The 144,179-nt window shown below is 40.5% G+C and overlaps 7 protein-coding genes and 2 long non-coding RNA genes across 11 annotated transcripts in view; 5 read left to right on the forward strand and 4 right to left on the reverse strand.

The window, feature by feature from the left end:
• The window catches only part of LOC138978659 (uncharacterized), a 12,303-nt gene extending 9,305 nt beyond the window's left edge, over positions 1-2,998 (forward strand). The window contains exon 6 of the mRNA XM_070351437.1: positions 1-2,998. This exon is cut by the window's left edge and continues 1,935 nt beyond it. The gene's annotated coding sequence lies outside the window, so the exon portion shown is untranslated.
• Positions 2,999-4,626: 1,628 nt separating this feature from the next.
• LOC138978658 (methylenetetrahydrofolate reductase (NADPH)-like) lies at positions 4,627-19,652 on the reverse strand. The gene is made up of 12 exons (XM_070351436.1): positions 19,540-19,652; positions 17,691-17,984; positions 15,901-16,142; positions 15,261-15,377; positions 14,432-14,625; positions 13,297-13,617; positions 12,477-12,737; positions 11,690-11,872; positions 11,066-11,164; positions 10,118-10,240; positions 8,750-8,939; positions 4,627-7,435 (listed from the first exon to the last, which is right to left on the reverse strand). The coding sequence occupies exons 2-12, from the start codon at positions 17,954-17,956 to the stop codon at positions 7,404-7,406; spliced, it is 2,028 nt and encodes a 675-aa protein (XP_070207537.1). The 5' UTR covers positions 17,957-17,984; positions 19,540-19,652; the 3' UTR covers positions 4,627-7,403.
• Positions 19,653-28,112: 8,460 nt separating this feature from the next.
• LOC138978660 (uncharacterized) lies at positions 28,113-33,311 on the reverse strand. Its single transcript, XM_070351438.1, has 3 exons — positions 32,959-33,311; positions 31,123-31,330; positions 28,113-30,615 (listed from the first exon to the last, which is right to left on the reverse strand). The coding sequence occupies exons 1-3, from the start codon at positions 33,291-33,293 to the stop codon at positions 30,079-30,081; spliced, it is 1,080 nt and encodes a 359-aa protein (XP_070207539.1). The 5' UTR covers positions 33,294-33,311; the 3' UTR covers positions 28,113-30,078.
• Positions 33,312-33,419: 108 nt separating this feature from the next.
• On the forward strand, positions 33,420-63,107 carry LOC138978666 (coiled-coil domain-containing protein 150-like). 2 transcript variants are annotated; one of them, XM_070351460.1, is made up of 22 exons: positions 33,420-33,512; positions 34,826-35,543; positions 37,606-37,791; positions 38,572-38,701; positions 40,595-40,731; positions 41,377-41,484; positions 42,886-42,995; positions 44,279-44,456; positions 45,719-45,880; positions 46,421-46,612; positions 46,769-46,960; positions 47,421-47,590; positions 48,762-48,888; positions 49,387-49,581; positions 50,250-50,318; positions 51,201-51,362; positions 55,058-55,144; positions 57,258-57,337; positions 57,672-57,780; positions 58,169-58,315; positions 59,775-59,822; positions 62,741-63,107. In XM_070351460.1, the coding sequence occupies exons 2-22, from the start codon at positions 34,959-34,961 to the stop codon at positions 62,792-62,794; spliced, it is 3,228 nt and encodes a 1,075-aa protein (XP_070207561.1). In that variant the 5' UTR covers positions 33,420-33,512; positions 34,826-34,958; the 3' UTR covers positions 62,795-63,107. The 2 variants fall into 2 exon arrangements, with proteins under 2 accessions (XP_070207561.1, XP_070207562.1); XM_070351461.1 differs by lacking the exon at positions 59,775-59,822 and having other exon boundaries at positions 62,741-63,106.
• LOC138977851 (uncharacterized) lies at positions 62,817-64,409 on the forward strand. The gene has a single exon (XM_070350458.1). It carries the CDS (start codon positions 62,817-62,819, stop codon positions 64,407-64,409), a length of 1,593 nt encoding a protein of 530 aa, XP_070206559.1.
• A 3,278-nt stretch (positions 64,410-67,687) lies between these two features.
• LOC138978673 (protein RER1-like) lies at positions 67,688-80,045 on the reverse strand. Its single transcript, XM_070351465.1, has 7 exons — positions 79,904-80,045; positions 79,470-79,636; positions 78,761-78,865; positions 75,566-75,668; positions 74,327-74,405; positions 73,753-73,888; positions 67,688-71,305 (listed from the first exon to the last, which is right to left on the reverse strand). Exons 2-7 carry the CDS (start codon positions 79,545-79,547, stop codon positions 71,216-71,218), a joined length of 591 nt encoding a protein of 196 aa, XP_070207566.1. The 5' UTR covers positions 79,548-79,636; positions 79,904-80,045; the 3' UTR covers positions 67,688-71,215.
• A 66-nt stretch (positions 80,046-80,111) lies between these two features.
• LOC138978672 (uncharacterized) lies at positions 80,112-88,879 on the forward strand. Of its 2 annotated transcripts, XM_070351463.1 has the most exons (8): positions 80,112-80,253; positions 81,390-81,522; positions 82,123-82,303; positions 83,419-83,756; positions 84,476-84,574; positions 86,081-86,241; positions 87,236-87,419; positions 88,107-88,879. In XM_070351463.1, exons 2-8 carry the CDS (start codon positions 81,489-81,491, stop codon positions 88,652-88,654), a joined length of 1,545 nt encoding a protein of 514 aa, XP_070207564.1. In that variant the 5' UTR covers positions 80,112-80,253; positions 81,390-81,488; the 3' UTR covers positions 88,655-88,879. The 2 variants fall into 2 exon arrangements, with proteins under 2 accessions (XP_070207564.1, XP_070207565.1); XM_070351464.1 differs by lacking the exon at positions 80,112-80,253 and having other exon boundaries at positions 80,261-81,522.
• A 609-nt stretch (positions 88,880-89,488) lies between these two features.
• On the reverse strand, positions 89,489-94,938 carry LOC138978675 (uncharacterized). The gene is made up of 5 exons (XR_011459762.1): positions 94,799-94,938; positions 94,335-94,503; positions 93,775-93,909; positions 93,297-93,455; positions 89,489-91,625 (listed from the first exon to the last, which is right to left on the reverse strand). It is a non-coding gene; the product is annotated as an uncharacterized lncRNA (long non-coding RNA).
• Positions 94,939-95,100: 162 nt separating this feature from the next.
• Positions 95,101-97,556, forward strand: LOC138978674 (uncharacterized). The gene is made up of 3 exons (XR_011459761.1): positions 95,101-95,240; positions 95,802-95,894; positions 96,585-97,556. It is a non-coding gene; the product is annotated as an uncharacterized lncRNA (long non-coding RNA).
• Positions 97,557-144,179: the final 46,623 nt, after the last annotated feature.

Below are 144,179 nucleotides of genomic sequence, written 5' to 3' on the forward strand. Positions count from 1 at the left end.
CCCACAAACGCAGAAGAAGAAGAAGATTGAGTTTATTTATCCAGTACTGTGTTGTGCTATGCATACAAATGAACAACCTGACTTCCAACAAACAAAAACAAAAAACAAACAAAAACACCTGACTTCCATGTAGTGCAGTAATTGTTTTAACTTGGTCAAACAGGCATACTTCTCCAGAACCAAAGTTCTTGCTGGTTTCCATGAAGCCAAAATCTGCTCATTGTACACTGTTCATGGTGGTTCAATTTTGTTGTTGCTGTATACATGATTATCAGTGTGTGTCCGTGTTTACTTTTTTTCGTTTTTGTTGTTAGTGTGTGTGTGTGTGTGTGTGTGTGTGTGTGTGTGTGTGTGTGTGTGTGTGTGTGTGTGTGTGTGTGCTTTTCTTCGTTTTTGTTGTTTGTGTGTGTGTGTGTGTGTGTGCTTTTCTTCGTTGTTGTTGTTTGTGTGTGTGTGTGTGTGTTTGCTTTTCTTCGTTTTTGTTGTGTGTGTGTGTGTGTGTCTGTGTGCTCTGTTTTGTGCACAGCTCTGTGCGAAGTTTTACTATGCTATTCTCTCCTTTGAACATTTCATCAAAGTTTGACTGATGTCACTTTGATTTGATTGGCTTCTTGGTTAAGTCTAATCTTTTCTGTATGCTTGCAGATATGGCTGTTTGTACAAACGATATTTTGTTGCTGATCTCTAATCAAAAGTTCAATCTGTTCAGCGACTGTGTACAGTGATTTTTGCGTGATAATGTGCTCTGAATATTCACACTATTGAATGGTTGATTTTAATATGTACAAGACAGTCTCACAGTAAACTGTTGTTCTTTGATTTGGTGGGTCTTGAACAGTGAAATTATGTTGCTTGCTGGGGTTCTGACAATTTCGGTACTGTTTTTACTCACAGGGCATCACATCTAATGATCTTGTATGTGATTTGGCATGAAGGGCATTATTGTTGAATGCAATACCTGTAGTGACACTATTCCGATTTAAAAATGTGTAACCGATCAAAGTACAAGTAGCGAGAACATTAACCAGAACTTTCTGGTATTTAACCGGTAAAGAATTATAAAAATGAAATGAAATCGTCAAGCGGTCATACCTATACGTGTTGGTATTTCAATTAGCAGGTTTTACCCAGTAAAGTAATGATGTACAGTTGAACCTGTTGATAAGGACCGCCCAAAAGACCTACAAAAAGGGGTCCTTATAGGCAGGTGGTCGTTATGGAAAGGTGAATCGTGTTGAAATGAAGTTGAACTCATCAGGGATCCTTTCGGATGGTCGTAATGGGAAGGTTGTAGTTATCGCAAGGTGGTCCTCAGGGCAGGTTCAGCTGTAATAACAGGATTTGATCGGTTGACATGACCATTCCGTCAGATTTTGTGTGAGCCATGCTTCGTACTTGTAAAGAGATAGGTGCCGATTGGCTGTTCGTGGCCGTTTACCGAACATTGCAGACTATCTTTTCGGTATCAACCAATGGTGTCTAATTCTTGCGTAGCTAGCCATTAAACTGTTTCATATTCACTCTCGCCTCCTAGCTCTGAGAGCGGTTAGCCGCAAGAATAGCGTCAGGATTCGTACTTGTAAAGAAATAGGTGCTGGTTTGGAAAATCGGTGGTGCAATCACTGGTCAAAGGGTTACAATAAAGGTGGGGCCTGCTAATTTAAAATACAGTGACGGGTGCAGTGGTGTGGTGGTAAGACGTCGGCCTCCTAATCGGGAGGTCGTGAGTTCGAATCCCGGTCGCTGCCGCCTGGTGGGTTAAGAGTGGAGATTTTTCCGATCTGCCAGGTCAACTTATGTGCAGACCTGCTAGTGACTTAACCCCCTTCATGTGTACACGCAAGCACAAGACCAAGTGTGCACGAAAAAGATCCTGTAATCCATGTCGGAGTTCGGTGGGTTATGGAAACACGAAAATACCCAGCATGCCTACTCAACGAAAGCAGAGTGAAGCTGACTATGCTCTCAGAGTATAGTTTGGGGAACCCAAATGGGCAAAACGAGCTCACACGTAACCAGAAAATTATGGAACGCTGAAGAAGAAAATACAGTGGTACATGTACCTGCAATGTGAGTTCCCTCCAATGAGAGGATACCTCCTATGCAAGGACACATTTGGATGCCCTTATGTCTATCACCTTCACCAAAATATACCTGTCTTATTATTTATTACAATGGCTTAGCAACATCCCTGACAGTACTAATATGAATGTATTTTCATCATGTAAAAATACATGTCATCTGCGTGATCATAAGTAAGTGAAACAGCTGAATGTTCTCGTTGTCTGTTAGTGTTATTTAGCATCTTATCTCATTGTCATGTTCCAACTAGTATATACTTCATCTTGTACATTTATTTGAAATACGTATGCTACAGTAAATAATCTTTACCATAAAAAAAATTGTAATCACAGTTTCATGTAAATTTGCAAAAGAGGTAGCAAATGGTAATTTGAAATGTAATGCAGTTGAAATCATGGAGTTATGCAGTTACTCCTTTCATATACTTAAGGGCTCTTGCGGTCGTGTTGGCATGTCCTTGAACTTAAAACTTAACTGGCAGCTGTTTCACTTAGCTGTATTCATGGTTGCAGAAGGAGAAACAGTGCACACATCTTGTTTTTGATTCTGTCCTGCATACTAGTCATGTATTTAATTTCCACTTCTCTTGGATTAGCAAAAAAAAAGGAAAAATGAAATTAATATTTTGAGTCCTAAACATATAAACATGCGTATTTTTTTTATTATTTGCTGAACTGAAAAGCAGGATTGTTTTTCTGGCTCAAAACAGTTTTTCTAAAAAAAGTTTTAAAGATACATAAGCTCACGTCTTGTCTTTCTTCCATGGCCATTTGTTGTTGTCAAAGTGCTTCCGTGATGGTGTGTACAGTGTTCATTTACCCCTTCTTGCATGTGTACAGTATTTCTTTTTTGTGTGTTATTTTTGAGTATAGTTGTGTAATGGAACTGGAATGAAAATAAAATGTTGGAATTGCGATTGTTGATGTGCCTGAAGGTTTCACTCCCTTGTATGTGTGTTGCTCCCACCTGTGCCTGTGTGTGTGTGAATGTGTGTACATGAGATGGAGAAAACAAATTCAGGCTGAGCGTCTCTCTGAATTATTTAAAAGGTTCCTAATAATTCCACTTTCTGCAGTCGTTTAATTAAATCGTTTTCAGCCCTCTCTCTCAATTGAAATCCATTCCATCGATCCATCTCTCTCTCTCTCTCAATTCACAGTAATTCCATCACTTGTGTTCCAAACTACTTTTTTTCCCTTAAATCATCTCTCTTTTTAGGGACTTTGCAGCCAAACACAAAACAAATCTGATTTACAAGCACTTTCACAAAGCCATAAAACTATTGTCATTGGCTGTGCACTTACATTACTGCGCATATTGTAATAACCATAAAAAGATAAGCTTTAACTCTTAGCTAGTTTCAAGCCAGGTGCAGTGATGTGCAAAAACCGGTTTTTTTACCCACTTGCAACCATATTCCCAGCCAGGTGCTGAGAAAAATTATGTTGATTTGAAATTCTCCTGCAAATTGAAGCACAAGCAGTTAACTTCTGGAAAAAAATTAAAGACATGCACTAAGATGGAAGTTATAATCGACAAAAAGTAACTAATATCAAGCAATAAGAAAATTGAAAATGAGCAGCTTAGAAAACTTTTATCTAACATTCACAAAACAATATCTTCTATCGGCTGTTCAGTTCCAAGATGGTATAAAAAGACTGTACAGTAACACCTAGCTATAGTTACATATATAACCCACATAATTACATCACACAGTATTTTGTCTCGCATTAACATAATTAAAATGTCACATCTGCAAATGAACCTTTATTTCTAATCAGTCACACACACACAGAAAAAATGGACATTTGCCTAAAATGAAATCGATCAGCCAATTCAAATACACTTACTGTGGTCTGGGTGGCCGAGTGGTAACGCACTTGCGCTCGGAATCGAGAGGTTGCGTGTTCGACCCTGGGTCGGGCCGCTATTTTCTCCCCCCTTTCCTAACCTAGATGGTGGGTTCAAGTGCTAGTCTTTCGGATGAGACGAAAAACCGAGGTCCCTTCGTGTACACCATATTGGGGTGTGCACGTTAAAGATCCCACGATTGACAAAAGGGTCTTTCCTGGCAAAATTGTATAGGCATAGATAAAAATGTCCATCAAATACCCGTGTGACTTGGAATAAAGGCCGCGAAAGGTGAACATTCGCCTAACAGGCTTGAGGTTTGCTGGTCGATGTGAATGCGTGATATATTGTGTAAAAAATTCCATCTCACACGGCATAAAAGCGCTTTGAACTTCGGATAAGGCGCTATATAAATAAAGAGAATTATTATTATTATTACCTATTATTATTACACCCACTTGGCCAACAACTAGTTTAGCTTGGCAGTTTGTATTATAAAACCCTGCACTGTCCCTTTGAGGCTAATTGTTCCAAAGCATGCACTGCTCAACCCTGGCAAACTTTAAAACTTCAGTTTTTCAACATGACAAACACAAATTTTGTAACCAAAGCACCTAATCACAACACCTCAAATATGAATCCCGGGTTTTACCTCAATCGTGCTTTCAATGAAAAAGTCTTAACTCAAAAACCGTTTGTACCAAACTGTGATAAGGACCACTTTTATTGACTCTTCAATCTCTTCGTGTTTCTCAGTTACTGTATATAAGTAACTCTTAGCAACATACATACACACACACACACACACACAACTCAAAATGTACAAGATATAAAAAGTAAAATCTAATCTGTACTAAGAAACAAATACCTTGGTCATAATACTGTACATTATATTTGTCCTTCAAATGTCAAACCTCTTTCTTTCTCTCTCAATCTCTCATACTCTCACATAAACGTGCACACACACACCCACACACACGCACACACAAATTACTGCAGTCAATGTGTATCTACAGAATTTAGAGGACCTTTCCAGACTTGTTACAAAGGAAAATACAAATGTGAAATGTAAACAAACCTTACACTTATATATATATATATATATATATAAAAATATATTCACACCTTTTGATGAATATCAAGAATTCCCACTTCACACTTTATTTGGTGTTTAAGGTCGTTTTCAACCACGAAGGTTATATTGCGACGGGGAAAGGGGGGGGGGAGATGGGATAGAGCCACTTGTCAATTGTTTCTTGTTCACAAAAGCACTAATCAAAAAATTGCTCCAGGGGCTTGCAACGTAGTACAATATATGACCTTACTGGGAGAATGCAAGTTTCCAGTACAAAGGACTTAACATTTCTTACATACTGCTTGACTAAAATCTTTACAAACATTGACTATATTCTATACAAGAAACACTTAACAAGGGTAAAAGGTGAAACAGAATCCGTTAGTCGCCTCTTACGACATGCTGGGGAGCATCGGGTAAATTCTTCCCCCTAACCCGTGGGGGGGTCCCACTTCACACATAAAAATGTAAATAAACATAACTAAAAAAAAATTTAAAAAACACACACAACTCCGGTGTATAAGGTGAAAACGTGAGGTAAAAAAAGAAAGCTGAAACTCTGTTTTCTTTTTTAGAATTCGATTAAGATTACAGAGGCACACAAATTCACTCAAATGCACCAATACATGTAAACGTAAAATTTACCGCCCTCATATCTCACCACAAAGGAAAATAAAAAACAATACTGAGCATGCAGAATATTTCCATTAAAAATATGAATGTTTCAAGGTACAGGTAATATTCATGGAAAAGTCTAATACTGTAATAGAAATAAATTACAGCTGCAAAGCAAAACAGACTGAAATAATTCCCTTTGCTAGCTCTGCCAAATTTAGCCTCCTGAAATCAGTTTTTTTTAGTTTTTTTTGTAATATCTATTAAAACTCAGAGACCAGAACAGTTTATATTTTTGTTCTAACAACAACAACACATATATATATAGTTGCAATGAAGCAAATGTTAAATAACTTATACATTTTTACATTTTTTTTTATTCTACACCGTCAGGTCTAAAAACCCTTCAGTGCATGCTGAGCTTCAACGAGATCTGGTAGAAAATAACTCTGAAAAATACATGGTGCAGCCTGCCAAGAAAGATGTTCATCTTGCCACATTTATATCTAGCATAATGAAATACACAGCAAACAGTCCCTGCATACATTTTCTTCATTTCTTTTCATTTTCATTACTTTATTGTCCCATCGATGGGAAATTTGGGTCGCTTCCTCCCAGTGGAAAGCTAGCAGCAACAGAGTCGCGCTACCCAGGTGTATGCATGTTTAGGTGTAATCAGCCACCTGCACTTACGGCAGAATGACCGAGGTCTTTTACATGCAACAGTGGTAACACGGGGGTGGAACATGGATACCGTCTGAGTCTGCACATAAAGTTGACCCGTGTCCGTCCCGGCCCGAATTCAAACCTGCGACCTTTCGATCACAAGTCCAGTGCTCTACCAACTGAGCTACTGGGCCTAATAAACAAAAACAAAAATAACAAAAAAAAGACAACAATACAACGTTATTTGAGTTTGTGAGAATATATAAATATATACTAAGTTTAGCTCTCTGTACACATCACTTGATTAAAAAAAAAGACAAGACCTACCAGCTACCATTTCCTTTACTCTTTGTGTAAAAAACAGAAAACAAAAGCAAACCAAAAACAGAAATCACACACAGATGCCTGCCTCCCTGTTGACTCAACAATTTGCAAACCATTTTAACATGGAGGGTGGGAAAATATCTCATGGGAAAGCACTTAAGCGACCTATCTTGCAGTAGAAAAGTAACAAAAATGTATTATTATCAACAGTCAATACGGCCGGCTAAAAAAACCTAAAAAAAACAACAACAAAAATAAATTAACTAAAAAGAAAAAGAATAGCAGACTACTCAAATAATTAGCTACACCTTTCCACGTAGAGTTGAATCAACTGGAAACCAACCAGATTATTTCCTTCCAGGTGAATTAAATGCGACTCAACTCAAACATTCACAGAGAGGTCACAAGCTCAGTCTATTCATAAATCTTCCCAACTCGGAGTATTCAAAACAGCCCACATTCTGGAAAGGCAGAAGAATTGTTCACTTTGATGTGCAGTATTCTCAGAATGACATGCATGATGTTGCATGGCTCCAGTCTTATAAGTGTCATGAATCACACACTGAACAAAACACTCATTTGAAAAACATCAGGTATTTGACCGAATCCATGAACTTTTAAATTATTCAAAATTCACTCTGTTTCAAAAGACAAACAGATCTACTAAGGCAACATAGTTCCAACTCCTTGAAGTACATGTAGAAAGAATCACAGGGCGTGGCAAAACCACTAGGTTGATCAACGCTTGTCACAGGGCTTGATTAATCGCTGAACTGTGGAGCGTTTCACTTCATGGTCCAGCGGCTGCTGCTGCTCCACCTTCTGTAGATCAGAAAAAAATATTCACATCAGTCAACGTTCACAACACAACTTAAAAGCTTCAACCATGATTACTTTATTTACTTCATTTGGTGTTTAGCGTCGTTTTCAACCACGCAGGTTATATCGCGACGGGGAAAGGGGGGGAGATGGGATAGAGCCACTTGTTAATTGTTTCTTGTTCACAAAAGCACTAATCAAAAAATTGCTCCAGGGGCTTGCAACGTAGTACAATATATGACTTTACTGGGAGAATGCAAGTTTCCAGTACAAAGGACTTAACATTTCTTACATACTGCTTGACTAAAATCTTTACAAACATTGACTATATTCTATACAGGAAACACTTAACAAGGGTAAAAGGAGAAACAGAATCCGTTAGTCGCCTCTTACGACATGCTGGGGAGCATCGGGTAAATTCTTCCCCCTAACCCGCGGGGGGTTCAACCATGATTCTGTAGCAACCAAGCCTGAGCAGCTACAAAGGAACCCCCCTTTTAAGACCTCCAACATTTTGAGAAAAAGGAGGGAGTCTTACAATGGGGGTACATTTACAGAGACTAATAACAGAAAGTCAGCGAAATGTAGTTCTCTTTGTAACCATAGCTCGACGGGCGCAGTGGCGTGGTGGTAAGACGTCGGCCTCCTAATCGGGAGGTCGTGAGTTCGAATCCCGATCGCTGCCGCCTGGTGGGTTAAGAGTGGAGATTTTTCCGATTTCCCAGGTCAACTTATGTGCGGACCTGCTAGTGACTTAACCGCCTTCGTGTGTACACGCAAGCACAAGACCAAGTGCGCACGGAAAAGATCCTGTAATCCATGTCAGAGTTCGGTGGGTTATGGACACACGAAAACACCCAGCATGCCTACTCAACGAAAGCGGAGTGAGCTGACTATGCTCTCAGAGCATAGTGTGGGGAACCCAAATGGGCAAACGAGCTCACACGTAACCAGAAAATTCTGGAACGCTGAAGAAGAAGAAGAAGTAACCATAGCTGAGGTGCTCAAACCAAAAACTGGGTCCCATCTAACTTTGTGGGAACCAGCCGCTGGGTTTGATTGCTTAAAATCACAACAAATCTCAATTTCAACCAACCCGATTCCATGGCTGTGTACCACCCAGCTAGGTGGGATATAAGTGCACCTCATTTTTTTTTCACTACTCAAGTCTTACACTTCAACCATTTTGATGAATTTTTGGACCAGAAAAACTACAACAATAATTGGTTAGATTCAAAAATGACTGAATCAATATCAAAAACTTGAATTTTCATTAAAAAAATCAAATTAAAATAAAAACAACTAATGCCCATTTACCTGAGGAAGATGAAGTGAGCTGAAGCATCTGATCCACCAGCTCCCACAGACACGTCTCTTTGGGGAACTCGTTATCCACCAGGTTGACCAGGTAGTAACTGTCATGGATCTTGTTGATCACCTGCTGCGACCTTGACCCCTTCTCGTACAGGTTGCCCCATGTCTCCTTCCACAGTGCAAAGGCTTCATCCTGCAGAAGAAAGATTGTGTTTATTGTTATACATGCAGAGAACACCCATCAAAAGCTACAAAGAATAACACCAACAAAATCGGAAATAAAAGCAAGAAAACAAAACAACCAAAGTCTAAAAAAACCTTTTTTTTACAAGCACATTGCAAATAAAGCTATTCCTCCGACAGTACCTCTCACTTTCAACCTTAAGACAAGAAGGGCAAAGCCCATACGACTCACATGCTTTACACATTTTTCCTACCAAAATACATGTGACCTTGACCAGGTCATCCAAGGTCATGCAACACAAAGCTGTTAATTCAAGACATAGGAAGTACAATGGTGCTTATTGGCTCTTTCTACCATGAGATATGGTCACTTTTAGTGGTTCACTACCTTATTTTGGTCACATTTCATAAGGGTCAAAGTGACCTTGACCTTGATCATATGTGACCGAATGTGTCTCATGATGAAAGCATAACATGTGCCCCACATAATTTTTAAGTTTGAAACAGTTATCTTCCATAGTTCAGGGTCAAGGTCACTTCAAAATATGTATACAATCCAACTTTGAAGAGCTCCTGTGACCTTGACCTTGAAGCAAGGTAAACCAAACTGGTATCAAAAGATGGGGCTTACTTTGCCCTATATATCATATATAGGTGAGGTATTGAATCTCAAAAACTTCAGAGAAAATGGGAAAAATATGAAAAATAGCTGGTTTTTAGGCAACATTTATGGCCCCTGCGACCTTGACCTTGAAGCAAGGTCAAGATGCTATGTATGTTTTTTGGGGCCTTGTCATCATACACCATCTTGCCAAATTTGGTACTGATAGACTGAATAGTGTCCAAGAAATATCCAACGTTAAAGTTTTCCGGACGGACGGACGGACGTCCGGACGTCCGGACGGACGGACGGACGGACGGACGACTTGGGTGAGTACATAGACTCACTTTTGCTTCGCATGTGAGTCAAAAATCAGACAAGGTATTGAAACTGAGAATGCCTTCACTGAGGTAAAATTACTTATTCCATGAACAATATAAGTTATTTGTATTTTTGACCAAAATATGATATTTTTTAGTTTCGGCTTGCAGCCTAAATATGAAATTTGCCTGACTTTGACGTAACATAGCTCAAAGCAGGAAAATTCAATGTTCAATCGATACATTCGTCTTTAAAATAAGCCGTACCTTCCATGTCAGGAAAGACAACGGGTCGACCACAGTGGGCTGGATGATCTCCTTGCCGGGGAACACTCCCCACGTCACAGCGATGGGCTGAGAGGCGTCACAGTTGGTGTAGTGAGCCTGGCCCTGCAAACCACCATCATATTATACTCAATAAATTCTAGGCAGTTAGTCAACAAATCTATTCATTCTTCTGCATTTCTCAGTTTCAGTGATTAGCAGCCCGTTTAAGGTTACATTAAAGTGAATATTGATTATGAACGGAAGAGGGAGGAAAAACTATTTGATGTTGTACATGCTGACACCTGCAGACACAACAATATTGTTTTAATATCAGTTATTGTCCATTTGTGTCATGAAAAGCATTAAGTAAAAGTAAGAGTAATAGTGTGTTTTCTGTTTTTTTCAGTGCCACCAGTGAATGCCTCAATGTATGTACAGTAATACAAACAGACACCACGTGTGTTGATGTTGCTGCCATAGTGAGCAAACGGACACACTGCATTTGTAGCATCTTCCCAAACTCACATTTGACAGAATAATGAATGGACAATCATCATGCATTTGTCTCCTTACACATTTATCTGTTTGTTTATTTTGTGAAACTTAAACTTGAACTCGCCCCGACTCACTCAAATAAACACACAATAAACAGTGAACAAAACATTCTCACAAACAAGCTAACAAATATAACAACAACTGCCAATCTATAATACCCCCATTTCACACATCTGTTCCAGCTTCCGTTCCGAGCCGTCCTGAGAGGACGGCTGCCACTACAATCAGACGCTGCGCAAAAATGTCAAAAACGGCCGTTTGCGCAGTGTCTGATCGTAGCAGCGGACGGCTGGGAACGGAAGCTAGAACGGATGTGTGGAATGGGGGTATAAGACTGGACGATAGCTATTATTTCACAGCACACACAAAAATGCTCTTCAATTGTGAACTCACAATGTGATCAACAATGTGATAGTTGACCAGTGGATAGTTGGGCAGGATCTTCTTCAAGGCTTCAACATTTTCTCGAGACGTGAAGAACTCGAGGTACGCCTGGAATAAATTAAATGACAAAATGATCAAGCAAAGGCAAAAAAAGCATTTCCAAAAACATGTTGCTTGCCCTAAAGTTAATACATATACTCCAAAAAGTAATAATAACCCAAATATTTGTTTCACTGCAAGGAGCTGAAAACAAACCAGATCTTCCCAAATATTCAAAATGCTTTCTGATCATGAGTAAATACACACTTATGGCCACAAGAAGTGCTACTGTTTCCAAGCAACATGTACTTCTTTTTTATAGACGATTTTTGGAAATAACTCTGTCGGGTTTGCATGGGAACTTGAAAGAGCGAGTACCCTTGCATTTGCGCAGACAAACTTTGCCACGTGCTTCCTGTACATGGGTTTGAGACTAGCCTATACTGTCTCGTGGGAAATATTGTCACATGCAAATGCAAGGGAACTCACTCTTTCACAACCCATACAAACCTGACAGAGTTATTTCTGGAATTTGTCTATTTCAGCACAATAACTAACACACATAATCCTCTCTTTATTGTGAACAGAACATACCTTCTGGTAAATGTATCCATGAGGCATGCCCCATCCAACGCTGGGGTCGTCTGACGGCGCACAGTTGACGCGGGGCTGAGAGTTGATGGTGAGAACGCCTCGTTTGTTGATGCACGCAAGTTTGTCCGAGATCATCATGGTCTCTGCGATCAGTTCACTGTCATCCCAAGGTATTCTCTTCACCTGTGGTAGATGAGGGAAAATTCATGTATGAAGTTGAAAACTTAACTTGGAAGAAAACTCTGTTCCTCTCCACAAAGTTGTGGGACAAAGAAGAAAGATAATTTGCGTGTGTATGCGTGTATGCGTGTCTCTGACAAACGCCAAAGGCACTGATATGAAACAGTCAGGCAGGTAAACCAAAACAACTCTGCACACTGCATTTTGATATTATTGACTGTGACGACAGGGAGAAACTACAGTAAAACAGAAAATACAAAAATAAAAAGATCGTGAGCTTTGTCAACGACATAGCACTTATTTTCTCTTACCTATTTCTCATTAAAACCACAGTGAAAAAAAGTGATTTTTTGGTTCCCTGGTAATTTTTTCTTTCTTTCTGATTTAAGATGTACCTCTTCTGGTCAGTGGTGCATATATCTTACATCAGAAATATCAATAAACTGTCTAAACGGCTAAAAAAAACCAATGTATGTGTATGCAATTCTGGATTGTAAAAACACAAATAATAAAAAAATGGTGTCTGATTAAGACTCTTGGTCTTTACGTCATAAAGGGGGGGGTTCCACTGTACTGTGAATACTCGTCAGGCAGACACAACACCCACCTTGACGCCATTCTTGTTGGGAGTCCCCGTCAGGTAAGAGTAGAAGATATCCCACACGTCGCTTTCATCCTCCAGCTCCCCCCACATCTTCACAAGTTCGTCTTTGGAGGAGCGCGACTTCAGGTAGAACAGGTGGTACGTTTTCAGATCATTGAAGGAGGGGGAGGCAGAGTTACCCCACCTGCCGTTCGGAAACTCGTCCCAGTCGGAGGTGCGGTAGACATAGCTGTTGGGGCGACACCGCCAGAAGATTGGACGCACCTGGAAAGTATGAGGATTATATTTACTGCTAAAGAATAAATCTGTTGTAAGAGGATGAAAGTCGCTTGTTCATTTCAATGCTTGTTATTCTCTCAGGTGCCAGGAGATTAGTTCTCTCTTAACTACTTTAATGCACATATGAATGCATTTAGAGAGCTTACTTCCCTTGGTTTCTTGGACATTGAATGCTTTTTAACCAGAAGATGAAAAGGTCACTATCTTCAACGACGCTGACCAAAGAGCTTTCTCGTCAACTAGTATTATATGTAGCAGGAAACAGTCTACCAAATAATACAGAATTAATTATTCATGTCCATATCGGCTCAGACTCAGAGGTCTGGTCTTAATTAACCGATTGTAGGTACAAAGTATCTTAGGAGACAATGAATAAGTGCATTCAGTGGTGACCCATTTGATTCTGATTCTGAAGCATTGCCCATGTTGCTGAAGAAACCTTCCTATGAGCGGCAGTCTTTTAAGTACTTGCTGCAAGAGAGTGCTAAAACGTTTCCAGCAAAAGAATCTAACCAGCAAAATCTTGCCAGAAGAAATATCTTACCTCTTCTTTACACCTGGCAGCGTTGGCAGTCTGTTTCCAAGGCAACGGTCTGAGAATCTCCTCCTGCCACAACCCTAGTCTCTTGAGCACCTCGATAGAGGCAACCTCACGGTTCAGTGTGTAAAAATGTACACCAGGAATGTTCACATCTGCGTCATCAGCTGAAGCATTCAGTAGCGTTTTGCACATCTGCACAGCCTGATCAATGCCAAAGTTTCTGATGGCCTCGTCATTTTCCTTGATGGGGTTGATGGCATCGATGATCTCTTGGGGTACTTCTAATTTTGACAGTTTGACGATGTGACGGAGTGACTGGTAGCCCTGTGAGAATAGAGATAAATAGAGTATGAAACACAATGAACATACGAAATACCCCATACACAGCAACCTTTTTCTGATTTTTCACAAAAGTGGCGGGTGGGCATTTCTGTACTTTTTTCAAAGGACAAAAATTCTCTAGCTATCACTGATTCACTACAGAATTCAGGGGCGGACCTAGTTGTGGATAAGGGGGGGGTTCCAAATTGGAGCAGGGGTCCAGGGGCCGCTCAGGCCCAGGTGGGGTCCATGGGCAAAGCCCTGGTGGGGGGTCTGGGGGGCAAAGCCCCCCAGATGCTGAAGGAATTTTATTTTTTTAGGTCAATCGGAGGCCTCTCGTGGAAGATAACAAGGTAAAAAAACAAACGGATGGGGGGTGGGGGGGGGTTCCGGGCACCCAGGAACCCCCCCCTAGGTCCGCCCCTGGAATTTGTTCACGAAAACTGTCACTTGTACTCCAAAATTCCTCTGTTCAAATGAATGTAAAAACTCAACCAACAACGTACAACTTCTAACTCACATGATAGATACATATCACAAATTCAGAGTCTTCGTTCACTGCAAACAATTCTACTTGCTTCATGATGGAATGTGGTGACACCTAGTTGCACTCCAGCAAAAGATGTACAGACCAATGAAGGACTTACAGAAGACAGCCCAATTCATTTCAAGAACAGGTCTCCAAGTTTAAGGCCTTGGAGAAGAAGTTTTCTATGCACAGACTACCCCAGCACCTAGCTGACAATAAAGGACGGAAACAACACACTTTAATTATTCAGATATCAACGCTTTAAATACACAGTAGTAGCACCCTCACCTGTATGGGAAGGATGCCTGGCAGGATGGGACAGTTGATGCCCGCTGCGCGACAGTCTTTCAGGTACTTGAGGAACACGTCAGCATCAAAGAAAAGCTGTGTAATGACAAAGTCAGCCCCAGCATCCACCTTCTCTTTCAAGCGTTGAATGTCATCGTCATAGGACGAGCACTCTGGGTGCCCCTGGGGGTAACCTTAATGAAGAAAAGGACACAAAGGTAAGTATGCACAACAACTATGACTAATAAGGATAAGGATTCGTATAGTCCTGTGAGGTTACCCCCGTGGAAATACAGGCTGCTTTCTCACTGGGGAAAGTGAGCTGCCATATTCAATATTTTAAAAAAATGTCTTCCATGCGCGTATTCATGTTTCCAAGCCGTAAGACTTTCACTGTCAACTTGGGATTTTTATCGTGTGCATGCGTGCACAAAGGGGTGTTCGAGCAACAAGGAGAATCTGCACAAAGGGGTGTTCGAGCAACAAGGAGAATCTGCACAAAGTGGACTCTGGGGGCCCGGTTAGCTCAGTTGGTAGAGCACTGGACTTGTGATCCTTGTTCCATCCCCGTGTCACCACAGTGGCACGTAAAAGACATCTGTCGTTCTGCCGTAACTTAAAGTGCAGGTGGCTGATTACACCTCAACACGTATACACCTGGGTAGCGCGACTCTGTTGCTGCAAGGTTTCCACTGGGAGGAAGCGACCCCAATTTCCAAGCGATGGGACAATAAAGTAAATAAGTAATGAAAAATGAAATAAATCCTTTGCCGAATGTGGGGATCGAACAAGAAACAAAATAAAGTCAATTAAGAAAGGATGCACAGACCTGCCACACAGATGACGAAGTAGTCATCAAACTCCTCCTTGATGAGCCTGACAAGGTCCGTGGCGTAGTTCATGCCTGTCTCTGACATCGTCCACTTCTCTGCTCCATCCGGGGGATCTGAAAGAAACAATGATATCTTCAAAATGACAATGTCTGAAAATGAGATGTCATGGATTACTATTAGATGTCGTACGTTGTACACTTTGGGCATGATACCACCTGCAATGCTGTCATCTTCATTTCTCGATGCGGAGACATATTAAGTTTATGATGTGTTGATGTCATGACTGTTAAGCAAACGGAAGAATTCAAAGGCTGACGGGACAACCAACCAGAAAGAAAATTTGGAATACCTCTTAGCCCTACCTTTGAAAAAACCCAATAGATTCTCAAACTCACTTTCAAAGGGTGGAAAAAACATTGAGAAATAACGCCCAACATCCCCCAAAAGTGGCGTATGGCTGACTAAATGGCGGGGTAAAAACGGTCATACTTGTTAAAAACCCACTTGTGCAAAAACATGAGTGAACGTGGGAGTTTCAGCCCATGAACCAAGAAGAAGAAACACCCAACAAAGAAAACAAAACAACAACAACACAGACAGAGACAGACTCCGAACTTCAATGCACAAATTCCTCACCTCCCCGAAGAGCCAGAAGGTTTCGGATGCCCAAGTCCTTGGCTTTGTACAAGTTGGCGATCACCTCCTCCTTCGTCTGCCGCGCACACGTCATGTGCAGCATGGTCTCGATTCCGCAGTAATTCAGCATGGTGCCGGCGATGCAGGTGGAGCTGGTGGGTTTCTCCGTGTTACTAGGGTCGCCCGCAGGGTGCCAGGTCATGTCGCAGAAGAGTGGCTTCCCTTGGTTCATGCGCTCGAACCTGCGGTGAGAAGGACCAGACTGAAGGCTTTTGTGAATACAATGGAACCCCCCTTAAACGACCTTCAAAAATATGAGGTCTTAAAAAGGACGGAGTCTTAAAATGGAGGTTAATTTAAACGGGTTATGAACAAATCATCTGAGAAAGTAGGGTCTTAAAAAGGAGGAAGTCTTAAATTGGGGGGTCTTAACAGGGGGGTTCCACTGTATGTGTGTATTTTAAAATTAACCACTTGATATTTCTTGCTTTATAAACGATCTCTGTATCCCCTGATACCACATATGGGTATATGTACAGTCAGAATGTCCTTTTCATATCCCACGCTTTGAAGTTATCTAGCTGTGTGAAATAATATATTGTGATGATTGGCCAGAAGCCAACCATCCAAATCCATTTCTAAATGTTAGACGATGCAGTATATAAACATCACAAAGAAAAGGCAACCAACGTCTAGGAGAAGAGTACAGTTAACATAGAAAAAATTCTTTCCAAAAGTCAAATAAGTACACTGTAAGTGTAAAACAATACACTTACTGACTTAGGGGAGAAAAATAATCTGACCCTCGTCCCAAAAGACATTTTCAGTTCAAACAGATTCAATTTTTTTTAAACAAATTCAAGAGACATCCCCCCAAAAAATCGTTTCCAACTGTCAAATAAGTACACTGTAAGTGTAAAACAAGAGGCGAAGCCTTCAAGGCTCACGTAAGAAATAGACAAACAGTAACACAAACTCAATCATTCCGTCACACATACACACCCACACACACAGTAAGCTTAGGTGACACTGTGCAAGAAAGAGAGACACTAGATCTAGATCTGTCTGTGTCTGCATGTTGCCTACTTACAGGGACACGACTGCCAAATAGTCTCGGCCCGCTCAAAATAACAATGACCGAGACCACACACACCACGCGAGAGAGAAAGACTACAGGGAGGCATGCCGTCATGATGCATTAATTGACGTCAAACACTTTTGACCGTGACGTAATCTTATGCGAGCTTTATCCATAGTCTTGGATAACCACTCACACATAGACTCGGAAATGTTAAAGTTTCTACCACAGACATACACACACACACACACACGCACACACACACACGCACGCACAAACGCACAGACAGACAAAGTTACGATCGCATAGGCTACACTTCGTGAGCCAACAATACACTTAGGGGAGAAAAATAATCCAACCCTCGTCCCAAAAGACATTTTCCGTTCAAACAGATTCAATTTTTTTTTAAACAAATTCAGGAGACATACCCCCCCCCCCCCCCCAAGGAAATGTCAATTTTTAACTTGATCAACATATATTGGTTACTGTGAAATACAAACTTTAACACACTTACAACCTTTGCCCTAAAAGAACGAGAGAGAAAAAAACAGTGCCTTTGACTGCCGGGAAAAAATTGTTGGGGGTAAGCTGATTTGAATTGTAATGGCAAAATATGACTACAAAATACTGGCGCCCTACAACAGTTAGTATATGTATTTGTGTATACACAGTATGTACAAGAATACAAAATGCACACAAAAATGTCTCATACCTTGAAATGAGATTCCCTGCACCGGCACCCGTCCTGGGGGGAAAGAACTCCAGTGAGAAAAACTTATCTCCAGACACCTTTCGCCTGTGAATTCTGTCGATTAACCGTTCATAGGTGTTACTCCACAGTGTCGGTGACGCTGGTCGTGACGTTGAAGGGGAGATAGCTCCATTGGCATTGCCATTGCTCCCATTGGAGAAATGACGTTGCACTTTCTGGTGCTGGTCGTTGGCCGGGGTGGCCGTGCTCGACACGATCTCAGGCATGGCTGAGAATCGTTTCTATTTCTGTCGTCTGAAAAAATGAGAAAAAAAGCTTATCAATGTGTGTCGTTTGCTGGCAATCAAATCCATGCTTGGTTACAAACCGCAGTGAAGCGAAAAAAAAAGCATGCTTACCCTTTCTCTTGTAATTTAAAAAAAAATACTTTTACACGTTTACTCATAAAAACAGATAACAAAGGCAAGATGAAAGTAAAACTGAACAAAAAATAATTCCACAACTTAATAACACGTTTTTCCTTTGTGGAATATGATTCCCTTGTGAAAAGGAAGCAACAAAAGTTACCTGTTATACTTATAGCAATTACATTCACACTTACACCACTTCAGTAGTTTTCTGCATTCACCAGAAAAAACTTTACATTTAAAGAATGCTAATTTATACAAAACTAGAATACTTTTCATTGTTCCAAAAGTTGCATGAATACAACAAAAGCCGTGTAATAAACTGGGTTATTAGAACTCAGGGTCAGAACAATCGGTGTGACGATACCCTTATCGCAAGTTTCAACTCTTACATATCATGCATATATAACACCACATGCAGGAAACGTGAGAAGCACTGAATCACAATTCACATCTGCAAGATAATCAACTTTTAACACGCTTTTTCAAAGACAAAGGCGATGAAATAGTTCTCAAATTTGCATTCATCGAACAAGAACATGCAACTGGGTTATGTCAACTAACCGAAGTACTATCAGCGTTAATGTAGGTCACTGAAAATGTACAGGCAGTTAGCCTTATGTGTGTCAGTGTGCAATATAAAACGTCAGCTGACCGGCTGATGGAAGAAAGATATATCTACCAGTAACCAATCATTATCAAGACTTAGTTCACATACTTTCTCCTTTTGCTTTCAGTATGAAAAGCAACTGGTCCCTTTCTCAAAACAAAAGATCTAAAATATATTCACTGAATGCATCTGAACCTATATGTACTAAAAATTTTACTTCAAATTGTCAACCGGTCAAAAGAAAATTGTTAAGCACCTGTGATGTTGTGAGGGGAAAACTACATAAGAAACCACTGAGATGTAACTTTTTTTTTTTGGTCCTTATTTTGTTGGTTATTCAGTGTACTGTTTCAGAAACGTGGTTTTCATTCGTTTAATGTTCTTTTTTCACCATTTGACTTCGGTGGTCAACGCGTGAAGCTGAAAACCGATCAGTGTGTAGATCTACCTAGTTTCGATTTGAACACAGCACGCGTATTTTGAACAGCTAACTTTCGCAAACTCGATACAGTTTTGTTCCGAAAACAGAAAAAATGTACGGATGTCCACGCACAAAACGCAAAGGAACTAAAAGAAAACATAAAACTTTTATTCCTTAACGAGCTCTTGTTTCAGTAACCGATAGCACCGGAAAAAAAGACATTCAGTTATTTGTTTACATAAACCGTCCGTAGCAGACGACATGTTCCGATGTTGTTGTTGATAGGGTAACTGTACTCAATGTCGGTTTCGCAGCAAACAGCTAACGTTATTTGTCTTTCATGCACTTCTCTCCTGAAAACATGCATGCTGCACATTACAGTACTCTATGGGAAGTGATCGTTTTACCTACCGAGAAGTAAGAAATGATAGTTATGGAGTAGAGCCTTATTTTTTGTCCGGAGACGCTTGCAGAACGCTTGCTAGACTGAAAGAGAGAACGAACACAGAGCGAGCATGGGTTTTGTTGAGGTTTGCCGACCAATCAAAATCGTCCGCAAAGCCTGCCCTCTATGCGGTCTATTTTTAGTCTTGACCAGGGGAAACAACCAATCGCGCATGAAGGAAAATCCCGAAATGGGTACTCTCTGTCCCAGTTGTAGCAAATTGTCCAAAAAAAGGAGTTATTGAACAAAGAGAGAAAAAATTAATAAAAATTAGTTGGTAAGCATTTTCAATGTTATTCTAAGTGTGAATTTGTTTCCACAACAGAAACGATGTAATGAACTGATACATATTTTTGAATGAGAGTAATGGGTTTCAGCACAACTCAGTGACAACATATCGGCATGATCATCATCATGTGTATTTGTACTCAAACACATCGCAACGGCTGACTAACGATCGAGTAATGGGCCGAAGGTTATAGCCTACATGTATATCGGCATTGATGATTTCGAGGCTAGATGTGTTAACTATATCCATTTTCTAAAACCCAAAACTTGACGGCAAAGCTAATATATATTCTAAACTTTTTATTTCTACTGATTGATTGATTGATTGATTGATTGCAAAAGTTTTTGCAGTGAAGAGGTCAGGTTCTGCGTCAATGATTGTGTGTGTGTGTCACTGTGTGTGTGTGTGTGTGTGTGTGTGTGTGTGTGTGTGTGTGTGTGTGTGTGTGTGTACGGAGTACCGTTATCCCGGCCAGGCAATCGTCGTTCTTAGTCAGTTTCCGAGCAACAAATTGAGCTTGCTTTGAAAGTAAAATATATTACTGATAAACTTCATTTTCTTTTGTCTCTGCATGGTATGTCCCCCTCCCCCCCCACTCCCCCCCTTTTTTTTTTAAAGCCGGATGCCAAATAATTGTATCGGTGAATTCGTTTTTTGTATGTGAGTTTTACTCAGTCTGTGATTCCCAGTTCTGTGACTCGATCAGTATACCGAATTCGTACTGTATGACATCACCGTCAACGTAGTCTGAATCAGTTACTGATGCAGATACACGTTGAAGACAGATATTACTTCATTTCAGTGTTTGCTTGCAAGGCAGCCTCGGTTTACGTCAGTCAGTCGAGCGCTCAACAGATACACCTGAGAGGAACCCCCTTTTAACGACCTCCAAAAATCTGAGAAAAATCAGGTCTTATAGTAAAAGCCTCGCGCAGGAGTCTTAAAGTTCCTTGTCTACATTTGTATACCGAAATCGCCATTTGACCATTAAAATGCAGAGTCTATTATCTACAATTATCAATACACCCCCCGCTTTCGATCAGGAAAGACGAAGCCAGTGTAGCCGTTTGACTGAAAATTCATTGTAGTATTCCAGCGTAGTACTCATAGTAGGATATCCTTATTTGGAAAATGTCAAGCACAAAACTCCTCTCACATCCCGTGCATTTCGTGCGTTTAAAAAAAAAGCGTGGACAGCGCTCCAGTGTCAAACTGTTGCTGCACTTGTTTGGGCGTGGCTATAAGCATAGTGACATGAATTTGATTGGTCAGTATTTTTAGGCAAAGCACATGTTCTCAGCAAACAGAAAACAAAATATTGGAAGCGTGAGTCACGCTACCCTAAAATAAAATCTTTTTTTACATATATTTTTTTTCTATAACTTTTTCCCCATGGTTCATTCATCATCTGACATAACTTTTTAGCAAAATCTAACCATAAGATTATTGAGAAAAAAACAAAAATGTAGACGACCACCTTTAAAATGGAGGTAAATTTACAGAATTTATTAACAGAAAATCTGACAAAAATAAGGTCTCAAAAGGGAGGGAGTCTTAAATGGGGGGGGGGGGGGTCTTAAATGGGGGTTCCACTGTAAACAGAAACCCGCTTTCACACATAATTGTTTATCAGTTTACCACCACTCACTTCAGGTTCAGCGTGCAAGTGACGGTGAGATAGAGCTAGGTCAGTCCGGCTGACCATGTACCGTGAGATATAGGATCGAGAATTGTCTACTCTGTTTCAGCAAATTCTGATTTCCCGTTTTCAACCGAGGCTTTTGAGCACATGCGCTGGATGCAATCAACCATTAATACATTTGAAAATGTAAAATGATATTCCCCTTGTTGCCTTTAATGTGCCTCAACTTATCTTAAAAAAACAAAATCAAGTGGATATTTTTATGACTGAGAAATTGTGCTTCCTTCATTTACTTTAGCTGCCTGCCTTGATAACATTGTGCTTATTGAACGACAAATCAAGTTACTGTGAAAATATTGGTTAAGGATTTGCTTTTTGTAAATGTTCAAGATACTGTTTTTCACTAGCCTCGATCTGGATGTCTGGGAATGTCACATCAGTTCCAGCAGGCAAGACAAACTTGATCATCTACCACTGTTTGATATTAGACAGGTTAACATGTTTCGTTTTTATGAAGACATAATTATGTTCTAATATGCGCTCAGACAACAAACAAACAAAAAAACAAAAATTAAAATGAAAAAAAAAATCAAAACCACATGAATGTACCAGAGAAATTATGAAATTAAAGAGCTAGCAGTATTCTGGGGGAGAAATGTTTTACCTCCCACCTCCAACTGAATTTGTTTTTGTTTTTAACATTTAATCAAATTTAAATTTGTGAAAAGTAATGACACTGTTTTATCAGACTCAGTTTACTCCTTTAAAGTCTTAATTGCAGGGAAAATTCCCAGTGTGAGGAACATTGACGGGTATTTAGGTCAAGAAATATAGATAACACTTTGTAGGTGAAAGTAAAGACGCCGGTCGGCTGTTTGACCTCAGTTGTGTCTGACTTGTGATAGGTGTATTCCTACGCCAGACTGTGTCACACAAGAGGCAATTTACTATCACGCGAACACCTCGAGGTTATAAACTGTGTCAATTTCACTGCACATACATCGCTTTGCATGGTGTTTTTTCCCCATTTGTTTTATTCAAAAGATGAACAGGGAGTTCAACATGAGTTATTGTTAGCTATAAGATTATAGTGAACTATTTCCGAAAGTGCAACTATAAAATATTCCGTCATTATAAACTATTGATTTTGGAAGTGCAACTATAAGATCATTGTAAACTATTGATTCTGGACTGAAGTGCAACTATAAGATCACAGTCAATCATTTACTCTGCGAGTCAGTGCAACTAAAAACAAGTCGCGTAAGGCGAAAATACAACATTTAGTCAAGCTGTCGAACTCACAGAATGAAACTGAACGCAATGCAATTTTTCAGCAAGACCGTATACTCGTAGCATCGTAAGTCCACCGCTCGTGGCAAAGGCAGTGAAATTGACAAGAAGAGCGGGGTAGTAGTTGCGCTGAGAAGGATAGCACGCTTTTCTGTACCTCTCTTCGTTTTAACTTTCTGAGCGTGTTTTTAATCCAAACATATCATATCTATATGTTTTTGGAATCAGGAACCGACAAGGAATAAGATGAAAGTGTTTTTAAATTGATTTCAAAAATTTAATTTTGATCATAATTTTTATATTTTTAATTTTCAGAGCTTGTTTTTAATCCAAATATAACATATTTATATGTTTTTGGAATCAGAAACTGATGAAGAATAAGATAAACGTAAATTTGGATCGTTTTATAAAAAAATTTTTTTTTTACAATTTTCAGATTTTTAATGACCAAAGTCATTAATTAATTTTTAAGCCACCAAGCTGAAATGCAATACCGAAGTCCGGACTTCGTCGAAGATTGCTTGGCCAAAATTTCAATCAATTTGATTGAAAAATGAGGGTGTGACAGTGCCGCCTCAACTTTTACAAAAAGCCGGATATGACGTATTTATCGAAAAAAAGAAAAGAAAAAAACGTCCGGGGATATCAGTCCCAGGAACTCTCATGTTGTAATTTCGCCTTACGCGACGTGCTTCTTGTTTGTTACCCCTCAATGGGCGAGGGCCGGATGAAAAAAAGCATGTTTACATTGCTTATTCTGTTACCCTCGTAAAATAAAATTCAATTCAATTCAATTCTCTATGTTTTAATCTGTAGTGTTGTGCGATTATTATGTTGTACCTTCAAGTTTTGCACCTGATGAGTTAAATTATTTGCAACGTTAACCGTTTGTTCACACTCCTTCATAAGGGGCTATGGCCTATTGAATAAATTATATGCGTCTGCATCTCTCTCTCTCTCTCTCTCTCTCTCTCTCTCTCTCTCTCTCTCTCTCTCTCTCTCTCTCTCTCTCTCTCTCTTATTTTATGAATAACATAACCACATATGTATGCTCTTCATGCCTCATCTTCATCATCGTCTTCATCGTCATCATCATCATCATCAGTCATCATCATCATCATCATCATCATCATCATCATCATCATCATCATCATCATCATCATCATCATCATCGTCATCGTCATCATCTTTATCATCACGTTCTCAAGTTTTCCGACCTCCTTTTGTTGTTAACTTTTTAACTTTTTAATTTTCAATTTGTTTTATTTTATCATTGTGTGCCTGTGCGTCCCAAGGACAGATTGTAAGAAAAGGCGTAGCCTTAAATCTTAATCCTTGTTAAATAAAGTTCAATTCAATTGAATTCTCTGTCTGTCTATCTGTCTCTCTCTCTCTCTCTCTCTCTCTCTCTCTCTCTCTCTCTCTCTCTCTCTCTCTCTCTCTCTCTCTCTCTCTCTCTCTCTCTCTCTCTCTCTCTCTACATGAAGAGTACAAACAACAAAGAAATAAAGTGAACTCCCTGAAACGAAAACGTAAACAACAATATTTTCAAAACCTCATTACATCTAAACAAGATTCAAAATCTATTTGGAAAGCAATTAAGCAACTCACAAACAAAGACATTGCAAATAAATCCTCACAAGTTATTAATATTTCTGTAGATACACTTAATGAACATTTCTCAAAAATTGCCGATAAAGTGATTTCTTATGATCGGACAGAATCAAATGATTTAAAACTTTTGAAAGAATACTGCAATTCCAAACATATCCATGTTCATCATGCATTGCAACCAATGACTATATTGGATGTTTACTCTCAGCTACAACATCTTAAACAAAGCGGAACACGTGACATAGATGGGCTTGATGCAAAAATTATAAAAATGGCAGCTCCAATAATCACGGATACATTAACTTTCATTTATAACATATGTATCGACCAATGCTGTTTTCCAAGTAAATTCAAACAGGCTAAAGTGATTCCTCTTTTTAAATCGGGGGATACTACAAATCCTTCAAATTACAGACCAATATCAATTCTATCAATCCTTTCAAAGCCTCTACATTCATTGCCTCAGATTTCAAACTGAATAATTCAATAAAACTAAACAAATTAATTACCCCAACCCCTAGAATTGACCTTTACAAATCAAGTCTTTCTTATTCTGGCGCCTTATTGTGGAACTCCATTCCTGATTTAATTAAAATGCAATTCAGTGAAACTTCCTTCAAAGAAATGTATATGCTGTTTCTCTTGGAAACAAGTAAATAATTATGTGATAATAATACATCATTGCTTGATATTCATAATGCATTTTGAATGTCTTTTTAACTGTTTGACATGTTAATTATATAGATTGTATTGTAATTAACTTAACTTCTATTTCTTCTTGTTATTAATCGAGTTACCCTCAATGGGCGAGGGCCGGACGAAAAAAAGCATGTATATATTGCTTATTCTGTTACCCTCGATAAATAAATAAAGTTCAAAGTTCAAAGTTCTCTCTCTCTCTCTCTCTCTCTCTCTCTCTCTCTCTCTCTCTCTCTCTCTCTCTCTCTCTCTCTCTCTGCGGCGTGTATCTGTCCGTTTGTCTACCTAGTGTCGACTAAAACTCATGAAATCTAGACATACCTGACTCACTGTGTAGCACAGGAGCTTGCTGTGTAGCAAGTAACACACGCTTTAGTCTGAGAACTTCTTCAATCATTCAACTTGTCACACACACACGCTCGGAGGCTGTGACGCACGCACGCACACCGGCACACGCGCACACATACACACACAGACACACACACACACCACACACACACACACACACCATGGCACACACCACACACACACACACACACACCACACACACACACTGACGCGCGCACGGTTACTAAAATCAGTGATGGTGTTGCGGCAAAAACAGCGGCATCGGTGTTCTGACTGGTTTGGGGTGAGGGGGGTGGGGGGTTGGCAAACTTGAAACCGTGCACCCTTTCTGCATCGCATTTTGATAGACTGACTGATGTACTGGTAATTGGACAGGCTGGCGTGTGTGTGTGAGTATAGAGTGTCACCGTGCTGAGTGTGTGTGTGTGTGTCAGTGTGTGTGTGTGTGTGTGTGGGGGGGGGGTCACGATGTGTGTGTGTCGGGGTGTGTGTGTGTGTGTGTGTGTGTCAGTGTAGTGGGGGGGGGGGGGTCACGATGTGTGTGTGTGTTGTACTGTGTGTGTGTGTGTGTGTGTGTGTTGTATGTGTGTGTGTGTGCGTGTATGTGTGTGTGTATGTGTGCACGTAACACACACCTTTGGAAAAATGAAATTGACTCCAGTGACTCGATGTCACAGGAGCGTATCAAATCGCCGGTAGTAGTATGTCGTAGTAGTGGACTGTAAATAATGATCGACCGGCGATTTGATACAAGCTCCTCAGTGTGCTCGATGTAGGCCCGAGTCGGTGTTGTTTACTAATACAGCGGCGGCTGTTCCGCGATTCATTTATTATCACGTGGGCAACTATAGCGGATTTGTTACTGGTGTTGGTGGGTTTCAAGATCGGGGTTGGTTGTTATTGTTTGTTAACGTCCCTGCAACGCAGAAGATCGAGGGGTTTAAAGTACATCCATGTACCGACGACCCGGCTGCACTCATCATTGCGCCAGTATGCATACATATATATAGGCTTTCTCAAGTGTACGGACGGTAAGAAATACGGTGCGCGCGCACAAACGCCACACACACGCACACACACACACAGATCGTCTGCGTTCGTTTCTCAGTGACACACACTTACACACTCACGCACGCACGCAAGCAAGCACTGCCGGGTACACACACACACGGCACCGTACGCACGAACACACACATTATCACTCTCTCTCTAGCGGATCACTGCTTACTCTATTACCCTCGTTAAATAAAAAATTGTTCTTCAGTTCTCTCTCTCTCTCTCTCTCTCTCCCGTGGCTCGGACGGCCGTGATCTACCGTCTACATGGTCACAGACACACACACACTGAGGGGAGACACAGAGCGTTTCAAAGAACACACACACACACACACACACACACAGTGGCACTTAAACACGACACACACCGGCATACACGCACACACACACACGCACCCCGACACACACACACACACACACAAGCGTGCATGTTGTTTACGTGACGAGCTCACCTGACTTTCAGACAGGAACAGATCGACTTTAAAACTAAATGCGGCTTTTAGTCTTCTCAAGGACAGAATACGGCAGCAATGAGAAAGTCGGAAATAGCCTACAACAGTGTTGCTTTCTATGACACCCCCCCCCCCCCCCCCGCCACCTCTTTGATTGCCTAAAACTTGACTATAGTCCCGCAAGTGAAGTGAATTTGTGAGGGTTTCTTGCATGCACCTGAACAAAAATAGGCAAAGGTGTTTTGTCTGCACTTCAACGTGGGTGAACAAATATCTAGGTTGAAATCTGGTTTTATCAATCGTTGTATGAGGCAGCACTTCAGTTTGAGTTTTAAATTGAAAATGACCAGTGCACGACCTCTGTGAAATAGATTTCTGATTGCAAAAGACGCCCAGAAGTCAGTATAAAGACCATCAGTGATCTATTTGTTTTGTTCTGATAACTAGAATAAAATGATTACTTATGTGTAACTTTAGGGGAGGCCACATGGCTGAATGCAAAGTTTGCTGCGTAGTTGAAATCACAGGAGCAGGGTACGTAATAATGCCTTTGCACTGTGCTTCTGCCATTATATAAAATCACTACAAAACAATAGTACACACCTTAAAATTTGAATGTACATGTAGCATGCATTATTTTGTATTAAAGTTAAAAAAAATGACTTATCTATAATTAAAACAAGACCACCTCTCATCCCCCTCAAAACAACAACAAACAGCAAGTAACTATTGAACACACACACACACACACTGTGCACACACACTGTGCACACACACACTGTGCACACACACACACACACACACACACACACACACACACACACACACACACACACACACACACACACACACACACACACTCTCTCTCCTGCTAAAGACTCAACTCTTTACTCCATTTATGATTTTTTACTCTGTCATGAGTGTCTTGATAGAAAATGAACAACCCAGTCATATTATTATACCTTGGTTAAAATATCACTGCATATGACCTCAACTATGTACATGCACTATTTAAATCAAATCAATTTAATGTATAGCAGTAAAGCTGAATAATCATGTTAAATATCTCAATTATCAAACCCAACCAAAATAATATGTCTTTCTTTCTTTATTTGGTGTTTAACGTCGTTTTCAACCATTCAAGGTTATATCGCGACGGGGAAAGGGGGGAGATGGGATAGGGGAAAGGGGGGAGATGGGATAGAGCCACTTGTTAATTGTTTCTTGTTCACAAAAGCACTAATGAAAAAATTGCTCCAGGGGCTTGCAACGCAGCACAATATATGACCGTACTGGGAGAATGCAAGTTTCCAGTACAAAGGACTTAACATTTCTTACATACTGCTTGACTAAAATCTTTACAAACATTGACTATATTCTATACAAGAAACACTTAACAAGGGTAAAAGGAGAAACAGAACCGTTAGTCGCCTCTTACGACATGCTGGTTAGCATCGGGTAAATTCTTTCTCGTCCCAACCAATATGGGACTCCCCCTAACCCGCGGGGGGTAAAATAATATGTTCACCAAACTCAAGTTAATACAATTATTGCATAGTGGTGAAAGTTTAATCATGATTCAACATCATACAAACAATGAAGTCAACAACCAAAACAAACAAAAGAAACCAAAAATCAGAGACAATACAGAAAGAGAGACAAATCAACAGGGAACAGAAAGGGGGAGCGGAATGGGGAAACAAGAAAAACTTGTCACTCCTCTTCTCAATCCTCCCATGGTAACTGATAAATCTATTAAAAACAGATTAGGTATCACAATTATAAGGCACATGAGCAACCCATTCCAAAATATTTGGAGGTCTTTTAAACAAGGAATCAATCACTCTATATTTAATTTTCGTCACATATGTAAACTGAAAAATGTCTCAGAAATTATTAACAAGTCGCGTAAGGCGAAAATACAATATTTAGTCAAGTAGCTGTCGAACTCACAGAAGTAAACTGAACGCAATGCCATTTTTCAGCAAGACCGTATACTCGTAGCATCGTCAGTCCACCGCTCATGGCAAGAAGAGCGGGGTAGTAGTTGCGCTAAGAAGGATAGCACGCTTTTCTGTGCCTCTCTTTGTTTTAACTTTCTGAGCGTGTTTTTAATCCAAACATATCATATCTATATGTTTTTGGAATCAGGAACCGACAAGGAATAAGATGAAAGTGTTTTTAAATTGATTTGGACAATTTAATTTTGATAATAATTTTTATATATTTAATTTTCAGAGCTTGTTTTTAATCCGAATATAACATATTTATATGTTTTTGGAATCAGCAAATGATGGAGAATAAGATAAACGTAAATTTGGATCGTTTTATAAATTATTATTTTTTTTTACAATTTTCAGATTTTTAATGACCAAAGTCTTTAATTAAATTTTAAGCCACCAAGCTGAAATGCGATACCGAAGTCCGGGCTTCGTCGAAGATTACTTGACCAAAATTTCAACCAATTTGGTTGAAAAATGAGGGCGTGACAGTGCCGCCTCAACTTTCACGAAAAGCCGGATATGACGTCATCAGACATTTATCAAAAAAATGAAAAAAACGTTCGGGGATTTCATACCCAGGAACTCTCATGTCAAATTTCATAAAGATCGGTCCAGTAGTTTAGTCTGAATCGCTCTACACACACACACACACACACGCACACACGCACGCACACACGCACATACACCACGACCCTCGTTTCGATTCCCCCTCGATGTTAAAATATTTAGTCAAAACTTGACTAAATATAAAAAATATATAGAAAAAGACAATACTAGGAAACACCCAATATTTTGCCAGTTTCTGCCACCCTTTTCCTCTTCAATTCATCAAATACTCAACATGATCACAGAGAAACACTGGCAGAAAGACAACAACAAAATACAAAAAAATACACACAGTCAGTCTGGAATTCTATCACAGTTACATCAGCCATACAGTGGTACGTACCTGCGATGAAAGGACACCCTTGAGACCAGTCATACGTGTCCCTACATTGCAGGTGGCCTGTCATGACAGGTACATTTTGGTAGAAATAATAGAAAAAAGGCCAACAGAAGGGAGGTGTCCTCCCATCGGAGGGGTCACACATTGCAGGTACCACGGTACCTCCTTCAGTCATGGAGAGAAACCCTGTACTTTTCAGGAATACAGTCCAGCAGACCTTTCTCCTCTATAACCTTCCTGTTATATAACTTTGCGTAATACTTGTGTCCAGTGTCACACAGACAGGTGACCACCGTGTGTCCAGGTCCCATCTTCTGTGCCACCTGCACAGCGGCAGACACGTTCAGCCCAGTGGACGCTCCCACGAAAAATCCTTCCTCGTGCAAGAGTCGGAAAGTCATGTTGACCGCGTCTGTGTCCAGGATAGTCAAAGCATCGTCAATGGGAGCGCCTTCGAGATTTTTCGTAACTCGACCCTGGCCGATGCCTTCCGTGATGGAGCTGCCCTCGGAACGTTCCAGCTTGCCGTGTTTGATGTAGTTGCAGAGAACACTGCCTTGGGGGTCGGCCAGAACCACCTGAATGTTTGGGTTCTTCTCTTTTAGGAATGTGCCGACGCCTGCTAGTGTCCCTCCCGTTCCAGTGCCGAAGGTGACAGCGTCAACGTTACCGCCTGTCTGGTTCCAGATTTCAGGACCAGTGGTCTGAAAAAGAGTGACAGAGAATAAGCATGTTGTTGAGCTTCATGTGTTAACTTGTGTAGAATCTTGAGTTTGAGCATATATTATAAATATATGTGTGTAAATAAAGGGAGAAAGCTAGAGAGAGAGAGAGAGAAAGAGAGAGAGAGAGAGAGAGAGAGAGAGAGAGAGAGAGAGAGAGAGAGAGAGAGAGAGAGATAGAGACAGACAGACAGGTATGCAGACAGAGAGAGAGAGAGAGAGAGAGAGAGAGAGAGAGAGAGAGAGAGAGAGAGAGAGAGAGAGAGAGAGAGAGAGAGAGAGAGAGGGAGGGAGGGAGATGATGCACATGCCTGTATTTGTTCTTTTCCTGAATAGTTAGTTTTGTTTTCCCGTGGGATTTCACATTATGTATACACTTTAAACAAAATCTTGACATACTTGCGTTGGGTTCCCTTCAGAACGCAGTTACTTCCCTTGGATTAGCCCCAAACCTAATAACTAAACAGAGCAAATTTCACAGTTAATCACCTCTATGTGAGCCTGTCTGTTAGCAGTGTTATCAAACTGGTTGGTCCAAATTGCGTTCTCTATGCTGTCAGCAAACTCCCGAGCTTGGTGGTTGTAGTTTGCAGGGTCGGACCAAGCAACAACTGGCACTGGTCTCACTTCAGCTCCCAACGTTTCCAGTAACTCTATTTTTTCTCTTGACTGGTTGTTAGGCATGTAGATGACACATCTGGAAAACATCATAAAGAAATCACTTAGAATATGCCTGTTGATGTTCACCACTTTATGAATGTGGTTCAGAAAATATACCCCTCATTTCTCCCCAAAATGCAGAAAAGATGAAACATCACATATATAAAAAAAAAAAACCAAGTAAGTGAATTTAAGAAACTACAAAAAGAATAAGTCCTCCTTCCTCTAGAGTTTCATGAATGATCCGATCTATTTTGCACAGATCCTGTCACTTTTATTTTGTTGTTGAAAGAAACATAACATTTGTGTACATGTACTTTTACTTTCAAATCTGCATAACCAATATAGTACCATATTCTGACTGCATACTGCAAAGTCTACGGTTATGTTGAACTTCAGCCCTTCACAGCCTGACACATTTGGGTCAGACTACTAGATACCTGGGGGTAGAGGATAACAAGTCGCGTAAGGCGAAAATACAACATTTAGTCAAGCTGTCGAACTCACAGAATGAAACGGAACGCACTGCAATTTTTCAGCAAGACCGTATACTCGTAGTCGTAGCATCGTCAGTCCACCGCTTGTGGCAAAGGCAGTGAAATTGACAAGAAGAGCGGGGTAGTAGTTGCGCTGAGAAGGATAGCACGCTTTTCTGTACCTCTCTTCGTTTTAACTTTCTGAGCGTGTTTTTAATCCAAACATATCATATCTATATGTTTTTGGAATCAGGAACCGACAAGGAATAAGATGAAAGTGTTTTTAAATTGATTTCGACAATTTAATTTTGATCATAATTTTTATATTTTTAATTTTCAGAGCTTGTTTTTAATCCAAATATAACACATTTATATATGTTTTTGGAATCAGGAAATGATGAAGAATAAGATGAACGTAAATTTGGATCGTTTTATAAAAAAATGTGTTTTTTTACAATTTTCAGATTTTTAATGACCAAAGTCATTAATCAATTTTTAAGCCACCAAGCTGAAATGCAATACCGAAGTCCGGCCTTCGTCGAAGATTGCTTGGCCAAAATTTCAATCAATTTGATTGAAAAATGAGGGTGTGACAGTGCCGCCTCAACTTTTACAAAAAGCCGGATATGACGTCATGAAAGACATTTATCAAAAAAATGAAAAAAACGTCCGGGGATATCATTCACAGGAACTGTCATGTAAAATTTCATAAAGATCGGTCCAGTAGTTTAGTCTCAATCGCTCTACACACACACACGCACAGACAGACAGACACACACACACACACACACATACACCACGACCCTCGTCTCGATTCCCCCTCTATGTTAAAACATTTAGTCAAAACTTGACTAAATGTAAAAAGGGGGCCGTTTAAGATGATCATGCACTGACCTTAGATGAAATAAGGGTCAAAGGTCATGATTATGTGCAGGGTATGCAGTCTTGTACGACTACGTACAGACCTACCAAAACCAAAAATGAGCCGAACAAAAACTCAGCGTTAAGAAACGTTGTCTGAACAAAACTAGCAGATATTGCACTTCAAATCAACTGGAAATAAAAGTGTGGGCACTTGCCAATGACAATGTCTGAAGCATCTGATAGTGGAATGCATGCATAGGTCAATAAAGAAATCAACTCATGTGAATCAGCAGAAATTTCGTCATGGTTAATTAACAGTTCTCACTTGAATCCCATGGACAGACACATGTGAGCTAGACCGATGCCTGTGTTTCCAGCTGTTCCTTCCACTACTGTCCCACCTGGTTTGAGCTGACCTTTCTGGAGAGCGTCTTGTATCAAGAATAACGCTGCACGATCTTTCACAGACCCTCCTCCGTTGCAAAACTCTGCCTTCGCCAAGATTTCACAACCAGTTTCTTCGCTCATTGTGTTTAGTCGGACCAATGGAGTATTGCCCATCATTCCAACCAGGCCTTTTCGAATGCCATCGGACGACATGAACCTTTTGTTGGCAAGGTAGGCCACAGAAAAGCGGCGACAGCAGACGACGGCAGCCATGATTTAGGGTTTGCGGTTTTCGATTGATTTTTTTTCCAAAAGAGTGTACTGTCCCGCCTATGACCAATCAGAGAAATCATGGCAAGAGTATGCTCGACCAATGAAATACTGTTTAACAAACTTATCCAACATGTAGAGGCAGGTTCAAGTTGACACTTTAATGTTTGGATAAAAGTAATCCTGGTTCACTTATCCATTTGACGGTGTCGTGGAAATGAGGTAACTAAGTTTGCTGTCATATTTGAAGAAATGAGTGCATTGACTTAACCTCCTAAGAAGCCTAATCCAGAAGCTTTCTGATCACTTTCAGCAAACTGTAAACCTCTGTTGCCAAAGACGCCAACAACTTGGAAGAAGAAGAAGAACTTCAGAGCAGAATACAAGCACTGGTGGCACTGGAGTATCGTCAGTGTGTGCTTGTGTATCCATACAGCATAGTTTGTGATTGATTAAACTACTTAGAAATCGCCACTTGTTCAGTTTTTCCTGTTCGTACCGTCACTGTGGGGTCTGTGTGATGTAATTGTAAACCCACAGAGTCACTGTCAGAACTGATAGGTTTGAGAGGTCTGACAAAATAAGGGTATGGTGGGTGTTTGAATTGTGAATTCAGTCCTGCATATTACCTTACAAGTTAATAAACAAACATTGCTTGGCTGTTTCAACACATATTCAGTACGGCTAGTATACAGTGGAACCACCCCACCCCTCCACTCCCCCTCCCCTTTCCCCATTTAAGACCCATGCAGGCTAAAACAATCTGAGAAAGTCAGTTCTTAAAGGTCCTTGTCTACATTTTTATACCGAAATCACCATTTGACCATTAAAATGCAGAGTCTATTATCTACAAATATCAACAATACACCCCCTTTCGATCAGAAAAGACGAAGCCAGTGTAGCCGTTTGAAAATTCATTGTAGTTTTCCAGCGTGGTACTCATAGTAGGATATCCTTATTTGGAAAATGCCAATCGCAAAACTCCTCTCAAATCCCGTGCATTTCGTGCGTTTAAAAAAAAGCGTGGACAGCGCTCCAATGTCAAACTGTTGCTGCACTTGTTTGGGTGTGGCTATTAGCATAGTGACATGAGTTTGATTGGTCAGTATTTTTAGGCAAAGCACATGTTCTCAGCAAACAGAAAACAAAATATTGGAAGAGTGAGTCACATTACCCAAAAATAAAATCTTTTTTTACATATTTTTTTTCTTTATAACTTTTTTCCCAATGGTTCATTCATCATCTGACATAACTTTTTAGCAAAATCTAACCATAAGATTATTGAAAAAAAAGCAAAAATGTAGACGACCACCTTTAAGGGATCAAGTCTTGAAATGGAGGTAAATTAACAGAGGTTATGAACAGAAAATCTGAAAAAGAAAGGTCTTGAAAAGGAGGGAGTCTTAAAAGATGGGGGGAAGGGGGTCCATTGAAGTTATAATGACTGCATAGGTATTTCAGTTTGTTCTTTTTCATGAAAGTACCGCGTTGACAATTCAAACGTTATCGACACCTAATTTTATTTCTTATTTCAGACAGATGGCAGCAGAAGGATTCGTCAAAGGAGGCAGTGTCTGTTTCACTCACCTATAAATTGCTGAGAGAGAAAAAGCAGAGACCTGACTTAGATACCAGTTTAACTTTCACACTCAAAAATACTAAGCAACAATGTCTCGGCCAGTAATACCACCACTCCCTCCACCCTCCACCCAGGCCCAGCCACAACAGTCAGAAGTGCTCCGCCGTCGCCTGGCGTCAGCTGAAGAGGACGCCCGGCAAATCCTCAGTCAGCTGGGAAACTTTGGACAGCCCGTGCAAACACAGCTTAACCCCAACTCAAATCCTCAGGCCAGGGAAAGAACTAGCTCCACAGGAGATAGAGTCCTGGCTGGGAGACCACCCCACCCCCACCCCTCAGGGGGCCAAATGGTTGAACCCAAGCCTAGCTCCTTCTCTCAGGACGCGCTCATTTCAAGGGTGTGCAAGTTGGAGAGCATGCTTCAAACTCTCAAGGTAGGCCTGGCAGGAACCTCAGGCACTTTCACTGGCGGTGTGGATAAGAAAAGACTTAGAGCGGAAGTAGAAGAGAGGGTCGGTGCTGTGAAGCAGGAACTTGGTACGGAGGTTGTACGCTTAAGAAGACAGATGGCGTCGTTGCAGGAAGAGCTGACTATAGAGTCAGAGGCGAGGCAGCGCTTGAAGCAGGAGAGTGACAAACTGAAGGAAGTGCTTGAGGAAGCAACGAAAGCCAGGGTATGTGCACAAACACAGTTGTGGTGTCTCAGTGTTGGAATAAGCATAGTTTGTTGGGGTTGTTGTTGATGTAGAATTTTGCTGTTGTGAGTTTACCACCCACAGTAGGAATGGGAAAGTGGTGTGACAGAGAGAGAGAGAGAGAGAGAGAGAGAGAGAGAGAGAGAGAGAGAGAGAGAGAGAGAGAGAGAGAGAGAGAGAGAGAGAGAGAGAGAGAGAGAGAGAGAGAGAGAGAGAGAGAGAGAGAGAGAGAGAGAGAGAGAGAGAGAGGAATTGTGTGTGTGTGTGTGAATGTGCATGTGTTTAGTGCATATATATATATATATACATTGATCAGTGTGTGTGTGTGTATTGCAGGGTTCGTACAGAGTCCTTGAACCCTGGAAAACTCCTTGAAAATTGGAAAACCTTTTCCAGGCCTTGAAAAGTGCTTGAAAATAGAGTTTTGTTAAATAGTCATTGAAAAGTGCTAGATTTTTCCAAATTGTTGCCTATACATTTCGTCAGCAGCTTGTCTTATTTAAAAAAAATGCAACCCCCTTTTTTTTCGTCAAATACAGTACACACATTTTGGGAGAATAAAAGATCGAGTGAAAACGAAAGCAGACGAACTAACTATGAGCGAGTTTTCGCGAGGAACAGGGTTGAGCTATGGTAGGGTCACTGCGCATGTCTGGTTTTTTTCTTCGCGGAAACGCTGTTGGGTTGTGTCCAGTCGCGTCCCTTGCAACAAGATGGCGACAAGCGCGTTACGGATTTACTGTTGTGGAGAGTTGATGGACGACGATGATGAACAAGCAGTACTGTTTTATTGTTGATGTGAATGTAATGCCAAAACATCGAACTATCGATTCGAACGTCAATGAAGAAGTGAGCGTGAAAATCGAGCGCAAAACAGCCGGGTAAAAGTTCAGGGCGCTAAAGTACATTTGAGCCGAAATCGCACCCAAACTCCTGTTGACCTCATTTCTTCCCAAAATAAACATCACTGCTAAAATAAAATGCATTAAAACCAAGACAGTATCCAACCCAGTATCCTTAATTTTTGAAAGGCTAAGTGATTTACAACAAATGTCTTCTCACAATCCGTAACTTTGTCAAAAAATATTTGCAGAAGTTTCTCACCTCGCCTTGGCAGCCATCTTGGAACTGGAGAGACCCTACGCAGGAAGCAAGGTTGAAAGTTGGTTAACCGGTGACGTCACTCCAGTCGTACCGGACCGAGTTTTTGCGACCTCCGGTTCGACTCGAGTCACCTTAGTTGACGCTAAAACTCGCTCTATTACTAGTCACCCGTAGTTGCTTCCCTTCCCGGAAGTTGGCAAGGGAAACAACTACGGAGAACCCTTGTGGCACAGAGGCATGTGACAGACCACATTGCAAAAGTAGGTGGAGCTGAGAAAGTGATGTTGTCTAAAAAGCTACTCTACAATGCTGCTAGTGCTCGGCAAAGGTACTTGGAGGCAGAGAAAGAGAAGAAGAAGAACGAGACACATGTGCAAAAAAGAAAGGCTGACATGGATGAGATTCAGACTCTCCAAGCAAAGAAAAGAAAGATCGAAGATTGTGCGGCTGACCTGCTCAAAAGCGCAGATGCTTTTGCAGAAAAGGCTGAACACACGCAGAACTTCAACTTCATAGCAAAGTCAAATGCTTTGAGGAAAAGTGCAAAAACCAAGAAGGACGAAGTGGCATCTCAGTCTTGAGAAAGAAATTCACCAGAAACTTGATGACTTGGAAAAACTGAAGGTAAGCTTGGTGCTTATCATTAGTTTTTGAACATCCAATGATTTAAATCGGCGTGCGGGAAGAGGGTATAATAACTAGCGAGTGTTTCATTGCGACCTTTGAAGGTAAGAGGGTGCTTGATTTTTTCTTCAGAAGGTCTTGAAAGTCCTTGAAAAGTCCTTGAATTTTAGAACAAAAAAACTGTACGAACCCTGGTATTGCCTGTTTTTGCTTTCCAACAGGAACAGCATGACTTTATTTTCATAATCTGACTTGAATTTGCCCAAACTATCTCAACAGTAGTGCTAATTAGCTGTAACTTTTCTCTGTTCAGGCAGAGGCTGCAGCAGCCGTGGAGGAGATGTCCAACACCAAACAAAAGTTGATTGGCCGCATCAACGACCTCAAGGAGGAGGTTGCCAGGGAAACCAGTCTTCGGGCCAGCCTGGAAGCATCGCACTCAACACTCATGTCTCGCGTTCATGAGACAGAGACTTTGGTGGAGAAGGAAAGGACTGAGGTCAGCATGAGAGGATGATGAGACCTCCAAAAATCTGAGAAAATTGGGTCTTAAAAAGGAGGGAGTCTTAAAATGGGGGTAATTTTACAGAGGTTATGCATAGAAGTCTGAGAAAACAAGGTCTTAAAAAGGAGGGAGTCTTCAAATGGGGGTAATTTTACAGAGGTTATGCATAGAAAGTCTGAGAAAACAAGGTCTTAAAAAGGAGGGAGTCTTAAAATGGGGGTAATTTTACAGAGGTTATGATCAGAAAGTCTGAGAAAACAAGGTCTTAAAAAGGAGGGAGTCTTAAATTTGGGGGTCTCAAAAGGGGGGTTCCACTGAAATGTGTTTTGACGTTAATGTCAATTGGTTAACTGTTAAGTTGTCCTGATAAAAGTACAGTAAAGACACACACAAAATCTGAGAAAATCTGATCAGTTCGTTGTGAAAATGGAGATTTCTAAACATAGTCGTGATGAAAAAGAACTTTTGGGACGACGTCATCTTGGAGGAAAAAAGATTCTAGATCAGAGAGTGTTTCAGCAGAAGTAACTGCAGTAAGCTTATAGCTTGTTATTGATCCTAAACGTGCTTATTAATACTTTTATTCAACAATTTATGGAAAAAATATATAATTATTATAAATTGTTGAATAAAAGTATTGAAACACTGTTTAAACCAAGCAGCTGCAGTGTTTTTTAGTGCTTAGTTTTTCTGATATTGTACATGTTTTGCCGGAGGTTTGCATTGTTCAAGCTTTCAAAATGCCTGGTGTTCAGTTGATTTTGTATTTTGCAGATGAAGACTGTTTCATCTAACACAAGCACATTGCGACAGGAAGTAGTGCGCTTGAAAGAAGAGCTGTCCGCAGAGTCATCACGAAGACAGATGGCAGAGGAATCATGTCAGCGACTGATAGCGGAAAAGGGTAGGAAATTCAAACGGACATTCATCACAAATCTTGAGGATTTAGATGGATTGATGTTTATACTTGTAGGAACAAATGATTATACACGAACAAGAATTTCTCAAACAGTGGTCTTTTTGTACAAATAAATGTTAAATACTGAAATTTGTTTAAGTAGGTTAGACTGTACAACCGAGACTGGGCCTGAGATCAGCGCAGTTAGCAGTCTGGTTATTACTGACACCTAGTTTAAAGGCGCAGTAAGCCTCCCGTAAACCATCACAGATACTGTCAGGCTTTTACACACAGTACAAACACCCTTCCATTTGAACGCTCACCAAACGGGAACATCCTAGGTGCCCTCCGTAAAGAGCGAGCAATTTTCAAAGAATTTATTTTTGCGTGGTTTATCTTACCCCTGAGCCATTGTGAACCCGTGTGATCAAGTTTTCCTTTTTCACAATGTAGTCGTCAGTTAGTAATTTGAATGCGACTCGCTGTGAGCTTATCTGCAATAGCACGTTATTAAGTACCTCTGACTATGCACGAAACAAACGGCTCTGGTTCACAAGAACTCTAGCGATGGCTTTTGACTGTTCAGAGGAACTGGCGATAGGTATAAACCGTCGTCTGCTACGAGAACCACGACCTTGCATGACCCTGCTTCCGGGCTTTTCTTTTTTCAAACTTTCAAAACTTCGAATTGTACTGATCTTGTCTTGATGGAAAAAGAATTCTTTTATGATTTAAGAATGTTTGTGTAATAAGCTGTCCATTTATTATTTAGATTTTAAAAGTTAGGTCTAGCGCCAAAATGCACCACGGTCCGATTGTCTCTGACACTCTCTCCGCAAAATTAATTCTTTGAAAATTGCTCGCTCTTTACGTAGGGCACCTAGGATGTTCCCGTTTGGTGAGCGTTCAAATGGAAGGGTATTTGTACTGTGTGTAAAAGCCTGACAGTATCTGTGATGGTTTACGGGAGGCTTACTGTGCCTTTGATAGACCTGTTCAATTGGTTTTTTTATCGTGTGAAGCTTGTATGCATACAATGATGAATAAAATGTGACATTAAATGAGTTAATTCTGGTTTTGGTGAAGATTCCATCTTTCAGTTGAGCAGATCCAGACCAACATTTAAAAATCCATACACATCAACAAACTTATACAGTGTGTTACACGACACTTGAGATTGACGAAGTTCTCAAATGTCGTATAGTTGTGTTCTTTTATTCTACGTGGCCCGTCTTCACAGCAGCAGACAAAAACTCGTCAAATTGAGTTCGAGGATTTATTTAGCATTCCATACATACAACTGCACATCGTAGCAGAACTCAAAGTAGAAGCCTTTTTAACATACAAATCCCGCTGGCCTATATAGTAAATACTCAATCTCGAGAATATTCCAGACCGAACATGATACAACTAAAATTAGATGAACTGTCCATGGACTAGAATAGTGACATTCTCTGTGACGTACATCAAAAGCACCGACGCACGTAATCCGAGCGAACGCCACGAACCCACGACTCAAAACAACGTGGTAAACAACTTGTTTTGACAGGACTAGAAAGTTCACCTGCATTCTCGTCCAAACATAAATATTGTGTTTACAAAATATAATATCGGTACTTTCCCACAAAGTACAAATAAGTCAACTACATGCAACACACAAAACTGAACCAAAGTTCAGCAACGGCAGCGTTTCCTAACACAGTGGAACCCCCCTTTCAAGACCTCAACAAATCTGAGAAAATCAGGTCTTAAAAAGGAGGGAGTTTTAAAATGGGGGTTCATTTACAAAGGCTACGAACAGAAAGTCTGAGAAAACGGGGTCTTAAAAGGGAGGGAGTCTTAAATTGGGGGGTCTTAAAAGGGGGGTTCCACTGTAATCTGTCCATATTTTTTCTGCAGAGAAATCTCAGAGCACATTCCATGCTGCACAGTCTGACTGCCAGCTTGCGTCAAGCGAGCTGTCTCGATTGCAGTGCCAGTACACAGAACTCATCCATCAGTTTGAGCAGACACAGAAAGTGGTCGAGCAACAGAGGGTAAGTAGAACTGGAAGTGTTCGTAGCTTTAGCTGTTTTAGAATTTGTTGAGGAAGTAGGAGAAGCTGACCTTTTTGACTGTGTGTGTAACATGACTGTTATGCATAGTAACTGGTAGTATATTATTGTTTTGTGTGTACATGCATGCATATATGCACATGCACGCATGCGTGCACGCACACACCCACTCACAGAACAACAGCACACCACACACATAATTCAATTCTCCAGTCTCTTCTTAATTTTGTTAAGCTACATACTGTGAGACAAAAAACAAAAAACTCATAAAGACATTGACACATGGATGCACACATTTGCACAACATAAAGAAACAAAAATGCTTTCGTACTGTCTCAGGTGAATACAAAAAATCACACCAGCACTAATCAAATAACCAAAGGGAAGTAATCGCTCTTTATGCATACGACATGTGTAAATGTAATAGAGTAAGCGAGAGTTGTACGGAACCTTTTTTCCTAGCACCTGAGAGAATAACAAGCATTGAAATGAACAAGCGCCTTTCATCCTCACTTTCATAATTCACTCTTAAACACTGCTTCCCTTATCCCTCTGTATTTTTTCTGACTGACCTTTTATTCTATCACGTTATTTCACATCATTTTACTTTGTAATTTTTTGTTCAAGGCACATTTACAAGAAGTGGAAACAGAAAGGGATAGCCTGCGGCAAGTAGTAGACAAGGTAGACGCAGAACAACATCAAGCTGAGAAATTTCAGAAACTTCTAAATGAGGTAGGTTGTTTTATGTCCACTCTATCAAGAGTTTGTGTTTGAGGCACATTTTAATGATTTATGAAAGGGAAAATCCTTGTTTTTTTTTTACTCACATGCGAAGCAAAAGTGAGTCTATGTACTCACCCGAGTCGTCCGTCCGTCCGTCCGTCCGGAAAACTTTAACGTTGGATATTTCTTGGACACTATTCAGTCTATCAGTACCAAATTTGGCAAGATAGTGTATGATGACAAGGCCCCAAAAAACATACATAGCATCTTGACCTTGCTTCAAGGTCAAGGTCGCAGGGGCCGTAATTGTTGTCTTAAAAACAGCTATTTTTCACATTTTTCCCATTTTCTCTGAAGATTTTGAGATTCAATACCTCACCTATATATGATATAAAGGGCAAAGTAAGCCCCATCTTTTGATACCAGTTTGGTTTACCTTGCTTCAAGGTCAAGGTCACAGGAGCTCTTCAAAGTTGGATTGTATACATATTTTGAAGTGACCTTGACCCTGAACTATGGAAGATAACTGTTTCAAACTTAAAAATTATGTGGGGCACATGTTATGCTTTCATCATGAGACACATTTGGTCACATATGATCAAGGTCAAGGTCACATTGACCCTTATGAAATGTGACCAAAATAAGGTAGTGAACCACTAAAAGTGACCATATCTCATGGTAGAAAGAGCCAATAAGCACCATTGTACTTCCTATGTCTTGAATTAACAGCTTTGTGTTGCATGACCTTGGATGACCTTGACCTTGGGTCAAGGTCACATGTATTTTGGTAGGAAAAATGTGTAAAGCAGTTCTTAGTGTATGATGTCATTGCTAGGTTTAGTTATTTGACCTTGACCCTGAATGTAAAGGTCAAGGTCAAGCATGTGAGTCGTATGGGCTTTGCCCTTCTTGTTTTTAATATCTTGAAGCCTGTACATGTACTTGCTTCAGCACTGAGTTTTTGTTTAAGCTGACTTTGGGCTGAATTTAGGACTGCCTTGACTGTGAACACATATTTGTTTTGGTGGGTTATTTAAAGGTAGAATATTTAAGAAGATGTGTTGTTGCTGAGTCATTTTTAACAGAAATACGGAATGTTTGCTGGAAGTGTAAGAAACTTGATTATTTTGGCTTCGTTCGTGTTTTATTTTGATTCTATTTCATCCGTCAAAACAAAGCATACTGTGTTAGAATAAGCAGCCAGAAAGAAAGGTTTGTCAGATAATTGTAAACAGAGGATTAGTGGTGGGTAGGCGAAGGGCTTGTATAGTTGAAATTATTCTTTTGAACATTTCATGCAGTAAAAGAAGAGTCAAAATAACATGTCATGATTGTCAAAATAACATGTCATGATTGTCAAAATAACATGTCATGATTGTCAAAATAATATTTGTTGATTGTCAAACTCAGGCTGAGGAAAGTCACAGACTTGTGAGAGGAGATCTGGAAGAGGAAATGTCGGCGCTTCGCACAAAAGTCACTGACCTCACTACTCATAATACATCACTGCAGAGCAAAGTGTGAGTGCTTCTTGTTGATTTCTGTACAATCTGTCATATGAGCGTTGATGCGTTGAGCTGTCGTTATGCGCCATACATGGCCCAGCTCATCCGGCTTCAGCGTGTTTTTATATCGGAGTGATCCTTCCCCTAGACTGGTGGCTTTACAGGGCTGTCGAGTCCAGTCTACCCGGCTATTTGGCCATAGCTGGCTGGTTTGTTTATCTGAGGTGACCTTCCCCAGGGCTAGAACTTAAAATGCGGCTCTTGTTCGCATGATGCTCCCGTCATTGGACACCTGGGGTATTTCTTGAGTGTAACAGTTCCACCTGTTACCCCGCCCCATCCTGTTGGAAGCACCGCCAGTTGGTCCGCGACTGCTTATTCGTCCTGGCAAGCCTGGCTTATTTCGCAGCTAACCTCCATATCTGAAGGCCATCACACTATCCGCCACCTGTGAACGCGCCTGGTTGGGGGTGGTCGCCCCTACTGTCCCAGGTTTCTGTAGAATGTGATGGCCAATTTCTAATCAGCTTGATGTGTGTAGCAGGGTGGAGAATCACGATCATTGTCTGTCTAATCAGCCTGGAGACATAGTGCTTGCTGCCGCGCGAGCCGAGAACTTTTTCCCTCTTTATCTATGCTGCGCTAGCTGCAAAACCCCTCGGCGCGGAGGCGTTTCCAGACACATCGTACGTGGGGTGTAATGTCTTGTTCCTCTCTTTCAGTCTCGGACCCCATTATCTCCCCTGACCCCTTGGGTTGCTGTGTTGTTGTACATGTGTTTGGATGCTGCGTTTTCATTGGGTGATTATTTCAAGGATGCATGCTGTAATCATAGATAGCGTTGACTTAGGGCAGCCTCCCTTGTGATTTTGTAGTGTGAAGATGCTTGTCTGGTCTTTGTGATTTTGGATTGTGGAGTTTAACTTTTGATTGAACGATGACTGTGTCGCTGTATTAATGCAGGGAGTGTAGTTTGAGCCATGAACTTTGTTTTGGCGGAGGATGTATTCGTGGAGCAAATGAAACAAACGTAATTTTGGAAGAAGTGTTGTTAGAGTTGGTTTTATATGAGCGATGTGACTTTTGGCGGAGGATCGTTTTGAGGTTTTGTAACTTCATTGTGACGAGTTGTGTAAATTTGTGCGGCTGTACATTGAGGGGTGAACTACACTGCCTTCTGGTGTACGTTAGATAAAAGACATGTTTCTGCATGCAACCCCTGTCTTGGCGTCTCAGTTGAATCTGTGCACCCGTTCCACTCCACCCTGTCACATCTAGTGCTATTCTTCTGATCACAGACGACAACTACAGACAGAGCTAGAATTTTCCCAGAACTCCCTGGCGAGCAGAGATCGAGATTTCAGTTCTGCAGCAACAGGGCTAGAGACGGAGCTGAACAACGTGCGGAGACAGTTGCAGAGCTTAGAGTCAGAAAAGGAGAGCGTTCTGCAAGGAAAAGAGAATCTACTGGAAGAGGTGAGACATCATATTGCTTTAGGGCAGTTCACACCATTTTATGAAGATAAATGTTGATTGTTTTATCAGACAAGATTATAAAGTCATAGTTCCAGAAGGTATGAATTGCCTGTTCTATGTATGCCTGTCGTACCTAAATATGCCAGGAGATATGGTTCTTGTAATTCTTGCTTGCTGCTTGCTGGTGATTTGACCCCCTTTCTTACTGCTTATTCAATCATTTGAAGTTGCTTTGGCAGAGCTTAATGTGTGGTGATTTGACTTTGCATCAAAATGAAATGAAATACATTTAAAACCTTTGACTTTTAGAGAAAAAAAAAGGGTGTGCTGATGCCAGGGACATTTCTGAAAACCTCCCTCCCATTCCTTTTTTTTCTGTACTGTTACAGATTGTGCTTATTCTACAGAGATCTGACAGATGTACTGCCATCTGTGTGGATGGCTGGCTATGCCTGATGCCAGAATCCAGAAATCTAATAGGCATATTTGCAGGCAGTACTCTGGCAGAAAACAGGTGTCTTAACCAAAGAAAGTAACGATCATACGATGGTACTGATCGCTCTACGACATTTTCATACAACAAATTCACCCATGTAGCATGCTCGCGATATCTGTGATTTACAGGTAAACCAGACAATGGATTCACTGATGGCAGAGCTATGCCTGAAGCTGGACTCTGGAAATTGAACAGCCATTTTTGTAATGATCATACTATTTTTCCTTTTTCATTTTCATTTTTCACTTTCATTACTTTATTATTCCATTGCTGGGAAATTCGGGTCGCTTCCTCGCAGTGGAAAACTACAGGGGTACCTGCCATGAAAGGACACCCTTGGGACCAGCCAACAGTGTCCCTACATTGCAGGTGGCCTGTCGTGACAGGTATCCTTTGGTAGAGATAATATAAACAGGGACAAGAGCAGGTGTCCTTTTAAGGGAGGTGTCCTCTCATGGGAGGGTCCACACATCGCAGGTACTGCTGTAGCAGCAACAAACAGAGTCGCGCTACCCAGATGTGTGTGTGTTTAGGGGTGACACGGGGGTGGAACATGGATACCATCTCTGAGTCTGCACATAAAGTTGACCGGTGTCCATCTCGGCCCGGATTTAAACCCGTGACCCTTGAATCACAAGTCTAATGCTCTACCAACTGAGCTACCAAGCTCTACTATGGTATTGTTTGCTCTACAACATTTTCAGGTAGAATGTTCATACATCAAACACACCCATGTAAGCGAGCTCACCATATCTATGATTGACAGGTGAACCAGACAGTGGATTCCCTGATGGCAGAGCGTGCGAGACTTCAAGGAGAGCTGGACAAAGTGCGGGGGGAGGTGGAGGGGTTGCGAGGCAAGCTGAGACAGACAGAGGCAGAGAACATGCAGTTCATAGAACGTCTGGGCGGCTTTGAACACCAACAGGTCAGTGTGGATGAAGAAGACGAAAGGGGAAGGAGGTTATTTTTTCATGGGTAACTTATTGTCTCATATTTGCTCCAGCTAGCCCATGGGACTTTAAAGAAGATGAAAGGGAAGGGGGTAATTTTGTCATGGGTAACGTATCGTCTTATATTTGCGCCAATCCATTGGACTTTAAAGAAGACGAAAGGGGAAGGAGGTTATTTTTTCATGGGTAACGTATCGTCTCATATTTGCGCCAATCCATTGGACTTTAAAGAAGATGAAAGGGGAAGGGGGTTAATTTTGTCATTGGGTAACTCATTTTGTCTCATGTTTGCGCAAGCCCATTGGGAAACTGTAATATATTTTGAATATTTAGTGGTGCTCTGGCATAATGCATCTGCAGTCATTAAAACAGGTTTAAAACGTTTTTGGTGAGCAGTTCTAAAGGTTTAGGTACTTCAAAAAAGAAGTCCATGAGCTGTATAGGAAACCAATTGCAGCCTGAACGCTTCAAATGATACATGTATATTGATGTGTGCACATGAATGTAACACACAGATGACCCAGCGCAAGGTGGAGACGACGCTGCAGGACATGGTGGAACAGAAGAACAAGCTGGCCTATGACAACGGCAGACTGCAGTCCCAGGCGGCTCAACTGACACAGGACCTGGCCACGGCACAGGCACAGTGCACCGACACCGCGCACCTGCGCAAGGTCAACGAAGCCGCTCAGACCAAACTGATGCAGGTATGATTTTTGTGTGGTATCAAAAAGAACATGATTTTGTGGTGTTACTAGCCTTACTGGGTGCGAAAGAAAGCTATTATGTGATTACTTAAATAATAATATCAATAACAATTTCGGGCTTTGATGGTGCAATTTTGTCCATTATGTTCAAAACAGGTGCAGAGAGAGGCAGGAGACTACAAAATGGCCGCCCGGAAGCTGGAGGGGAAGCTACAACACACAAGCGACCTGCTGGAACAGAAGCAGCATGAACTTCAACTGACGCTGGCTCGCCGGGAGGAGGTGGAGAGTGAGATGGGCAAAATGCTGGGACGTATAGAGGTGCTGGAGTCCAGAGAAAAGAATAAAGTAGGTTCAAGTTAGTTTAAGTTTTTAAAAAAATACCAGTAAAAGCATTCTTTCCAAAGGTTTTATAATTTCAACGCTCATTTTCTTTCTTGTTTTACTTCCAGAGGAGTTTTTGTGTGATTGGCGTTGATGCTATGAAGAAGGATGGAAGCTAAATGATGTGTATCGGTGGTCCAGAAAACCCTCAGAGTATACATTGAGGCATTGAATAGTGTGTGTTGTGTGTGCGTGTATGTGTGTGTGTGTTTGTAACTAACTAATTTATATTACTTTTGTAAATAATCATTCACAGTACTTTTTGGTGATTTTGAAGAACAAAACAGACCTATTTTTGCTTCAGAAGTGACTTTTCTTTGTCATAACTTTTGCATATGGTGTCTGGATTATTTATAAAGAGCAACTTCCTTTGCTGGCATAAAAAATATGTATTTGAAAACTTTGTACCCTTTTCATTTTACAGGCAAAACAGCATCAGAAGAATATGGATGATGCCAAGTCAGTGAACCGTGAAATTGCCAGCACTCTAGAAGCAGTGATGCAGTCACACACGCAGCTTCAGGAGTTGGTGGAGAACCTACAGGGTGAGCTGGGACGACGGGATGCTGAGACTGGTCGTCTGAAAAACCTAAGGTCAGTTGCTAATCATCAGCCTCCTAATCAGAAGATCGTGAGTTCAAATCCCGGCCGCGGCTGTCTGGTGCGTTAAGGGTGGAGATGTATCCGATCTCCCAGGTCAACTTATGTGCAGACCTGCTAGTGCCTTATCCCCCTTTGTGTGTACACACAAGCACAAGACCAAGACTTAATGCGCATGGAAAAGATCGTGTAATCCATGTCAGAGTTCGGCGGGTTATAGAAAACACAAAAATACCCAGCATGCTTCCCCCGAAATCTGCGTATGTTGCCTGCATGGCGGGATAAAAACAGTCATACAATTCTTCTTCTTCTTCAGCGTTCCAGAATTGTCTGGTTACGTGTGAGCTCGTTTGCCCATTTGGGTTCCACACACTATACTCTGAGAGCATAGTCAGCTCACTCCGCTTTCGTTGAGTAGGCATGCTGGGTATTTTCGTGTTTCCATAACCCACCGAACTCCGACATGGATTACAGGATCTTTTCCGTGCACACTTGATCTTGTGCTTGCGTGTACACACGAAGGGGGTTAAGTCACTAGCAGGTCTGCACATAAGTTGACCTGGGAGATCAGAAAAATCCCCACTTTTAGCCCACCAGGCGGCAGCGACCAGGATTCAATTAAAAATCCACTCGTGCAAAACCGTGAGTGAATGTGGGAGTTTCAGCCCTTGAACGATGACGAGGGAGAAGAAGTTGCTAATCACTGTTTAAGCCATCACACATCCACCCGATCATTGATAGGGAATTGTTTTTAGTAGTATTTTTCTGAAACTGCAGCATTCCATCTGCTACAAATGCTATCCTCAGACTCCCTTTCAAGCAGCCAAATAGACAGTGTTTTCAAACGCTCACGCTGACAGTTTTGTGTCTGCCATGGAACCTTCCCCACCTTTGTGTCAATAAAGTTAATAACTTGGAAAACTGACAGACTCATACTGTGTGTTTGTGTGTGTGCATGTGTGTGCGTGCGTGCGTGTGTGTGTGTGCATGTGTGTGCGTGCGTGCGTGCGTGTGTGTGTGTGCATGCGCGCATGTGTGTCTGTGTGTCTCCTGAAACCAGTATTATATGCCTCTGTGTGGCAAGGATAAAAGTTGCCATTTATTTCGGTGCTTGCCTAGAATTTCAAAGGTTTGTTTCATTATAAGTGGAAGGACAATATTTCAGAGTACAAGATCAGGACAACAGCAAACTGGAACTGCAACAGATGGCGGAGATGATTGAAGCTTTACGTCAGGAGCTGAAGAAGGAACATGACAAATCTGGTCGCAAGACAAACCGCGATATTGCTGAGGTATGGTGAATTAAATATTTTTGCCATGAATTCTTTGAAAGTCTTTTGTTTAGTTTATGAAAATACTGGAGCTGCCCATTTTTGTTATTATTTTTAAATTTATTTATAATATGAGTTTGCAGGATTTATTTGTAATATGAGTTTGCAGGATTTATTTGTAATATGAGTTTGCAGGATTTATTTGTAATATGAGTTTGCAGGATTTTCTGAACTTGTTCTGGAGAAGGCAAAAGAGTCACTTGTCTGTTTGAACAAAACAGTGGAACCTCTCTTTCAAGACATACCCCCCCCCCCCCCAAATTAAGACTCCCTCCCATTATTAAGACCCTGTTTTCTCAGACTTTCTGTTCACAACCTCTCTAAATTTACCTCCCAATTTAAGACTCCCTCCTTTTTAAGACCTGATTTTCTCAGATTTTTGTTAGGTCTTAAAAGGGGCTTTCACTGTACAGATACGTTTTTTCACATTCATCGGTCGACCTATGCTTCGCATTTCAGCTCAAGAAGTTGAACAACAATCTGTCCGCTCGTAATGGTGAGCTGGTGGCCACTAACACAGAACTTCGCCAGAGAGTGGGGGAGATGGAGAGAACCATCGGAGAGTTGCAGCACAAAGTGTCGGCACAGAAACACAAAGCAGACTACATGTACAAAGCCAAGAAACACGTGGAGGAAAACCTGGAGAGGATTAAGGTTTGTAGCTGTGTTTGTGTGTTCTAGCTTCTTGTTTTCCATTTCATGCTTTGTTGTGCAGGCACACACACCCACAGATATGCAGGCGTGCACACACACAAGCAAGCACGCACGCACACATACACGCACACACACACACACACAAACACACACACACACACACACACATACACACACACATACACACACACACACATATGCATGCACACACACACACAAACGCATGCAAGCACACATGCACGCACACACACACACACACACACACACGTATGTGCACAGGTACCCATATCCACAAACATATATGCAGGTGTGCACACACACAAGCAAGCACGCACTCACACACACACACACACACACACACACACACACACACACACACACACACACACACACACACACACACACAGTGACACGTATGTGCACAGGTACCCATATCCACACACATATATGATTGCTCGCACACACTCAAACTCTGAAGCTGACTACCGTACTTTTCGGTACTTGTAAAGAAAACATGTTAAGGATGCTAACCGACACATTAGAAATTGCAGGCTGCATATTTATACATCTTTTGGAGAGAAAAGTAAGATTGAAAACTTTGATCTTTTCCTAGTTACCTTGACTATATTATTGCGACATGACAAGTATTATTTTCCAATATGTTGCAGCAAATGCGTGAAGATATTGATGAGTTGGAACGCTTGAGGGATGAATACATGCAGAAGAACAAAGAACAGGTTGGTGAAAAAGCAAAGGAAGACAGGGTCTATAGCTGCTGGTTGCATCTTTCACTGCTTGTCTGATTTAGTCTGTGTCTTCCGTACCCTTAATTAAATTACATATTCTTACTCCGAATCACATAATAGCATTGACACACTTCGAGATGCCTAGGTCATGATAAAAGCTACCCGTCTAAGTGTAAGGGAAGCAACCCCAACTAAAAAAGTGACAGCACCAATGTACTTGCCACCCTGGGTTGCCTCCCATGTAGGGCACTACGTCACCATTGGCGCGTACCACGTCATACACCTCAATCGACTTCTATCACTTGAGACTGACGGTCGTGTTTTGGCTTTGCTCTGGCTGTTTTTTGTGTTTTCTTTGCAGTGTTGGTCTGTTTCAGTCCGTGGCCGCTGGTGTGCATGCATGGTTTTGTGTGTGTGTGTGTGGGTGTGGGTGTGGGTGTGGGGCTTGCTGGTTGTTGTTTTGTCGGTCTGGCTAGTTTGCTGGCTGTGTATCTGTATTCTGAAAATGTGTTTCTTAATTTGGCTAAATAAATGTGACACTGACAATCCATATTTTGAGCAGTGTGACATTTTCCTCTTCAGAGTGTCAAATACATTGACATCAAATCAGTGCATTGTCAGTTTCTCCTGTCGCCTCTCAGTAAAAGTGAGGGTCTTTTCTTTCTTCTAGTGCTTACTCTACACGCAGCATAAAAAGGGGGGGGGGAGGGGGGATGGCAGTCTTACATCATTACATCAGGATGTCTTAAAAGGGGGCGTCCCACTGTAGGAAAAAAATGAACTTGTAAGCTTGCAACAATCTACCATCTTTGCAATGTTTTTTCAAATTGGGTCTCACCATGCATAATTGACTTTTTTTTTATATATTCACAGGCTGAGACGATCACAATGTTCATGCAGCAGATGACGTCGCTGCAGGATGAGGTGCAGCAACTTGCCGCAGCGCAAATCAACACCGGACGTCTGCTGCAGATGAAAGAAGAAGCCTTGGACAAAGAAAGAAAGCTCAGGGAAGACCTGAAGAAAAGATACAGTGTACGTGTTGAATGGTATACAGTGGAACCCCCAATTTAACTTGTAAGACCCCCCCCCCCCTCCCTTTTACAACCATGGATTTTCAAATTTTCTTTCATGACCTCTGTAAAATTACCTCCACTTTAAGACTCCTTGTTTTTTTCAGACCTGATTTTCTCAGATTTTGTGAGTTCTTAAAAGGGGGTTCCACTGTAATTCTCTATCTTTTGGAGGGTATAGTGTGAGTGTTGTGGGCATGTACTGTTCTGTGTAATGAAGGACATTTTTTTCAATTTTTTTTGTTTACACAGGCAAACACGCTGAAGAGAGAGGGGTGATTTTGAATTTGGATGATTGCTATGACTGAAGACTTTAGCCATGAAACATGATGTGCCTATGACTGAAGACTTTAGCCATGAAACATAATGTGCCTATGCCTGAAGACTTTAGCCATGAAACATAATGTGCCTATGCCTAAGACTTTAGCCATGAAACATAATGTGCATATGCCTGAAAATTTTAGCCATGAAACATAATGTGCCTATGCCTGAAGACTTTAGCCATGAAACATAATGTGCCTATGCCTGAAGACTTTAGCCATGAAACATAATGTGCCTATGCCTGAAGACTTTAGCCATGAAACATAATGTGCCTATGCCTGAAGACTTTAGCCATGAAACATAATGTGCCTATGCCTGAAGACTTTAGCCATGAAACATAATGTGCCTATGCCTGAAGACTTTAGCCATGAAACATAATGTGCCTATGCCTGAAGACTTTAGCAATGAAACATAATGTGTCTATGCCTGAAGACTTTAGCCATGAAACATAATGTGCCTATGCCTGAAGACTTTAGCCATGAAACATAATGTGCCTATGCCTGAAGACTTTAGCCATGAAACATAATGTGCCTATGCCTGAAGACTTTAGCCATGAAACATAATGTGCCTATGCCTGAAGACTTTAGCCATGAAACATAATGTGCCTATGACTGAAGACTTTAGCCATGAAACATAATGTGCCTATGCCTGAAGACTTTAGCCATGAAACATAATGTGCCTATGCCTGAAGACTTTAGCCATGAAACATAATGTGCCTATGCCTGAAGACTTTAGCCATGAAACATAATGTGCCTATGCCTGAAGACTTTAGCCATGAAACATAATGTGCCTATGCCTGAAGACTTTAGCCATGAAACATAATGTGCCTATGCCTGAAGACTTTATCCATGAAACATAATGTGCCTATGACTGAAGACTTTAGCCATGAAACATAATTTGCCTATGCCTGAAGACTTTAGCCATGAAACATAATGTGCCTATGCCTGAAGACTTTAGCCATGAAACATAATGTGCCCATGCCTGAAGACTTTAGCCATGAAACATAATGTGCCTATGCCTGAAGACTTTAGCCATGAAACATAATGTGCCTATGCCTAAAGACTTTAGCCATGAAACATAATGTGCCTATGCCTGAAGACTTTAGCCATGAAACATAATGTGCCTATGACTGAAGACTTTAGCCATGAAACATAATGTGCCTATGCCTGAAGACTTTAGCCATGAAACATAATGTGCCTATGCCTGAAGACTTTAGCCATGAAACATAATGTGCCTATGCCTGAAGACTTTAGCCATGAAACATAATGTGCCTATGCCCGAAGACTTTAGCCATGAAACATAATGTGCCTATGCCTGAAGACTTTAGCCATGAAACATAATGTGCCTATGCCTGAAGACTTTAGCCATGAAACATAATGTGCCTATGCCTGAAGACTTCAGCCATGAAACATAATGTGCCTATGCCTGAAGACTTTAGCCATGAAATATAATGTGCCTATGCCTGAAGACTAGCCATGAAACATAATGTGCCTATGCCTGAAGACTTTAGCCATGAAACATAATGTGCCTATGCCTGAAGACTTTAGCCATGAAACATAATGTGCCTATGCCTGAAGACTTTAGCCATGAAACATAATGTGCCTATGCCTGAAGACTTTAGCCATGAAACATAATGTGCCTATGCCTGAAGACTTTAGCCATGAAACATAATGTGCCTATGCCTGAAGACTTTAGCCATGAAACATAATGTGCCTATGCCTGAAGACTTTAGCCATGAAACATAATGTGCCTATGCCTGAAGACTTTAGCCATGAAACATAATGTGCCTATGCCTGAAGACTTTAGCCATGAAACATAATGTGCCTATGCCTGAAGACTTTAGCCATGAAACATAATGTGCCTATGCCTGAAGACTTTAGCCATGAAACATAATGTGCCTATGCCTGAAGACTTTAGCCATGAAACATAATGTGCCTATGCCTGAAGACTTTAGCCATGAAACATAATGTGCCTATGCCTGAAGACTTTAGCCATGAAACATAATGTGCCTATGCCTGAAGACTTTAGCCATGAAACATAATGTGCCTATGCCTGAAGACTTTAGCCATGAAACATAATGTGCCTATGCCTGAAGACTTTAGCCATGAAACATAATGTGCCTATGCCTGAAGACTTTAGCCATGAAACATAATGTGCCTATGCCTGAAGACTTTAGCCATGAAACATAATGTGCCTATGCCTGAAGACTTTAGCCATGAAACATAATGTGCCTATGCCTTGCCTTAAGAACAGTGGAACCCCCCTTATAAGACCCCCCAAAATCTGAGAAAAGGATGGGGCCTTAAAATGGTGGTAAATTTACAGAGGTCGTGAACAGAAAATCTAAGACAACAGGGTCTTAAAACAGAGGCGGGGCGGGGATGTAGCTCCGTCGGTAGCGCGCTGGATTTGTATCCAGTTGGCCGCTGTCAGCATGAGTTCGTCCCCACGTTCGGCGAGAGATTTATTTCTCAGAGTCAACTTTGTGTGCAGACTCTCCTCGGTGTCCGAACACCCCCGTGTGTACACGCAAGCACAAGACCAAGTGCGCACGAAAAAGACCCTGTAATCCACGTCAGAGTTCGGTGGGTTATAGAAACACGAAAATACCCAGCATGCTTCCTCCGAAAACGGCGTATGGCTGCCTAAATGGCGGGGGTAAAAACCGGTCATACACGTAAAATTCCACTCGTGCAAAAAACACGAGTGTACGTGGGAGTTTCAGCCCACGAACGAAGAAGAAGAAGAAAACAGAGGTAATATTAAATTGGGGGTCTTAATAGGGGGCTTCCACTGTGCATGAATGTGAACAAGCACGCTGGTATGAAGTAACTAGGGCCAAGGTGTATACAGACCTGGGAACCCATACGATTTCGCCGTATTGTGTACGCATGATTGTCGAGAATACGATCAGTACGGTCAGTTGGAAAAAAAAATACGACCAGAAACATTCCTAGACTACTTTTCGTCACAAGCCCATCTCGAAGTCGATCTAGTATTTTGACACATGATTACAGTTTATGTCAGTAAACATTGAAAAAAAGCATTTGTTTTAAATGTGTAGGTAAACTTAGTTAATGGTGTGACGGACGCGTGTGAAGCATGCTTTAATCATGGATGTTCATTTGCTGTGTGGAGTACGCTCATTTTTCTGAAAATACACCAAGTTTGTTTGAGAATACTTGTTTGAGAAGTGCAAAACAGGGGTTCCCAGGTCTGTGTATATGGCTGCCTAAATGGAGGGTTAAAACGGCCATACACGTAAAAGCTGTGGGAGTTTCAGCCCATGAATTAAAAAAACAAAAGTGTTTTAACATTTTCACCATTTGTCATCAGGAAACCAAGAAGAGAGAGGATCACGTGTCAAAGCAAAAGCATGTGGCAGACGACAAGCTGAAAGAGGCGCACAACGAATCAGTGGAGGTTCTTTCTTTATTTGGTGTTTGACATCGTTTTCAACCACGAAGGTTATATCGCGACGGGGAAAGGGGGAGATGGGATAGAGCCACTTGTCAATTGTTTCTTGTTCACAAAAGCACTAATCAAAAATTTGCTCCAGGGGCTAGCAACGTAGTACAATGTATTGCCTTACTGGGAGAATGCAAGTTTCCAGTACAAAGGACTTAACATTTCTTACATACTGCTTGACTAAAATCTTTACAAAAATGGACTATATTCTATACAAGAAACACTTAACAAGGGTAAAAGGAGAAACAGAATCCGTTAGTCGCCTCTTACGACATGCTGGGGAGCATCGGGTAAATTCTTCCCCCTAACCCGCGGGGGGGTATCAGTGGAGGTGGGTTGAAAACAATATGAATGGAAAAAAAGCTGTTGCTTATTGTAAATTCCATTGAAGCTTTTGGTGTGAGACAACTATACGCTGGTGAAACAATAGTTTTACAATCATCCTGCTACAACGAACACTCAAGGTACCCAACAATAGTGGTCGTTATAGATAGGTTATTGCAATGGAAAGGTGAATCTTATGAGAAAAACTTTTCTGGATCATGGTTATTCAATGAAAACTTGGATTGGATATGGATTTAACATCTTACTGCTTTTCATCCTAGAATTTAAAACCCCCATCAGAAATAATTTTTCACATAAATTATATATATATTTTATAAACTTATGACAATGAAAGATGTAATTATGGATTACCGTACTAAGTTCTGTGTAGTGGATGAATCTTTCGCAATCTGATTCGGTAGAAAGTGGAAGCAGGATCAAAGTTTTCAGTTCCAGCAACTATTCATTGTGAGATTACTATCATGGTAAGTGTCATTACTTTAACCCATGTTGGACAGGAGTGGCCACACTTCTGTATGGCACCTCATTTAAAGGCTGGCTAAAAATGAATAAAGTAGTAGTGTCACAAACAGCTACGCTGTACCTGTACACTTGTGCGTTGTTGATTAGTAACTTACAAGGATGGTGGAAGAGATCATAATTTTAAGTTGAATGAATACAAACCCGTTACATGTACTAAGTGATGTAATGACTTTCTGAGTTATCTCAGAAACCATCTGGTAAGAATTAAGTGAAAAATGAACAATTTAGGATCATCATCTCTGTCATCATTGGTGTCAATATTCTCAGCATCATCACATTCAATAACAAGTCGCGTAAGGCGAAAACACAACATTTAGTCAAGTAGCTGTCGAACTCACAGAATGAAACTAAACGCAATGCAACGCAGCAAGACCGTATACTCGTAGCATCGTCAGTCCACCGCGCACGGCAAAGGCAGTGAAATTGACAGGAAGAGCTGGGTAGTACTTGCGCTGAGAAGGATAGCACGCTTTTCTGTACCTCTCTTTGTTTTAACTTTCTGAGCGTGTTTTTAATCCAAACATATCATATCTATATGTTTTTGGAATCAGGAACCGACAAGGAATAAGATGAAAGTGTTTTTAAATTGATTTCAAAAATTTAATTTTGATAATAATTTTTATATATTTAATTTTCAGAGCTTGTTTTTAATCCGAATATAACATATTTATATGTTTTTGGAATCAGCAAATGATGGAGAATAAGATGAACGTAAATTTGGATCATTTTAGAAAAAAATAATTTTTTTTACAATTTTCAGATTTTTAATGACCAAAGTCATTAACTAATTTTTAAGCCATCAAGCTGAAATGCAATACCGAAGTCCGGGCTTCGTCGAAGACTACTTGACCAAAATTTCAACCAATTTGGTTAAAAAATGAGAGCGTGACAGTGCCGCCTCAACTTTCACGAAAAGCCGGATATGACGTCATCAAAGACATTAATCAAAAAAATGAAAAAAACGTTCGGGGATATCATACCCAGGAACTCTCATGTCAAATTTCATAAAGATCGGTCCAGTAGTTTGGTCTGAATCGCTCTACACGCACGCACACACGCACGCACACACGCACACACATACACCACGACCCTCGTTTCGATTCCCCCTCGATGTTAAAACATTTAGTCAAAACTTGACTAAATGTAACTACTCGTACATAAAAATTGACATGAGACGTCAAGGTTTGTGTGTGTTTTTCAGATTTCTAAGAACTTGATGGATGCACATGAGTGGTTCAAGGGAAAGTTTGAGAAATTACAGGATGAGCTTGCAGACTCCAGGTAATCATGTCATCTGCCTGGTCTTATGTGTCTTTACTGTGATACCGCCAGCATGTGTGTGTTGAATTAACCTGTGAATTCATGCCTTGAGACAGACAATTTGTTTTTGTTTTAAGATTCTTGTTTTCGTCCATGTGTGTGTGTGTGTGTGTGTATGGGTGTGTGTGTGTGTGTGCATGCGTGCATGCGTCCGAGCGAGCATTTGTATGTGTGTGTGTGTGTGTGTGTGTATGCATGTCTGCGCCTACTCACATGCAACAATTAAGTTTTTGTGTGGGTTTTGTTTGTGTGAAGAGATGCCAGCAAAATCAGACATCTGTTTCTTTCTTCCCAGGGCTGCCCAAGCAAAATTGCAGGAGGTTAACACGTACCAACAGCAACAACTTCTTGTGGAGAAATCCCACGCACAGCAGGCTGCGGAACGCGCCAAAGAAATGATCAAGGTACAAAGAAACCCTACCTTTTAAGACCTCAACAAATCTGAGAAAATCAGGTCTTAAAAAGGAGGGAGTCTTTAAATACCCCCGCGGGTTAAGGGGAAGAATTTACCCGATGCTCCCCAGCATGTCGTAAGAGGCGACTAACGGATTCTGTTTCTCCTTTTACCCTTGTGAAGTGTTTCTTGTATAGAATATAGTCCATTTTTGTAAAGATTTTAGTCAAGCAGTATGTAAGAAATGTTAAGTCCTTTGTACTGGAAACTTGCATTCTCCCAGAAAGGTCATATATTGTACTACGTTGCAAGCCCCTGGAGCAAATTTTTGATTAGTGCTTTTGTGAACAAGAAACAATTGACAAGTGGCAAACTATGACGAAGTGGTGTCTTATCAGGCCAGTCGCCAAACCATCGGCAAGCTGGCGGATTATACAGAGCAGGCGGACTATGACACGAAGCGACAGCTGGCGGACTTGAGGGCAGAGATGGCGAGGGAGAAAGTCCGTGCTTCACACATCGAGGACAATTACCGTGGCCTCAAAGTAAGGCACACAAGCCCTGTAGTTGAACGCTTACATACATGTATCCATCTTTGCTCTGAGTTTGCAACCAGTGTCATTTCCTGCATATTAGATGTAGGTGCTTTTATGGTGCAGTGGAAACTGGCTTAAAGGTGGTCGTCTACATTTTTGCTTTTTTTCAATAATCTTATGGTTAGATTTCGCTAAAAAGTTATGTCAGATGATGAATGAACCATGGGGAAAAAAGTTATAGAAAAGAAAATATATGTAAAAAAAGATTTTCTTTTTAGGTAGCGTGACTCACACTTCCAATATTTTGTTTTCTGTTTGCTGAGAACATGTGCTTTGCCTAAAAATACTGACCAATCAAATTCATGTCACTATGCTTATAGCCACGCCCAAACAAGTGCAGCAACAGTTTGACACTGGAGCGCTGTCCACGCTTTTTTTTAAACGCACGAAATGCACGGAATTTGAGAGGAGTTTTGCGCTTGGCATTTTCCAAATAAGGATATCCTACTATGAGTACTACGCTGGAATACTACAATGAATTTTCAAACGGCTACACTGGCTTTGTCTTTCCTGATCGAAAGGGGGTGTATTGTTGATACTTGTAGATAATAGACTCTGCATTTTAATGGTCAAATGGCGATTTCGGTATAAAAATGTAGACGAGGACCTTTAAAAGCGGTCCCTAATTGAGCCATAAGTCAACTTCACAGTATTTTTACCGAAAACTCAGTGCTAAAGCTTCCTGACGCCAGCTTTGTGAAGTCCACTTTGCCCAGTTAAGGACAGGCTTAAAGGTCAAGCTTATCTCTTTGTGGAAAGGTCCATGGTGTTATTTATGTTAGTAAATGTGTGTTGCTTTCATTAATTCATTGCTGTGTTGTTTGCTGTAACATATATATATATTACACACACAAAAATGCTTTCCGTGTTTGTTTTATAATGCGCTTTGTGTGTGTTTGCATGCTACTTTTCATTTTGTGTCTGGATTTATTCTGACATTAAGATATTGGGGGCAGATTTGAGTAAATATTCATGTATATTGCATGTCTTGTGAAATTTATTTTCATTACTCATTTTTTAATCTGAACCTGGGCACTTTCCTAACATTGGTATTGGTGCAACAAGCTCATGGCAACTTAAAATGGAGAAGCAATAGACAGATTGAAGAAAAGGAGGGCAGAGAGCTAGGATGACATACACAGCTTGAGGAGAATTATTGTTCAATTATATCTTTGAAAAAAAGGGGGGGGGGGGGGAGGGTTTGGTAGGATGGATGTGCTTTGAGGAAGGGTAACCAAGTTAAAGAAGTGTAAATTACTTTACAAATTAATTGACCTATTCTCTGCTCTCTTCACAAGTCACATACAACCACTCTCTCTCTCTCTCTCCGTGGCTATGGAACAAGCTTTCTACGTAATTATAGCCGCCTTTATGTAAACACGCTGTCTGTTTGTTTGTATCTCGACAGTTTAGACTTGTATCTCTGGTACTCTGGGGTCAATTGAGCTCAAATTTGGTGAGTAGCTTGGAAATGTGGGGCGTATGGTGTGTGAAAAAAATTACGTTCCTAACGGTAGGCAAACGGAAGATATTAGCTTTGCACGGAAGATATTAGCTTTGCACGGAAGATATTAGCTTTGCACGCTTTTGGCACCCTCTAAAGGCGGCTGATTAAAGATTTCGCATGAGGACGCGCATCTCAACCTAACACTTGACGTCGAAGAAATGTGCCAAGTGAGACCTAAAACCTTTATACACGAAGCATGGAAGCTTTTACAAAGCATGGGTGTGTACACTAGTCAGATAACATTTTTTAATTCGTTTCAGTTGTTGTCAAAGACGTTTTCAATTAAAAGTGAACGTGTACGTCAACGCGTACGTCTGGGGGTTGAAACATCGTCCCGCGGCGGTCAGAATGCGTGCAGGGGATTTTATTTACTCTAAGAGAAACTATATCTCAAGAGTACACTATAGCTCAATCGGTGAGAGTGCTCATGTGGAAAGGCGAAGGTGCCGGGTTCGACCCGCCGCAGGGCCGGAACATTTTTTAGTTTATCCCAGCGAAGCTGGAGGTATCCCACAAATGCTATACTGGAATCGACTTGTGTGTGTGGGTGTGTAAGAAAGAGAGAAAGCGGCTGTGTCGTGAGTGTGCGTGTGCGTGAGTGTGTTTGTGAGTTTGTGTGTATGTTTGTGTGTGTATGAGTGTGTTTGTTTGTAAAGGTGTGTGTGTCCGTCTGATTATATGTGCGCATGAGTGTGTGTTTTTTGTGTATTAAGTTTCTGTGAGTGAGTGAGTGAGTGTGTGTGAGTGAGTACGTGTGAGTGAGCGTGTGTGAATGAGTGCGTGTGTGTGTGTGTGTGTCTTTGTGCGTATGAGTGTGTTTCGTGTGTATGAGATTTGTGTAAGTCAATGAGTGTGTATGTGTGTGTTTGTGTGTGACTTGGGGTGTCAGTGTATATATGTGTGTGTGTGTGTAGAGCGATTCAGAGAAAACTACTGGACCAATCTTCTTGAAATTTCACATGAGAGTTCCTGGGTATGTTATCCCCCGACATTTTTTTTCATTTGTTCGATAAATTTCTTTGATGACGTAATATCCATCTTTTAGTAAAAGTTGAGCCCGCACTGTCACGCCCTCATTTTTGAACCAAATAATTATTGATTGAAATTTTGGTCAAGCAATCTTCGACGAAGTCCGGACTTTGGTATTGCATTTCAGCTTGGAGGCTTAAAAATTAATTAATGAGTTTGGTAATTAAAAATCAGAAAATTGTAATTAAAATTATTTTTGTATGAAACGATCCAAAAACAATTCCATTTTACTGCCTTTTCCACGAGCGGGTGACTGACGATGCTATACGGTCTTGGTGAAAAAATGCAGTGCGTTCAGTTTCATTCTGTGAGTTCGACAGCTTGACTAAAAGTAGTAATTTCGCCTCACGCGACTTGTTTTCTTTATTTTTTTGCACTCTGTTATGATATCTTGGTACAAGCGGATTTTCTTCTACCGTTGAATATTTATTTTATCTTCCCCTCTCTGTCGGTGAATACTATATTTCTCTTTCTTTCTCTCTCTCTCTCTCTCTCTCTCTCTCTCTCTCAGGTCACAGGTCAACTGTTTGTGCAGACCCAGAAACGGTATCCATGTCCCACCCCCGTGTCACCACGGCCACGGGGCGGCTATCTTGACCCGTTAAGGTTAATGCTTGTTAATTTCATTTTCAATCACTGTGTCAGTCTCGCTTGTGTCTGTCCACTTAAAAGACTGCTGGGTTGATGATCAGTGACTATCATATTGTTATGTCACAATTAAACGTTTTTATAATGTACCTTGCTTGTTTTTTATATTTAGTCAAGTTTTGACTAAATATTTTAACATCGAGGGGGAATCGAAACGAGGGTCGTGGTGTATGTGCGTGTGTGTGTGTGTGTGTGTGTGTGTGTGTGTGTGTGTGTGTGTGTGTGTCTGTGTGTGTGTGTGTGTGTGTAGAGCGATTCAGACTAAACTACTGGACCGATCTTTATGAAATTTGACATGAGAGTTCCTGGGTATGAAATCCCCGAACGTTTTTTTCATTTTTTTGATAAATGTCTTTGATGACGTCATATCCGGCTTTTCGTGAAAGTTGAGGCGGCACTGTCACGCCCTCATTTTTCAACCAAATTGGTTGAAATTTTGGTCAAGTAATCTTCGACAAAGCCCGGACTTCGGTATTGCATTTCAGCTTGGTGGCTTAAAAATTAATTGATGACTTTGGTCATTAAAAATCGGAAAATTGTAAAAAAAATTAAAAATTTATAAAACGATCCAAATTTACGTTTATCTTATTTTCCATCATTTGCTGATTCCAAAAACATATAAATATGTTATATTCGGATTAAAAACAAGCTCTGAAAATTAAATATATAAAAATTATTATCAAAATTAAATTGTCCAAATCAATTTAAAAACACTTTCATCTTATTCCTTGTCGGTTCCTGATTCCACAAACATATAGATATGATATGTTTGGATTAAAAACACGCTCAGAAAGTTAAAACAAAGAGAGGTACAGAAAAGCGTGCTATCCTTCTTAGCGCAACTACTACCCTGCTCTTCTTGTCAATTTCACTGCCTTTGCCATGAGCGGTGGCCTGACGATGCTACGAGTAAAATGGCATTGCGTTCAGTTTCATTCTGTGAGTTCGACAGCTACTTGACTAAATATTGTATTTTCGCCTTACGCGACTTGTTTATTCTAAAGAAGTGTAAGGATAATGGTACAATGTAATCATAAGAAATGCTTTTGGTTTGAAAAGAGGGTTTGTCCTTTAGTTCCCCCCACACACCCCCACCCATAATATCTGTTTATTGTAAAGCCAGTAAAAAAAAGGGTGACAGATTGCGTGAAAATATTATGAGTCATTAACTTGCATGTTGTTGGTTGCAGGATGCGGTTGTGAAGGTGCCTACATCTAACGTCAAAAGGAACTCGCATCGATGAAACAGTGAGGCTACAGGTGTCTATGCATCTAACGTCAGATGGAACTCGCATCGATGAAACAGTGAGGCGTCAGGTGTCTATGCATCTAATGTCAAAAGGAACTCGCATCGATGAAACAGTGAGGCTACAGGTGTCTATGCATCTAATGTCAAAAGAAACTCGCATCGATGAAACAGTGAGGCGTCAGGTGTCTATGCATCTAATGTCAAAAGGAACTCGCATCGATGAAACAGTGAGGCTACAGGTGTCTATGCATCTAATGTCAAAAGGAACTCGCATCGATGAAACAGTGAGGCTACAGGTGTCTATGCATCTAACGTCAAAAGGAACTCGCATCGATGAAACAGTGAGGCTACAGGTGTCTATGCATCTAATGTCAAAAGGAACTCGCATCGATGAAACAGTGAGGCTACAGGTGTCTATGCATCTAACGTCAAAAGGAACTCGCATCGATGAAACAGTGAGGCTACAGGTGTCTATGCATCTAATGTCAAAAGGAACTCGCATCGATGAAACAGTGAGGCGTCAGGTGTCTATGCATCTAATGTCAAAAGGAACTCGCATCGATGAAACAGTGAGGCTACAGGTGTCTATGCATCTAACGTCAAAAGGAACTCGCATCGATGAAACAGTGAGGCTACAGGTGTCTATGCATCTAATGTCAAAAGGAACTCGCATCGATGAAACAGTGAGGCGTCAGGTGTCTATGCATCTAATGTCAAAAGGAACTCGCATCGATGAAACAGTGAGGCTACAGGTGTCTATGCATCTAACGTCAGATGGAACTCGCATCGATGAAACAGTGAGGCGTCAGGTGTCTATGCATCTAATGTCAAAAGGAACTCGCATCGATGAAACAGTGAGGCTACAGGTGTCTATGCATCTAATGTCAAAAGAAACTCGCATCGATGAAACAGTGAGGCGTCAGGTGTCTATGCATCTAATGTCAAAAGGAACTCGCATCGATGAAACAGTGAGGCTACAGGTGTCTATGCATCTAATGTCAAAAGGAACTCGCATCGATGAAACAGTGAGGCGTCAGGTGTCTATGCATCTAATGTCAAAAGGAACTCGCATCGATGAAACAGTGAGGCTACAGGTGTCTATGCATCTAACGTCAAAAGGAACTCGCATCGATGAAACAGTGAGGCTACAGGTGTCTATGCATCTAATGTCAAAAGGAACTCGCATCGATGAAACAGTGAGGCTACAGGTGTCTATGCATCTAACGTCAAAAGGAACTCGCATCGATGAAACAGTGAGGCGTCAGGTGTCTATGCATCTAATGTCAAAAGGAACTCGCATCGATGAAACAGTGAGGCTACAGGTGTCTATGCATCTAATGTCAAAAGGAACTCGCATCGATGAAACAGTGAGGCGTCAGGTGTCTATGCATCTAATGTCAAAAGGAACTCGCATCAATGAAACAGTGAGGCTACAGGTGTCTATGCATCTAATGTCAAAAGGAACTCGCATCGATGAAACAGTGAGGCTACAGGTGTCTATGCATCTAACGTCAAAAGGAACTCGCATCGATGAAACAGTGAGGAGTCAGGCAAATGGTGCGGTCAGTTCTGCTGCGTACAAAGTGAAAGACATTCCCAATGACTGCTGATATTGCAGTTTGGTTAGACATTGCCGAGTGCTGATAATGAAGATATTATCACAAATAAAAGACTGAAATGTTCAGAGGAGATGCAGAAGAGAACAACAAATGCAGACAGAAAGGGCTGGCTGTCTCAATTAAGCCTGACAAAGGCTAACTAATACAGACAGAAAGGGATGGCTGTCTCAAGCCTGACAAAGGCTAACTAATGCAGACAGAAAGGGCTGGCTGTCTCAAGCCTGACAAAGGCTAACTAATGCAGACAGAAAGGGCTGGCTGTCTCAAGCCTCACAAAGGCTAACTAATACAGACAGAAAGGGATGGCTGTCTCAAGCCTGACAAAGGCTAACTAATGCAGACAGAAAGGGCTGGCTGTCTCAAGCCTGACAAAGGCTAACTCTTAATCCAGGAAAGAAAATATTTACACAGCATGGATTTTTGGTTCCAGGCTATTTAACGGTCAGTGTGAAAAGCTCACATTACACAAGTTACTGATAGTACAATAGTCTATAGAACTGTTTATCTTGAGTATTCCATTAATCAAATGTATATCGAGTTATTTCCCTTGTATGTAATGTACAACACCTGCTTTCTTTTATAAAAAATTATCCTCTCGTCAAGGAAGATATTGATGAACAAACATTCCACCCAGCCCCAGTCAAGACCTGATATTCATTTGTGGAATATTCTTATCTGTGATAAACATTTTTGTCCTAATGACCTACTTAGATCTGTGATACCATGTACATCTTGCCAAATGAAGTCTCAAGGGCAACCTCATAATTTTAGACAAATCAGAATGCAAACGAGTTCACTCTCAATGAAAGAGGAAGGTGTTGTCTACCAGGCTGAGGTATGCATTACAGTGGTAACTATGATGTGAGGCCCCTCCAATGAGAGAACACCTCTCTTGAAAGGACACCTTATGTTGCCCTTTCACCTATTTTGACCAAAATGTACCTGCCATGAAAATTCACCTGCAATGTGGGGTCACTATGGCGCCATGGGGTGTCCTTTCATGTCTTAGCACTCCTCCGAAAACGGCGTATGGCTGCCTAAATGGCGGGGTAAAAAACGGTCATACACGTGAAATTCCACTCGTGCAAAAAACACGTGTACGTGGGAGTTTCAGCCCACGAACGCAGAAGAAGAAGATGTCTTAGCATATAACCACGTCATGTCCCAAATAGACACTAGTTCTGGGGACAGAACTATTAAGTTAGCACATGGCATAGGTGTCCTTTCATGGCAGACATGCACCACTGTATGACACCTCTCGGAGAATAGAGTGCTTGGTAGCATCCAATGCTACTACAGTGGTACCCGTGATGTGAGGCTCCTCCGATGAGAGAATACTTCTCATGAAAGGACACCTGTTGTATAATTTTCTATTATCTCTACCAAAATTAACCTGTCATCTTTTCTTCTGCGTTCGTGGGCTGAAACTCCCACGTACACTCGTGTTTTTTGCACGAGTGGAATTGTACGTGTATGACCGTTTTTTTACCCTGCCATTAAGGCAGCCATACGCCGTTTTCGGAGGAAGCATGCTGGGTATTTTCGTGTTTCTATAACCCACCGAACTCTGACATAGATTACAGGATCTTTTTCGTGCGCACTTGGTCTTGTGCTTGCGTGTACACACGAAGGGGGATAAGTCACTAGCAGGTCTGCACATAAGTTGACCTGGGAGATCGAAAAAATCTCCACACTTAACCCACCAGGCGGCCGCGGCCGGGATTCGAACCCTCGACCTTCCGATTAAGAGGCCGACGTCTTACCACCCCGCCCGTCTTAACCTGTCATGACATTGATCGACAGGCCACGTGCAATGTAGGGACACGTGTTTGCCTGGTCCCAAAGGTGTCTTTTCATTGTAGGTACCACTGTACTCCATAAGAACAGTACATGCGCAGAAAATGCATAGAAGAGATGTGTCACAATTAGTTTCAATCATTTCATCTTATGCAGATTTATCTACATTTTTGAGTCACTTGAGAAAAAGTGACTCTATGTAATCGGTCAGTGTTAGTCTGTCCGGCCGGCCGTCCGTCCGTAGACACCACCTTAACGTTGGACTTTTCTCGGAAACTATCAAAGCGATCGGGCTCATATTTTGTTTAGTCGTGACCTCCAATGACCTCTACACTTTAACGATGGTTTCGTTGACCTTTGACCTTTTTCAAGGTCACAGGTCAGCGTCAAAGGAAAAATTAGACATTTTATATCTTTGACAAAGTTCATCGGATGTGATTGAAACTTTGTAGGATTATTCTTTACATCAAAGTATTTACATCTATAGCCTTTTACGAATGTTATCAGAAAAACAAGGGAGATAACTAGCCTTTTCTGTTTGGCAACACACAACTTAACGTTGGGCTTTTCTCGGAAACTATAAAAGTGACCGGGCTCAAATTTTATGTGAACGTGACTCATTGTGTTGTGAATAGCAATTTCTTCCTGTCCATCTGATGCCTCATATAATATTCAGAACTGCGAAAGTGACTCGATCGAGCGTTTGCTCTTCTTGTTTCAAGTGGGTCCCACGGTAGGGATAATGAACAAAGGCGTTCCTTTCCGTAGGGACCATTTTCATTCATCTGCATTTAAGCTTAAAGTCCAAAGTGTACAGTTTCATATTATTCTCAGGAAAATCCAAGCAATATTATTATTTGTATGCTAATGTGTGTGTGTGTGTTCGCTTCATGTTGTTATGAAATAAATACAAGCATTGTATGCAATGGAGTCTTTGTTCTCTGTATAAACATGTATCTGGTCAAGAGCAGTGGAGGAGAAGGCATAAAGACAGAAGACTGTTTGGCTATCTGTGTTTCAGATCAATATCTCCAGTCTGGACAATAAATACCTTGTCAGTAGTGCAAGTTGCACTTTCAACTTATTTTTATTTTGAATGGTTTAATAAGTGCGTCGGCTATGTATCTTTGAATTTTGTATGGCATATTATATAGTGATACGGGCGAGTGCTTGCGGGGTGAAGGTAGGCATCATTAGAGTCGATGTGTCTGTTGCGTGGGAAGGCAACATTCTGGAGGTGCTTGAAAAAGATGCCGTTTGTTGACTGCCACTGTTCTTTCTGGAGGACAATTCTCATTGTGTGTGTGTGAGTGAATGGGAAATAGTGATATGTATTACATTAACATACAATAATTATAATAAAGATTGGCATATGTGTATTTTCTCCGAGTGGAGCTAGTTGCATGTCTGGAAACACACACAAACAGAAACACACTCGCTCTCTCTCCCACAAAGAAAAACACAGCAAAATGCAGCATTGTACCAGTGATTATTCAAAACACAGTGATAAAAGTATCTCCTTCTGGGTAATAACATTGTAACACACAGAAACACCCTTATCATTCATATGGCAAAATTACAACAAAAAAGAGTCACAAAATCTTCCTTCTTTACATGTAAACAAATGAGGTAAGAGCAAGTAGTAGTGGCAGATACAAATAGGAAGACAAACAACGGAATAAACTATGTAAAGCACACAGAAGAAAGCTATATGATTTTTAAGAAACAAAAGTGCCACCTGATTTCTTCAAGCCTATAGGAAAGGCATTGGAGATCCTCAAACAATTATCAAAAAAAAATTTCTTTGAAAAGTTGATGTGTAGGTTCAAACAAACGATTCTCGCACCTCTTTTCCCTTTCCATTTACAAAACAATAGAATCTCTCAGGCATCTCAGGAATAAAATGAATGGGACCAAATACACCAAGAAATGTTGATGAATGTTAAAAAAAACACACAATTACAGCAGAAAGGAAAGTTTGAATGCTTTATTTTGCAAATATCTAAGTAATTTGTTTCAGGCAAAAGCAACATAATTATTCCCTGTATATGTCTTTGTAATATACATAGAGCTAGTTGGACAAAAAAGGTCAAAATACAGTAACCTTTTTAAAAACAAGAGGCGAAGCCTTCAAGGCTCACGTAAGAAATCGACAAACAGTAACACAAACTCAATCACTCCGTCACACATACACACACACAGTAAGCATTAGCATAGGTATTAGGTGACACGGTGCAAGAGTGCGAGACACTAGATCTAGATCTGTCTGTCTGTAGCCTACTTACGGGGACACGACTGCCAGATCGACACTGCGCTTTCGACAGCGCTTCCTCACGCAGACACTGGAAACACGCTATGCAGATTAACCTGCAGGAAATCTCCTTTGGTATCTTCTTTATCTATTTTTCTGGAGCTACGAAACCGAACAATGTGAAATCGTCTTCTCCGAATCGGCGAACTGCAGCTCGGTGATAACTGTATCTATACCACAATCCTTCACGCGATCTGACCTCACCTTGACCCCTGACCTGGTCTACATATCACACACCACACAAACCAGTCCCCCACCACCCGTATTCTTTGGATACACACTTTAACTACATACGTGCCGATGAAATGTTGATCATTGCTTCAATACTTTGAAGCTGTTGCTTGAATAATAACCAGGTAAAATTAGTATTTCGGTATTCAGTCAAATGTTAAAGTTTCTACCACAGACATACATACATACATACATACGCACGCACGCACAGACACACAAAAGTTAGCATCGCATAGGCTACACTTACGTGAGCCAACAAACAAACTAACAGAATGTGTACAGGAAACCATAGTACGGTAGCAAAACAATTAGAAAGAAACTTCAGAAGGAAGATATGGGAACGCAGAAGAAGTAGAAGAAAGGAGATAAACGCATACTGAAAGAATCGAGTGTATAGGCTCACATTCAGAACAGATTTCTAAAAAAGAATTCAGTCAAACGACGAGACAAACAAAATACACGACGACTGCTCTAACAAAGCTACAGCTAGGGATTACCACAAAACTCTACCACACATTTTGGAATATCAGCCTTTTCTAGTCAATACAAATGAAGAAACGGGGCACATTCAAATAGACCAAACCACTCATGTAAGCTCTCTTTCGTCGCAAATGATAATCAAGAAACAGATTTAGCTCTTAAAAGATGCAGAATCATATAAAATATACATAAGATGCAATCAATGCAGAATAACTGATGCGAGTTCAAATGAAATGACACTAATATGTACATGTGATAAACAGCCTTGAAAAATGTACAAATGTGATGATGTACATGCATACTAATGACTCACAATTAGTTATAATAAATAGTGCTTTGCCACAAACTCTCTCAGTCTCACATCCACACCACAAAACTAAGAACATCTCTCATTAGCATTTCATTTCACTTGACAAGAAGCAAATGGTGTACTTCAGTTGAACTGTACTTTATTTGGAGGGCTTCAAGAATGAACTTAATTGATCAACAGCTTACCTTTTTGTGAAACAGTTTTGAAGAATCGTCAAGTAGATAATTTACACCCAACTCCATTTATAAGACCTGATTTTATCCGATTTTTTAATGTCTTGAAAGGGGGATTCCACTGTAGTAGCAACTCTAAAAGCTTCTTCCTTAATCAGCAAAACTAAATTGCAAAGCACCAAGAGAAATCATATCAGAATGTTTCCACCGAGAAAACAGCCTTTGCAAAAAGAGTGGTACAGTGGAACTGGAACCCCCCATTTTAACTTTAAGACCTTGTTTTCTCAGACATTCTGTTCAGAACCTCCATAATTTACCTCCATTTTAAGACCTGATTTTTGCCGATTTTTCAAGGTCTTAAAAGGGGGGGTTCCACTGTATCACCAGAAGCTTAGTCACACTGTACAGCATGTACACCTACACTGCTTTACAACACTAATGCCAAAGATTGGCGTACGCACCCCTCTGTACTTTCTACTGTTTTCTTTTTCATCTGACCAAAAAAAAAAAAAAAAAAACCGAATGAAGGGGAGAGAACAAAAGGAAGGCAGCACACTTGAAACCAAAAGACAGTGAAGCTGTCCATTCTCACATAAAGTCAATGTCTGTTATATAAAGCAGGCCTAACGGTACTGGTAAGTTTTCTCAAGAAATCACAGTTGCTCAACACCAATGCAAACTGCAGTGCAAGCATAACCCACTCCCCACCAACATACACGGTACACACGCATAACAAACCTCATTCAAGAGAACGGCTCACAGGTCTGTACCCTGGCCCTACAACAATCAGCAATGATGGACAGTCCTCTCCATCTCTCTGTGAGTTTAAAACAATTTTTTTTTAAATCAATGTGAATGACACTTGCATCTGCCCGTTTAGCAGCAGAGGCAAGAAAAATAATGGGCTGTTTATCAATGAACAGTTTTTATTTTCCATGAAATCTGTGAAAATAGTATCTGTAAAAAACATGTATGTTCAGTTTATTCAGTAAAAAAAAAAAAAATAGACCAATGAAAATGAAATGCGTTCAGGTGGCTCAGTTACACATCAATTTTGCCTTTAGGTATTCGTTTCTGAAGTGATTAAAATTGACACTGAAACCTAGAATTACAACCGCTACCTTATTTGAAATATAAAAGCAACAACCTAGGAAAACAATAAAATCACCTTTATTTTTATTTCTAAATCCATAAAAGCTGCCAGGACAAACACCCGCAGTTACACTTTGCAAGGTGGGTCATTACTTTTTGCTACAAAAGTAAAATACCTAACACAATTAGCCCTTTCTATCAAAAAAGTTAGCTCCATCATTCCTTGCTGGGAAAAAAAAAGAAGAATCCAACAAAATATAGCACATAAAGCCATTTCCATCACACACACAGTACGAGTCAGATAAAGTGAAAATGACCCATACATGACACGCACATGGTTGAAACTAGGGCAGTGACATCACACACACACAACACCCTCTGGTGAGCAGCGGTCAACGCCTGTCTAATGGGAGACGACCTTTCCTGAATCCTCTTTGCCTTTGTATTTGGCTTTGCCGTGTGAGAAAGGCAGGTACCGATACTTGATCATGTGCTGCAATCAAAATGAAAACATTATCAGTAACCTCTTCCTTTCTTAGAATTTTTAATTCAAACCTGGCATCATTTTAACAATGTTTTACCGATACTTTATCATGTGCTGCAACCAAAATAAAAACATTATCGACAACTTCTTTTTTCCCTTAGAATTTCAAGTTCAAACCTGGCATTATTTTAACAATGTTATACATGTACTATGGGAACAACAACTCCACATTTTGTGAATGTTATGACAGCAATGAAACCTTCCACCAACATCATTAAAAGTAACAAGTCGCGTAAGGCGAAAATACAATATTTAGTCAAGTAGCTGTCGAACTCACAGAATGAAACTGAACGCAATGCCATTTTTCAGCAAGACCGTATACTCGTAGCTCATTGTCAGTCCACCGCTCATGGCAAAGGCAGTGACATTGACAAGAAGAGCGGGGTAGCAGTTGCGCTAAGAAGGATAGCACGCTTTTCTGTACCTCTCTTTGTTTTAACTTTCTGAGCGTGTTTTTAATCCAAACATATCATATCTATATGTTTTTGGAATCAGGAACCGACAAGGAATAAGATGAAAGTGTTTTTAAATTGATTTCGACAATTTAATTTTGATAATAATTTTTATATATTTAATTTTCAGAGTTTGTTTTTAATCCGAATATAACATATTTATATGTTTTTGGAATCAGCAAATGATGGAGAATAAGATAAACGTAAATTTGGATCGTTTTATAAAAGAATTTTTTTTTTTACAATTTTCAGATTTTTAATGACCAAAGTCATTAATTAATTTTTAAGCCACCAAGCTGAAATGCAATACCGAAGTCCGGGCTTCGTCGAAGATTACTTGACCAAAATTTCAACCAATTTGGTTGAAAAATGAGGGCGTGACAGTGCCGCCTCAACTTTCACGAAAAGCCGGATATGACGTCATCAAAGACATTAATCAAAAAAATGAAAAAAACGTATGGGGATATCAATCCCAGGAACTCTCATGTCAAATTTCATAAAGATCGGTCCAGTAGTTTGGTCTGAATCGCTCTACACGCACGCACGCACGCACGCACGCACACACACACACACACACATACACACACACATACACCACGACCCTCGTTTCGATTCCCCCTCGATGTTAAAATATTTAGTCAAAACTTGACTAAATATAAAAATCAAGAAACATGACCTCTAAAATCACTTACAGGGTTCACATTCTATGTGTTTATTTATATGTTTTGATGTATGTGATGTTATATCTGTGCACGAGCCAAAAGAAACATTTCTGTTTGTCTCCAATTCATATAATAAAGTTGTATTGAATTGAATCAACTTCTCAAATGATGGCATCAGCCAATGGAGTTTGCTACCTTTTGGTTTGATTTGGTCATGTTTTAACCCTAACACTGGTGCAATTCTGTAACACATGTTGCATAGCCACTGGTGAATTAACAGAGAGAAAAATAAAGAACAAGTCGCGTAAGGCGAAATTACTACATTTAGTCAAGCTGTGGAACTCACAGAATGAAACTGAACGTAGTCCGCCGCTAGTGCAAAAGGCAGTGAAAGTGTCGAGCCTGTTTGACGCGGTAGCGCTGTGCTTCATAGTACGCTTTACAGTACTTCTCTTCGTTTTAACTTTCTGAGCGTGTTTTTAATCCAAACATATCATATCTATATGTTTTTAGAATCAGGAACCGACAAGGAATAAGATGAAATTGTTTTTAAATCGATTTTGGAAAGTTAATTTTGATGATAATTATTATATTTTTAATTTTCAGAGCTTGTTTTTAATCCAAATATAACATATTTATATGTTTTTAGAATCAGAACATGATAAAGAATAAGATTAACGTAAATTTGGATCGTTTTATAAAGATTTTTTTTTTTTTTTACAATTTTCAGATTTTTAATGACCAAAGTCATTAATTAATTTTTAAGCCACCAAGCTGAAATGCAATACCGAAGTCCGGCCTGCGTCGAAGATTGCTTGGCCAAAATTTCAATCAATTTGATTGAAAAATGAGGGTGTGACAGTGCCGCCTCAACTTTTACAAAAAGCCGGATATGACGTCATCAAAGACATTTATCGAAAAAAAGAAAAAAACGTCCGGGGATATCATTCCCAGGAACTCTCATGTCAAATTTCATAAAGATTGGTCCAGCAGTTTAGTCTGAATCGCTCTACACACACACACGCACACACATACACCACACCCTTGTCTCGATTCGCCCCCTACGTTGAAACATTTAGTCAAAACTTGACTAAATGTAAAAACGGTTATATAGGTTTTCACATCCATGGGAGGTAATCAGAACCGACAGAGAGAGAGAGAGAGAGAGAGAGAGAGAGAGACAGAGAGAGAGTGTGTGTGTTAATGATATCGATACACAAATCTATGTACTTGAGTGAGAGGAGAGAGAGAGAGAGAGAGAGAGAGAGAGAGAGAGATTTACCCGTATCTGTCGCTTCATTGTGATTGTAAAGAGGATGATGAAATACATGACGAGAATAGGCCAGAACACTGGGATGTTCAATGCATCAAAAAAGGTGCATATCATGCCGATTACAACTGCTTTTGCGGCCGAGTACCTGTGAACAAGAACAAAGAATCTGGTCATGGTTTCCAAAGAATTGAACACACAAGAACAAAGAATCTAGTCATGGTTTTCAAAGAATTGAAGACCTCTTTACATTGGTCAATCAGACAGATTTACATAACAACCAAACTTAGTCATTATTTATGGACAATACCTGTTGATTCAAGAATTGTCATCACCAATGAAATTATTTGAAAACAATTCTTGAACTGGTACTGCACAGATGAATCATGATCAGTCATTTTGACAGTGTTTCTGCGAGCTCATTTGGAGGAAAGCAATTAACAACGAACATGAGCCTATTTTACATTTGCACATTGTCCCTTGCTATATTCGCCCTTTGAGTTTGAACATCGAGGGAAAACTGCACACATCCAAAAACAAACTAAAAGTTTGAGATGTAAAGTAGAGACTTAAACTTCATGCTTACCAAAATTTAAATTCAGGTAATCTCCTCATAAATGGACGAAATTCCTCATTTGATTTTGTTGGTAATGAAGGCCCATCTTCTGAAAACATATGACAACAACTATTAATTCTCCCTTCAAGCAAAAAACTCCCCTGATATTCACATAAGCAAATTAAAACATACACACATACTTTAAAAAAAAAATTCAGGTCTGTATTCAATGCAACCGAGACAACAAAAGTGCCGGATGCTTTTCAAATTAGACGCTCTCAATCAAGAATCTCATCACTGCGATTGATTGTATGTATCTGCAATCAATATTGTGAATTAGACAGCACAGATCACAAACATTGGACACAAACTTCTTGAAAGAAGAATCCTCTTCTTGAAAACGTGTCAGCTGTAGTTTTTGACTCACATGCGAAGCAAAAGTGAGTCTATGTACTCACCCGAGTCGTCCGTCCGTCCGTCCGTCCGGACGTCCGGAAAACTTTAACGTTGGATATTTCTTGGACACTATTCAGTCTATCAGTACCAAATTTGGCAAGATGGTGTATGATGACAAGGCCCCAAAAAACATACATAGCATCTTGACCTTGCTTCAAGGTCAAGGTCGCAGGGGCCATAAATGTTGTCTAAAAAACAGCTATTTTTCCCATTTTTCCCATTTTCTCTGAAGTTTTTGAGATTGAATACCTCACCTATATATGATATATAGGGCAAAGTAAGCCCCATCTTTTGATACCAGTTTGGTTTACCTTGCTTCAAGGTCAAGGTCACAGGAGCTCTTCAAAGTTGGATTGTATACATATTTTGAAGTGACCTTGACCCTGAACTATGGAAGATAACTGTTTCAAACTTAAAAATTATGTGGGGCACATGTTATGCTTTCATCATGAGACACATTTGGTCACATATAATCAAGGTCAAGGTCACTTTGACCCTTATGAAATGTGACCAAAATAAGGTAGTGAACCACTAAAAGTGAACTTATCTCATGGTAGAAAGAGCCAATAAGCACCATTGTACTTCCTATGTCTTGAATTAACAGCTTTGTGTTGCATGACCTTGGATGACCTTGACCTTGGGTCAAGGTCACATGTATTTTGGTAGGAAAAATGTGTAAAGCATGTGAGTCGTATGGGCTTTGCCCTTCTTGTTTGTTTCTTCTTTGAGACATGCTTATGTATGACGAAATCCAAACTTTATATATATTTCTGTGTGCGCCAATATGTATCGGTAATTCAAGTTTCCACTGACCATCGCTGTCGTCCATGACGGCAGGGTCGATCTTGGGTGTCAGGAAGGCGATGAAAAGATTTAGCAGGTAGATCCCCAGGGCGTATGTTACGATGTACCAGCCCTGAAACAAAAACAATAAGCACACATAGAAAGTTAAGAATGATAAATAGAGAAACTGAAAAAGCAATGAACTATAGGTCCAACTACAAAACTTGTTCCTGACTTTGTTTTTTAAAATTGGTTTAATTTAAATTTGTGCTATGTTAAACTAGTGGGGTCCTGATTTGGCCTGAACAGTCCGCTGGACCTAAAAGCAACAGTTAACTTACTAACTAACTAACTAACTACAAAACTTAAAATCTTATAGCTCTTTCTCACTAGCGAGGCCGGAGGTGTGCACGAGTTTCGTCCCTTTGGTTCGGTAAGTTCCGGTTAAGATAGAGGCGGCAGTCGAGCGCATGAACGTGAAAGAATTGAACGATTTTCTTCGGAAACATGGCCAACTTGTCAGTGGAAAAAAAGAAGAATTAGTGCGCAGAGCAAGAGGCACGTTTCAGCTGCGAAAAGATGGCAAGGATGCTATCGATAATGCTGTGGAAACAAATGATTCAAGTTAGCATTTGACAGACCACTTCGACTGTCAGTGTCACGAACTTGTAGCCTATGTGTTAAATGTTATCAATAATTATTGAGCACACGCGGAATTTGTGCGTGAATCAGTGAGTCCTTTTGATGCTTGGTAGTCATGCATTTATTGTTGTTAACTGGATGTGCGTGTTGTCTAAGGCTAATGTCAGACGGAGCTCGCAAAACACGAAACAAAAGCCGAACAAAAGCAAAACAACACACAAAAGCACCATGTTTTGCTTTTGTTCGGCTTTTGTTTCGTGTTTTGCGAGCTCCATCTGACATTAGCCTAAGAGCAGTTTCACATTACCAGTTCATGGCTCTTTAATGTTACTTCAGTTGTTTTACTTTACATTGTTTACCAACTTTGTTAAACTGCTATTGTTTGTATATGTTTTAGATAAATAAAACCCAAACTGTATCAACTGCGTCTGTTGAAGTGTGTGTGATTATCTGTAAAACAAGTCATTCATCAAGCTTCAGATTCATCATGTCTTTATTCTTTGAATACATATATAATTATATAATACACTGCATTGTCGTTCCTCGGCAAATATTTCAGCCAGCTGTGAATAAAAAACAAAATGTAATCACACACAGGTAATAAATATTTTTCCCTTAAAAACATAAAAAGCATAGATACACACCACACAAACCCTATTTATAATTTCATGTACATAATCCCACGTTACAAAATAGTGCACTCCTTACAACACACGCTCACACCTGGTTGGTTTGCGTTCAACTTCTCAGACATATTCAGGCATGAAAATTCTCCGTATTTTCCGTATTTTCCGTATTTTTGAAAAAAATAAACCGTATTTTTTTTATTTTCCGTATTTTTCCTTTTTTTTCCCTTTTTTTTTGTAATTTTTTTTTTGTTAATTTTTTTTTTTTTCCTAGTCATAGTTATAGTAAAATAGTTTTGGGGCCATGTTTGAATCCAATTTTAAGGCTCAGATAGCCCCAGATTGCACCAAATTGCACCCTTGAAAAAAAAATTCCGGGGGGGCATGCCCCCGGACCTCCCTAGAAGTCTTGGCGCTTGCGCCTGCGAAACTTGGCGCTACGCGCCTTCGAATTTTGTTTTCAGTATTTTTTTTTTTCAGTTTTCATGCCTGATATTTTAACTGGATACAAAAATTTGGAGTACAAACCAGCATCAGTTTTCATGCATACTAGTTTTATAATTTCTGTCTTCCATGCATTGGGAATGTAAGCATCAATGAGTGACATACACAGAGTCAATGACTGAGATTTATAGTGACACTAGAGACTACAGTCATACTGAGACACGGCAGTCCTTCTTACAGCTCATGTGCCTGTTACTGTTTCACACAGACAAGAGCAAAATGCACTAATGATTGAAGGAAGTATGTTGTACAACAACATTCTTTTACACTTTTATGTACATGAACAAATAATACCCATCTGATTAACTAGACGAGAAAGTCACTCTGTCAAGTTGCACAAAATCTTGTCATTTTCTAAAAGAAAGAGTAACACGTAGGCGCTGCTCCCAAGCTCTTTTCAGTTGCTTGTTTGTTGGAAGTTTATGTAGCCTGACAACTCTTCCTTCAATAATTTTTCCACGATAGTTATGGCAAATGACACAGTACTGCTTTCCACCACCACACACTCTGAGCGAGCTTTCTTTCAGTGCAGACGCCATGATGTAGAAGATACCGGAACTAACCCAGCGTTTCTCCTTCGTTGAAGAGCATGGAAAGATAACTCGTACTTGACTAGAAGTGAGAAAGAGCTATATCACTATATATAGGGCGGGGATGTAGCTCAGTCGGTAGCGCGCTGGATTTATGCCGCTGTCAGCGTGAGTGCGTCCCCACGTTCGGCGAGAGATTTATTTCTCAGAGTCAACTTTGTGTGCACACTCTCCTCGGTGTCCGAACACCCCCCGTGTGTACACGCAAGCACAAGACCAAGTGCGCACGAAAAAGATCATGTAATCCATGTCAGAGTTTGATGGGTTATTGAAACACAAAAATACCCAGCATGCTTCCTCCGAAAGCGGCGTATGGCTGCCTAAATGGCGGGGTAAAAACGGTCATACACGTAAAAGCCGTGGGAGTTTCAGCCCATGAACGAACAAACAAATATCACTATATATCAGCTCTGAAAGATGATTGAGGCCCCACACTAAACTTATAGTTGTATTAGCTCTGAAACTGAAAGATTAATCCCAACTATGTGTGACAGGATGTTGTACTTGTAGTGTTCCATACATTTGTTTACATATTAAACAATCTACTAGTCTCAGAAACTGAATGCAAGGTGTGCGCATGTGATATATATATGTATATTATTTGTATGTGTGTATTACTGTATACAACATTGCATCAAAACTGTATCCGCAAGATTCTCAGACAAGACTCTCTAACCATGAATACATCATCCAAAATTACGATGCAGACGCTGCTGTTTCCTGATATGAATGTTCTTTTAGTTTTTGCCACCGAAGCACTAAGTAATTAAGACACACACATGCGCGCACACACACACGACTGAGGTTGGGTTTTAGATTGTTTGAAATCCAGATTACAGCTTACCCTGAAAACACAAACTTACCTGAAGAAAGTAGACACGCAGTAAGTATGCAACACTGACACAAGCAAAAAAGACCCATCTCCCAGTAGTATATGGAGTAGCACGATCCAAGTAATGTTGATGAAGCTGAAACACACAGGCACCAGTCAAACTTTAATAATAATAACATTCAACGATAACAACACTTTTATTCAATTATTGTCCATTAAAATGGAACATTTTCTTCTTAATCTTAGTGTTCATTCCACATAACTTTCATTACTGTTGTCGTCTTCATTTCGAATGCTTACTAAGTTACATTCATTTGTTTTCTAACCCTGAACCCTAAAGTACACATTGTTACAATTTAAGACATCTCATACTCATTGCCATCACATACTCATACACAGCCAAAGAAATCTGTATACACTCAAATTGTATGTATAGCCATCGAGTTTATCAACCTAGAATCCAGGTTTTCCAATTGCTTCGTTTCCGGCCGCTTTATGTGGAGCACGTGATGCGCACAAAAATACTGGCGGTCTGGAAGTGTCGTCTGCGCAATGATCGCGGTGGCTTTCTTGACCGCCAAGGACGACCACGCACGTTGTGAGACGTCATTCGTTAGACCTCAATAGATACACTCTACAGAGACACTCTATTAAATAATTCATGAGTAAATTAAGACTTCGGTTATGTCTGAAGTACACACACACACACACACACACACACAGACATGTATGCCTATTACCTGGTCGATTCGTTTAAAGAATCTCACAACCGCACTTGGCTGTGAAGGCGAATCGTCTTTTCCGTCCAGAACAACCATGTTTCGTTATTTCTGCAGAGGCTTTTCAGAAAGCTAGGTGTAGAATTAGAACTTCCAATAGGTCTTCAGCGTGAAAATGCCCTCCCCACCTGGACGAAATAGGACAAAAATAAGCATAAGTTGAAATATAGTTGAAATTCCAACATACAGGAAACGAAAGAATGTGCAAGTTAGTCCAATTTCAATACGAACGCGAATGGTTTACAAGTGATATCAGCTGTGTAAGCTTCCCCAGAAACGTTCAGCAACTGGCAGCGGCCATGTTGATACAAGAGCCGGCACTGACGTCAACTTTATCAACTGTTACAGAACACATTCACATACTTAGAGCAGAAAAATATAACCTTGAAACCTACCTGAAAATAATGAATAGCTTAAAACCACTTCTACTAGCTTGTAAATTCAAACTAAAAAGATAAATTAGAATTTAGCCACGTTGTCGACTATGCCCCGCTGTAAACGGAAACATCATTCTTCGGCCTAAGCGGATATCCTCTTATGACTCACACATGCGCATTGGCCCCAGAAGGGAGAGAATGCAGAAAGCGAAAGTAGTATTGCACAGTGTGCATGCAAGTTGTTGCACAGCGTATATGAAAGTTGCAAGCGGTATCTTATGTGTTATGTTTCTGAATATGTGAACATGCCATGAGAAGTCATTAACACAGTCGCAGCGGTTTGATACTTTTGTAGAAATTGTAATCTGGTAGGTCACCCTCTACAACTTTTACGTTAAATGTTACTTGTTGTTCTAAACTTTACATGAAATTACAGACATACTAGGAATGGGATATTGTTAGTTACTTTCTGTTCAAAGAATTATGAATTGAGAATAGAATCGTGATCTTCAAAATTTATACAGATGCTTTTTGTCCTTGATTGGACAAAATAAAGAAGAATGTTTAGATACTCTTTTACTCTGCTTCCACAACTTGTCTTTATCAATCAATCAATATGAGGCTTATATCGCGCGTATTCCGTTTCTAAGCGCAGGGATTTATTTAAAAAAAATTTTTTTTATGCAATTTATATCGCGCACATATTCAAGGTGCAGGGATTTATTTATGCCGTGTGAGATGGAATTTTTTTACACAATACATCACGCATTCACATCGGCCAGCAGATCGCAGACAACTTCAACGTTCGTCTTGCAGCTGTCATTCAACAACGCGGAGCATGGATTGAGCACATCATCAGGGGGCCCGGTAGCTCAGTTGGTAGAGCACTGGACTTGTGATCGGAAGGTCGCAGGTTCGAATTCGGGCCGGGACGGACACGGGTCAACTTTATGTGCAGACCCAGAGACGGAAGCCATGTCCCACCCCCGTGTCATCACAATGGCACGTAAAAGACCTTGGTCATTCTGCCATAAGTGCAGGTGGCTGAATACACCTAAACACGCAGACACCTGGGTAGCGCGACTCCGTTGCTGCTAGCTTTCCACTGGGAGGAAGCGACCCGAATTTCCCAGCGATGGGACAATAAAGTAATGAAAATGAAAAAAAACAACAACAAAAAACTATTGACTCTGTGACTCTGAAAATGCATAGATTTTGATAAGATTTTGTGCATACAAATCTTTAACATTGTAGTCTATGTGGAATGAAACATGTTGTAAAATAATAATTTCTATCTCAGTTATTGCAAAACAAAATGTGAACACTTTTTATGGCCCACCCTGTACACTTTACAAAATGTTAACCCATGTGGAAAGTTTATACAATGTACTAGTATGTATAACCAAGTTTTTATGTTTGTAGCATTTTTTTTTTCTTCTGATACATCAGGGACCTATACATGGAGTATACATGTACTTCTTTTCTCTCGACCATTTGATTACAGTTGATGCCGAGAAGCAAAGAGAACACATATTCTTGTGCTTTTACCTGCTTTGGTCCTTGGTGAAAAGAAGTGAAGGATAATCAGCAGTTTTCACGGCATATGGCTTCTTCATTCAGAGAAGTTCTCTGCATTGGTAATTATTGTTCTTTCAAACTGATTCTCTGCAAGGCAGATTAAATTATACTACCTTTTATATTGTCAGAGGGTGAGAAGAATTGTGACTTTACAGAGAAACGAAAATCACAGGGTCAGCCAGGAGGCAAGACTGTCTCTGTAATCTTTGATCGGCCGAATGCTAACATGGCTAACATCATCATTGGTTAATGACTCTTGGTGTCAAATCTCATGATTGAATTGCATCTCTCAAGACTTCGGAAAGAATGCTCTCTGTTGTTCATTGATCTCTCACATTCAACATACTTTACTAATAGCCTTGTCATGAAGGGACATCTGGAGACAAGTCTCATGGTTGTTGTTGTTGTGGTTAATGGAACTAAACTGTAACATATAAATAGTTCATATTCAGATATGTTGTTGTTGATGTTGTTGTTGTGGGTGGTGGTGGTGGTGACTAATATAGCCCTGTCATGAAGGGACATAATTTAAGACAGTCTCACAGTTGTCCCCCCCCCCTTCCAACCCCCTGACTGGCAGCACTGTGTTTGCTTCAAATCTGAACTGTAGAGTTCCCATGGTCATGATTGCAGTCTGTTGTTGTTGTTGTTTTCTCCAGAGAATGTAGGCAAGGCGACACCAAAAGTTCTAGCTGAGCATTTGGTTCACGGCACCGAGTTTTCTTGGCGACGTCTTGAGGTGGTCTTCTTGTACAGAGCGTTGAAGAGCAAGCATCCCTTGTATGCCGCTGTCAGTGTGCCTAGGGCACTCAAGGCTGCTTGCTTGGCCAAAAACAATAGGTAGGTTGCAGAACTGTGGAACCCCACTTTTAAGACCCCAATTTTTTTTTCTTCTTCTGCGTTCGTGGGCTGAAACTCCCACGTACACTCGTGTTTTTTGCACGAGTGGAATTTTACGTGTATGAACGTTTTTTACCCCGCCATTTAGACATGGATTACAGGATCTTTTTCGTGCGCACTTGGTCTTGTGCTTGCGTGTACACACGGGGGTGTTCGGACACCGAGGAGAGTCTGCACACAAAGTTGACTCTGAGAAATAAATCTTGTCGCCGAACGTGGGGACGAACTCATGCTGACAGCGGCCAACTGGATACAAATCCAGCGCGCTACCGACTGAGCTACATCCCCGCCCAGACCCCCAATTTAAGACTTCCTCCATTTTTAAGACCCTGTTTTGACATGTAAGAGGTCTTTTAACCATCAGTCTTCCTACCAAGTGGACAAAACCATATGGACCTATTCATATTTTGAGATCCAACTGATCTTTTGTTCTCTGAGGACCCCCCGCGGGTAAGGGGGAAGAATTTACCCGATGCTCCCCAGCATGTCGTAAGAGGCGACTAACGGATTCTGTTTCTCCTTTTACCCTTGTTAAGTGTTTCTTGTATAGAATATAGTCCATTTTTGGAAAGATTTTAGTCAAGCAGTATGTAAGAAATGTTAAGTCCTTTGTACTGGAAACTTGCATTCTCCCAGTAAGGTAATATATTGTACTACGTTGCAAGCCCCTGGAGCAAATTTTTGATTAATGCTTTTGTGAACAAGAAACAATTGACAAGTGGCTCTATCTCCTCTCCCCCCTTTCCCTGTCGCGATATAACCTTCGTGGTTGAAAACGACGTTAAACACCAAATAAAGAAAGAAAGAAAGTCCTCTGAGGCTGGGAACAACACTGCATTAGGTCATCGTACTTGTGAACTCTTAAAAAAAAAGAATTTTTTTTTTTTAAATGATTGTTGGTGAGACAAAAAATTAAAAAGCAAAAGAGATTTTACTCACAAGACAAGGATGTCTTTTGTATTTTATTATTTGTATCAATGTTTTGTTTTACAATATCTATAATAAACTAAGCATCCTTTTTGTCTTCTCTCTTTTTTTGTTGTCTTTTTGTCTAGTACTTTCACGGGAAGCAAGCTTAAGGTTTTGGAATGGTATGCAGGGGGCCAAAAGTTGCGCTCTGCACGATGGATCCTCACCTCCACTGGGAGTCGCGTTTCCGTCATTGGAACAAACCACTGGGCCACTGATCTTGCCGTTGAAACTGACAGCAGTGAAACCACCGAGACTGAAGAAGACGGGGTTGTTGAATGTGGTTTCTACGACTGGAGTAAGATCAAGGTTGAAGGAGGGGAACAGTTCTGTTACGCCGCTATCGACTGTGGAACAGGAATCCAAGAAAACGTGGAAACTAAAGAGACCGTTCACTGCTTGTTGAAGAAAGCAGTTGAAGCCGGTGAGTGTTAGTGTGTTAATTAGAACTGTGCCACCTTATGCACAGTTTGCAATATAGTAACCAGGCAAGGCAAGGCAAAGGATTTATTCAAGAAACGTCACGGGGGTACATGAAAAAACGAAAGGAAAGAAAAAGACAGAAATGCAAACTGTTTCAACATATACATAAGCTCATTCCGATGGGAAAAAAGGATTTCATAATTCCAAAAAAATGAATGTCAGAACTAAAGCTCAGATAAACAACATTGCTCCATTTAGCTTCTTCATTTTCGACTATAATTATTGTATGTCCCATCAGAATATGTTAGAGGGGGTCAAATGTCTCAGATTGAGTCTTTTACTTCGTAGCTGAAACCTGCGAAAGAGAAGTCTAAACAAAATGTCATGGGCTGTGTGCGTGCATGTGTGTGGGTGACAGCAGTTCTACAGTGGGACTATTAATACCTGCTGTAGAAAACGCGACAGACAAAGCAGTGCATGAAGAGATCGACAAAAAATACTGGATTCGTTTTCATACGCTAGGTACGTATGCACTTAATGGTCTCGGTATGACTCAATTGTTCTCCCAATGGGCGTGCATGTACTAGTTTGTGTGTACGTGTCTGTGTGTGCGTGCATGCATTTGTGCACTTCTGTGTGTGTGTGTGTGTGTGTGTGTGTGTTTGTGTGTTTGTGTGTTGTACTGTCTTTTTACATGTATTTGGGCTTTTTTATGGACAGGAGTCCAGAGACTTGTACTGAAGGGAAGTTCCATCAAGAATGCAGAGAAAGCTAAAGCGCTGGTCGCGCGACACCCTGATTTTCTGGGATTTTCTGTCGGTAAGTGTGTTGGTGTGAACGGTTCATGAAGTAAGCGATGTGGTGTCGGTGAGCGGTGAGTGTCATCTTTGAATTGATTACCATTTTGCGTACTAATTGACAAATGTATAAGCCTATAGATGTCATGTGGATTTCAGCACATGTAAGCATACCATTATTTTACCAGAAATAAATATTTTAATATTTACAGATTTGTGTATGTCTAAACAAGTACGTACAGGTTTCTGTGACTGAGCCACTATTCTGATCACTGTCTGGTTTTTTTGTTTTTACCCCGCCATTTAGGCAGCCATATGCTGCTTTCCTGGGTTGCATGTTTGGTATTTTTGTGTTTCTATAAACCCACCGAACTCTGACATGGATTACAGGATTTTTTCTGTGCACACTTTTTTGGTCTTGTGCTTGCGTGTACACACGAAGGGGGATAAGGCACGAGCAGGTCTGCACATAATTTGACGTGGGAGATCGTAAAAATCTCCACCCTTAACCCACCGGCTGTGGCCAGGATTCGAAGCCACGATCTTCCGCTTAGGAGACTGGCGTCTTATCCTCTAGGCCATTGCACCCATCATGTCCAGATATAAAATGCGTTTAAAAAGAAAAAACAAGTCGCGTAAGACGAAATTACTACATGTAGTCAAGCTGTGGAACTCACAGAATGAAACTGAACGCACTGCATTTTTTCACAATGACCGTAGTCCGCCGCTTGTGCATAACGGAGTGAAACTGACGAGCCTGTTCAGCGCGGTAGTGGTTTTGCTGTGCTGCATAGCACGCTTTTCTGTACCTCTCTTTGTTTTAACTTTCTGAGCGTGTTTTTAATCCAAACATATCATATCTATATGTTTTTGGAATCAGGAACCGACAAGGAATAAGATGAAATTGTTTTTAAATCGATTTCGGAAATTTAATTTTGATCATAATTTTTATATTTTTAATTTTCAGAGCTTGTTTTTAATCCAAATATAACATATTTATATGTTTTTGGAATCAGGAAATGATGTAGAATAAGAACTGATGAACGTAAATTTGGATCGTTTTATATAAACAAAAATTATTACCATTTTCAGATTTTTAATGACCAAAGTCATTAATTAATTTTTAAGCCACCAAGCTGAAATGCAATACCGAAGTTCGGCCTTCGTCGAAGATTGCTTTACAAAAATTTCAATCAATTTGATTGAAAAATGAGGGTGTGACAGTGCCGCCTCAACTTTTACAAAAAGCCGGATATGACGTCATCAAAAGTATTTATCGAAAAAAATAAAAAAAACTTCCAGGGATATCATTCCCAGGAACTCTCATGTCAAATTTCATAAAGATCGGTCCAGTAGTTTGGTCTGAATCGCTCTACACACACACACACACACGCACAGACACACACACACACACAAACACACACCACGACCCTCGTCTCGATTCCCCCTCTATGTTAACACATTTAGTCAAAACTTGACTAAATGTAAAAATTGTGTTAATTAATTAATCTTGTGTTGGCATGTTCAGGTTATCATCCCGATCTAACAGAGGCGTGGAAAGCGGAAAAACTGGAGACGATGGAGGAACTGTCCAAACACCCGGCATGTGTAGCCATCGGAGAATGTGGCCTTGACCTTGTTAGAGACAAAACTAACATCGAGGAGCAGGTCAAACTTTTCAAAATACAGGTAACGGGATTCAAACCTAGGTCCTGAAATTTACGATAAAAATATGAAGAAACCAAAGAGCAAGCAACCTCCCCCCCAAACAAAAATACATGTAACAACAACTAAATAAACAAAGAAATGAAAAGAAGGCAAAAGGAAAAGAAAAGAAAAGGCAGACACCACCAGAAATATTTATGTTTAATACTGATAGAATTTTTAAATAATTTTATAAGATAAGCTTACCATCCCGAAGAAGGCAGTAACGTGCCGAAATATAAACGTAGCTAACCTGGTTACTGGTGTGTTTTCTTTTTATTTAGATTTTTTTTTTATGTCTAAACAAGTACGTATAGGTTTCTACAACTGTACATTATTCTGGGCATCTCAGCCCAGACTTTGCATCCAAAAGTACGGTAGACAGGACCCTGAAGAGTCTGTATGTTTTGTAAGTACTGTACTGAATCGGAAGGTCAAAAAAGCTGTATTCTTGAAATTGTAGGTAAATTGACAAACACAATGAAATCTAAACAACAAAATGACTGTGGGTGCGAGATGAACAAAGTTGAAAAACAAAAGAATTCTGTACTCACCAACACAAGGACAGCGTGCACACACGAATTTGAAGAAGAATCTTAAAAGGTGGAAGTCTTAAATGGGGTGAGTTGGGAAGGGATGGCTTAGGTGGGTGTCCTAAAGTGTGTGTGTGTGTGTGGGGGGCTCCAGTCTGTATCACCTAATGACCTCAGTGTGATGCTTTCACCATTTGTTTAAAACTTTACAGTTAAGACTCCCTCCTTTTTAAGACCTTGATTTTTCAGACTTTCGGTTCATAGCCTCTGTAAAATTACCCCCATTTTAAGACTCCCTCCTTTTTAAGACCTGACTTTCTCTGATTTTCGGAGGTCTCAAAAAGAAGGGAGGGGGGGGGGGGGATGGTGGGGGAGGTTCATTGTTGCCGTTCTTCTCCTCCTGGTACTCAACATTGTTGTTATGGTTATCTGATGTTTGTTGCTAGGTGGAGCTGGCGTGTCGGATTAAAAAGCCCCTCTTGGTAATGGAGCGAGGTGCACAGTCCCGTGTCCTTGACCTCTTGAAAGACTACCAAGGTCGTTTGCCTCCTGTAGCCATACGCTCAGAAACTCCAGAAAAGTGTGATTTCAACCTCTACGTACAAGAAGGCTTCTACATTGTTGTCACAGGTAAAAGGAGTGTGCACGTATGTGTGTGTGTATGTTTGTGTGTGTGTGTGTGTGTGTGAGTGGCTGTGTGTAGTCAGATTCTCCTCTTGCACCTCCTTTTTAATGCTGATGTGATAATAATCTGTAACATTGCTCAAATGCTACTAGGAGAAGGGGAGGGGGTCCTGCCGTATATAATATCCACCTTTCCCGAGTACCTACTTTTACCAGTGGCTTGGAGGGCAAACTGCCGCAATGGCGCACACATTAGCGGTTCTGATGAGAACAGATAGTGGCCATGGTGTGCTGAGAATTACGGGGCTTAATCGGTGAGCTTCGATAATATAACTGACCTTTTCATACCCATGTTTTGCCCTCCATGCATGGCTTGTGACATCAATCGAGATATATTTAACATAATAATCATTCTGCCTCAACGAACTATTTACTTTCTGTAGATCTGCATTTCTGCTGAGCAGGATATTTGGTGCAGTGAATAAGCAGCAGCTAATTATGAGTGTTATGCTACAGATGTCCCTGTAATGTTCATTTTTTAAATTGAATGATATTTATTTATGCCCCAATAGAGGCGCTAATTTGTGTTCATGAAACCTTACTCCATGGATCTGGATATTTTTCAGAGTTGAACATACATAGAATTAATTGTGTATTGTTATTGTGAAGCAAAGGATTTTTTTGTATTTGCAGGGAGAATGTTCAGGCAACTGTCATACAACCATTCCCTTTTCTTCCTCTGGCTCCGTTCAGCCAAACCCTGGCAGCGCGATTACCTCCTCGTGGCATCCAACGCCTATAACACGGAAGATAACCCACTATTCGTCGAAAAAATATCACAGCAAGATGTTGAGCGAGTCGCACAGCACGTGACGAAATCAAACTACTCTGATAAAGCAATGCACTGGTTCAATGAAAGTAAAAGCCACAAGTCAAAAACCACTCCTCTCATCATTCCAGTTTTGGCGGAGCTTCTTGCTGATGGTCTTGGAATTCCTTCTGTTGAGTTTGCACGAGTGTGTCTGGAAAACTCCAAGCGTTTTTTCCAGGTTGTGAAGAAAGCAGAGGCACAAAAGAAGGAGGAGGTAGTGAGGGAAAAGGGTTGGGAGCAGACTATGTTTTGGCTTCCGCTATCAGTGTCCTTGGCGGCAGCGTACGGTAGTGTGCGCTTTGTGGGTCAGTATTTTATGACTCTCCATGACTGGTTTGGCAACTTCACGGAGACAGCTATTGAGATGTAAGATAACAGAATCAGATGTGTTGATTCTACTTGCTTGATACATTTTACTTGTTGGAAAGAACTGAGCTTCCTTCCTTTCTGTGAAAAGTGTTTTTTTCTGTTTAAAGGTTGTGGGAGAGAAGGTATGAAGATGGATTGCACCTGGTGACATACTTTGCAGATATGTGTATGCCTCTAAGCTCCACCATTTGTGAACTGTGTGTGTGTGTGTGTGTGTGTGTGTGTGTGTGTGTGTGTGTGTGTGTGTGTGTGTGTGTGTGTGTGTGTGTGTGTGTGTGTGTGTGTGTGTGTGTGTGTATGTGTGTGTATGTGAGTGTGTTAGTGTGTGTGAGTGAGAGAGAGAGAGAGAGAGATAGACAGAGATAGTGAGATAGAGAAAGAGAGAGACAGAGATAGAGTGAGATAGAGAACGAGAGAGAGATGGAGAGAGAGAGAGAGAGAGAGAGAGAGAGAGAGAGAGAGAGAGAGAGAGAGAGAGAGAGAGAGAGAGAGAGAGAGAGAGGAGAGAGAGAGAGAGAAAACAAGAACATATCTTTATTTAACGAGGGTACTAATAGAGTAAGCAGTGATCTGCTTTTTTTCCCAGATAGCATGCTAACGTTAAATTAACGTTAAATTAACGTTCGCGGTAAACGTTACATTAACGTAAAAAGTTAACGTTACATTAACGTTACTTTGCTCATCTGGTTAACGTTAATGTAACGTTAACTTTTTACGTTAGTTTAACGTTAGTTTTACCAAAAACTAACCATAAAATAACGTAAAATTAACGTTAATTTTACGTTAACCTCTAACGTAAAAATAACTAAAAACAAACCAAAACAAAACCATAATATAACCGTTAGATTAACGTTTATTTAACGTTTTTTTAACGTTTGCATGCAAACATAAAATTAACCAAAACAAAACCATAATCAAACGTTTTCATGCAAACGTTAAATTAACGTTCACATGCCAACGTTAAATTAACGTTCACATGCAAACGTTAAATTTACGTTCTCCTGAAAACATTAAAATAACATTTGCAAATACAAATTTGAATTAATGCACAGAAAATTCAAGATCACAAATTTTATTTAAAATTTAAATTGTTGGGGTCTTTAACAATTCAATATGTGAATACTAATTTGATAACAGTAACACTTTTAAAATGTTGAACAATGCAAACTAAATTCCTTCAATTGCTAAAACATGAAAATGTGAACTAAAAAAATATTACAACACATTTTTCAGTCTCAGTAAAATACCACAGCATAGTATTATCAATCGGGCAGGCAAAAATTATATGTAGACTTAATCTCATTGAAGCAATGCTACATTGACTAATAATAGTCTGAACTTGATAAAAAAAAAAATCATCAGAAGGCGATAACAGGATCAGCAATTAAGAATTTCAATCACAATGCTGGTATGGGTTCATCAAGGTAAATACCATAGGGCTGTGCAAACTCATTATCGACAGCGATCATTGTTAATGACAAAATCAGAGATGAAAACAATACAAATTATTTGCACAATCACTAGGGACATCCAGATTCAACCTTCGTCAGACGAACATTCGTCGGTGGTGGGGATTTCCTTTCTATTTTTAACTTTGTGCCTCAATGCGCATGCGCTCGGGTTTTCGCGCCCACCACGGCTTGCCGAAGACCGGGATCTGCGTGGTGAAAAAGGCGTGTTTGACGAACCTTAATCAGCAATCTTCGCGAGTACTTTTAGTCCTTTTCATAATGTTAAAAATATGTTTTATGTGCGCAGTGTTAAAGTTTGATATCTTTACGACGCTTCTGTGGACTGTGCATCTGTAAACTGTTCATTTTGGAGGCCTAGTGCATGAACACGGATACCCACACAAAACTCAGAACTTGAGTCAACGGGCGACATATCCTGCCAATTATCTCCCTTGATCTCTCTTGCACAAGACACTTGTTTCCACTAGGCCTATTTTGTTTTAGAGTTGGGAGATTTTACAGGAATGAATCTAAAAATCGAAAAAAATTGTCAGTGTTGCGTGTGTACCCAGCATATTCAGATGTCTGGAATATTCCGATAAAAAAGACTCGTCATATATAACGCTACTCGTCACGTCATCACTGTTTCGAAAAACAGACGAACGCGCACGAAGAATTTCGCGTAGATCTGGACCGAAATTGGAAAGTGGTGACCGTGACGGGATGTGACGTCACCACTTCAACAAACTCGCGAAGATCGGAACTCACGAACTTTTGACGAAGGCAAACCTGGATGTCTCTAGTAATACAAGCAAGTCAGTAGCACAAAATATGAGAAACGAAGGGATGTAAGCGCTATTAATGCATACACGTGCGACATGCATGTAAAGTCTTTTGTTCATTCAAAAGCGTGTTATTCTCACAGGTGCCAAGAAAATTGCTTCCACATAATCTCACTTACTCTTGTTGCACATGTCAAATAGCAGAGCAATTACGTCCCTTTGTTTCTCAGATATTAAAATAGCGCTCTGCTTCATTTCATTAAAATTCTTGCTATCACAAAAGATATTAACATATTTTGTGGAGTAGCTAGATGAAAAACAATCATCGATGAATAAAAATTAACAAGCAGCAAGACTGCAAGTTTTCTGCTCCACTTTGCCAAACGTGTGTGCACAGTGAATATTTGTTTATGAACTGTTGGTGTTAGTCCTGAATGATGGCACCCATGTAAATGAGGCTTGATGCCGGGCTGCTTTGCAAACACAGCATTCAGAAGCTGTGGGTCAGCAAAGGTGTTGAATCTTGTTAGTGAGATGGCGCGCAATGATGTCCTGTAGCACTGGCAGCTGCCTGCACTCGCTCTTTGACGCTGGTCAAACTTCTGGTCGTAGGTGAAGTCCACCTCACAGAATATGATGATGGTAATGGTGAGGGAGTAGTTCAACTTCTGCTTGAACTATGTGGCCAGGCCCAGCTCCCTGACTTTGAAGTGGTCATAATCTTATGCAGGATACCAACCTGGGATAGAGAAGGAAAAATGGTTCTTAGTCAATGGCTGGGATTACAAACTAAATCACACACGGTCCTTAGTCAATGGCTGGGATTACAAACTAAATCACACACACACACACTAACACCAACACACACTAACAGACACATACACTGACACAAATATACACTTACAAACACACATCTTTCTTTCTTTCTTTATTTGGTGTTTAACGTCGTTTTCAACCACGGAGGTTATATCGCGACGGGGAAAGGGGGGGAGATGGGATAGAGCCACTTGTCAATTGTTTCTTGTTCACAAAAGCACTAATCAAAAAATTGCTTCAGGGGCTTGCAACGTAGTACAACAAACACACATTCACACACATTAGCAGTAACAAACACATACAATACATGTACTAAGAAACACACCAATGTATACACACACAGACACACACACACACACAGGCACACACACACACAGGCACACAAGCGCACACACACACACACACACAGGCGCAAGTCCACATATGCAAAATCAAAAGTCTCAGCCCAATTTGTAACAACAGAGAAAGAAACAGAGAGAAAGAGAGAGAGAGAGATTGTGTGTGTTGCAAGCATTACACAACTGATATTGAAATTAAGCACCACAGAAAACAAGAAGAGCAAACGCTCGATCGAGTCACTTTCGCAGTTCTGAATATTATATGAGGCATCAGATGGACAGGAAGAAATTGCTATTCACAACACAATGCATTCCTGAAGAATGAGATTGCATGGATCGAGCAACAAAATATTTACCTTGGCATTAAAAATACTCTCATTAATCTCACATAAACAAACCCCATTAATAACTTAATTCACATAAACTAGCATCATTAATTTTTTTTCGAAGCAATCATATTAACAGTAGACACACTAACATTTGTTACTCTTAGAGCTGTGTCACTTTTATAGTTTACGAGAAAAGCCCAACGTTAAGTTGTGTGTTGACGAACAGGAAAGGCTAGTTATCTCCCCTGTGTTTCCGATAACGTTTGTAAAAAGCTACAGATGTAAATAATTTGATGTAAAGAATAATCCTATAAAGTTTGAATCAAATCCGATGAATAGTTTCAGAGATATGATATTTCAATTTTTTTCCTTCAAGACATACCTGTGACCTTGAAAAAGGTCAAAGGTCACCAAAGCAGACGTCAAAGTGTAGAGGTCACTGGGAGTCACGTTCACATAAAATTTGAGCCCGGTCACTTTTATAGTTTCCGAGAAAAGCCCAACGTTAAGTTGTGTGTTGCCGAACAGAAAAGGCTAGTTATCTCCCTTGTTTTTCTGATAACGTTCGTAAAAGGCTACAGATGTAAAAACTTTGATCTAAAGAATAATCCTACAAAGTTTCAATCACATCCGATGAACTTTGTCAAAGATATAAAATGTCTAATTTTTCCTTTGACGCTGACCTGTGACCTTGAAAAAGGTCAAAGGTCAACGAAACCATCGTTAAAGTGTAGAGGTCATTGGAGGTCACGACTAAACACAAAATATGAGCCCGATCGCTTTGATAGTTTCCGAGAAAAGTCCAACGTTAAGGTGGTGTCTACGGACGGACGGACGGCCGGACAGACTAACACTGACCGATTACATAGAGTCACTTTTTCTCAAGTGACTCAAAAAAGACGACACTGATTTAAACAATTCACTTACTGGTCAACAGTGTGAACTTTCAGCACAGACAACGGAAACTTCGATGTTTTTTCCCTCTTCCGATTGAATAATTTTGGTACAATCATCTGTCATCAATGAACTCATCAGTCTTCCCACCAGTCCAGACACCTCCCCACCAATTGCAGACTTGCTTGTTATCTGAGCGAATAAAAATCAATATAAATACATGTGCACAGGAATGAGAACAAGGATTCTCAGTTATCACAAAAACAAACAAGCACAGAATGACAACATGTTTTCCTAAATGTTATTAAAAACAGAAAAGTTCATCATACCAGTCCATCACTGAAACAGAAACGGTTGATATTGAATTTATGAGTGTGTGTGTGTGTGTGTGTGTGTGTGTGTGTGTGTGTGTGTGTGTGTGTGTGTGTGTGTGTGTGTGGGTGGGGGGGGGTCTGTTACAAGCAATAAACAACTGACAACAATAATTATACATGTACCAAATTGTACTCACTGTTTTCAAAGCTGATAATTGTAAACCTTGATGGGTTGTCCCCTTCCAACTGCATGCTTTGGTACAGCCATCCTTCAGACTGTGGCCCCCTCCCATTGCCACCCCCATCTCCGATTGTAGACAGGATTTTTTCATCTGAAAGAAATAATGTCCAATTAATACGAATTTGCACAAAGGACTGGAAACAGAATTGTAAGTAATTCTGATTTAACCAACAAATGTACAAAAGCACAATGATAGATTATTTTCCCTAATATGTTCCAACTGACAGTTGAGTAATTACAGGTCACCAGAAAGGTCCACCACTGAAACAGGAACAGTTCAAATTGGAGTTTGTGTGTGTGTGTGTGTGTGTATATGTGGAAAGGGGTGGGGTGGGGTGGGGGATGCGTGTGTACATGTGTGTGTGTGTGTATATGTGGAAAGGGGTGGGGTGGGGTGGGGGATGCGTGTGTACATGTGACTGTATGTTTTGCAAGCATTACACAACTGATTATAATAATTATACAACAAATTGTTCTGTCAGTTACATTGAAAACTCATTTAAAAAAAACACTTACTGTTTTCCAATGCAAACCTTCAGCTTGTTGAAGAATGGAAACTGGTTTTGCTTTTTACCATCCAAATGCGATGAACGGCCATGCCATCAATCGGCTCACTTTTTTTTTGACCAGTTAAGGCACCTCCCCACCAAATGCAGACAGTTTTTTTTGTGGTATAACTATAAATCTGAAAGAATAAAAGCTATTTATTATGCACAACAGAATCATAAAAGGAATAGATTCTTAGTTCAAATCACCATTTCAGGCAACAACAACAATAAAGAAAAACAGCAAACACCTAAACACACACACACACGGTGACACACACACAGTGACACACACACACACACACAAACACACACACACATAAGAAACAAACACACTTTTTAGTCTTATATTCCAAGAAAAATACATAATAAAAAAGAAAAAGTCTCAATAATTAGCAAATCTATATCTTCCAAGTTCACTGAGGCAATACTCACTCAAAGTTTGTAAAACTCTTGAAACCAGTCCAGTAATTATGTCTTGCGCCTTCGGTCTTAGTATTGGACTGTCCAGTCTGGTTCGTTTCTGTTGGTGTATCACATAGTGCTCTTGCAACTGCCAGTTTTCAATCTTCCCAACGCATTTGTTGACAACGTGCCGTTACGTCCAAGTTCGATAACTAGGAACGAAAATTCTGAGTGACCTCCCTTGATCGCCAAGGGACAGTACTCTCAGTCTCAACCTTTCACAGTGGAATCGAAATTAAAAAAAGTTTCTGTAACAGTTTTTAAAACGCTAGCAACTTCAAAGCCAGTGTGACTGCTGACACATGTATAAGATAACATGCTACACTTCAGCATATATCAGGACTAATAGTAATACAGATCTTGTGACGCTGAGGCGAATGGCAAATGGAACTTTCAGCAGGAAGAAATTCAGGTAATGTTGAACTGTGCTGTTGTAAATTCATAGTTCACGATCCGTTGGCATTGTGATTGTTGACTTATTTTTCATACGAGTCACAAATATCAAAGCAATATCATGCATAACGATTGGAAAGGTGGATTTCTCTCTCTTTCTTTCCTGCCTTCTGTCTCTTTCTCAGTTTCAGTCTCTCTCTCTGTCTTTGTCTGTCTGTTACTCTCTCTCTCTCAATCTGAGACTTTCTCTCTCTCTCAATCTGATACTTTCCACACATGTGCACGCAGGGCACTTACTGTTCAATCTTACAGCTTCAGGTCAAATGCATAACTGTACAGTAAATAAGAGATCTCAGGAGAGGCATGGGGAGTTATTTTCGAAAATGATCTATTCAAAGACACTTAAAAATAAAAGTTAAATTTTTAAAACAAGGTTTGATTGACAACTGCTCTCTCCCCTCCCCCCACTCTATTCCCACTCTCTATCTCTCTGTCTTCATTAACAAGTAAAGATTTGAGTGTGTTTAGACTATTGTAATTAATGCAATTCACACATCAATGCTTTCAATTTTCATTGCAGGGTGGGAGGAATTACCATGAGGATGGAACAGAAAGCATTCACAGGGATGTAAACTACAAGGTACAACCCCGACATTCTGGCTGTTGAGGCCAAGTAAGTGTGTGTCACTGTGTGTGTGTGTGTGTGTGTGTGTGTGTGTTTGCAGGTAAAATCCTTGTTTAACGCTAAGATGAATCAGAATGTTCCAGCAGTCATATTATTATATTTATAACAGAAAATCATATTTGAGAGAAGGCAGTGTTATTGTCAGGCCTCAGCCTAGGGTCATTGATACATGCTGATATTATATGACGCATTGTTCTAATCCTTGGCTGGTCGGCCATCACATCATTTCGGCATGTTGGAGGTCTTCCGACAGAACAATTTGTTGTAGCTGGGACATCTTTACCTATGCATATTTTTAGTCAAGGTCCAACTGACATTCTATTGTCTTAGTCTGGGGAAAATTTTGTTGGAAGGTGTTCTGTGTGAGTGTGTGTGGGTGGGGTGGGGGTGTAGGTGGACGGGTTGGTAGGGCTGTTATCCGTGCCAGGCAGCATTGACATAGAGCATTTCATTCAAACACACAATGATGCTATCAAAGTTAGCAAATTCACAGAAGTAAATTCAACAATATTGGCATAATGCAAAGACAATTTAAACCTTATTTACCTTCAGTTCTATGTTCAGCAAAGAACAGCAAAGAACACCAACAAAGAAGACATAATTATAGTGTTTACACTGAAGTTCTGAAATAACACTGAATTCTTTGTTTTAAGATTGTTGCATTCTTTGTCTTTGCAGGTGTCATAGCATGTGGAGCAGATCTTCAAAGTCGCCTATTGCAGACATGTCATCGTCTGCACTGGTTGTATCAACAACTTTTTCCATGGCTACTGCTGCAGATTTTACAAATATATCGTCTGCTGCAAATTCAACAACTTCTTTGTCTGCTGGTGCTGCAAACTTAACAACTTCTGTGTCTGCTCCTGTTTAAAATTCAACAATTCTTGTTGTCTGGAGCTGCTGCAAAGTGAATGACTTCTTTGTTTGCTGCTGCAGATTTAACAAGTATATCGTCTGCTGCAAATTCAAGAACTTTTTTTGTCTGCCGCTGCTCCTGCTGCAAACTTAACAACTTCTGTGTCTGCTCCTGCTTAAAACTCAACAATTCTTGTTGTCTGGAGCTGCTGCAAAGTGAATGACTTCTTTGTGTGCTGCTGCAGATTTAACAAATATATCGTCTGCTGTAAATTCAACAACTTCTTTGTCTGCTGCAGATACTACACATTCAACAACTTCTGTGTCTGCTCCTGCTTCAAATTCAACAATTCTTTTTATCTGCTGCTGCAAAGTGAGCGACTTCTTCCTCTGCTGGTGGTGTTGCAAATAACCTCATATTTCCTTGTCTCTTCTGGCATCATTTCAGATGTATAATATATATCTGCAAAGACTTTTTTAAACCCAAAAGATGGAATAGAATTGGTAAATTTCTAGGTACAGAACCTAAAAGTGTGATATATCCAAACTCACTTCTAGAAACTTTAGAACTGATTCAACTTTTGACATTTTCATCATGGTTGTGTATTTTTTATTTTTTATATTGTGGAAATATCAGGGAATGATGAATAAATGTTTAGAACATATTCTCAAAACATGTTTCTAATGGTTTTATTTATTTGTCTTTTGTTTTGTTTTATGTTAGCATGTACACTGTTTGGCTCAAAATATGAGACCTGGCCAGTACCATCCTTCCAATGAGACAGAGATCAAAAATCAACAGCCTGCATGCTCTCCGGATTAAGTAATACAACAAGATAAAATAGCGTTAGCTGCAAAGTTAACCATTCTCACCAAAAACCTTTTTCAAACTTTGATTTGTTGGTGTTTGCTTGTCTTTTTTTAACACGGTTTTAGCTACATATATAACAAACACTACAACAACAGCAGACAGAAAAGATTATGGGAAATGCATCTTCAAATAAGAAAAAAAAATTACAAAGCAAAAAAAAAATTTAAATACAATTATTTTCCTTATGATTTGTTTGATTATGTTTTTGGGGGTTCTTTTTAATGTTAGCACTCAACGTGAAAAATACATTCAAACAGCAGTTGTATTATACTTTTATTTTGGTCAAATTGACATTAGCGGTAAACGTTAAATTAACGTTAATTTAACGTTATATTATGGTTTTATTTTGGTTAAATTAACGTTTAATGTTAACGTTAATTTAACGTTTATCTTGATGAGTAAACTAACCTAAATCTAACGTTAATTTAAGGTTCGCCATAAAACGTGAAAGAAACGTAGCCATAAAGCATAAAACTAACGTTAATTTAACGTTACATTATGTTTTTTTTTAATTTGTTTTTTTTTTAACAAATACATTTTTTTGAAAGGTTTGTTTTTGATATATATGTCAATTAAAAAAAAATTATATTTAAAAAAAAAAAAAAATTTTTGACATTTAAAAAAAAAAAGTTTCTTGTTCAAGTTGTTGCCACCACAACAATAACTTTTTTTTTTTTTTTTTTTTTTTTTGATTTTGCTTTGATTTTGAACGGTTATGTGTCAACGTTTATTTAACGTTTTTTTTAACGTTTCAGTGCAAACCGTTTTTTAATTGTTTTCGGGCAAACGTTAAATTAACGTTTGAAATTGGTTTGATTTTGAACGGTTATGTGTCAACGTTTATTTAACGTTTTTTTAACGTTTCAGTGCAAACCGTTTTTTAATTGTTTTCGACCAAACGTTAAATTAACGTTTAAATATGGTTTGATATTGAACGGTTATGTGCTAACGTTTATTTAACGTTATTTTAACGTTTCAATGCAAACCGTTTTATATTGGTTTTCAGGCAAACGTTAAATTAACGTTAAAAAATGGTTTGATATTGAACGGTTATGTGTCAACGTTTATTTAACGTTATTTTAACGTTTCAATGCAAACCGTTTTATATTGGTTTTCAGGCAAACGTTAAATTAACGTTTAAAAAAGGTTTGCCATGAAAACGGTTTGCTTGTTAACGTTAATTTAACGTTAATTTAACGTTTGCTTTATAACCGTTTTTCTGCTAACGTTAATTTAACGTTGATTTAACGTTTAATGCTAACCGTAAACCAAAATCTAACCATGCAAACGTTAAATTAACGTTAAATTAACGTTAGCATGCTATCAGGGTTACATCTGACCCTATAGAGGGACTAGTCTAAAAAGTCTTGTGAGTAACAAGGAGATTTATGTGAAATCGGTATTCCCCTGCTATAACCTTATGAATATTTATGAGTAGCACATGGACCAATCCCTGTGTAATGCCAGAGAAAGTTCCAGCTAGCTTAGCATGGATGATTTCCCCTTGACCTCGTTAGGTCACTCTCTTCTTTGTCTCGCTACAGACAACATCACTTTTGCTCTGTCTTTACCCTTGTCTTATCTTTCGTCCTTTCACTCCCACCCATCCCTATGTTTCAGGTATTTTTTTTTCCATGTTGCAATGCCAATTTTGCCCTTGTCATGATGTAATTATATTGCAAGCCATTATTGATGTCATTTCGCTGATTAAATTTTTTATTTTACTTGTACTTTTAGTTCCTGTCACTGGAATGAGTTAGCCTCTAACAGAGTGGTTGTTCATGCCATAATTTTGCCCCTGGTTTATTACATTACAGGCCCTTATTAGCTCCTATTCACTTTTGATAATGAAAGTTTTTATTCTGCATGCTGTCAGGGTGTGCTGGCACCACCGTTAGAGCTTCAATGCAGTACCATTATTGCTTGGTCTGGAACCGAAACTTAAGCTATAGTCCACAGTTGCACCAGGACCCAGACTACTTCCTTTTCGCACTGAGCGGTTTTTGGGCTGAGCAGCCGGCGACTGTGGCATCTGGCATAAACATATCTCCAAAATAATTCTTTAAAACAATGAAAGCTAACGTTTCTGCCAAATAATTATTTTTCTTTGCGGAACAACCCCAAAAACCTTTATGGGCTATAGATTTTATAATGAAATTTAATTGTTGGTTGCGGAACAGCCCCAAAAGCTTTATGGACTCTCTAGATTTTACAATGAAATTTAATTGTTGGATTCCATAAGAATCCCCAACTAAATTAATTAACAGGTTTGGTAATTAACTACCTATTCTTGAAAAACATTAGTAAGGTAAAGTAATGACAGAATTTAATAAAATAATTGTCACTTCGATGGCCTACTGCAGCAACACCACACATTTGGTTGTTTTTTGCTTGAATGTTAATTGTGTGGCCTGTGTTTCATCTGCCTTGTCTTCACTGATTACACATAAAATGAGAGAGAGAGGGAGAGAGAGAGAGAGAGATGATGAGACTTTGTTTTACAAGGATAGAGGTTTAGGCTACGCCGCCTTTTCTTACAACCTAGCTGTCCTTACATCTAGATACTGTAATATATATTTTTAATAAATGACAAACGAGAGAGAGAGAGAGAGAGAGAGAGAGAGAGAGAGAGAGAGAGAGAGAGAGAATCACCTGTTTTTGGCTCACGTAAGTGTAGCCTATGCGATGATAAACTTTGTCTGTCTGTGCGTGCGTGCGTGTGTGTGTGTGTGTGTGATAGAAACTTTAACATTTCCGAGTCGATTACGTCTCGGTCAAAATTGTTTGACGTGTGTGATAGAAACTATTTGAAGACGTCACATTATGACGTAAGAGGGTTAGACGTCACGCAAAGGAATTACTGAAAGTCTCGGTCATTGTTATTGTGAGCGGGCCGAGACTAGTTGGCAGATCCAGGGTCTCGCTTTCTTGCACAGTTTCACCTATGCTTACTGTGTGTGTGTGTGTGTGTGTGTATGTGTGACGGAGTGATTGAGTTTGTGTTACTGTTTGTCGATTTCTTACGTGAGCCTTGAAGGCTTCGCCTCTTGTATGTACATGTATATGAAATAAGTATACATGTACAACTGAAAAGAGGCACAAAGACCAGACTGAAGCTGCTGATTTTATTTTTACAGAGTTTTAACAAAGCAGCAACAAGTAATACAAATGGTACATGTACCTAATTAAAATAAGAAAACTTAAAAGGAAAGAGCAACATAGATGTCCCATTACAATTTTTGTTTGCAAAGTTGATCAAAAGTCATACAAATAATACAATGTCAGTGATTTTGATTACTTATTTGTTCATGACATATTGACAGTGTTCCATTTTTATGCTAATTAAGCATTCACTTTATACATGCATCTAAAAGAGCATTTTCCAATAGTCAACACATTACCAAACAAATGTGATTTGTGCATCCATTTCCAAACAGGTTTTACAGTAAAATGACTACAATAGACAATTTCTGGAAATAACTCTGTTACGAGTTTCATGGGCTGTGGGACTTAGGTTGTGCCGAATGAATCAGAGTAAAAGCTTATAAACATGGCAGCTTTGAATTTTGAGCTTGAATGCGCATTTTTTTTAAAGAAGAAAAAAAAGGTTTATATGGTGAACTTTTCCATTTATACCCACTCTATATCATAGATGAGTTTTCTAATGAACACGTGCATCGAAGGATCATTATTCAATTTGCTGCTAACTTCATGCCTCCACTGATTAGTGTCAGTGTTGATGAGCTATATTTAGCCACATGATCAAAACTTGCCCCAGCTTCTCGAGGCGTATCTCTTCCACTGTCCAGATATAAAAACCCAACAGAGTTACAAGAAATGAAGAAATTTGGTATCGCACCAATTTTTTTTCTGAAGTGAATTTCGTCAATTTACATTTTCTAAAAACATGAATTGTTTATTTTAATAAGACTTTATACTGCACCCAAGGGTGATTATAAATGTCATGTGCCACAGTAGAGAAGGGATCATTTTCAAATCAAATGTGCAGACTGCTGTTACAGTGCTCACTCAAATATTAATTTTCTGTGACAGGTTTACTACTACAATACGGTAAGCATAGTGCTATGATAAAACTCTTGTCAGACACAAGATTCTCAAAACCTTTTGTACAGACTGAACTACAGTATTATATCTAAGACTACTTTTGAGAAATGACCTCTGCACACAATGGATGATTACATAGAGACTGTAAAGAAACAGATATTAGATAAAAAAAAAAAATATATATATATAACCTTGAGATATGCAGTTTTGCAAAAAAACACCCGTGAGATGTTTTTCTTCTTTCAATTTTGACTTTGTGACCAAACTCACATCTGTTGCCTGCATATTCAAATGTTTCTCTTACTTTTAAGTTGTAGAAATAAAATATGAAAACCAGAAAGAGGCTAATGTAAAATGAGTACAAGAACTGAATCATTGCTAAAGTATATATATATCAATGCTACTACACATCATAATTGTACTTACACAGGTTATACATGAGCAAACAATAGGGAACAGTGTGCATGACCAAAAGTGTCATGAAAGTGAATTAATTTATCAATCATGTTTTCAGATTGCTTCATGTGAATTATGCATGTAAATACATGTACAGTTTAATCTTTTATCTGATCAGAAAAAAGCCTTAAAAAAAAAGCTTTTGTAAAGACTGTCCCGCCAGGTACACTTTCAGCTAAGTAAACTTTTCTTCAAGGCACAGTCCTTCCCATGTAAATAATTTGGCTGATCATCTCAGATCTGTCCAAGTTTTTACATGCGATAAAGCCATCCCTCCACTTAAAAACATACCAAAATCCAACTGCCTGGAGCTTCAAGTAAAGGGTGGAGATTTTTTTTATGAATATTGACACTAATGGCATGTTACAAAATTAATTCATAAAAAATGCCCACCCTGCACAGAAAACAGCAATGAGCGCTTTTGCTGCTAGCCCTGCTTACCTCCCCTGGCGCGAGCGCTAGAGGACACGGGTGAAAAATCGCTTCTTTGCGATGTGTAAATCTGTACTTTTCTATTCTATTCTGCAGCTTAGGTAACTGCGCATATAAGTCTTCATTGTTTTTTCAATTTGTTGTGTCGAGGTATGTCCGAATCATATGCTACCCATATTTTACACATGGCGCAGTTACCTAAGCTGCAGAAATTAAATAGAAAAGTACCGATTTACACATCGCAAAGAAGCAATTTTTCACCCGTGTCCTCTAGCGCTCGCGCCAGGGAGGTAAGACGGCTTCTCTCCCTTGGGCCAAGGGAGGTGACCAATGCTAGCAGCAAAACCGCTCATTAAGGCTGCTGAATGTTGGTGTCACGTCCAAATGGAGGGATATTGTTATCCCACGTAAAAGCCTGGCCAAATCTGAGATGGTGAACCCAATTGTTTGCACGGGAAGTGTATTTCCGTCCCTTGCAAAAGTTTCCTAACGACATATATTGTTTTAGCTTTTGTTAACAACTAAGGCCTCTTAATTATAAAGTATGAGTGCATGGATGGGCCTTTTGACAATCACTCATATATATTTTTTTTAGGAAACATCTGTTTTATTTATAATCATCAATACACTTACTTCGCTGAAAAATAGCTGTTACATTTCTCTACAGCATATGTGGGTTGGATAAGCAGCAATTCAAACCTCCACCTATAAAACCAGCTGAAATACATATAAATAAAAAGAAGACACGCCAGTAACCAGGTAAGGTACTTGTTTTGATCAAGATTTCGGCAGATAAACTGTTCTCATTGGTTGACTCCAGCCGTAAGATCATTTTATGATACAACAAAAACACTGAAAAACATTCTGCATCTGCAGTTTCTGACTGCCATTACAGCCGAAGGCGAACAGTCTTCATTCAACTGACATGCATGAGCTGAGAACTGTCATGTTGCTATGTTCAGTAAAAACAACTTGGGCTATAAAGAGCGACAAGGAAACAAACAAAGAAGCAATTTCAAGTTGTTGTTTTTCTCTTGCTTTTAAATCTTTACAATATCTGTTTAAATCCTTCAAACATACAAGCATAGACATATAATCTAAATATAGATACCTGATACAAGAAATCATAGTAATGTTAACGTCGTTCTATTGATCTTTAAAGTACATTGTATACTAAAAAGATAAACAATAGACACAAAATAATGAAGCATGATCCAATTGCTTGTGATGTTGCCTCTTTGAAGATGGCAGGATTCAAAGAACTGTTCGTTTTGTCTATAATCAAACCTTCCATTGAAGTTAAACATGAAGACATGTAAATCAGTATCACATCAAGGCTAAAACATTTACTTCTCATAACTCGGACAAAATTAGAAAATAAAAACTGTGTTTTATTCCCTATAAATATGACATCATTGCCGTTATATCCCGGGGTAATCATGCAGGCACCAACAACAACATCTGGTATGGCCCTTCGTGGTCGGCTGGGCGTTAAGCAAACAAACAAACAAACAACAAAATCTGGACTGAATGGATCTCAAAACAAACATGTGCTCACAGTTCGTGAAATAGTCCTAACATGGCTGAAACAATTTTAGTTTTTTGTTTTCTTCTCCTTTTTTTTTTTATCTTAAAGAAAACTGATGCCGCACACACAAAGTCAAATTAATGGATCAATGCAGCACAAACAAATAGGGTTATAAGCGTGCTCTTAAAAAAAGTAAAAGATGACGGATTCGGTGGACGATTACACTGTAAGACAAAGCCAGAAACAGTGTCATGAGAATTTCTATACAAAGTTCCGAGAATACGCACTTTTGATAGATAATATTTCTGTGAAAGCGTTGACCTTGAGATTTGATAAAGGTCGATCAACGTTTGCACGCAAATAAGGATGAGGATGGAGAATGCACTAAGTTTATAAGGTCTAGCAAAAAAAACCACACCACACAACTAAAATTAAAAAAACACCACCACCACCACAAACAACAACAACAACTTATGAGAAATGTACAAATTTGTCAAATAAAGATCAGTTGTCCACGCCGCTGTTCGGATGGGACTGCACAATTTACGAAAATCAATGAAACATACATTTTGTGAAGCTGAATACAGGCTCTCGACAGTCTTTGAAGTTTCAAAGCTAATCAAGATATGTAATAGGGAAAACTACAAATATAAAAAAATATTAAAAAAATGCCGAACTTCCGACTAAACCCGCCTTGATTGTTTTCACCGAAGGCAATTCAAGGAGGAACAACTATTTGTTTTGATTGAGGTCATCGGCCTCTGAGAGTATGACATAGTTTCTCCAAGCTCTGCTTTAAAAGTGTCTGGGAAAGCTTTATTTCACAATATAATACTTTAAAAGGTAGAGGCAGTGGCAGGTACGACCGGCCGGCTCAAATTGCTCAGAGTTTAGAGTGACCTCATTGCTGAAGAGACAATAAGTTATAGCAACAACAAACGTACATGTGTTTTTCTTCTTCTCGTTTTTCTTTTACATACCTCGTTCTGAGGAAGAACATACAGGACTATTTCGACCATTGGTGGCCGTACATCAGCAATTTCATGAACTTCCTCGACTAGAGCAATGGCCGTCGCCACATTGCCATTGGTTTAGACGGGACACAAGAAACTTTCAACACGTATTTTTCCAAGGGAGACAGCATTCAGGTGTCTCGCAAAAGCGAACATCCGACAACAACATCAGTCAATGAGCAGAATGATACAATCACGTAATAACAACGCCGAAGCTATTATAGGCATAATTCGAATCATTGTTGACAACGGAAGAAAACAAATGGCTTAAAGGCTGCCCTTTACGTAGCGTTCATTAATTAATTCCTATTGTTTACATGTGCCAATAATGTTATAAAACTGTACCTAAGGGGATATAATAACGATTGGCTGTAGCTTTCGAACACAGAAAAAATTATTTCAGTATTGCAAAGTGGTGTTGATAGTGTCGAATGTAAACAGAACAGTCTCAAAGTGAAAGTGGATGTTTTCCGGAAATTGCGAAGTTAACAAGAATACAGAAAAGCGCGCTTTCCTGCTTAGCACAATACGCTACCGCGCTAATCTGGCGTGTCAGTCAATATCACTACGTTTTGCACGTGGAAGGTGAGCGATTTCCTTCACGCGGGGATTGACGAAGCTGTACTGTCTGTGTTGACGGTCTAAAAATAGCCCAAGTCCTGGAGAACTGTTGCTAAACATAGCAATAAACTTTATAAAGAATTAATTATTTCTCGTAATTGGTAAGGACTTCAAACCTAAAACTTTGCAGGAAGCTTAATTTATACATTCCCGCAACGATGGGAAAAGCCCTGGAAGTAATTAAAATTATTAAATAGGACTATGTCAGCCTTTAAAGAGACATGAAATCTTTCAGTCAATCTGTCGACCTATGACATCGAAATGACGGAACCCACTTGATCAGTCTTTATAGAGTCATGGTCGGCTCGCCGAAAATGCCGACAGTTAAAGGCACACTAAGCCTCCCGTAAACCATCACAGATACTGTCAGGCTTTTACACACAGTACAAACACCCTTTCGTTTAAACGGGGCCCGGTAGCTCAGTTGGTAGAGCATTGGACTTGTGATCGGAAGGTCGCAGGTTCGAGTTCGGGCCGGGACGGACACGGGTCAACTTTATGTGCAGACCCAGAGACGGAAGCCATGTCCCACCCCCGTGTCATCACAATGGCACGTAAAAGACCTTGGTCATTATGCCATTAGTGCAGGTGGCTGAATACACCTAAACACGCAGACACCTGGGTAGCGCGACTCCGTTGCTGCTAGCTTTCCACTGGGAGGAAGCGACCCGAATTTCCCAGCGACGGGACAATAAAGTAATGAAATGAAATAAAACACTCGTCGCTTGCAGAACATCCTAGGTGCCCTACGTAAAGAGCGAGCAATTTTCAAAGAATTAATTTTTGCGTGGCCAGCCGGATTGTTTGGTATCACAATCGGGCGCCTCGTTTTGGCGCTAGACCTAACTTTTAAAATCTAAATAATAAATTGACAGCTTGTTACACAAACATTCTTAAATCATAAAAGAAATATTTTTTTCATCAAGACTGACAAGATCAGTACAATTCGAAGTTTTGAAAGTTTGAAACAAAAAACAAGTCGCGTGAAGCGATATTTCACGCGATATTATTACCCAATATTGACTGACGGACTGTGTGATGATATCTTCTGGTATGGTCTGTTGTATCATCAACATCAATGTCATTCTGTACGAGAAAATGACTTACTATCAACATGTTTTGTTGTGTAAACGGAAAAAAAAACCGTGCTTAGAATTCCCAGAGGGGAAAGAGATCGTCAAGTGTAGGCGGCAACACTGCAGATACATTTATTCTGAACTGTACAGTCCCAAGTAAAATATCCAAGTGGTAAGAAAACAAGACGCTTGAAAAGCTCAGCAAGTCACATGGTGATAGTGTTTGTTGGGAGTTTGAACTTCTTCTTCTGCGTTCGACGGTTGTGTCTAGGGTCGTAGTTCCGCTGCTGTCGTGAACTGGAACGTCGCTTTCAGGTCTTCTGACGTTCCCCAGAGGGGATTTTGAACAAAACTTTAAAGAAACACAACATGAAGTTATGGTTCCTGCTGATAACACTGCATCTCAGTCAAGCCTTGAACGAGTTACACACACTTCACCTATGTTGTAGGGCCTATGTCAGAGGTCTAAACATAGCCCTGTGAATATAATTATACGAGATTGAAAATGGAGAGGAAATGGCATTTGCATGGCTTTTTGCTGAGGGCAGAAATGGATTCAGTGACATGCAAGAGACAGAAAAATATGGTGTTCAATGTACGTGTACTTGCGAAACAGACTTTACAGTAGACTCTCGGTTCAGAAAAGATATGATGTAAGCCCATATTTGCTTCAGTCAGCAGAAGCATATGACAAGTTACTTCTCAGACAAGATGCATCAATCTACATGAAAATCCGATCTCCATTTGCAATTGGAAGACAAAGTAGAATTTTGTGCAAAGGATACTAATAATATTAATACCACTTCATCTTTGCATGACAGCTCTTACATGTTCATGAAGAACATTCGAGGGACAACTGCTTACTTTCACATGCATCATCACTGCTTCTTTTATTAAACACGGCTTCGACCCCTGTTGATTTTAATCAACCAAATTTCTTGTAGGCCTACATACTATTATTGGAAGGGCGCTGGTTAGAACTGTGCGACGCTTAGTTTTCGAGATAGGTGTGACTGACGAAGAACAGGACGTCACATTCCAAAATATAAGCACGACTATCAGTGTTGCAGGTGGAAGCCGCTGAGGTTGCATTTCTTCGGGAGGTTTCCGCAAAAATAGATATTACACGATTTGCGCGAAACAGTTGAGAAGCAGACGATCTCTGTTTGTATGATAACGATTCACTTGCAAACTAAAGTATACAATTTGGTGTGTCAGTGGTAAATGTAAATAGAAATGTGTAATACAGACAAAGCAAACAAATATAATGCAGGGCCGCTCACAAGAAATAACGGTTTTAGGTGTGACGAAAAAAATAACAGGGCCTGAGTACGGTGATAAATATAAGACTTATTTTACAACCATTTGAAAAATACACTGCCGAACTAAAGTTAAGGGCCAGAAGAAGAATCATCTCTCATAACACAACAAATCAAAGCAACACCTTCAACCCTTGAAATGTTTTAATACGACATGTAACCGTTCGAGTCATGTAAACAAAATCATCAACAAAGAAATTTCATTTGCGCAGCAACCGTCGGAAGTACCCCATGCCCACCCCCCTTTCGAAAAGTGGCAAGAAAGTTCTGTCAGTTTGTTCAAGTTCAGTAACGGGTGTGGCCACCCCGGGCTGCAAGGCATTCACCGATCCGTGAGCGCATTGAGTTTACATGGTTCTGGAGCATCTGTTGAGGGATTGCCGTCCACTCCTGCTGCAGGAATCGGAAGAGCTGGTCCACATCAGCAGGTGGGGGGTGATTGTCCCTCACCCGGCGTCCAATGATGTCCCAGAGGTGTTCTATGGGCGCCAAGTCGGGGGATCGGGCTGGCCAGTTCATCCTCACAATCTGCTGACGCTGCAGAACATCTTGGACCACCCTAGCGCGATGAGGGGTCGCGTTATCGTCTTGGAGCATAGCGCCGGCACCCATGGCTTGCAGTGTAGGGATGATTTGAGGCCTCACGATTTCATCCCTGTACCGCACGCCGGTAAGATTGCCTCTAATACGGTACAGGGGGGTCCTCCCGTGCAGATGGAAGCCAGCCCACACCATAACTGAACCGCCTCCATACCTGTCATGTTCCTGGACACAGGCATCGATGAAACGTTCACCCGGACGTCTCCAAGCGCGTATGCGGGCATTACAGGAAGAGAGAGAGAACCGGGACTCGTCTGTAAAGAGTACCCTGCCCCACTGCTGTCTGTTCCAACGCCGATGGTTGCGGCAGAACGCCATTCTGGCCCGGCGATGACGTGGTGTGAGGGGCGGACGGACGACAGTTCTCCTTGAGTGCAGGCGCACCTCACGCAGACGACGGGTCACAGTCATGCGACTGATGGTGACGTTGGTAGCGGCCCTGAAGTTGCCTATCAACGTCCTGCGGGTGTTGGTTCGGTTACGTAGAGCCAAGAGCTGGAGGTAGCAATCGTCTCTTCGATCTGTTCATCTTGGGCGCCCAGACCGAGGTCGCTCAGCAGCACTTCCGGTAGTCTGGAAGCGTTGGTGGAGCCGCTGAATAACAGAGTGGCTCACTCCTAGCCGTCTGGACACTTCTCTGCCAGACACCCCGACCTGCAGCCATCCCAGCGCCCGTCCTCGATCCAATGTTGTCAGTTTCGTTCTTGGAGGCATGCTTACTCAGAGCTCTGGTGCGCGCCCCTAGCCCTAAATACCCATTCCTGTGCAACTTTCGTTGAGGAGTTTTCAGTATAGCCATGCAACTTACAGCTTAGTTCTCGAGAGAGGCGTAATCGACAAGAAGAAGAAGAGATAGGCGTGACCACATGACGTCATTTAAATTTGCGTCATCGAAGATTTCTGCCTTGGAAGAAAATGAAGATGTCTGCTTTTCGTCTGCTTTGAAGGTAGGCCGATTTTACAGCGCACACGGCAAAAGGCAAGTCGTATTGAACAAGGATGTTGTTATTCTTTTTTGTTCGAACAACCGTAGATTTGTTCTTGGCCATATTTTCGAGCTGGGCATTGTTATATTATAATTATGAGAAAAACACGTTTAAACACAAATTCGCGTAAAAACGATGATCATTTGCTCCGGAACTGCAACGTCAATTTGTCAAAACAAAAAAATCTGGCTCAATATGCGGGAACAGGCTGGTAGTGTCATATTTTTTTAATGGGTTTGGAAGACACACCGTATAGAGTAGGCTAAGGCAAAATCGGTCAAGATTCACTTCCGGGAGCACGCACGGGCAGACGCTTGGTAAGTTTTTTTCCTGTTTTCTCAAAGTAAACCCCGTTTTACACCCTGTGCTGCACCCGAGCGTTTGTAGACAGATGTCAGGTAACGTCTGCTATAATTTTATGATGGCTGATGCTGTATTTGTGGCAAAAACTTGCAATGAAACCGTCAGTCGGGAGCTAAAGTCCGGATGCGGACCAGATTTGGATGGCTACGGTCAAGATTGTTTACTTTTTAGGACCATTTTCGTCTGTTTTCTCGTTATATTTTGCACTCTGGCATATTCACGCATTAAACCCAACACTCTTCTCGCTTTTTGCATCAATAGAAAATCTATGTCTGCTTTAGATCTCCGTACTTGGGCATCAATCAATCAATCAATCAATGAGTCTTATATCGCGCATATTCCGTGGGTACAGTTCTAGGCGCTCTGCAGTGATGCCGTGTGAGATGAAATTTTATACGGCCAGTAGATTGCAGCCATTTCGGCGCATATTTACCTTTCACGGCCTATTATTCCAAGTCACACGGGTATAGGTAGACAATTATTAACTGTGCCTAAGCAATTTTGCCAGGAAAGACCCTTTTGTCAATCGTGGGATCTTTAACGTGCACACCCAATGTAGTGTACACGGGGGGAGGTTCGGACACCGAAGAGAGTCTGCACACAAAGTTGACTCTGTGAAATAAATTTCCGCCGAACCTGGGATCGAACTCACGCTGACAGCGGCCAACTGAATACAAATCCAGCGCGCTACCAACTGAGCTATATCCCCGCCCCATCAGCATTCACTTTATTCATTGCACTATGTATTGAAGGCTAAAGTCCATCTCATTTCAGCCCAGAACAGCTAAAGGGCTAAAGTCCAGAACAAAAAGAGAAAGACGTCTTTGTGTTTGATTTATGCATGCTATAAGCCCAGTTTGATTGATGTGCAATGTATGACATACTCTTGAGAAAACACAGCAATGTCTTTGCATTGTAGAAATACTACTACTACTACTACTAATATAATCATAATAATAATAAGAAGAAGAAGAAGAAGAAGAAGAAGAAGAATTAATAGCATTTCATAAAGCGCATTTATGTATGCTCACAGGCCTCGACAACAAGAAGGGTGCAGGGCGGAGGGGGTGGGGTGCTTCTGGTTTTAGTATACCTGAAGGTGTGACACACGGAATGTTTAGTCAGTCTCCTCACCCCCGGGAGTTGTAAACGCATGCGCATTGAGATGTGACGATTACGTGAACAACTTCCGGGGGTGAGGAGACTGACTAAACATTCCGTGTGTCACACCTTCAGGTATACTAAACCCAGAAGCACCCCACCCCCTCCCCTTCACCCTTCTTGTTGTCGAGGCCTGTGAGCATACATGTGCTTTGAGGGAGTGCATGTCACGCTGTATTGGCGTATCAAGTTACGCCTAGAGGCGGATAGAAATCAATCGCATATACTCACGGCTCTTGTCGTGAGAATAATAACTGCAACGAAAATGTTATTTTTCTGTTTGTGACTTAAAAACAGACACAAAAATACAATAACAATAACGGTAACAAACATTTATTCTGTTTGTAACTTATTGAGTTACTTCAAAAAGGAGACAAAATGTCAAAAATAAACAAAAAATAATCCATCAACAAATTATTTTTGTTCATGGGACCATGAAAGTACTGTCCACCTTTGCCAGTGAAGTCACCGCTAGCTCATTTTTTACATTTCTTTGAGTGCCTGTGAAGAGACGACTGGTGTTTAAAGGCACAGTGAGCCTCCCGTAAACCATCACAGATACGGTCAGGCTTTTACACACAGTACAAACACCCTTTCATTTAAACACTCACCGATTGAGAACATCCTCCGTGAAGAGCGAACAATTTTCAAAGAATTTATTTTTGCGTGGTTTATCTTACCCCTGAGCCATCGTGAACCCGTGTGATCCAGTTTCCCTTTTTCACAATGTAGTCGTCAGTTAGTTATTTGAATGCGACTATTTACAATAGCACGTTTTTATGCACGAAACAAACGGCTGTGGTTCACAAGAACTCTAGCGATGGCTTTTGACTGTTGAGAGGAACGGCGATATGCACTGATAAACCGGCGTCGTCTGCTACGACCCTTGCGTGACCCTGCTTCCGGGCTTTTCTTTTTTCAAACTTTCACAACTTCGAATTGTACTCATCTTGTCTTGATGAAAAAAGAATTATTTTATGATTAAAGAATGTTTGTGTAACAAGCTGTCAATTTATTATTTAGATTTTAAAAGTTAGGTCTAGCGCAAAAACGCACCACGGTCCAAAAACATTTTGATAATCATCGATTCACGGCTATCGCCAGTTTGCATCGATAGAATGAGACCCGAAGGGAAGTAACTCATGTTTGACCTGAGTTCAGGATGGGTCCAAAAAGTGTTCCAGACAATCTGCAAAATTAATTCTTTAAAAATTGCTCGCTCTTTACGTAGGGCACCTAGGATGTTCCCGTTTGGTGAGCGTTCAAATGGAAGGGTGTTTGTACTGTGTGTAAAAGCCTGACAGTATCTGTGATGGTTTAGGGGAGGCTTACTGTCCGGGCGTGAATTCCGGTATTCATAACAGCCGTCCAGCACCAAAACGAGGCGCCATTGCTGTTGAGGCAAAGTCCACGAAAATAAATTCTTTGAAAATTTCTCACGCTCGACAGAAAGCAGCCAGGATGTTCCCGTTCGGTGAGCGTTCAAATGGCAGTATGCTTGTACTATATGTAGACGCTCGGGGAGCTCTGTGATGGTTTACGGGAGGCTTACTGTGCCTTTAAATCCTTTGAGGCAGGTGAGGCAGCGGTGCTGAGGCAGGTCATTATGACTGTTCATATGCTGTGTCAAGTAAGTCTTGCGGGGGAAGGTTTTAGCACAATCCGTGCACTGGAATGATGGTGGTTCCTTGACACCACAGACTTTCATGTGTCGTTTCAAGCACACCATGTTCTTGAATGTTTTGCCACATGTTGGTGTTGGGCATGTATGGGGTGCAATTTTCTTGTGCCTGTTGGAGTGCGCCTCGAAGTACACACGTTCCATGTAGCCTTTTCCACACTGTTCACATTCAAACGTTGGCCCATCCCCAGACCCATGTGCCATCTTGGCGTGCTTGTGGAGGTTGCTGGCAGTTTTGTACTGACGCCCACAGCCCCCACACAAATGCGCCTTGTGTGGGGTGGATGTATGTTTCGGTTCTCCCGGCTCCTGGTCAGTCTGGTCAGTCTCCGCCGGCACACTGACAGCTTCCTCGACCGTTCCTGGCACAACTTCCTCGGAACAGTCGAGGAAGCTGTCTAAAGTAAGTACTGATAAATCAGCCATCTGCAAAAAGCAAAACCTCGCACAATGTTAAACATTTGAACTATCCAGACAAATGAAAGGGCTGAATCCCATCCCCTACAATGCAAAAACATTGCTGTGTTTTCTCAAGAGTATGTCATACATTGCACACCAATCAAACTGGGCTTATAGCACGCATACATCAAACACAAAGACTTCTTTATCTTTTTGTTCTGGACTTTAGCCCTTTAGCTGTTCTGGGCTGAAATGAGATGGACTTTAGCCTTCAATGAATAAAGTGAATGCTGATGCCCAAGTACGGAGATCTAAAGCGGACATAGATTTTCTATTGATGCAAAAAGTGAGAAGAGCGTTGGGTTTAATGCGTGAATATGCCAGAGTGCAAAATATAACGAGAAAACAGACGAAAATGGTCCTAAAAAGTAAACAATCTTGACCGTAGCCATCCAAATCTGGTCCGCATCCGGACTTTAGCTCCCGACTGACGATTTTATTGCAAGTTTTTGCCACAAATACAGCATCAGCCATCATAAAATTATAGCAGACGTTACCTGACATCTGTCTACAAACGCTCGGGTGCAGCACAGGGTGTAAAACGGGGTTTACTTTGAGAAAACAGGAAAAAACTTACCAAGCGTCTGCCCGTGCGTGCTCCCGGAAGTGAATCTTGACCGATTTTGCCTTAGCCTACTCTATACGGTGTGGAAGAACTGCTCCTAATTTACATAGCACTCCGGCCCTGTTCTTTTGTTGTCAGACCTATCTCGAGAACTAAGCGTCGCACAGAACCAGCGCCCTTCCATTAATAAACGTGTTTTTCTCGTGAAAATGTTGCGTTGTGCGGGTGTTTGGGTGGGCGCGTGATGTACACAAAGCAAAGTGCGGGACTAGACGGACTCTGCTCTGTGCTGTAACACTGGCAAGTTCAAAACACGAGAAAAACGATTTCGTTATGCGGTCAGACACGGGGGATGTATGTATTTTTCAAATGGTTGTAAAATAAGTCTTGTATTTATCACCGTACTCAGGCCCTGTTTTTGGCTCACGTAAGTGTAGCCTATGCGATGCTAACTTTTGTCTGTCTGTGCGTGCGTGTGTGCGCCGATGGAAACTTTAACATTTGACTGAACACCGAAATACTAATTTTACAGCGCTCATTGGTCTAAAACATATGTAAATATTGTGCAGCAAAGGGAAGCTACCCACGGAAAAATAATCATCGAATATCCTGTTATTAACCAATGAGCGCTGGTATGCATATTCGGTGCGGATACAATATTTGTCCGCAAGTGGATTAGCGGCTTGCAAACGAAGATTCGTCCAAATGATGGTTAAATACAACCTGCAGCGGCCGGAAGCTGAAAACTAAAGGCACATAATAGTTCAAACAATCATTCAACTGTACCCAGTCAGCACATCAACATTGCCCCAATATTGAGGCAACATTGCCGGTCACAGTGGCTCAATATTGAAAGTCAATATTGGATCAACATTGGAAGTGCAAATTTTTTTTTTCAATATTGAGGCAATGTTGGATTTCAATGTTGGAACAATGTTGGATTTCAATGTTGGAACAATGTTGGATTTCAATGATGGACCAATGTTGGATTTCAATGTTGGAACGACCAGCACGGTTGGCCTAGTGGTAAGGCGTCTGCCCCGTGATCGGGAGGTCGTGGGTTCGAACCCCGGCCGGGTCATACCTAAGACTTTAAAATTGGCAATCTAGTGGCTGCTCCGCCTGGCGTCTGGCATTATGGGGTTAGTGCTAGGACTGGTTGGTCCGGTGTCAGAATAATGTGACTGGGTGAGACATGAAGCCTGTGCTGCGACTTCTGTCTTGTGTGTGGCGCACGTTATATGTCAAAGCAGCACCGCCCTGATATGGCCCTTCGTGGTCGGCTGGGCGTTAAGCAAACAAACAAACAAAAAAATGTTGGATCAATGTTGGATTTCAATGTTGGATCAATGTTGGATTTCAATGTTGGAACAATGTTGGATTTCAATGTTGAGACAATGTTGGGGCAATATGGTGATAGCGTTGACAGTATTTGTTTTCATTAACATGCTCACAATTAAGCCTGTGAAAAAAGTTCATTCTATTTTGTTCTTTCAAAAATAAACTTTTTTCACAGGATTAACTGTGAGCATGTCAATGAAAACAAATACTATCAGCACTATCACAACATTGCACCAATATTGCCCCTAGCATTTTATATAACTTTTAAAACCTATTCACATACTCTTTAAGATTAAAACTATTTCAAATGTGTTGCATTTGCATCCGGCATTTGAAAAGTTGAATGTGTGTGTCAAGAATTCATTCATACTATGGACAACACGTGGTGAAAAATATAACAAATAATTGACAGGGAAGGCGTCAGTACTTTAGCGACGTTCACACACACACACACCAACACACAAACCCGTACATACTCACGAGGCCTCACACATGCACGCATATAACCACAAGCATGTAACATTTCAAATACACATACAATATTCCAGAAAACACACCTTCAAATATACTATCAAGCACACACGCAAGTCTCACTCAATTTTTAAGAACCGTATTCAGATCAATGAGCAGTATAATTTTAATAGCCTTCTTAAATTTATATAATTTCGTGTATGTAGAAAGAGTCGATTTTCAAGGTTCAATTTAATTCAGGAATGGGAAAGCTACAGACACCCCCGACCCCATCACACACACGCTGTGTGTTCAGAAAAACTGTAGGATCCAGGTCTACACGGCCTCCGTCCAGCGGCGTCGCGGCGCCCGTGCCGGTCGTTGACCTCTGCAATAACTCGTCGAGGGACGTTGCTGCCGTAGCCGCTGTCGTCGCCGGTGATGTCGCCGCTGCCTGCTCTCTTGACAGTGGCCCATCGTCGCCCTGAAGTTCACGTATCAGAGCCAAAGTAGCAACATGGTGGCCCGGCTTTAGTTTGAGTTCAGTCACACTGGCCCTCGTGGCATTTACCAGTGCGATGTGCGTGTCAAAACCGGCCTCCACCAAAATTTCTGCCACCGTAGAAGGGAGCTGTTTTACCCACTTGTCAAACTTGAATTTGGAACTGTCTCTGTCAGTCATTTTGCACTGCTGCGTATACAATTTTTGAAGTAAAAAGAACTGAGTAAAAATGTCCAAGTCAGCTTTGCTGGCAAAAAACTTTGCTGCTGCTGCGCCGGTGTACAAAAGCTGACTGACTACACTGAATGCAAAAGCTAACAATCACATATCTAGGCGTAGGAATATTTTACTCAATAGGCCCTACACACACAACTGCCACACGATACAGGACCCCTCTCACGTGCAGCCCGACCCATCCGCCGAACACGCTACTCCAAGGTGTAACCCATCCCGCAGAAGGGACCGACTGCACGAGAGATTGGCGATTTCCTTGATTGGCGCATTCGTCGAAAGTCGTCTGACATCACAATCTTGCGCGAGCCCGCAATTCGCTGTGAGCCAAAGTTTACTATCTCGATCGAGCAACACTCGGTGACAGCTGCGCCCGCGGCGCAGCAAGAGATTGCCGATCGCGGTGTGGCGATGGAAGAAACACCGTTTGTGAGAGTGAGCTTGAAATCCAACAATAAACCAATGTTGAGACAACATTGCCTCAATACTCCGTGCTGACTGGGTATTTATTTGACCTAACACAGACTGTAGGAAGAGGCAAACCGTCTTGAACAATATTTTCCCCCAGGAAGCGACTCCAAGAACACAGAAGACTCAAAGGTGAGCGTCGTACCTTAGTGTAGTCTTTCTGTGATAGTAGTAGTCCAGTGGACGATACCTTCCGCCTGTGGTCGATCTCAGTGGCAGTCGTGTCCCCGTAACATAGAGTAGGCTACAGACAGACAGATCTAGATCTAGCGTCTCCCACTCTTGCACTGTGTCTATGCTTACTGTGTGTGTGTGTGTGTGTGTGTATGTGACGGAGTGATTGAGTTTGTGTTACTGTTTGTCGATTTCTTACGGGAGCCTTGAAGGCTTCGCCTCTTGTTTTATTTCGTCACACCTAAAACCGTTATTTCTTGTGAGCGACGCAGCAGTATATGCATCTCAGTCATCTCACTGAGTCGGAGTTGTCAGTGCGTTTTTAACATTCAGTACGAATGCCACTACACCCGCTGCAGCGGGTACAAGCGATGCACCGCCTGTAAACGGAGCCAATATACTGCCACCCACAGCCGCTACCGCGCCGAGAAGAGCACCGACAAAGTTTTCCGTGTTTTCCTTTTCTGCAGCAATTAGTCTTTGTGTCAGGAACTTGCCGTACGGGTTGCTCTCAACTTCCCTTTTGTCTTCTTGTTGACGACGTTTGGCCAGTTCTTTATCTATTTCGGCCTGCGCCATTCCGGCGTAAGGGCTGCCAATATAGTGCGATCCCGGGAGGCAGTCGATCCGGCGAAAGAGCTTTTCTGCTTGCTTTGTTTTTTCACCAGTAGCGGCCTCGTTGTTGAAGAGGACATATCTTCCACCGCAGGCCCGGACAACATTTTTGAGACATTGAGATGCACTTTTTAGCCATTGCTCAAGGCTTGTATTCTTTTGCAGAACATCCCCATAGGTGAAGATTATAATCATGTAGTCGGTAACCCCGTTTCCCAGATAACCTTTTGCTCTGAGAAAAGCACTGTACTCATGGTCATCGTACCTTCCGCCCGCGATGTTAATCACGTACAGGACAGCGTGAGGACCGGGATTGGTTGCCACCAGACCCTTCACAATTTCTTTACTGGCTTTGACATCGTTTGTTGTGTCAAACAAACCAGGCGAATCAGTGACCTGTTAAAACACACACACACACACACACACACACACACACACACACACACACACACACACACACACACACACACACACACACACACACACACACACAGAGAAGGAGAAATGAAAAGGGGAATAACACGGGTGTGATCATTTGCACAATTTACCGAAATAATGCGTTTGTACTTCTTTCAAAGATGTAAAGTAAAACCTTGTTTTCATTTACGTCTCCGCACTCGAGCCTATCCTTTGTCGTCATTACAATCCTCGTAACTGAATTTAAACAGCATTTTAACCTGAAATAATAAGATGTTCTGTGGCTTGTTGTCAAACCAGCTTGTGTGTTGGTCCGAGGGGAGCATATCGTCTTCGTTTTCATCTTTATCGACCGTGGCCACAAGGCAAAAGGCGATATATATATCCTTGGCACAAAGCAGGGGTCGACACTAACTTATTTGGCCTGGGGCCACACTAGCCCCAGAGATGGAAATTGCTGGGGCGGAAAACAAAAATCTGGGGCCCACTCTTATTCATGCTAAGTATATTTATATATATATAAGGTATATATACCTTCAGAATCAGTCCCCACTTTTTCCAAATGGTTCTCCACTGTAAGATCTGCACGGGCGGCAATGCATTGATTGTCTGTTTCACTTCATCGTACTGAAGCCAGGGAAATTCTTTCAACCATTATTTTGACATTGAAATTACGACAGCGCTTCGCGCTTTTGGCTGCATCGGTCTCCTTTTTCGTTTCTCTCCACCCTGTTCTTCATCTTCATTTCCATGTCTTTTTACACCAGGGAAGTGTCGCCACATTTTGCGTTTGGAATTTGAAGGCGATACTTATCTCTCACGCCAAAGAGCGCAATCTGGGAGTTATTTCCCTTGCGGCATTGTCCTTCGACGATTTCAAGTTTTTGTCTTGACTGCGGCATTGATCGTAACGCAAATTTCAGTGACGACTTTGACTGGCAATTTTTAGTGATTGGCTCTGGCATTAGAATTTTCGGTTTGTCATTGCTGGAATTTATCCTGGGGCGGAGTGGGCCCCAAGCTCCGGCAATGTTTGGGGCGGAACACAAAACTCTGGGGCGTTCCGCCCTCCGCCCCCGCTAGTGTCGAACCCTGCACAAAGGGTCAAAAATGCCAAAAATAAGGCCTTAAATGAATAAGGCCTTATTTCAGGAAACAAGGGCTTATATTCAAGAAATAAGGCCTTATTTCTTAAATAAGGGCTTATTTTTTAAGGGCTTATTTTTTAAGGCCTTATTTTTTTAAGGCCTTATTTTTTCGCCTCTCAGTTGTATGCTGGTACACAGAGAGAGCGGCGTTATAGAGAGAGAGGAGAGACACATACAAACAGACGGACTGATAGACAGATAGACAGACGGACTGACGAACGAACTGACGGACGGACTAACAGACAAAGAGAGAAAGAGGGAGAGAGAGAGAGGTGTGTGTGTGTGTGCGTGGGTGCCTGTGTGTGTGTGTGTGTGCGTGCGTGCGTGTGTGTGTTTGTGTGTTGTAATGTCTTTATGTGTCTTTGTGTCTAAGTTTGTGTGTGTGAGTGCGTGTGTGTGTGTGTGTGTGTGTGTGTGTGTGCGTGGGTGTGTGTGTGTGTGTGTGTGTGTGTTTGCAAATGCGTTAGGGTAGGTACAGGTGTACAGGAGAGTCCAGGTGCGACAACCGATTTCAACCAGTGTCATAATGTTTATCGTTTGGAAATGTTTTCTCTTGTTCCATTCATTATCTCTTTTTTCGCGCTCACGCGCATATGTGCGTTCGTGAGTGTGCGCGTGCGTATGAGTGTATGTGTTGTCGTCTTTATGTGTCATTAAGTTATTGTGTGCTGCTATTAGGGTGAGCAGTAGTGATGCGCAGAAAAATAAGGCCTTATTTTTTTAAGGGCTTAAAATAAATAAGGCCTTATTTTTTTACGCCCTCATTTTTGACCCACATGCGAAGCAAAAGTGAGTCTATGTACTCACCCGAGTCGTCCGTCCGTCCGTCCGTCCGTCCGGCCGGCCGTCCGGCCGTCCGGAAAACTTTAACGTTGGATATTTCTTGGACACTATTCAGTCTATCAGTACCAAATTTGGCAAGATGGTGTATGATGACAAGGCCCCAAAAAACATACATAGCATCTTGACCTTGCTTCAAGGTCAAGGTCGCAGGGGCCATAAATGTTGTCTAAAAAACAGCTATTTTTCCTATTTTTCCCATTTTCTCTGAAGTTTTTGAGATTCAATACCTCACCTATATATGATATATAGGGCAAAGTAAGCCCCATCTTTTGATACCAGTTTGGTTTACCTTGCTTCAAGGTCAAGGTCACAGGAGCTCTTCAAAGTTGGATTGTATACATATTTTGAAGTGACCTTGACCCTGAACTATGGAAGATAACTGTTTCAAACTTAAAAATTAGGTGGGGCACATGTTATGCTTTCATCATGAGACACATTTGGTCACATATGATCAAGGTCAAGGTCACTTTGACCCTTATGAAATGTGACCAAAATAAGGTAGTGAACCACTAAAAGTGACCATATCTCATGGTAGAAAGAGCCAATAAGCACCATTGTACTTCCTATGTCTTGAATTAACAGCTTTGTGTTGCATGACCTTGGATGACCTTGGATGACCTTGACCTTGGGTCAAGGTCACATGTATTTTGGTAGGAAAAATGTGTAAAGCAGTTCTTAGTGTATGATGTCATTGCTAGGTTTAGTTATTTGACCTTGACTCTGAAGGTCAAGGTCATGTAAAGGTCAAGGTCAAGCATGTGAGTCGTATGGGCTTTGCCCTTCTTGTTAATGACTATAGAGATTTAAGGCCTTATTTTTAAACTAAGGCCTTATTTCTCGAAAAGGGCATATTTTCAAAAATAAGGCCTTATTTTGAAAATAAGGGCTTATTTTTGAAGGCCTTATTTTGGGGATTTTTGACCCTTTGTGCCAAGGATAGATATATGCTCCCCGAGGGTCGATACAAAATGCTTATGGAAAATGCTGGTCTGTCAGGAAGCCACCAAACATCGTTTTTGTCATCATTTTGGTTGTGCAAGTACGGACAATCATTGACAGGGAGCTATGCTATGAACGTTATTTTTAGAATGCAATTGTGGGCCCCACGGGCGTCAGATCGTACCGAGTTCAAGTGATCCCGTCAGTCCTACGTGTGTGCATGGGTGGGAGCCAAACAACTTACTGAAAACCCAATCCATCGGCGAGGGGATGCCTTTGACAATGAGCCATGAACCACTAGACAAGGCTATGAATTTCGGAAAGTGATTTGGAAGACATTGTGTGCAGTCTATTTATTTAACAAGTTCTGAATGTGTTTGTTTTGCGTGCTTTTACTTTTTCTTGTATCTCTCTACGTTTACAGTTTTTCCTCATAATTATTTTAATAAGGAGCTTTTCACAAATATGTTCTTTATTCCAAACAATACAAAATCATTTATGCTGGGGAACAAGGTTTGGACAATTGACAGGAAAATGCAGTTTCTCCCTACCTGCCACTTTTTATATTTAGTCAAGTTTTGACTAAATATTTTAACGTAGAGGGGGGAATCGAGACGAGGGTCGTGGTGTATGTGTGTGTGTGTGTGTGTGTGTGTGTGTCTGTGTGTGTGTGTAGAGCGATTCAGACTAAACTACTGGACCGATCTTTATGAAATTTGACATGAGAGTTCCTGGGTATGAAATCCCCGAACGTTTTTTTCATTTTTTTGATAAATGTCTTTGATGACGTCATATCCGGCTTTTCGTGAAAGTTGAGGCGGCACTGTCACGCCCTCATTTTTCAACCAAATTGGTTGAAATTTTGGTCAAGTAATCTTCGACGAAGCCCGGGGTTCGGTATTGCATTTCAGCTTGGTGGCTTAAAAATTAATTAATGACTTTGGTCATTAAAAATCTGAAAATTGTAAAAAAAAATAAAAATTTATAAAACGATCCAAATTTACGTTTATCTTATTTTCCATCATTTGCTGATTCCAAAAACATATAAATATGTTATATTCGGATTAAAAACAAGCTCTGAAAATTAAATATATAAAAATTATTATCAAAATTAAATTGTCGAAATCAATTTAAAAACACTTTCATCTTATTCCTGGTCGGTTCCTGATTCCAAAAACATATAGATATGATATGTTTGGATTAAAAACACGCTCAGAAAGTTAAAACAAAGAGAGGTACAGAAAAGCGTGCTATCCTTCTTAGCGCAACTACTACCCCGCTCTTCTTGTCAATTTCACTGCCTTTGCCATGAGCGGTGGACTGACGATGCTACGAGTATACGGTCTTGCTGAAAAATTACATTGCGTTCACTTTCATTCTGTGAGTTCCACAGCTACTTGACTAAATATTGTATTTTCGCCTTACGCGACTTGTTTCACTTGCGGGGAAAACATTCCCAACAAGTTCTTGACCCAAATTATCAAATGACAACTTGAAATGAACAACAAACCAGTTTTAAGTGAGTTTGTCACATTTGCAAGCTCTTAGAAGTGTGCAATGTACGTATCTACAGGAAAAAACTGTGTTTACTGCATGTAAAAGTTCTGTACAGTCACTGATTCCATGTGATAGGACAATATAAAGAAGAGACAGATACATTTTCACGTTACTAAAATGAAGGATGAGAAGAATCTTTTCAGATGGAAAGAAGAGGCACAGACCTATAGATACGCTTTCAGTGAGAGTTTTAGCGCATTGCTATTAGCCAATTAACTGTTTCAAACCAGTTACTACCAATTATTATTATTATTATATTATCATTTAAGTTATTGAGACATCACAGTGCGCTACGAGATGTATTGAGTAAATCGAGAAAATACATTATTGAACGAATAGTTATTTTCCAGAATTGCTCTGTAAATCTCTAAGTGCACGGTGATTATTTCAATAACGATATTGTCGGTACCGCCAGAGAAAAAAGAAGATACAACACGCACATTTTGCTACGCGCATTTGAATACTAGGCATAACTGTGTGGTCAGGTCGTAGAAGATCTACTTTTGTGTGGGCTGTCTCAAGTGTGTCGTGCTTTCATCACACGCAAACTCTTGTTTTAATTTCTGTTGGTAAATTCCAGTGTAGCGCTAAGCTAAACAGTGATGATCTTTCAGAGAGACCTCATTTGAACTCGAAGAAAGGACTGTGTTCTTAGTTAGTTGCGATTCGAAAACTCCAGTCGAGCTTCGACGGATTGACTGTGCGGAGTGACTCCCCTTGAATCAGTTGACTACCCCCCCGAAGGACTCGACGGTTAGCACATTTTCAAAATAAATGTGGCATATTTCTCGTGTTGTATCTTCACTCATCGGAGATTCTGATAAATATGAACGGTAAGAATGATCTGAACCCTACACGTATTATATCCCCATCGTTTTATCGTTCACATTTGCCCAACATGTTAATTTGCTGAGCGGGATTGATGTCGTCTGCTAGGCTATGGCAATCGAACCACTGCAGTCTCATTTCAAAAACAAAAATTGCTCGTCACGTTGCACTGAGTCTGCACGCATGAGGCAGGCTGGTAATAAGCCTTATATATGGTAAGAACGTTCTAAACACTACACGTTTTCGATTACGATTGTTCTTGCCTTGAAATAATAATTCGGAAACCATTCATTTACTGAACAGATGCAGTCGTATTTCAGTGTAGTCTGCTACGTAGGCTATGACAGAGTCAGTCGACTTCCAAATGCTGATCTAGCTGGTACGTTATCGTAATAACACTTGTGTTTTCTGTTAGCTGCTGGGAATTGTATACTAACTCATCATTTGGTAATGTGGATAATAAGCTACATGCCACTAACACGGCATAATTATGAGAATAATCTTTGCAAGTCGAAACTGAAAACTTAGACACAGCGGGTTCTATTTTTCGATCAGTAGCAACTGTGGCACAGGCACATGCAATCGGTCACAAAAAACCACTTCTGCTTTAATTAAGAAGCAGGAAATTTATGGTCATTTGGTATTGTGGAGAATATAAGCTACATGTCATTAATTAATTCTGAGGATGAGAGTACAGTCTCTTAGGCAAGGGGCGGAAGAATACGCTCTGTGGAAAAGTTAGCGGCGCACTCCAAGACTGAGTGCGCTAACAGTTTTAGCGCTTAGCCAATCAACTGGTTCACATCAGTCATGTGACACCAGTACTTACTGACAATTATAATAATAATAATAATTTAAGTTATTGAGACATCCCAGTGCACTAAGGGATTTATAGAGCAAATCGAGAAAATTCATTATTGAACGAAGCGCATAGCGCTGAGTTCAATAATTATTTTCGAGATTTGCTCTATAAATCCCTTAGTGCACTGGGATTGTTTCAATAACGATATTGTCAGTACCGCCATAGAAAAAAGAAGATTCCAAACGCACATTTTGCAATGCGCATTTGAATAGGCATAACTGTGTGGTCAGGTCGTGCACAGTAAAGATCTACTTTTGTGTGGGGTGTCTCAAGTGTGTCGTGCTTTCGTCACACGCATTTTAATTTCTGTTGGTAAATTCCAGTGTAGCGTTAATCTGAACAGTGATGATCTTTCAGAGAGCCCTCATTTGAACTCGGAGAAAGGCTCTTCATTATTTGCGATTCGAAACCTCCAGTGGAGCTTCGACGGATTGACTATGCGGAGTGACTCCCCTTGAATTGACTCAAAGCGGGACTCGACGGTTCGCACATTTTCAAAACAAATGTGGCATATTTCTCGTGTTCTATCTTCACTCATCGGGGAGTCTGATACTAAATATGAACGGTAAGAATGCTCTGAACCCTACACGTATTATATCCCCATCGTTTTTTCGTTCACATTTGCCCAACATGTTAATTTGCTGAGCGGGGTTAATGTCGTCTGCTAGGCTACCTGCCAACCTGGGCAATGGAACGACTGCAGTCTGCACTGAGTCTGTACGCATAAGGCAGGCTGCTAATAAATCTTATATATGGTAAGAACGTTCTGAACCTTACACGTTTTCGATTACGATTGTTCTTGCTTTGAAATAATAATTCTGAAACCATTCATTTACTGAACTGATGTAGTCGTATTTCTGTGTTGTCTGCTACAGAATCGATCGAGTCAGTCTTCCAAACTGGTCTTGCTGGTACGTTATCGGAATAACACTTGTGTTTTCTGTTAGCCGCTGGGAATTGTATACTAACTCATCATTTGGTAATGTGGATGATAAGCTACATGCCACTAACACGGCATATGAGAAGAATCTATGCAATTCGGCGAAAATTAGATGAAACACAGCGGCTTCTATTTTTTTAGATCACTGGCACTGGCACAGGCACATGCAATCTGTCAGAAAAAAAACCCACTTCTGCTTTAATTGAGAAGCAGGGAATTTATGGTCATTTGGTATTGTGGAGAACGCTCCTGTGGTGGAGAATATGAGCTACATGTCATTAATCCAAGCGGAGCGCGGGCGAAGCCCGCGCGTAGCGAGGTAGTTTTTTTTTTTCATCTCCCAGCACTGAAAATTTTTTTGCCAAGTGGTGTCTGTCTGTGAACATTGTTCTAGAATTCATCTTTTAGCACAATATTAGCGACACTGTTTGGACAATTCTATTAAAATTAGGCGTACAAACTGATTTTGTTTCGGGGAATCCTCTCAGAGGATCAGAATTTTCATATAATATCATCGGAAGCTGTTACAACGGGAAAATGTGAAACTTTTGTCACTTTTTAACATGGAATTTCATCTTTGAGCGTTTCAAGCGGACTTTAATAAAATAGTTATTTGCGAATTAAGCAGCGGAAGACACTCACCGGTTCAACATGTGTATGGTCATTAAACCTCAAAACATTTCAGTAAGTGGTTTAGACAAACACCTCCGACATGTGAGGGTGACTGGTTTGTAGCTGAAGAGTTTTTTTCTAAAGTGTGTTCTAAAATACAAATGACGTACTGGTAATGATGTAATGAGTTGTTCTAATCTTGTTCTTGGAACTCTTGCTGTTCCAAGCTTGTTCTTAGCAAGTCTTGGTGACGAGAACAAAGACTATCAATGAAATCTTTAGAAATAACCTTTGACAACGACGACGATGACGACGACGACGACGATAACAACAACAACAACAACAAATGACATCGACGACGACAACAACAACAACAACAACAACAACAACAACAACACGAGAACAACAACAATCACGACAACGAACATGACAACAACAACACCAACAACTACGACGACAACTACAACGACTGGGTTATGATGACATCACCAATGATTTAAAGGCCGTTAAAAAATCGTTAAATCCTATTTCTTCACTGATTCTTATGAAATTTTAAAGGTAGGTTTGTTGTCCCCAACTTATTTTCACTCCATACTTTTCCAGAAGAAAAACATAATTTTGGCAGTTAAAAACCGTTAAATTTCAATTCTTCACCGATATTTATGAAATTTTGTGGGTAGGTTCGTTGTCCCCAACTGATTTTCACTCTATACTTTTCCAGAAGAAAGACATAATTTTGGCAGTTAAAAAACGTTAAATTTCAATTCTTCACCTATCTTTATGAAATTTAGTGGGTGGGTCCGTTGTCCCAAACTGAATTTTAAGACATACTTTTCCAGACAAAAAACCTTATTTTTGGCAGTTAAAAACCGTTAAATCTCAATTCTTCATCGATATTTATGAAATTTTGTGGGTAGGTTCGTTGTCCCCAACTGATTTTCACTCCATACTTTTCCAGAAGAAAAACATAATTTTGGCAGTTAAAAACCGTTACATTTAAATTTTCACCTATCTTTGTGAAATTTAGTGGGTGGGTCCGTTGTCCCAAACTGAATTTCAAGACAAACTATTCCAGTCAAAAAAACTTATTTTTGGCAGTTAAAAACCGTTAAGTCTCAATTCTACACCGATATTTATGACATTTTGTGGGTAGGTTTGTTGTCAGATTTGACATGATGGCAGAATTGAAAGTGTGAGATATCCTGATGTTTCACAATTTATGCTGCATAATTCAGCCCCATAGGCGCTTGAATTTTAGGTGGAGTTGGGTTTTTTTTCAGCCCAAACCAGTAACCCCCACATGGTTTTCATGTCCCTTTCTGAGAGACTTCAAGAAGTTTCAATTTGACGTCATGATTAGCCTGCCGCATTAGCAAGTATGAAAACACGTCATCGATGACACATTTTAAGACAGAGAGAGAGAGAGAGAGAGAGAGAGAGAGAGAGAGAGAGAGAGAGAGAGAGAATCATGTACACACAGATGGACGACTTCGCTTGGGGTATGTACTGCCCGGCAGTACACATCTACTTAATTAATTCTGAGGATGAGAGCACAGTCTTGCTTAGGCAAAGGGCGCAAGAATACGCTCTGTGGAAAAGTTAGCGCACTCCAAGAGTGCGCTAACAGTTTTAGCGCATCGCCATTAGCCAATCAACTGGTTCACATCAGTCATGTGACACCAGTACTTACTGACAATTATTATTATCCAAGCGGAGCGCGGGCGAAGCCCGCGCGTAGCGAGGTAGTTTTTTTTTTCATCTCCCAGCACTGAAAATTTTTTTGCCAAGTGGTGTCTGTCTGTGAACATTGTTCTAGAATTCATCTTTTAGCACAATATTAGCGACACTGTTTGGACAATTCTATTAAAATTAGGCGTACAAACTGATTTTGTTTCGGGGAATCCTCTCAGAGGATCAGAATTTTCATATAATATCATCGGAAGCTGTTACAACGGGAAAATGTGAAACTTTTGTCACTTTTTAACATGGAATTTCATCTTTGAGCGTTTCAAGCGGACTTTAATAAAATAGTTATTTGCGAATTAAGCAGCGGAAGACACTCACCGGTTCAACATGTGTATGGTCATTAAACCTCAAAACATTTCAGTAAGTGGTTTAGACAAACACCTCCGACATGTGAGGGTGACTGGTTTGTAGCTGAAGAGTTTTTTTCTAAAGTGTGTTCTAAATACAAATGACGTACTGGTAATGATGTAATGAGTTGTTCTAATCTTGTTCTTGGAACTCTTGCTGTTCCAAGCTTGTTCTTAGCAAGTCTTGGTGACGAGAACAAAGACTATCAATGAAATCTTTAGAAATAACCTCTGACAACGACGACGATGACGACGACGACGACGATAACAACAACAACAACAAATGACATCGACGACGACGACAACAACAACAACAACAACAACAACAACAACAACAACAACAACAAAAACAACAACACGAGAACAACAACAATCACGACAACGAACATGACAACAACAACACCAACAACTACGACGACAACTACAACGACTGGGTTATGATGACATCACCAATGATTTATCAAATGTTCAGTGTCAAGGCTGTTAAAAAATCGTTAAATCCTATTTCTTCACTGATTCTTATGAAATTTTAAAGGTAGGTTTGTTGTCCCCAACTTATTTTCACTCCATACTTTTCCAGAAGAAAAACATAATTTTGGCAGTTAAAAACCGTTAAATTTCAATTCTTCACCGATATTTATGAAATTTTGTGGGTAGGTTCGTTGTCCCCAACTGATTTTCACTCTATACTTTTCCAGAAGAAAGACATAATTTTGGCAGTTAAAAAACGTTAAATTTCAATTCTTCACCTATCTTTATGAAATTTAGTGGGTGGGTCCGTTGTCCCAAACTGAATTTTAAGACATACTTTTCCAGACAAAAAACCTTATTTTTGGCAGTTAAAAACCGTTAAATCTCAATTCTTCATCGATATTTATGAAATTTTGTGGGTAGGTTCGTTGTCCCCAACTGATTTTCACTCCATACTTTTCCAGAAGAAAAACATAATTTTGGCAGTTAAAAACCGTTACATTTAAATTTTCACCTATCTTTATGAAATTTAGTGGGTGGGTCCGTTGTCCCAAACTGAATTTCAAGACAAACTATTCCAGTCAAAAAAACTTATTTTTGGCAGTTAAAAACCGTTAAGTCTCAATTCTACACCGATATTTATGACATTTTGTGGGTAGGTTTGTTGTCAGATTTGACATGATGGCAGAATTGAAAGTGTGAGATATCCTGATGTTTCACAATTTATGCTGCATAATTCAGCCCCATAGGCGCTTGAATTTTAGGTGGAGTTGGGTTTTTTTTCAGCCCAAACCAGTAACCCCCACATGGTTTTCATGTCCCTTTCTGAGAGACTTCAAGAAGTTTCAATTTGACGTCATGATTAGCCTGCCGCATTAGCAAGTATGAAAACACGTCATCGATGACACATTTTAAGACAGAGAGAGAGAGAGAGAGAGAGAGAGAGAGAGAGAGAGAGAATCATGTACACACAGATGGACGACTTCGCTTGGGGTATGTACTGCCCGGCAGTACACATCTACTTTATTATTAGTATTATTCATGTGCTTACCTCAACTTGCTTCCCACACACTGTCTTCGTGTATGTCGAAGTTGACCGGGTAACGGATTTGCCACCTGCCTCCGCTTTAAATGCACACTCGTGAAGAATCGTGTTACCTGTTGCACTTTTGCCAGCCCCTGACTTGCCAACCAGTAGAAGACGCAAAGGAACTGAAAGTAAATAATCATATTCCTGCAAGACTGACGTACTCTTGTGACAAGAGTAAACTTGAATTCGAAGTGGCGTGATAAATCTAGTGAATGTGTGACAGGGTGAGCCTTCACCAATTATAGAGCACAGTTATTGTCATTGTCCAGTTTAGTCTTTGTTGCCGATCAGTTTGTGTTTTGTGTCTTGTGTAAGTTTTGCCGATGGCTTTATGTTTTGTGTAATGTTATTATCTGTTCTCAGTTTCATTTTGAGATGCACATGTCCAGCCACCTGTATATTGTACATCGTAAACGCGCTTAGCCGTCTGTGTCTGCAGTTAAGACTGAGTAACAAATTATTACAATCGATAGTTACCAGTGAACACTGACCACAACCCACCACATATTGACTGTGTTGTGTAGTTCAAATGACGTCACTATTTATTTTTTTATTTACGGAATAATTCTTCAAAAATCGGTCGTTATGAAGGATCTATGGTGTTTGAGATTTACATGAAGTCTCGATCAAAAATCCATGTCCCACATCCATATTACCAAGGGCGGCTTCTTCACCCCGTTTAGGTCAACACTTGTTTTTGACCAGAGTTCTAATCCAACGCATGCTGTCAGTGATAGAACGAGACTCGAAGGGAAGTAACTCGGAGTTCTGGGTGCGGGAATTCCCGCAAACCTATGGGTCTGTCAGTGGGTTTTGTCCCCTGGCTCGGTTTGTAAAAGCGTTAAAAGCCAATAATATCTTGACTACCGTTAGGAATGTAATTTTTTGCATACACCCTGTCTAACCCTATTCCTAACAATTTCACGAAATTTGAGCTTAATTGACCCAGAGATACAAGTCTTACCCGACAAACACCGACCGACTGACCGCCCGGCCGCCCGCCCGAATAATCCCACTGAGCCACGGAGGTCGTTATTTTTGCCGTTGTTTTATCAAAATTCTCCGTGCTCAAAAACTGTTATTTCCCTGTTCAGATTGAACATTTCTGTAACAGCGGACACCTAAGAGTTGATTAAATGAGTGTAGCTCCAAATTGGATCGACTCTACCCTAGTTGTCAATTGTGGTGGTGGTTTTACAATTCAGATAACTTTTGAGGTATCTCTAAGAAAGCGAAAACAATCAACGTGCAACATTGTAGGTAGAATAAGAGATCAATTTATTTTATCTATAAACATAGACATTTACGAATTAATGTTTTTCTCTGCCCAGCATTGCAAACAGATAAATGCACTTTTTGGATATGTATGACATTTCTGCCCTCAAGGTCTTCTGCCTCTGTGTGCCATGACAGTCTCAAACCTTTCATTATACATTTTTCTACTCCACTTTTCGAATTTAGCTTCTCCGACACACAATGAAGAAATCGACACAAATAAAATTTTGCGCATTTTTATTAACTTAGGTATACCATAATCAAGAACCTATCCAGAGCATTTGATTTGGTTCCAATCAATCAATCAATGAGGCTTATATCGCGCATATTCCGTGGGTACAGTTCTAGGCGCTCTGCAGTGATGCCGTGTGAGATGAAATTTTATACGGCCAGTAGATTGCAGCCATGTCGGCGCATATTTACCTTTCACGGCCTTATTCCAAGTCACACGGGTATGGTAGACAATTATTAACTGTGCCTAAGCAATTTTGCCAGGAAAGATCCTTTTGTCAATCGTGGGATCTTTAACGTGCACACCCAATGTAGTATACACGGGGGGTGGTTCGGACACCGAAGAGAGTCTGCACACAAAGTTGACTCTGTGAAATAAATTTCCGCCGAACCTGGGATCGAACTCGCGCTGACAGCGGCCAACTGAATACAAATCCAGCGCGCTACCAACTGAGCTATATCCCTGGTTTGGGCTATTCAGTTGTGTAGTTTGGTGTTGCTTTTTTTTAATGAAAATAAGCAAAGACAGCAACTATCAGTTTGCAGATTTTCTCTTTAAAAAAACATTTGTTTGAGCTTGTGAAAGTATATAGTGTCACAAACCACCGCTTAGCTGGCAGCCATACAAGCAAGCAAGCAAGCAATCCACACGTCTTTGGAAGCTCAATTAAAACTTTTCCGTACCGTTCCGTGACATTGTCGAAAGAAGAGTGTGCTAACTTCACACACAGCAGCTATGCAGTCCACACCCTGAGTTTATGGCACAGTGCAGCAGAGATCATAGTATTAGTTCATGATAACGCAAATTCCTTTGCAGTGTTCAGAATTTAAATGCTCGCAGGATAATCAAACTGGAAAAGGTGGCGAACGGTAAATCAACGATTTGCCCCGTAATGGAACGTGTAGATGTGCAATCTCCAGCTCGACTACCACTAGAACACCCCGAATCCTCGTTTAAGTTTCTGTCGTCTGCACTTCACGTCCTTCCCTCTGTATTTATACTCTTGAGTCTACGAATATTCGAGAAAGATCCTTTGCCTGGGAAGCTATATTTCTGAAAAAAGACGCCCTTCCAATGTGCAGTCTTACTAGAATCTTCCTGGTACATGTAGTTAAACCTTATGATCCGCGATAATAGGGGATGGGCCCCTAATATGGACCGGCTCCTGATATGAACCACTTTCAGTTTTGACAAACTGACGATGCTAGAGCGCTCAAAACAGTTTCATTCGCTGCATTTACCCTCTCTGCATAACGTGCACATGTCAAAACAGTCGTAGACTGAAACCACAAAACCTTTAGGCTTTTTCTCTACCTTTGTTACACTTCGCAGCGTTCACTTTAAATTTGACGCTTAAAACGGACAAGTTTATGTCCACAGACACGCAAAAATGGCTATGTATGACAGACTGTATCCGCTATAGCAGTGCTGACCATGAATTTCAGGCGCAAACAAAAAATAATACATGTAGCAAAGTCTCAAAGTAGGCCCTATGTGTGTGTCCCCTAATATGGACTATCTTAAAGGAAAGAAAGTTGAAGGCTGGGTTGAGCTATTCATTAAGAAGCTTGCTGAAAATGACCTATATGCAATATGGCATGAAAATCTTTTTAAATTTGTTGTGAACAATTACAGCTTTGTATTCCATGTTTATTATTTTTTTATGAAGTAATTATAGTAAAATTATGTTAAAAAGTTATGTTTCTTATTTGTTCGACCTTCTTAGGATTATGGAGTTTTATGCACTGCCTTTTATAGTTAACTAAACTTTTGTATTTGAAATAGCCCATTGCAGTCGGTGTAGGCCTCAAGCATATTTTGTCCAGTATTTAATTTAATTCTCTATTTGTGTATGAACTCAAATGTTTAGTGTTCATAGTATGTCTTGCTAGGCTAAGTTCTATTTAATCAGAGTATGTTTGCGTGTGCTTATACTTAGTGATATTGTAAAGCGCATAGTGCTTTTAGTTATGCGCTATAGAAATCTCCTTAATAGATCTATATATATATACGACTAGTGTCTGTGTGTCTGTCTGTCTGTGCGCGATGCACGGCCAAAGTTCTCGGTGGATCTGCTTCTTCTTCTTCTTCTTCAGCGTTCGACGATGGATGGATCTGCTTCAAATTTGGTGGGCTTATTCAGAGAGACCCCGGACACAACCTCATCGATGAGATATTTCAACACGTGCTCTCAGCGCGTAGCGCTGAACCGATTTTGGTTTTTCTCTGGATCCATTCCCAGTAACTCTTCCTTATCTTCTCCAGTGTTTTCAGCGTTTATCTCCCTTCCTTCGTGTGGCGTCAATCCATATTCCCGTTTCTATTTTTAGAAGGTCACTGTCGACAACGCTCAATCCATATTCCCGTTATACTATTTTTAGAAGGTCACTGTCCCGGCGAAGCCGGGTATTACTCTTCCTTATCTTCTCCAGTGTTTTGCGCGTTTATCTCCCTTCCTTCGTGCGGTGCGCACCCGGCAAAGCCGGGTCCCCGGCGCAGCCGGGTATTCGGCTCGACTTCTTCCCGGCGAAGCCGTACCCGGCGAAGCGGGTATTCATCTAGTACAATAAATAAATAGCCAGCCCTCGAGCTTTAAAAAAAACCCATATCAAACAGTCTCCTTTACGGTAAAGTTGATAATTTCATTTATTTTCTCATTGTTTTTGATAAGTTTCTATAGTTTCCTGTTGTGCTACAAATAATGTTCTCGTCAAGCCAAAACAGATCAATTTGAAGCATATCTGAATTAGTCTGACTTGCATACTAATTAAGTCACTTGTATCATATTATTTTGAGGTATATGGGGCTTTACAGTGATTCGCCAAGACCTCTTCATTGGTCCCTACTGGGCGCCCAGGACCCTAATATGGACCAGCTGTGAATTGTTCTGTATTTATTTTTGACGCTGAATGTTTATCAAAGCTTATTCGCTCTAATTAGGCCTAAAGGTTAACACTAGAGAGAACTACTACCAAACACAAAATGAAATTCCTTCGCAAGCAAACAAGCTAGTTATTAGTATGAAACAAAAAGTGGTCCATATTAGGCCCCTTCTCCTAAAAGGGTTCCGTGTGTACGCAGACGTATCACACCTTTCTGTAAGGATTAAGAAGGTTAGAAGGGCAAATCCCTCACGACTCTAGAGGTGCGTTGCTTAGGCAGACCGTAACAGAACGTTTGCAAACGTTTTCTTGGCAACGCATAGTTTTGTCGTATCGCTCGCGAACGCTCGCTCGAGTACCATTGTCTGGGGTCACTGAAGCGTAACAAAGGCGACCGCTTGCCGAGAATGGTCTAGGCATAAGGCATAGACCTATATTAGAGAGAGACTGCGATAGAGAGAAAGAGCAACGGGAGTTTGTGCCGAGCATTCTGTAACGTACCTGAGAGGTGGCACGCCAGAAACTATTGCACTGTACTGAGCTTGCTATTTGACTCTCTCTCTCTTTCTCTCTATCGCAGTCTCTCTCTCTGTCTTGCGTGCTCTCTCTCTTTCTCTGTCTCTGTCTCTCTCTCTGACCCTCTGTGCCTGTCTCTCTGTCTACGTCTCTGTCTTTCTCATTCTTTCTTTCTTTCTTTCTTTCTCTCTCTCCCTCCCAATATCTCTCCCTATGTCTTTCTCTTTCTTTTTACCTCTCCAATATCTCTCCCTATGTCTTTTTCTTTCTTTTGATCTCTCTCTATATATCTGTCTGTCTCTCTTTGTGTCCGTCTGAATGTCTCTCTCTCGTATCTTTTTTTGCTCTCTTTGTATCTCTTTCTCTCTCTCTCTCTTTCGCTTGACTGACATGAAGACCACAACACTTTTTCACGGAATCAACAAGAAATCCAACGCTTCTTCACGTGGGGTACGAAACACACACACTCACACAGATATCCTGAGGGCCAATGCTGTTCCAAGTACAAAGCGACTGTTTGCATGATCGCCCCCAATATGCATGCATGGACTCGGCCGTCAGCGAAGAGACGGGTCCATTTAGTTGAAAGTATAGGTACACGCCGTGGATCGTGTAACTCTGCATTTGCGCCACCGCAACTTTTTATCGCTTCACGCCGACGAAGAGGCAAGCTGCAAGGTAGGTCTCTCACAGAAAATGAAAATTTGTAGGACTTTCAGGCATCATCTAGATTCTTCATTAGTACATTTTAAAGAAGTATATACTCAAGGTCTAAGGTACGTGCTTTTTTAGTCGAAATGTCAGGTTTCGGCAGTTCAGAAGTCCGATTTCTGCTGGAATTGTAGCTGAAATTGCACGATTTGTCCCTTCCTTCGTAACTTCAACGAAACAGCACTAGTTGATGCATTCCCGTGATGATATCCTGTGAGCTAAACATGTCCTTTGTATTCTTGATGAATGCTGTTGCACAATTTTGTCTTTGGGTGACGCACGCGGCAAAAGGAAACACAAACAATTAGACTTCATGTTATACGCCACCGATGCTTGGTGTAATTCGCCACCGCAATTTCACGTCTTGGATGTTATTCGCCACCGCAACTGTCTAATGAATTGCATAATATGTTGAAGAGTTCAGTGATTCTGTCACTTCCAATTGAAAATATTGATTTGGAGTTGTTCAGTTCAGTGTATAGTTCAGCTTTTGTAGAACACGTTTCTGAGACGCGCACCTGGCGGCGTTTCACTCCCACATTCTTCGTCATTCTTCTTTCCCGAAAAACGTCACGTCTGTCAGAGGCGTTCTTTTCTCTTCCAGCGTCAAACTGATTAGTTTTTGTGTTGTCGCTGGTAATAGGAATGACTGAATTTTAGAATTATTTCACACACATAAACACCAACGAAGCTTAAGAATTTTAGAATTATGTGGTATTTGGCCCCACAATGTTTTTAACAGGAGCGTTCCAGGCCCAGTTTCAGACTCAAGTGACCGCAAATCAAACAGGAAGAGGTAGGTTCCATATTGTCAAACTTAGTGATTTCAGCCACTGAGTGTTTATTGCTAGAATGGCAAGAATCGCTGCGCTCTTCAATCACATATGCTTATACAATAACTTTTCTGACGGGATACGAGTGGTTTGGTTGCAGATGGATTTGGAACAGTCCGGGCAAACCATTGACAGCTTCCTTGATGTCAGTGATGTGGTAGAAGTTACTACTCGACCACCAGTGACTTCGACACCGCAGAAAAAGAAGTCAGAGCAAAAGCAGTGTTTATGCCCAGAATGTGGGAAAACATATAAACACCACCGAACATTAAGAAACCACAGGCTCTTCCATCACACAGAGGGTGGGGGTCCAAGGGTTACCTGTGGGATGTGCAAAAAAACATTCACGAGGTCTGCAGACCTCCAGTCACATGTGAACAAACAGCACATCGGGCAAAAACCTTTCGACTGCTCCAATTGCCACAAAAAATGTGCGTGCAAACGCAATGCAAACCCAAACCGCCACACATGTGTGCAAATCACTAAGTACGCGTGTGATGTCTGTGGCAAAGAGTATAAACACAAATCAACACTCAAGGCTCACACTCAACTCAACTCAACTCAACTCAAATTTATTAATCCATATGGAAATTATGTTGTAACAATACTCATTTCCAATCAAAAGAATAAGAATGCATAATAAAAAATAAAAACATCATAAGAAAATAAGTGAGTATGATTATTATGAGTATGATCACAGTCTCACTAACGCAAACAGTCATCCGTCAAGTCAAGTCTGCCAACACACAACTCACTCACACAACAACAACACACACCAACACACACACACACACACACACACACACACACACACACACACTTGCTCACTCCTGCCCAAGAAGAAGAAGAAGAAGAAGAAGAAGAAATACTACAGTTTGATTTGTCAACTCATGGTGCCTTTAAATCCTTTGCATAGGCAAGATCACGCCACGCCCCTGAGTTTAAAACTTGCAGCACTAAAGTTAAAATGCTCCTATCAATTGCTGTCAGTTTTGTGACAAAAATAAAGGTTTAAATGCCTCCACGATGTTGATGCGTTTGAAAATAACAATTTGCGTAGTGCGGTGACGAATAACAAAAAATGCGGTGGCGAGTTACATCTAACATTGAATTGATGCGGTGGCGAATTACAGAGAGTTGTTGACACTCTGTTTTTATCTGCTTCTTGCAAAGTATATATGGAACTATATACAGAGAAACTACACGTGGAGATTCATAAAACATTAAAGTTATCAGTGAACATGTCCAAGAATAACCAGTAATCTCCGTTTTGTTGCATTTGACGCAGAAACTGAAAATATGCCCAAAACATGGGGAAACGAGAAGAAAAACAGATCGTCACGATCACCAGGGCCATCAAAGCATCAAAAAATATATACAGAAATATAGCTAAGGATATAAGTATGTGAAATGCAACACTTGAGAACATGCTGAGTGCCTAGCATTCTAATAATTTAATTTATCATTCGAGAGATCTACCTCGCAGCTTGCCTCTTCGTCGGCGTGAAGCGATAAAAAGTTGCGGTGGCGCAAATGCAGAGTTACACGATCCACGGCGTGAGGTAGAGAGGGTAGGACAGTTCGCCGCGAACATAGCGTTGCCTACAACATGAACACTTTTTGTCTCTGCGCGAACAGATTGTTATAAGCTCTAGGCAACGCACCCCTGTTCTTTAGTGTGGAACATTGCCACCAGAGCGAGAAAGAGGTAAGGAATGAACGAACGAACAAACGTTCTTTATTACTCAAGGATAGAGATTCTAAGCTAACCGAGACCAGTTGAGATTATATCAATGCGCCCTCAGGCCCTGCCAGCAGGTGATCATTTGTTGTTGTAGCTATTTTCGGTTAGAATCTTCCCCCCACCCAATTCACTCCCCAAAATATAGCAACTGACACCGCCCACTCGCCAACTGCACATGAACTCAACGACAACGTTTCTATTCAGGAAAGCACATCAAAAATGTTCTGACAACTTGAACCAAAGGTAATTTTTTGTTATGTATTTCCTTTTTTCTTTATTGCATGTGCTTTCTGTGTGAGTAGGGGAAGGGCTCCTAATATGGACCACTTTTTGACTCACATGCGAAGCAAAAGTGAGTCTATGTACTCACCCGAGTCGTCCGTCCGTCCGTCCGTCCGTCCGGACGTCCGGAAAACTTTAACGTTGGATATTTCTTGGACACTATTCAGTCTATCAGTACCAAATTTGGCAAGATGGTGTATGATGACAAGGCCCCAAAAAACATACATAGCATCTTGACCTTGCTTCAAGGTCAAGGTCGCAGGGGCCATAAATGTTGCCTAAAAAACAGCTATTTTTCACATTTTTCCAATTTTCTCTGAAGTTTTTGAGATTGAATACCTCACCTATATATGATATATAGGGCAAAGTAAGCCCCATCTTTTGATACCAGTTTGGTTTACCTTGCTTCAAGGTCAAGGTCACAGGAGCTCTTCAAAGTTGGATTGTATACATATTTTGAAGTGACCTTGACCCTGAACTATGGAAGATAACTGTTTCAAACTTAAAAATTAGGTGGGGCACATGTTATGCTTTCATCATAAGACACATTTGGTCACATATGATCAAGGTCAAGGTCACTTTGACCCTTATGAAATGTGACCAAAATAAGGTAGTGAACCACTGAAAGTGACCATATCTCATGGTAGAAAGAGCCAATAAGCACCATTGTACTTCCTATGTCTTGAATTAACAGCTTTGTGTTGCATGACCTTGGATGACCTTGACCTTGGGTCAAGGTCACATGTATTTTGGTAGGAAAAATGTGTAAAGCATGTGAGTCGTATGGGCTTTGCCCTTCTTGTTGTTTCATGCTGATAACTAGCTTGTTTTCTTGCGTAGAAGTTTCATTCCATGTTTGGTAGTCCTTCTCTCTTAGGTTAACCGTTAGGCATAATTAGAGTGAATTAGCTTTGATAGATATTCAGCAAAAATTAAATACAGAAAAAATCACAACTGCTCCATATTAGGAGCCTGGGCGCCCAATATGGACCAGTGAAGAGGCCTTCAAGGATCACTGTAGAAAGCCCCCTATACTTCAAAATAACACGATACAACTTAGTGTGCAAGTCAGATTAATTAAAATATGCTTTAGATTTATCTGTTTCGGGTTGATCGGAGCATTATTTGAAGCACACCAGAAAATTAAAGAAGCTTATCAAGAACGGAGTGAAAATAAGTGAAATTATCGATTACCACAAAAAGAAGACTATTTGATATATTTTTTGAAATCTCGAGGACTGGTTATAGGTTATTTTCAACGAGCTTTTTAATGAATTAATGAAAATAGCCTTTAGCTTTTATTTTCGTCAAAAACAAAGAGACTGCCAACGTTCCAAAATTCAGAATAAAAAAAAACAAGAAAGGTGGGTTGTTTGAACGTTTGTTATTGACAAAATAATACGTCACGTGCACAAATTGTCGACCCAACGGTCTTTAAAGTGCACAGACAAACAACGAGTAAGAAGAACTTAGCTTGATCGAATGTTTCAGCCGCTTGTTGGGAAAGGCATTCATTCAATTAGACTTTGGGAGGGCGTCAATCCACGATGAAGACCGAGAAGTTTTAAATGGAAGCATATTAATGTTATTGTAATTCAATCTGACGACGATCTCTTTCCTGCTTTCATGCGATGGTAAACAGACAGAATTGGTTTTGTTCTGTTCACACACTACTTTTTAGTCCACCCACCTGCAAGGGTCAAGTCCCAAGAAATATGTCTCTGTATTCCTATCTTATCACTCTGCTCCTGTTTTGTTTTCTTTCACATACATTTTCCCTTATTTTTTGACGGGTTTCTGGACAGCACAATCTAAAAACAAATTCTTATGTCACACGCTTTCCTTCTTTGCCACTGCTAAAGCAAACGTGTGCAAGATTGTTTATCCTACATACGTGAGAGAGACACCCGTGAGATAATAATCGTTCAAATCACACGTGTGTATATCATGTAAATGAGGTCATGTCAAGCAAGTCTGGCAGACAGACACACAGACAGTTTTTCCACTGCGTATGATGCCAAAGTCACCGAGACAAACGTCATTATAGAAACAAAAATAGCGCTCGCTAATTACCCTCGATGAATCTTTAGGAACTAACACGTCACGCCACACTTTCAGAGTGACGTTTCTTTGCTTTGACGTAATAGATTGCACGAGGCTTTAGAAGAGATCGAGGTTCCAAAACAAGCGTCTTCAATTTAGCTGCCTCGACTGCAGGACATTTTCAGTAAAATACACGTAAGTATATTAAACAGGATATGTGTGTAGGATAAACAGAATATATGGTGCGCCAAATTGATATTATTATCGTTAACAGTTATAAAGGGTTTTGAAACTATTGTTAACTGTTATATAGAGTTTCGAAACTGTCGTTATCTGTTATATAGAGTTTTGAAACTATCGTTAACTGTTAAATAGAGTTTCGAAACTATCGTTAACTGTTATTTAGACTTATATCAATAGCGCATTTGTGCGCGCTATTGCTAAAACTATGAATAACTTATAACGAGGGTTTCGCAAAACGGCGGCATGGTGCGCGCAAGTCAGTGATGTTATATAGAGTTTCTAAAAATAGCGAAGGCGTGGTCGGATGTTTCGATGCCGGTGTGACGTTTTCATCTTTCGCCTGTGTACATATTTCCCCCTCGACATCTACTCAAGACTGAAATGTTGTTTCCTGGTAAAATTATTTATGGACGAAAAGCATGCCAGTTTCTTGCACGTGAAGAAAATTGGTGGTAAAACTTAATAGATTTCACCCCCCAAAATCGAATTCTTCGAAAACGTGTACTGAGTGGTTATACGTCCCTTGAGTAAGAAGGAAAACATTTTAGGATGAATCAAATTTCTAAGTTAAATAAAACAAATTGGTTGGACAAATTTGGCCCCATGAATGTAAGGTACACAAGGTCGCTCATCAGTACTATCGAAGGATGTCTTTTTGTTTAGTGTAGAGTTTATACTAGATCAACGAGGCCGAGAAGGGAAATATCAACACGGCGAAAGATGAAAACGTCATACCGGCAAAATGGCTGCTGAACGTTTCGTTTGAGCGAATTTGCACTAAATTACTACAACATTTAGTAGATCATATTCAACTAACTGTCGTCTGATAAGTCCATCATTTCGCTGCTTCGTTTAATCAAGTAATCAAATCTTCGTTACAGCTAGCACGCTTCCTGTTTTCACATAAATATTGGTCAGTGTCAGCTTGACCCGTTCAAGCTACCGCGCTGTGTGCGGGTCAGTTTCTACACATACATCGGCTGGCATTCATGCAGTGGGCAACGGTCAGTGTCAGGCTGACCCGTCCAATACCCAAAGTTTCTTTTTTCAAATAGTGAACAGCTCGCTTTCGCTCGCAGTTCAATATTTAAAAAAAAACTCGTGTAAATCTGGTACGACACAGCAAGCCATGTAGTATTCTCTATATGTTATACGCTTTAGGAGCATGGCAAGAACGGATTCAAACTCAAAATCGTCCCTCCAAAAGCCAAAAAAATTACACACGACTTTTATTTCTCCTGCTGTTATCGTTTCTGGCACGTTTCATGATATTGAGGATTGCAGTTTCCCCCTCACACACAATATTCCAAAATAATAAATAGTCAAACAGGGGCCAAAAAACAGTTTGCACCAAGAGTTCAACTTTTTATCTATCCAAAACAGTAAAAAAAATTATATGAACATTCGTATTTCCAAGATGATTGGCGTTCCAAGACGCTATATCCTAAAACCCCCAAAACATGCTTTTACAACTTCAGTGCATAATAACTGCCCAAAGGTGCTGTTTAAAGCAACTATTGATAATAATTTTTAACATACTCCTTGAACACATTAAGAAAAATGGTTAAAGGCATATATGTACTCGATGACTATACACGCTAATTGCTTTACCAACAGCTGGAGACATGCTAAATTAAGTTCCCTGCAAAATATTGTGGTCTAGGACCCCTTCAATGTTGAGATATGTTAATTTTCATTTTGATCTGGATCGTCCTATTTATAGATTTGGCAACACATGTAACGTTGATGCAAGGGAGCTAACACCGCGGCTTTGTTGACATCCTCACTTTTTCAGAGGCTAGAACAAGCTGTAATGCATGTATTATGGTCCGCGCATGGTGACATATCGTCATTATATGGTCTTATGGTGCGTTTGACATCGATTATGGGCAAACTACACTTTGTAAACACGGGAGCGCGTACATATGCCTTTAACTTGCAAATAAAGGGACAGCATTGATCAGAACAATGGTAAGATAAAGGACGCTACTTATATTTTGTACATTTTTTTATCTTTATCGTTTCCTGTAGACCTCAGAAGTTCTAGCCAGCTTAAGAAATCATTCTAAAATCGAAAAACAAACATCTATACATTTTGTATGCAAAGTAGATTGATATTTGACACAGTCACACAGACATACGTGGGCTATGGGGCAACCCTACCCCCTAAATTTGAAAACGGGGTCAATTTCTTAACTGCATGCATTCAGCAAAACAATCCCTAAAAATTTTTTTTTCACAAATGAACTTATGACTTTAGAAAAGCATTCAAAAATGCATATATACAACGCTTTTTCTTTGGTCCCAATTCAAGGGGGTGTGCTATTCTCAGGTAACACTGTGAACGCTCAAATGAGACTTGGTCACATGTCAAAATAGTAATCCCCCCTGTTGTTCATGGTTCGTTGGTGGGATTTGTTTTTTATCTGAGCCATTGGCAAGCATGAAATGTCATCAACATTAGGAAAGACATAGTATCTCCCATTGTCTTTTGCGCGCAAACACTTCACACAGATCTCCTCTCGATCTGGCCCATCGGGGAAATGGGTTGACTTGGGGATGATCACCTTTCCATCCATGCTGACAAAGTCAGCGGTCACAAAGTCCCCAACTTGAATCAGTGTCTCACTGTGGGACAAAGAACCTGGTTTTCACGACTGGCACCACATGGTTGGCTGACCACGCGGCATCCAGTGGCGTGTTGTGGGTAGACGTCCATTGGACATAAATTGGGAAGGACGTCGCTGGATCATCTGGTTTGCATACTTTGTTCATGTACAACATTTAGTCAAGCTGTCGAACTAACAGAATGAAACTGAACTCACTGCATTTTTACAGCAAGAGCGTATACTCGTAGCATCGTCAGTTCACCGCTCGATGCAAAGGCAGTGAAATTGACAAGAAGAGCGGGGTAGTAGTTGCGCTGAGAAGGATAGCACGCTTTTCTTTATCTCTATTCTTTTTAACTTTCTGAGCGTGTTTTTAATCCAAACATATCACATCTATATGTTTTTGGAATCAGGAACCCACAAGGAATAAGATGAAATTGTTTTTAAATCGATTTCGGAAATTTTGTTTTAATAATAATTTTTATATTTTTAATTTTCAGAGCTTGTTTTTAATCCGAATATAACATATTTATATGTTTTTGGAATCAAAAAATGATGAAGAATAAGATGAACGTAAATTTGGATCGTTTTAAAAAAAAAAATTTTTTTTTTTACCATTTTCAGGTTTTCAATGACCAAAGTTATTAATTAATTTTTAAGCCACCAAATTGAAATGCAATACCGAAGTCCGGCCTTCGTCAGAGATTGCTTGGCCAAAATTTCAATCAATTTGATTGAAAAATGAGGGTGTGACAGTGCCGCCTCAACTTTTACAAAAAGCCGGATATGACGTCATCAAAGGTATTTATCGAAAAAATGAAAAAAAATATCCGGGGATATTATTCCCAGGAACTCTCATGTCAAATTTCATAAAGATCGGTCCAGTAGTTTGATCTGAATCGCTCTACACACACACTCACACGCACAGACAGACACACACACACACACACCACGACCCTCGTCTCGATTCCCCCTCTACGGTCTGTATCTTTTGAAGCATTCCATTCTTCATGACGTCTTTCTGTGTCTGCATCCGCGAAATGTTTGTTCTTTCCGGGGTCTTTGTCATCTATGTTCAGAACTCTGTCCTTCTAGTTTCAGACTAACAGGCCTCCTGAGCGAGCCACTTTCCAAGGGAAGCTAAACTCGCGTATGGAAACAGTACTGTAGTCTGGGATGCCGTTTTCAGTATTCTCAGCGTTGAAGAATTTGTAAAGAGAAGACACGACAACAGCAGGAGAAATAAAAGTCGTGTGTGCATTTTGGGGCTT

The sequence above is a fragment of the Littorina saxatilis genome, linkage group LG10, assembly GCF_037325665.1.
Source record: "Littorina saxatilis isolate snail1 linkage group LG10, US_GU_Lsax_2.0, whole genome shotgun sequence".
NCBI lineage: Eukaryota > Metazoa > Mollusca > Gastropoda > Littorinimorpha > Littorinidae > Littorina > Littorina saxatilis.

Bases quoted from the DNA above. Each gene is read 5' to 3' on its own strand.
- LOC138978658 (XM_070351436.1), bottom strand. From the start codon at position 17,956: ATGCCTGAGATCGTGTCGAGCACGGCCACCCCGGCCAACGACCAGCAC. The intron at 13,618-14,431 runs GTGAGGGTGCTA...CTATTCTCACAG, and splicing joins CAGGCATCCTTCCCATACAG to GGCTACCAGTCACTCCGTCA. The intron at 11,165-11,689 runs GTATGTTCTGTT...AATTTATTCCAG, and splicing joins ATGGATACATTTACCAGAAG to GCGTACCTCGAGTTCTTCAC.
- LOC138978660 (XM_070351438.1), bottom strand. From the start codon at position 33,293: ATGGCTGCCGTCGTCTGCTGTCGCCGCTTTTCTGTGGCCTACCTTGCC. The intron at 31,331-32,958 runs GTGAGAACTGTT...GATGTTTTCCAG, and splicing joins TGTCTGTCCATGGGATTCAA to ATGTGTCATCTACATGCCTA. The intron at 30,616-31,122 runs GTGATTAACTGT...ACTCTTTTTCAG, and splicing joins ACAGACAGGCTCACATAGAG to ACCACTGGTCCTGAAATCTG.
- LOC138978666 (XM_070351460.1), top strand. From the start codon at position 34,959: ATGTCTCGGCCAGTAATACCACCACTCCCTCCACCCTCCACCCAGGCC. The intron at 45,881-46,420 runs GTCAGTGTGGAT...TGTAACACACAG, and splicing joins GCGGCTTTGAACACCAACAG to ATGACCCAGCGCAAGGTGGA. The intron at 50,319-51,200 runs GTTGGTGAAAAA...ATATATTCACAG, and splicing joins TGCAGAAGAACAAAGAACAG to GCTGAGACGATCACAATGTT.
- LOC138977851 (XM_070350458.1), top strand. From the start codon at position 62,817: ATGCATCTAACGTCAGATGGAACTCGCATCGATGAAACAGTGAGGCGT.
- LOC138978673 (XM_070351465.1), bottom strand. From the start codon at position 79,547: ATGGTTGTTCTGGACGGAAAAGACGATTCGCCTTCACAGCCAAGTGCG. The intron at 75,669-78,760 runs GTAAGTTTGTGT...TTTTTGTTTCAG, and splicing joins TGCGTGTCTACTTTCTTCAG to GGCTGGTACATCGTAACATA. The intron at 74,406-75,565 runs GTCAGTGGAAAC...ATATGTTTTCAG, and splicing joins CGTCATGGACGACAGCGATG to AAGATGGGCCTTCATTACCA.
- LOC138978672 (XM_070351463.1), top strand. From the start codon at position 81,489: ATGGCTTCTTCATTCAGAGAAGTTCTCTGCATTG. The intron at 81,523-82,122 runs GTAATTATTGTT...TGTTTTCTCCAG, and splicing joins CAGAGAAGTTCTCTGCATTG to AGAATGTAGGCAAGGCGACA. The intron at 87,420-88,106 runs GTAAAAGGAGTG...TTGTATTTGCAG, and splicing joins CTTCTACATTGTTGTCACAG to GGAGAATGTTCAGGCAACTG.